Raw genomic sequence first — 116,102 nt, 5'->3', positions numbered from 1 at the left:
TGCTGGTTTCAGTGTCACATTTTTGAACAGCGCCTGGAACAGGTTGGTGGGAATAGTATTGGCCTGTGCCCCAGTGTCTAGTTTAAACTTTACCTTCTGTGGAGGTGTGCCAATTCCAACCTCTACGTAAGCCTGCTCGTTGCTTTTTCCGTTGTTCTCTATTGAGATGCAGTCTATGTACAGCTCTGTCTGTTCTCCCACAGCGGTGCTCTCCACTGTAATGTTGTCGAAGTACAGTTCTTCCTGCTCTCTGTCAGTGGTGTACTCTTCTGGGTTCTCTCCGACGGCATGTACTGTGCCGCGGTAGTACTTTGTCTGTCCCTGGGAGCTAGACTTGCATACTTTAGCAAAATGATTGAGCTTCTTGCATTTAATGCATTGTTTACCCTTAGCTGGGCAAGTGGCTTTAGCGCCGTGTAGCCCTCCACAATAGCTACACGCCCTAGCGGCGGTGCTAACGTTACCCTCCCTTTGTCTGAAGTTAGCGTTAGCTGCTTTGGGTGCGTTCGGTTTGTAAGTCTTTCTGCCTATTGCGTGCACCGTTTCATGTGTGCTGCCCTGGCCCATAGACTTTAGCTGTTGCTTTGCTAGCTCGTGTGAGCGGGCTACATCTATGGCCTTTTCTAGCGTTAGCTCAGCTCCCTGGCTAAGTAGCTTTTCTCTCACTCTGGGTGAGTTGGTGGCAAACACGATGCGGTCCCTGACCATCTCGTCGGCATTTGGGTAGCCACAGTCTTTGACTAGGAGCTTTAGCTCAGTTATAAATTGTTCTAAGGATTCACTCTCTCCCTGCATCTTTTCATGAAATTTATATCTGGCATAAATCGGGTTTGCTTTGGGGGTGATGTACTCAGTGTACTTATCGTAGTACGTTTCTAGCTTCTTGGCTTGTTCTCCGCTGAGTGTCCAAGTGTTGTGCACATCTCGCCCTTTTTCCCCTATCCAGAGCAGGAGGTAGCTGCATTTCTCCTCTTCATTCTTCCCGCGCAGGGGGCCCGTGAACATTAGCTCCGTTGTTTGTCGAAATCGTCTCCATGCTTCAGGTAAGTTCGCCGATTCCCAGTCCATCCGTGGAGCTGGAACGCCGTACGAATCCATATTGGGTATTTAAACTCCGCTACTCTGACACCATGTAATGATCTGTGCCCTCTGGCTATGTTAACTTATAACATTAATAAAGCAAGGACGACTTCTCTCGTGCTGGGTGTTTATTCACCGACCGGATTCCGACTGACGTTGTTACGTACATCACGTGACTTTGTTGTGGCGCTACGGAAAGCCGTAAGGGACATTAGCAAATCAAATATTACTAGCAAATATTACACCACCCACAGGCCAATTGTGTCTGTAGGGACGCCCGACCAAGCAACACGGAGATTCGAACCAGCGATCGGTGCGCATGTATTAAATAATTTCACTAATCCCCTTTGGGAAATTCATCCTTTGTATTTAACCCATACATGTGTAGCAAGGAGCACTGGGCAACCGCAGTGCAACGCTCAGGGACCAACTCCAGCTCTTCTTTCCATTGCCTTGGTCGGGGCACAGACAGGAGTATTAACCCTAATATGCATGTCTTTTTGGTGGTGGGAGGAAACCGGAGCACCCGGAGGAAACCCACGCAGACACGGGGAGAACATGCAAACTCCATACAGAAAGGACCTGGGACGCCCTGGGGTTCGAACCCAGCACCTTCTTGCTGTGAGGCAACAGCGCTAACCACTGGGCCACCATGCTGTGTTTAAAGACAGTACAGGATTGCACTAAAACATTTACAATTTGTACTGGTCCTCTGGGCATTTGATTTTAAATGGACTGCATGTTATATAGAGCTTTTACAATTACTTAATGTCACATTCACCCATGCGCACTCATACACTGATGGCTGTCTCATCAATGCCAGCTCATCGGGGGCAGCTCATCGGGGGCAGTTTGGGGATAGGTGTCTTTCTAAGAGACAATTTTGCAAGAGGGAGCCGAGGCTCGAACCAGCAACTCACCAGCTCACCACGCGGCCAATTGTGTCTGTAGGGGCGCCCGACCAAGCCAGAGGTAACACAGGGATTCGAACCGGCGATCCCCACGTTGGTAAGCAACGGAATAGACCGCCACGCTACCCGGACGCCTGTGAAAACTGATTTTTTTTTAAATCATTAATTGTTACAGTCAGCAGCAATCCTAAGAAATGTTTCTCAAGCATTACATCTGTGTTGACTTGTATTTATATCGGTGTAAAAAGCCTTTTGAACATAGTTCAGGGGGCTATTCAGCTGCATGGTCCAGAACAGCCAGTCTACCAAGCAAAGTTTGCTCCGTTTTGTTTAAATTTCGCCTATAGACACTAAACTGATTTTTGAGCTTCCTTTTATAATGCTGTGATTTGTTGTAAGAGTTTTCAATATCTGCTTTATTATGTGAAAGTGGGCCAGTCAGACCTAAAGACTCATCGGGGAGCTGACTGAGTGAAATCATGTCTGTTTGAATCTATCCAGAAAAAAAATCCTTTTTAGTCAGTGGATTGGTGCTTACTACACTCATATAGATAATGCGCCAAAAAATGCCCCTTGGAAGCTGCCACTGGGGTATCGGTATCCACTGAGCTAGATCCAGTGAGTGCTCTTTCAGTAGGTTGAGAAAATGTTTCCATCGTTGTCTTTATGCATGCTCAATAATCCAGGTAAGAAAGGTGATTCAGTTCAGCTGGACACCACGTTTCCATCGTTCACAACCCTCTCGACGTCTTCATTTTATTGACTGGCAATGGCAAATTGGTCCTGCAGAATCTCCAAGCAACCTGAACAGATCGCAGTTGCAGCGCTGCAATCTTGCACGAATTGAAATATGTTAACACTGCCCTCCTCTGGCCAAGTTTAGAATTACAGTAGGGCCACAAAAAGATCAGACTCAAGCCTACCAGGCTGAATACAATTAACAAGGAAGGACCACTTAATTTCAAATAGCCATGGCAGACCAGTATTTTCCTGGGACAGTAAATGAAGGTGTCACAGGTTTGGCTTAATGATGGATGTTGACACCGAATCAACTTTGAACGTGCCAGTTTTATTGCCTCCAACAAACCACGTACTTCAGTTATTCACAGAGCATCTCATCACAGTTTCTCTTACTAATGACTCGACTGCTGTTCATCCAACCTGGAGGTGTTGATCTCAGCTCCGGTAAATCTAGTGCAGTGGTTCTCACGTAGGTCCTCACTTTTTAAAAAATGTTTATTGCTTGCTTTCTATTCTGCCACGTAGTTAGGAAAGAGGAAGGCCAAAGAGGCGTTTTATGGATGTCAAAGTCAAAGCGTCTTTATTGTCCCTTACAGGGAAATTAGTTTGCAGCCAGTGTAATAAAACTCTCACACAAAAGCACAACATACAAAACATCAATGCAGAACTGGCAACAGGACATAGCGCGCAAGGAGAACCAAAGGAGTTCAGATCTACAGACCAAGGAAACGAGCCATCTGCAGACAACAGATGAATACTATCTACCATTCAACATCTGAATGGCAGTGGGGACAAAGGAAGTCTTGTATTTCTTAGTCCTAATACAGGGCATCCTCAGTCGACGACCTGAGGGTAACAGCTCAAACTCTGGCCGAAGGGGGTGACTACGGCACTCCAGAAGGGAAGTAACCTTTCTGAACACCTTCCTATTATGAAGGTTAGTAAGCTGGGCTTGAATCTTCCCTGAAATCTTACTAGTCCATTTGATGAGTCTATCAAGCCATTTTTTTAATGGCCAGAGTGAAGTTACCAAACCAAGCAACAAGACAGTACATTAAACCTGTTTCAATGAAACTTGTATAAAGAGGGTCATCATCTGGGAGATGTCTGTGAATGTTCTCATTCATCCAGGTCATGGTTATCCAAAGGAGTTGAATCAAGTGCAACTGGACTTGGTATATATCCGTGAAGACGTTTTGCCTCTCATCCAAGAGGCTTCATCAGTTCGTGCCTTTCTGACTAGACCAAGCTAGTCAACTGGGAGGAAACATTAAATGTACACATGTAACAAAAAGTCTTTGTTGGACCTTCTTTGATGTGGAAGAAACATGAGTTTCAAAGCACACTTCTTTATTGTCGAGAAGAACCCCCAGATATCTGTAGCAGTCCACAAGCTCATGCCAGCACCTTTAATGCTGCTGGTACAGGACTAGGAGGAGTCTTTCTGATGTCTTTCTGGATGTGGTGAGGGAGGACATGCAGGTGGCGGGTGTGACAGAGGAAGGTGCAGAATACAGGAAGAAATGGAAACGGATGCTTTGGCGACCCCTAGCGGGAGCAGCCGAAAGTAGTAGAAGTTAATCATATTCAAATTTTTCCAGCCTCCAATCCGGGAGGTTTTTGATCTGGAGCAACAGGTGAATGTAATTGCCAGCTGAGAACCAGCTTTGTCCCCCAAATACTCCCACTGACCTTTTAACCATTCATGTGTAGAAGGGTAACCTTTGGTCATTACTAAATTTAGAAGTATGGTTAAAGGAGACTTGGCCCTACACACGTCAGCACCAAATTGTGTCCTTCTGTCGGCACATTTGTCTTACAAAAATATTGTCTTCTCTCAAGAGTAAAAGTCATCGATTTCCTGTTAGTTTTGAGTCAAGCCCTGTCGTAGACAACTTTTTTTTTTGCTTTTGAATTGACAACATGTTTGATTAAATTCTGGTGGAGCACGCCTGTTCAGATGTCCCCACGCTCACGACATTTCTATGTACAAATTACTGTTGAAAATGTGCTTCATTTTGCACTAAAGCAATTTGTATCAAAATACTCCTCAACAACAACAACAACAACAACAAAAACTCATTATAATACACTTGTTAAATTACAAATTACACACTCAAACTATATGAAATTAACATGACATGTCCCGAAGGGAAATTGACCCAATTTCCCCCCGGGGATGAATAAAGTATTCTGATTCTGATGTAAAAAAAATGTGATGAAGGAGTTCGATTTTCATTGATTGATGGATTGATTGATTGATTAATTCATTCATTCGTCGTCGTCTATGCCTGCTAAGTTAATTTAGGGTTGTGGAGGCTTCATGCATTTCACAGAAAGCACTCAGACAAAGACAGGAAGACGACCTGGCCATGTCACCAGCATCAAGGTGTCCACAGACTCAGTCACTCAACTGAGAGTTTGACATCGAAGAATTGAGATGAGAATATATTTATATTTATGTAAAGACTTGCAACTATTTTTAAGGTCCACATCATCCAGGAGTTGAAAGGAAATGGAAAAAAAATATTGGTTTAGTGGATGTGTAAATGGAATAGGCAACAACAGTTCAGAAGGCATTCTATTCTATTCTATGCTATTCTGCTCTATTCTGCTGTTCTATTCTGTTCTATTCGATTTGTTCTATTTTGTTTTATTCTGTTCTATTCTATTCTATTCTGCTCTGCTCTTTTCTATTTTATTCTATTCTGTTCTGTTCTATTCTGTTCCATATGTTAGATCTGGAAAAAATAAGAATAAATTATAATAAAAAAACATGTGTTCTTCTATGTTATTTCATAGCATTTAGATGTAAAATTACACTTCTTTGCTTACCAAATGACACCACATGCTTCAAATGAAAAAAAAAAACCAAAACAAAACAAAACAAAAACTGTCAAGGTGGCCATAATTGAAAAACACAACTCCTGGGAGTTTGGTCAGACATTACAATAATTTGAAAACACTGAAAATGTTAAGAGAGGAACATGTTACGAATGATCTGTATTTTTTCCCCAACTTAAATCTCTTTCAAAATATAAATACAATACAATCTTATTTAAATTTAGTAATTCATTTATCTAGGTAACATCCTGTTTTGAGTGTGCACTGTTGTATGATCCTTTTGGTTGCAGTAAGAGTACCCTACCATTACCTCATTTACCTAGATAGATAGATATATAGATAGACAGACAGACAGACAGACAGATAGACAGATAGATAGATAGATAGATAGATAGATAGATAGATAGATAGATAGATAGATAGATAGATAGATAGATAGATAGATAGATAGATAGATAGATAGATATGTTATACAAATGCTGACCAGTTCAGCATCAGCTTTTCTATTTTGCATATTGTTTAATGCTGCTTGAAGAAACAGTCTGTCATATTCCTGGTATGTGCCCACATGAAAGTTAACACAAAAGTTGTTTTTTTCCTGATACTTAACATCATCAATCAAATATTAATTTCGTTACTTGCTCACAGTGCAAACTTATATCAGGATGTCTTGCACCATGACACAATCCATTAAACCAGTTTATAACTTCCATCGACATTGTATTTAGACTCTTGTTTCAGTTTTGGACGCTGTGATAAACCCAGAGAAAAGTGGCAGTCTAATGGCTTTTATTTTGACGCCCGAAGCGCTGCACTTCCACACTTTCGCCGTTTGCTTTGACGCAGTTTCGCGCACGATCCAATAACGACGCGCCGCTGTCAAACAGCGTGCGATACCTTCCGGGTCGACAGCGAGTTCGCCCGGTGGTGCACGGCGCACTCAACCAGGACCGTCTTCAAAGGTCAGCCGCGTTATCCAGGGTAACCTCCCTTTTGCTTTCTGCACAATTTCGACAGGCACGTCTTCATGTTGTCTTTCCGTGCACACGCCGGAGGATGTTTTCGAGACGGGGCGGTGTCGAGCATGCACGCCTTTGTTTGAGCGGGGCGGCTTGTGTTAGCGAGCTAGCTTACGTTAGCTCCCCCCCCCCCCTGTTGTAGTTAGTGCATTGTATTGGGACAAAAGCGTGGTTAAGCGACAGCTGCTAACGCCTGTGAAGCCCGGCACAGCGGGACGGGTCCCCTCAGGGAGGAAAACACCAGCGAGAGGCTCGTCAAACATAAATAAGTGACACTCAGTATGTATTCTGCAAAACAAAAAAGAAAAGAAAAACTGGGAACAACACAGCGTCGTACGCTTTACCACGTTCTCGTAAGGAAGTCTTTGCTTTTCTCTCTGTGACCGCTTTAGATTACACGATTTTAAGCAATGGCTGCACTTGTCATCTTGGCTATAGAGTGCACAGTTCCGCTTTAAAACCTGCACGGTTTTTTTTGGGAGGGGGGGCAAGTTTTCGATAGAAACTGGCTCACCATCTGTGTGCAAAGCATACTTTTGACGGTGGCCCCGTTTTTCTTTTTCTGTCAGTGGCGTCAAACTGTGCCAGCCGGTGCGGACGGTCGGTCATCTTTCCTGGTGACGTGGTAGCTTCAACAGTCCCAAGCGTGTCTCCGAAATCGCAGCGGGTCGATTTAACGAGACTGGGAAGCAGGAACGGGACATTTCTGTAGGTTTCTGCATCCCGAATGCGGCAAGGTGGTGTGAAGGGACGCCCGGTTGTGTTTGTGGACGCTTTGCCCTTGTTTACTCACAATGCTTGACGCTCTTCTCCTACCAGTCATATTTAGTCTCCTCGGACTCCAGGCTGTTATAAAAGCCGTTACAGTTAACTCAGCGTGTCATCTATGAGGGCATTGGGTGATGGTCTTCACTTCTAAGTCAGCTGCTGGATTATGACTAAAGGTTTCTCTGTTTTTGCAGCATTCACATTATCTCTGTTATTAGTCAAGCATGTCAGCTGGGCTGCATCTAAGCCCTGCAGTATTTCATGTTGCAACCTGAGTAACCAACTGGTCCAACTTTGTTTTTTGATTATTTATTGATTTTTACAATCCTTTCAAGTAATCAATAGGCTATCCAATATTATGCATCAATGTCACTGTGTGACTGAATATTTCATCCTCAGTTCTGCTTCAGTCTGATATGCAAACAAAAACCCAGAACAGCTCTGCTGAAGAGAAAAATGAATTAGAGTGCAACAAATGGAAAAGAGGCCAGCACACACCACCGCAGAGTCAGCGGCGAGTCAAATGACTCGAGCAGTGCCGCCTGTAGCACACAACGCGATCCCCAGCTGACGCCACTCAAACATGAAGGCTGTATTTAGCACCACTCTGCAAAACCAGCAAAAACCTTTTTTTCCCCCACACAGATGTTTAGGAGCATCGATGCCCGGGAATAGAACAGTGTTCTCAGAGGTCATGGCTTGTGTAGACCCGGATCAAGCTGGGTTTAGACCGAAATGAATGGGAGGGTTCTTGACTTGCGTCAGTCTGCGCTGGTATGTGGTGGTCTTTACTGAGCCCGGAGCCACATGTGCTGCTGCTGCTCCCAGTTGGACTGCTGCTGGGCTTAGCTGCAGCATGCATTTTGCACTGCAGTAGAGTGGCAAGCCATGCACATGTCTTGCATTCGCATGTTACTGTGTAGTAGACATTTTCCTTGATATGTCACCACTCTTTGTTGGATCTCAGTTGTTGTACTGAAATCTTTTTTTTAAGGTTTTCGTCCTCAGAATATTTAATCAATTTTCATTTTTCAAAATACAGATGAAAAGTAAGCTTAGCGAGTTTAAGTTTCTGACTAAAAGTCAACACTGTTATAATTTTATATACACACATAACCTCATTTGTTTCAAGGCTTCTCACACTGCCCCTGTATAGATAGGGCAGTCAGAACAAGTTTGATGCCCACATGGCTGAACACAGTATCCAGATTATACTGGTGCCGTTATCAAACATAGCCCAGTCCCTGTATGCCACCTCTGCTAGTCACTTAAAAAAAGGAATTAAAACTTATGATTGATTTATGGGTGTTGAACAAGATAAATATGGGATGACATTTTTTTTAAATAAAACATTTCTTAAATGTTCCAGAAAATGAACCTTATGGGACAGCATCAGAGTAGAAATGGTCTTATATCGAAATTGCGAAAGCAAAAGTCTAAAAATATGACAAAGTTGTGTAGCATGTGTTTTGAAGGTCAGACAGCAAAGGCATTGCCTATATGTTGCTTCAGTAGCTAAGGCTAGCACCGAGACTTTGTCCCAATGGCTGTGACCTGTTGCATAAATATAGGTCTTTGTTATGGGTCAGTTCTGCAGTGGTATAGGGGCTCATTCCAGGGCAACTGGCAGAGTTAATTTTAGTGCACGTGTACCATAGTTTTGCAGATGTGATTTTGTATGTGTGTTGGTGTGGGATTGCTGCGAATGTTTTAAGAAGTTATAAAGGTTTGCCGACTATTATTTTTTCCCTCTCCTCTCACTAATGTGTCCTCTCTCATGCTCTCCCCCTCCCTCAACCTACTCCCTCCCTCCCCCTTCTTTCTTTCTCCTAGGACAGTTATTTGTGTATTTTGGCTCCTCCTTGGATGTAAGTGTGTTGGGATATATGCACCATGGCGAGCCTTCTGCGCATTGTGGCAACCAGCTGCTCGGCCCCTGTGTTCAGAGGGGTGTCCTATGTGCAACCGAGGACGGCCAGTGCCTTCAAATCAAATTGTGTACGCTTCTTCAGGACACAACAAGCTCTTGGAAGATGTGCGAGTCCAGGTAAGACAAGACTCAAAAACAAACACTTTCCCCCCATTTTCTCCCCAATTGTGCTCGTCCAATTATACGACTCTTCCGAGCCATCCCAGTCATTGCTCCACCCCCTCTACCGATCCGGGGAGGGCTGCAGACTACCACGTGCCTCCTCCAGTACATGCAGAGTCGCAAGCTGCTTTTCACCTGACAGTGAGGAGTTTTGCTAGGGGGCCATAGTGCATGGGACGTCCGGACAGCAGCTCTTGGGGTCATTACACACCAGCTTCTCCACCACGACAAGGTGGCGATCCAGGAGAAGCGGTGTAACTGTACAGAGGTGATAACGGGTGGCCATAATGGCTTCACCACCTGTTGCTGAGGTGTACATTCCCTTGCAGCTCATGCTATGTTAAGACTGCACCTAAACTTTGATAAGAAAAAGCAACCCATTGTTTATGCAATATCATTGAGAGCACCACATTGAAGAGGTATACTTGTTTGTCCCCAAAGTTTTACCTTTAACGTGAAGCTGTTTTCAGGGGTAATTATTGCAGTCTTTGTAAAGCTGTCATACCTGAGGTCAAACGCTATCGACCTAACCCCTTCGCATCGCTGTCTATTTTCCAGTCCTGCACATTATGTCCACAGTGTGTATTTGTGTTGCGTCAGAATACCACTGTCAGCTGGGGACGGGTGGTTTGTGTCTGTATGTACTGCTTTGTGCATGTGTACACCTCTGTGTGTGAAGGGTTCATGTTTGTGCTGATCAGGGTATGTATCTTTGAGGACTGCTGGTGACCTAACTTGCTGTGCCCAATTGTTGACATTCCTCCAGTTTAGCTAGCTTCAGTTGCAGCTGACAGTATCTATTATTGGCAGGCTATCACTTTACAGTACAGCATACAGAGAGATGGGAAGCAGCAGGGCTACTATGTAAACGTACATTTTATTTTCAACAGAGCCTATACACCAGGGGTGCCCAACTCCAGGCCTCGAGGGCCGCAGTGTCTGCGGGTATTTGTTGCAACCATGCACTACACCACCTGATTTAACTAATTAGCTCACCTCTTGGACCAAGGAGGGAAAGGGATTAGTTAAATCAGGTGGTATAGTGCATGGTTGCAACAAATACCTGCAGTCACTGCGGCCCTCAAGGCCTGGAGTTGGGCACCCCTGCTATACACATTTTGTGTTACTCCTTTGCGAGTATGTTTGTTTAATATGTGACTGGTTGTAGATCTGTGACATTGCCAAGATGAAAAAACAGGCCATCTTTATTTTATTTATTTTTTTATTTACATAAGCACTTTTATCTGTACCTATTCCTGGAGTAGACACATTCAATTGGCTCATTCATTATGTGGCCTTAAAAAAGATAAGATATTGGTCATCTCCTAGTTTGACTAGTATTTGAGGGAGACGTCCGGGTAGCGTACCGGTCTATTCCGTTGCCTACCAACACAAGGATCGCCGGTTCAAATCCCCGTCTTACCTCCGGCTTGGTCGGGCATCCCTACAGACGCACACTGCAAAAAAACATGAGCTTAAATACAAGAAATAAACACTGAATTTGAGGGGAAAATTACTTAATACTAGTGAAATTATCTGTCCATTCAGCAAGATAATTTTACTTGACAAGAAATCTTAAAAGAAGTTGGTTCCTGTCTAGAAATAAGTAGGCTCGGATGAGTGTTCAAAGGCTTGAAATAAGAAGAAAATGCTGGTCTTTAGATCAGATTACTTTAGATCAGACTTGCTACAGCACAATAATAAGTGAAATACACTGAATATTAGCAAATAATTCTTAACTCAATTTGTTGCATTCTTACTTTTAGCACACTGAAAAAGGAACAAGAAATCAAATCACTAATTTAACTGGAAACTACTTAATGCTAGTGGAGTATGATTATTCCGTTACTTGAAACAACTTGGCTGATCTTGAAATATGTAGGCCCAAACTTAAAACTAGTCCTTAATCCCAGAACAAACATCTTAAAACAGGAAACTTGATTTTACTGAACTCACAACCAGGACAAGTGAAATTTCTGTCAACATTTATTGACAACTCTTTCCACGTTTGAGCAGTGGAAATCAGTGTTCACTTTCATTTCGGGATAGGTGAAGCATGTTGGGCCATTAATAAAAATGTGTATATATATATATATATATATATATATATATATATATATATATATATATAAAGCCTTGTGTCATTCTTAAATCAAGCAGTTGAACTCGAGTTTGTGCCACTGAATCTTGAAACAAGTTATTTTTTGTGAAAGTGAATGGTACAAATTGCTACTCTGGCTAATGTAGCTTGTTTTAACAATAAATTACTCAATTGTAAGATTTCCTGACTAATTGAGGCATAACAGAGATATACGTGATCAATTTAAGAATATATGAATTCAAACATAGAACTAGGAAATAACTTTTAAAACAAGATAATTCATCTCATATTTCCTGATCTAAGATTTTAAATCTTGGCAAGCACAGAAGAATTTGCAGTGAGTTGGCCGTGTCTGCGGGTGGGTAGCCGGATGTGGGTATGTGTCCTGGTCGCTGCATTAGCGCTTCCTCAGGTCGCTCGGGGGTGCCTTTCCGGGGGGGGGGGGGGGACTAGGGAAGGGGAATAGCGTGATCCTCCTACGCGCTACATCCCCCTGGTGAAACTCATCACTGTCAGGTGAAAAGAAGTGGCTGACAACGCCACATGTATAGAAGGAGGCATGTGGTAGTCTGCAGCCCTCCCTGGATCGGCAGAGCAGCGACCGTGACGCCACGGAAGACTGGGATTGGCCGGATACAATTAGGGAGAAAAAGGGCGAACCCCCCCCCCCCCCCCCAAAAAAGACAAGTATTTGCATATTTTGCCTCTGGATCCTATTATATCTGAAGTTAACCTGCAACACGGCATTGTTTTCTTGCTGCCAAGCTTTTTGAATCATATTAAAAAATATGTAAGATGAAACGTGTGCAGTCCAGTTTCTCAGTCTCTACGTTCACCGTATAGAAAACACACATTCTTTCATGGCTTTTATTTTATTTTTTTACTGTGTTGTCTCCAAACTCGTTGAGATCGTGAAGTTCGTTTGGGCCATGCCAGCATGGTAAAACACAAGATAGCTTATCATAGCCTCATGTTTATCTGTAGAGACAGCGACAGTGGGGCAGTGGAATTTTCCAGCTCGAGTCTGGTCTGTCACCACCATGTGATGGATGAGAATATTGATGCGTAAGCGGTGTTAGATTTTTTTTTCCAAGTCTCTTAGTTCATTGTTTCTTTTTTCGTATTATTTTGTTGCTAATTTGTTCCCTGTCTTTTTGACATTTTCCTCTTTTGTGTTTGATAAACAGTCCCTCTGTTCCTGTTCTTCCCACCGCATCCCCACTTTGTCCTTGTTCTCGCAAGTAGAGACAGGTCTGTATTCAGACCAAGGCTACTCATGCTCTTTTAATACAAAGTGATCTTTTATATCTCTTCGTAGTCCAAAACACAAGAACTGCTTTATTTACGTTTCTGCCCATCTATCTGATTGTATTTGTAAACTGTAGCCTAAAAACAGTATACATTCCGGTAAAGAGGGGATTTTAATTTTCATTCATATATTTATTTTAATGAGAACACATCATGTCCTTGTTGACGCATTAATGAAGGACATTGACCATATCAGTTAGCTCAGGAAGGTCAGTAGATATAGGACTATTTATAGTAAACACAGTTTCCACTCCACTGTTTGGTGTAGTTTCTCCCTGAAAGTGTAACTTGTCAGATCGTAAGTATAAAAGGAAAAAAAAAATTTGGTAGCAAAAGTAAACTGATCAAACCACAAGCCGACATACAACCGAACCCACTCAAGTGGAACTCTGATAACCGGAGTACCTCAATAAGACAAGAGTTCCTTAAAGTCCCGAGAAAATTTGTATATTTTTCTACCAATCTGACAATGGATAGGCCGAGGTTGGATAAGCTGAGAACCCTCTTAAACCCTGTCAGTCCAAAGCTGTGTTTCAGTATTGTTGAACTCGATTTAGTGATGAGCAGGTTGAATAAGAGTTTACAGTCAATCATAAAGAACGACTGCAACTTTTTCACAACAGATGAAGTTGTGAAAAAGTGTTAGTCTGACATGAGATATATAGTTGTAAACCAGTAAAATAAAATTTGGTATCAATCAGACCTACAGTTTAGGAGGAGATGTCAAAAATGTGTTTTTCAAAAAAAATTCAAAATGACAGAACATGTTTGTCAAGCAGAATTTAGTGGTTCTTCAGGCAAATTTGTAGAGTGGATACTAATAATAATAATAATAATAATAATAATAAAAACAGCACAAAGAAAATACACTTTATTTTTATCATTTGTCGTGGCAGTTAATTATTATTATATTTAATTATTATTAAATCATTTGATGACATTAAATGAGGGGCAAGACAAACATCTCTTACAGTATTGTCACACTTGGATATGTTCATGAACAGACACCAAAGTAAAGATACTTAACTGTGTGCCGATCAGTACAGTACAGTCACTCTTATAGGGCAGTTTATTGATTGTGGCAAATATTGGCCAAGCCTGGTACATAGGGCCTTAGAGTTCAATTATAGTCTGAATTCAATAATGAAATAGGCCGAAATGAAGAGCACTTTAATAGGTCTGTTCTTTTTTATTTTTTTATTTTTTTTGGGTGAATCAGTGATTATGGCAAGAGATAATGATTCAGGAAGAGTTTGGGTTTTACATGCTAAGTTAATTACATCCATGATGAGGGGGATGAGTCAACCAAAAATGTAATGTTCTTCCCTACCACCTCCAAAATCATTTCAGATAAATCCTGAAATCTACTCACTTTTTGTTATATTGAGTGTTTTGGCTGTCGTGTGTGTGTGTGTGTGTGTGTATATGTGTGTATGTGTGTGTGTAATGTCGGGGGTGCATTCACCAGACTCCGGACCCCCCCCAGTCATGCTTCATCTTCAGTATCTTCAGTATACACACTGCGTATGTGTCCAGTGAGTCTCCGTCTTCTTCTTGGGTCGGAACAGTCTTTTGCCCAATGGTGAGGGGCCCCACAGTTCCACCACCCCTCATCTCATGGGCCTGCACTGCGGGGTCCTCCACTCGGAGCTCAAACTCTTCTCTGAGAGAGACCACCGTGCCCTCTGTCTCTATTGGTGCGCTACCGAGTCTCTAATCATCCTTCAAATTTAGGTTTTTGCATTATCATAAAGAAATGAACGCATTCCTGCAACTTTAGAAACAGTCCCCAATATGACTATGATTATTGTGTTTGTGGTAAGGTTCACATTGGCCTAAACTTAACCCAGTTCCTGCACCAAGGTTTTTGGTGATTTGATATATTAAAACAAGTAAAGCATAGATTATAAGTGGCTTTTTGAAACTATGCATGCCAAAGATCACCATTTACAGTGAGCAGGTTGTTGTTTGAACAACACAAAAGTGGTGAAACACCAGATTTTCCTGAAGACTTGAAACCCTCAACTATGGAGCTCCCCAGGTGTCGATGGAGAATATTTTCATAAATCATTCCTGGATTAGTAGTCCTTTATCTCATATTAGTAATCTGATCCCTGAAATTACTAAATTTGTCTCCTAAAATTAGTAGTTTGCGTGGTAGGTTATCACCTCCAGTTCATTCCATTTTCCTCCATATGTCATCTCAACATGTTTGTTATGGACTGTTTGAATTTAATAGTTTTATTTTGAGATGTTGTTTAAATACCTGGATATACTGTGAGTGTTGGCTGTTAAATATAAACTTGTTGAATCTTTTGAATCTCTTAAAACTATTTTACAGAAAAAAAATAATTGTTTTGTCATAAAAACATTGATATTGTAGATGTCATACAGTTCATAAAAAATCCACTTTAGGGGTTTGGGTTACTAAAACATGCTTTTGTCACCTCCCACCTGGACTACTGCAACGGCAGCCTATTCGAGGCATTATCCAAACTCCTGGATAGGCTCCAGTCCAGAACTCTGCTGCCTGGGTTATTAGATGAACTCGGCCCTGGCAGCATATCACACCCACCCTCATTCACCTGCACTGGCTCCTGGTTAATCAGCGTATCACCTTCAAATTCCTACTGCTCACCAACAAGTCCCTCCATGGAGAAGCTCCCATCTGCCTCTCCCATTTGCTCTCTAGCTACACACTGTCCCGTTCACTCCACTACTCTGGCACTAGTCTCCTAGACATCTCCACCGCCAGGCTCAAGTCAATGCGGGACTGGGCCTTTACCGCAGCTGCCCCTGAGCATTGGAACAGTTTCTTGGACCCCATCCGAAATGGTGAATCTATCTTCAGTTTTAAGGCTCAGCTCAAATCTCACTTCTTCAAGAAAGGCTTTCAGTGGCAAATAAACCTCCTTTTCCCCCAATGAGTTGAGCGCTCTCCTCCTCTGGGCACCCCCTCCCGCTTATTTACCTTTTAAATTCATTCTGTACAGTGTCCTTTGTTCACTTTGAAAGGTGCTTTTAAGTCCAATTTTTCATTATTATTATTAATAATAATTAATCAATTAATTATATAAATGTAGAGAGGAACATCTTGGTTGGAAGGCCTAATCTGCAAAGGGTCATGACATGTTTCGAATAATTGAACCAATCACGATCAATTAGTTTTTTTTTTCTTTTAATATTTGAAAGTCATCGGAAATCTCAGTTTATTGCCCCGTACTTCTCAGAACAGCTCTCAGAGCAACCTTCCAAGTTCAAACAGTGAACTGATGTCTGCTACAATTTCTTGATGGAATCAGTTGTTGTTGCTAAAACACAAGGAGTATATGATTTACACGAGTGTCATCTCTTTTTGTCCTCCTAGGCATTCCCTACAAACAACTGACAGTTGGCGTTCCTAAGGAAATTTTTCAGAATGAACGCCGTGTCGCGCTGTCTCCAGCTGGTGTCCAGGCGCTCACTAAACAAGGTTTCAATGTTGTTGTGGAGTCTGGAGCTGGAGAGTCTTCCAAGTTTCCAGACGAACTGTATTCCCAGGCCGGTGCAACTATTAAAGATGTCAAAGACGTCTTGGCATCCGATGTGCTTGTAAAGGTAAGTAAGAGGGAGAGATGAGGAGGTCAGACTTGGCATGAGGAGGTGGATTGGGTTATAGTGTGCCCAGGCGGGAGTAACCATTTGAGATGTGAAAGGAATTTTGGTTGGAAGAAAGAGATGGTGAGCGAAAACACAGAGGGGTAGGAAAGAGAGAGTGTGAGGGAAAGGGCAAAAGGGAAAATTAAGTTAATGGATAGATAAATAATATGCCATTGCCAGAGCAACAATTACATATGTGGAAGTGTCTGGTTATCTGATATGGTGGGTAAGGATGGTGAAAAAGGAGGCTGTATCAGTGTGAAGGAAAGAAGAGGGAAAAGGAAAGAATGAGTTAAAAGGGAATTAAACATGGGTGGACCAGGAGTAATATTTGACGTGTCCTTTGGCATCCAAAGAGCTGCATAGGAGAGGGAGCGAAATGGAGCTGGAATGTGAAAAATAACAACTGGTGGTGAGGTCAAGGAGAGGAAATTATTCGGCTTGGTCGGGCGTCCCTACAGACACAATTGGCCGTGTCTGTGGGTGGGAAGCCGGATATGGGTATGTGTCCTGGTTGCTGCACTGGTGCCTCTTCTGGTCGGTGGAGTTGCCTGTTCGGGGGACAGGGGGAACTGGGGGGAGTAGAGTGATCCTCTCACATGCTACGTCCCCCTGGTGAAACTCCTAACTGTCAGGTGAAAAGCAGCGGCTGGTGACTCCACATGTATTGGAGGATGCATGCGGTAGTCTGCAGCCCTCCCCGGATCGGCAGAGGGGGTGGAGCAGTGACTGGGACGGCTCGGAAAATAGGCTTATTGGCCAAGTACAATTAAAGAGAAAAAAGGGGGAGGGATTATTTAAAGGAATAGTACAGGTAAAATAAACGCATGCTGGGTTGGTAACTTGTAATATTAAGGGTCCAAAAGAAAAATTTCAGGTTTGTATGGCCATTTATGTGGAAGTTGAGAGTGATTTTGTATTGCTGTTCTACTCCTTCTCCCAGGTACGTGCTCCCATGTTCAACTCTACATTGGGAGCCCATGAGATCGAGTTAATGAAGGATGGAGCCACCCTGGTCAGTTTTATCTACCCAGCTCAAAACCCTGAGCTTATGGGCCTGCTGTCCACCAAGAACACCACTGTCCTGGCCATGGACCAGGTGCCAAGGGTCACCATCGCCCAGGGTTATGATGCACTTAGCTCCATGGCCAACATTGCAGGGTAAGTGGTTCATCCACATTTATGGCTAATATCACTGACAACTACAAATGTATAGACATGCATACACATATGTTACCGATCAGCCAAAACATTAAAACCACAGACAGGTAAGGGAATAACATTGATCATCTCGTTACAATGGCACCTGCCAAGGGGTGGGATATATTAGGCAGCAAGTGAACAGTCAGTTCTTGAAGTTGATGCATTGGAAGCAGAAAAAATGGGCAAGCATAAGGATCTGAGTGACTTGAACAAGGGCCAAATTATGATGGCTAGACGACTGGGTCAGAATATCTCCAAAACAACAGGTCTCGGGTGTTCCCGGTATGCAGTGGTCAGTACCTACCAAAAGTGATCCGTGGAACAACAACCGGTGAACCAGCGATGGGGTCATGGGTGCCCAAGGCTCATTCATGTGTGTGGGAGCGAAGGCTAGCCCATCTGGTCTGATGCCACAGAAGAGCTACTGTAGGTCAAAGTACTGAAAAAGGTTAATTCTGGCTATGATAGACAGGTGTCAGAACACACAGTGTATCACAGCTTGCTACGTATGGGGCTGTGTAGCTGCAGACAGGGCAGAGTGCCCATGATGACCCCTGTCCACCACTGAACGTGCCTACAATAGATATGTTAGCAGCAGAACTGGACCATTCAGCAGTGGAAGGAGGTGCCTTGGTCTGATGAAGCGCGATTTCCTTTGCATCATGTGGATGGACCAGAATGCACTCTGGGGAAAACGCCAGCTGGGGGAGGCACTGTGATGCTCTGGGCAATGTTTTGCAGGGAAACCTTGGGTCCTGGCATTCACATGGATGCTTTTTTGACACGTGCCATCTTCCTAAACATGATTGCAGACCAAGCACAGCCCTTCATGGTAACGATATTTCCTGATGGCAGTTGCCACTTTCAGCAGGATAATGCACCCTGCCTGCCACACTGCTAAAATTGTTCAGGAATGGTTTGAGGAACATGACAGTGTTCAAGGTGTTGCCTTGGCCTCCAAATTCCCCAGATCTAAATCCGATCAAGCATCTGTGGGACGTAATGCCACCTCGCAACTTGCAGGCCTTAAAGGATCTGCTGCTACTGTTTTGGTGACTGCACCACAGGACAACTTCAGAGGTCTTGTGGAGTCCATGCCTCGATGGGTTAGACCTGTTTTGGTGACACAAGGGGCACCTACACAATATTAGGCAGGTAGTTTTAACATTTTGACTGATCAGTGTATGTGTATGCATATACACATATCATTCACGTATATGAAAGCCACTTTGAAAAGTAGCTTTATATTACAAATCACCTTGATGCACTGCAAGTGTATTAACATATTTTGCCTGTGTGCGACATTATTTACACACAAATGTTTTCTACCTTGGTGCTCAAACTAGTTTGCTTAGCACAGTGTAAACAACATTAGATTTAGGTATTTTCTCTAAACTGCGACCAGAATCAGTTTTAACCACAAATGGCTGGGTTTTATATTAGCATATACTATATGTAATGTAACTGTGTTATAGTTCTATATGCACAAGGCTCAGCATTTTCGGTTTTTATTTTTCAAAGCCATCCAGCATGCTGAATTTCGCCACAAGAGGACCCTGTTAAATAACCTCACATGAACAGGAACAACTTTTGGATCTGTGGAAACATAAAATCCGGGTGAAAATCAGTTTAAACTAATCTGCTCCTTTTAAAAAAATCTGGGTATTTTTCGGTGAAAATCGGTAAAAGCCGAAAACGCTGAGTCTTGTATCTGCACTAACTGACGGAGTTGAGGTTGTTGGGTCTTTTATCCCTTCTATATGACTCCAGGTACAAGGCCGTGGTGTTGGCAGCCAATAGCTTTGGTCGGTTTTTCACTGGACAGATAACGGCTGCAGGGAAAGTCCCGCCTGCAAAGGTACGTTTCTAAGAGTGTGTCTTTGTTTGTTTTCTGCAATGTATATGTCACTTTTTTGTCTTAACATGCAAAGATGCTTGTCATCCCAAGCTGCCTAATGCTTGTGTGTCTAGGTGCTTATCATTGGCGGTGGTGTGGCTGGGTTGGCTGCAGCTGGTACTGCCAGGGCCATGGGGGCCATTGTCAGGGGCTTTGATACTAGGTATGTTTTCTCCCTCGCTTCAGAAGGTTAATGTGGGTTTGCAGTGTGATAATGAAACCGAATTAGTACAGTCAGAAATAATACAGACTTAAACGAGGATTAAGAAAGTCAGTAGTTACTGCAAGTCAGTGTGTGGCTTGGCATGTGATTGTTTGCGTACAGTTGTCCTCACAAGTGTAAGGATGCCTGCCTGTGTTCCAATTAAAGTCTGCATTTTCTCTCTGTAATTTGTGACATTGTTTAGTAATTTCTTTATTAAGCAACAATGTTGTTGCACACCTTTTTTCCCTCAATGCAAGTTATCGAGCCTGTGGTTCATAAGGAATTGACTTCATAGTACACAGTACACAGGGGAAGCTTTTTGGATGATGGAAAAACTCATATTGTAAAATTCTATTGCCTGAACACAAACTTCAAAGTAAAAAAAGTTGGCTTAGGGGCGTCCTGGAAGCGTAGCGGTCTGTTCCATTGCCTACCAACATGGTGATCTCCGGTTTGAATCCCTGTGTTACCTCCGGCTTGGTCGGGCGTCCCTACAGACACAATTGGCCGTGTCTGCGGGTGGGAAGCTGGATGTGGGTATGTGTCCTGGTCACTGCACTAGTGCCTCCTCTGGTCGGTCGGGGTGCCTGTTCGGGGGGGGGGGACTCGGGGGAATAGTGTGATCCTCCCACACACTACGTCCCCCTGGTGAAACTCCTCACTGTCAGGTGAAAAGAAGCAGCTGGTGACTCCACATGTATCAGAGGAGGCATGTGGTAGTCTGCAGCCCTCCCTGGATCAGCAGAGGGGGTGGCTCCGCGACCGGGACGGCTCGGAAGAGTGGGGTAATTGGCCAAGTACAATTGGGGAGAAAAAGAGGGGAGGAAAGCCAAAAAAAAAAGAAAAAGAAAATAGGCAAAATTCCCCTTAAAATGTCAGTTAAGTGACGGGACAGTGGGGAAGTGTAATCAGACTTCTGGTACATCAAATGGGTTGGATTTAATGACACTTTTCCCACTGCAATAGTTTCAGAAATCTTGGGAAAAGTGGCCAGTTTTTCACATTCCCTATTCAGAAAATCATTTGAAGATTTAAAATGGATCATATTGAATGGCATTGATTGCAGATTAAATAACCAAGAAGACTTTACTTCCAAATCACCCCTTCTAATGGCAGATATGATGTCACATATAGCCAATGTCTCCTTTATCAGAGGCCCTCTGGGTGCTTTCTTCAGTAGAAACAATGTCCTCACAACATCCATTGCACGTTGTTCGTCTTGGGAGAGAGATCCCTCCTCTTTTGCTCTCCCTGAGGTGTCTTCCTATGTTTTCTCCGTTAAAGGGTTTTTTAAGGGAGTTGTTCCTTATCCGATGCGAGGGTGTAAGGACAGGATGTGTTGCTATAAAGCCCCTTGAAGCAAATTTACAATTTGCGATATTGGGCTATACAAATAAGATTGACTTGACTTGACTTGACTCAGAACCCTTGTCTTCCTTCTCTCCCCAGAGCTGCAGCCCTGGAGCAGTTCAAGTCCCTGGGTGCGGAGCCCCTGGAGGTGGATATTAAGGAATCAGGAGAGGGCCAGGGAGGCTATGCTAAGGAGATGTCTAAAGAATTCATAGAGGCAGAAATGAAACTGTTTGCCAAACAGTGTTTGGATGTGGACATCCTTATTAGCACTGCTCTCATCCCTGGTAAGCACATGGACACATGCTCATGCATCCTCATACCCAAGACGGCATGTAGCATAAAAAGTCGCAATGAAGAGAGGTGGACGATAGGTCTACACTAGTGCTGCACGATTTGGTGGAAAAGTCCTGTTGCAATTATTGTGGACAATATCGCGATTTGCGATTGCAATATACGTAATAAATAGATTTATACATATATAAATAATACAAATTTGTCGTGTTGCTGCGACATGTAACGACTTCCATTTTGCGTGTTTTATACAGTACCTCTTTCTGCTCGATGTCACTGAGTTTGAATCCAAAATATCGCCATATAACAGAGGTCATATTTTTTATTTTTTATTTTTGCCACCAGTTCAATTGACGTTAACCTGCTCGTTGTCATCCGTACCCATTTTTTCCTTCTTTCTGGTCTGCACATGGTACACCAGATAGTCATGTGACCGTAGACTGCACACACCTCACTGCCTAAACAGAGACTGATTGGCCATCTCTTAATTATGGACGTAGATATGCAGACTGCACACAAACACACGTTCACACATGCACGTTTTATTATTTAATTAAATCGCAGCCTTTTGCGGTTATGTAATTACACAGGCTGACTTTGCAATTGCGATTAGATTAATCATGAAGCACTACTCTACACTACATCATCATGTGGTCAGCTGTAGAAAACATATGGTCAGCGTTTTGCATAATTTGTCCATGTGCAATTTTGAAATTGCATAAAGAATTTTGGTGTAAAGAACCATCTAGACTTCTTGATTCTTTTTCCAAAAAGCCTTGTACATTTCCTTATATGTTCTTGGTAGGTTGTTGGAAGGAATGACTGTGAGCTGCATTTTTATAAAGAAGTTTAATTTGCCCCCCCCCCAGTTAAAGTCAGTTGTGGTTTAAAGTATATGTTCAGGTAACAAGTAAGAATTGCTTAAGTGTCTGGCATCCAACCTCACTGATACCTACCAACTCAACCTTCCCTGATACCTGTGTTGGTGTTTTAACCTGTAGGTAAGCGGGCGCCTGTGCTGATTTCTAAGACCATGGTCGAGAGCATGAAAGATGGGTCTGTAGTGGTGGATTTGGCTGCTGAGGCTGGGGGAAACATTGAGACCACAGTTCCTGGGGAGCTGTCAGTACACAAGGTAAGCATGCTGAGATTTGTGTCACGTATGGCCTAGCAGCCAGCTTACCCACCAGCACAGGCAAACTGTGCCGCTTTTACACCGCAGGCTCGGATGCCTGATTCACATTTTTTGTTCAAAATCTGATCTACATTGTTTATAACCTTGGTGTTGTGCTGCAACTGACAGTTATTTTCATAAACAATAATCCATGGATTATTGTTCTGATTAATGGTTTAGTATATAAAATGTTAAAAATAATGACAGATGCCCATTACAAGTTCCCAGAGCTCAAAACAGTGTCTTTCAACGGTTTACTTAGTCTAACTAGCAGACAAAAAAACTGTATTAATGTTATTATGACATGAATTTTAGAAAGGCAAGCAAATCTTAGCATTTGTGGGTCTATAACCAGCAAGTGTTTGAAAGTTTTGCTTGATAAGTATCTAAAACGGTGGTGCACAGATGGCACGGTGGCGCAGTGGTTAGCACAGTCACCTCACAACAAGAAGTTCCTAGGTTTGAGCCCCGGGGTAATCCAACCTTGGGGGTTGTCCCGGGTCGCCCTCTGTGTGGAGTTTGCATGTTCTCCCCGTGTCCGAGTGGGTCCGGGTGCTCCGGTTTCCTCCCACAGTCCAAAGACATGTTGGTCAGGTGGATCAGCCGTACTTAATTGTCCATAGGTGTGAATGTGTGTGTGAGTGTGTGTGTGTGTGTGGGCCCTGTGATGGACTGGCGGCCTGTCCAGGGTGTTTCCCCGCATTCCGCCACGTGACTGCTGCGATAGGCTCCATCATCCCCAGGACCCTGAGTAAGGATAGTGGATAGTGAATGAATGAATGAATGAATAAATGAATGAATGAAAGTGTCTAAAATGATTAATTGAATATAAAGATTATAATCAATAGCTTTGCTGTTGACTGACTAATTGATTAATCATCTAATCATATCGGCGCTACCTTTGTGTTTACATGTTTATGCTGCTTATATGAGACACATGCGACACAGCGACTTATGAGGTAGACATAGCAGTTAAGTCAACAGACAAATGGCTTAAATGGAGCTCAGTTTGCTGATACTTATGCTTCTCTTGTTCAATGTCTTGTGCTTCAAAAGCAGGCATTGTATCTGACTGATTTCATTCAGTGGAACCAAGAGCGTTTAGATGCACTACTTTAGTATTTACTGCAGCAATTTCCACCAGCTCCATTGAGACAAGTGTTTGGATGCATAGCAGTCGTCTTTAGTATTGGCAGTGGTGCCTGCAGAGCTCTATTATGATATGCACAAGAACTGTGCAGTGAAAACTACCGGCTTTCACCTTGTCAAGTCTCACACGCCGACACCCACATTCGATGGGCACACTCAAACTATCCATAATTCCTTGATCAGATTTTTTTAAGGTTTGAAAAAATAAACAACTCTTGTTCATGAGTGAGGGTAGGATGGAGCGGGAGATTGACAGGCGGATTGGTGCAGCATCAGCAGTAATGCGGACGTTGTACCGGACCGTTGTGGTGAAGAGGGAGCTGAGCCGGAAGGCAAAGCTCTCAATTTACCAGTCAATCTTCCAGCTCTCACCTATGGTCATGACCTTTGGGTAGTGACCGAAAGGATGAGATCTCAGACACAAGCGGCTGAAATGAGTTTCCTCCGTAGGATGTCTGGGCTCAGCCTTAGAGATAGGGTGAGGAGCTCGGGCATCCGGAGGGAGCTTGGAGTAGAGCCGCTGCTCCTTCGTGTCGAAAGGAGCCAGTTGAGGTGGTTTGGGCATCTGATTAGGATGCCTCCTGGGCGCCTTCCTTTGGAGGTTTTCCCAGCGCGTCCAACTGGGAGGAGACCCCGGGGCAGAGCCAGAACACGCTGGAGGGACTACATGTCCAATCTGCCCTGGGAACGCCTTGGGATCCCCCAGCAGGAGCTGGAGGGCGTTGCTGGGGAGAGGGACATCTGGAGTACCCTACTTAGCTTGTTGTCACCGCGACCCGACCCCAGAGAAAAAGCTGATGAATGAATGAATGAACGAATGAATGAATGAAAAAAATAAAATTCCAGTGAGTGTGTCTCCGTTAGATGGTTTTAAGCAAATAGTCTTCCATTTTAAGATGGAAACGAGCAAACATCCAAAATTTGAATATGCTTCATGTGTTAGTGAACAAGTGCATGCTACTATAACATTGCAGAAGCTCATGGTGAGTAGTGAGGTTGATGAGCCCCTGTGTTTGGAAAACTTCAGAATGAGAGGTGGCACCTTCAACTGTTTTTTTGTGCAGTCGTCCTTCCCGTCGCCTTTCCTGGCAAAGCAATTCTGTTCTCCAGCCATTTCCAGTCAGGAAGTTGCACCACACACTGATTATGACATTAACATGTCATTTTAGTGCAAACATCCGTTCTAAGTGTTTAAATTCAGGTCGGATGTTGACGATTAGAGTTGTATCGGAGTCAAGCTGCACTTGCGAATGAGGCCTGCATTTGGTCTAAATAAAATCAGATGCCATGTGTTTTTCTGCTGTTTACACACTGAGCAATTAAATCTGATCTCTGTCAGATGTTTTGAAAAAAACAAAAACAAAACTGGAATTAGTTTTTATAAGAAATAGACTTTTTCATGCATTAAGAGAATGCATGCAAAAGTATGTAAGATACATCTTCTATAGTGTTGTGTGAAGTTAGACAGAACATGGTCATGATTCCTTTTACAACATAGGATCCGATGTGCATAACTCTCCTTATTTTGTCTTTAGGGGGTGACCCATATTGGATTCACAGACCTGCCCAGCCGTTTGCCCACCCAGGCCAGTACTCTGTACTCCAATAACATCACTAAGCTGATCAGGGCCATCAGCCCCAGCAACGAGAACTTTTACTTTGACGTGAAGGAAGCGTTTGATTACGGGACCATGGATCACGTTGTCAGGGGATCTATTGTCATGCAGGTAGGATGCCTCCTGCAGACAAACACACCATGCATTTATCAAAGGTTGAATTGGTTCATCTGGACACAACGTTTATTGACAGATATGTTTCATCACTCAACTAAGTGACCCCTTCAGTCTAACGTGACTGTAGGTGTCCCCACCCTTATAAACAATATAGTTGCATAACGACTGAAACCAACGATCAGTTTCATATGCAAATATGTGTGACTATTAACCAGCGTTATGATGGTCATGTGTACTACATAGGTACTATTCACAGAGGATTTGGGAGTGTTTGCAATCACAGCATTGTAAGATGGTAACAGATGTACTGGACTGATTCAACCTTCTTTGATTTTCTTATCTGGGTTATTGAGCATGCATCACGATTTAATTTCTGTTGTTTGAATGGATAGAAGATAGCTGGCCCTCGCAGTACCTACCTGGGTCACTAGATGTCACTAAAGGACAGCTGAACCGATCCTCAACCATCCCCAAACAGCCTTGTTTATAGTTTAACTCTCTGTGTTTGATTTTTTTTCCCCTGTAATAAACCAAAAGTTAGAATTGTTCATGAACACAGAGGACATCTCCGACAAGTCTTGATTTAAGCGTCCACAAGTCAGCAAACAAGCTCCCTGCATTAATGCAGGTTCTTACTCTTTGCTGTCAAACGACTGGGATGCAGCAACCTGTGATTAAACAGTTGTAAAAAAATTTTGGAGAGCTTTGTGTACGTGGCTATTTGTGCACATGTTGATAATTTCACCCTGGTAAAATGATACTGCTATTAATCACTCCGTTTCACTTAGTTTTAATGAAATTGCAACAGGTTTCAAATAATTTGAAAAAAAAAAGGCTGCCTAAGCATCTGCTGTAGATTTATTATTACTGTGGAAATGTTGGATAACTAGAATAACAGAATAATATTTTTGCCTTGTCCGGTTTTATCTTTTTTTTGTGAAGCACTTTGTAACATTGTTTTATAGAAGTGCTATATAAATAAAATTATTATTATTATTATTATAACCTGAAAGAAGCAATGGGCCACACTAATTTATGAGCTCAGAGACCCTAAAAAGTAGCAATTTTACATGAGTTCTTGTTTGTTTGTTTTTTTTCTTCATACTATAAAAATTTTTAATAAAAAAAAAATATATATATATATATATATATAAAATCGAAATTTCATCACGTGTTAGAAGTATGATGAAAATACATTGTGTAAGTTAAATTACACATAAACATTAGTTGGCCATTTGGTGACTAATTTAGGGTTTTTGAGGGCCACTAAAGATTTTAAGGTAAACATTTCTTGAATTCTTAGTTTGCTTGTTCTCACAACAGAGTGGTCAAACTGAAGGGTTTAGTTACGAAGGGGCACTCAGAGGGCTGTTGGGAATCCAGTGCCTTGCTCAAGAGCAACTTGCTCAAGAAGATGTCAGTAGATCAGTTCATCACAGACATAGATTGACCTCGGTACCTTGACTGAGGGGCAGTCTTCTTACTCACTATTTTTGTGCCAGTACAAGTAGAGAGAAAACACTTTTTTCAGGTTAAAATTACAGTCTAAAAGCACTGCTTTTGTTGAAAATCTGGTACAAATTACCATTTTCACAAGAGTAAAATAACATCTGGTCGTGCACCTCTGCTCTGACCAACCACATCCCTCTGGACCCATTTATTTATTTACATATTTTTCAATTAACAGAACAGTAGTGCACTTTATTTTAATGATCCTCGATGGACAGCATTTTAAAATTAAATATTTCAGGATTTTTTTCTCCTGTTTTTTTGTCCCCTGAAAATGTTTCTTTGCCCTGATCAGGACACTTTAGTCTTGTAATTCTACCCTTGGACCCGTATCCCAACAAAGTGGCTTTGTCATCCTTGTAAACCTATTTGGTTGTCATGGCTGTACACCAGGTTGTTAAGCCTGTCAACCACAACAGACCCACACTATGCCTCAATGAGAAATGATTAAGGCTGAGGCTTTAACATTGTCCATGAGTCAACAAGATTTGTAAACTGTCCATTTCATGGGTGACTGGGGATCAGTATCACATATAAAACTAGTTTTGAGTGTTTCAGAATTGCAGATAGTTATTTACCAAGTTACAGGGATCAGATTAGCTGTGAATTGATTTTTTCTTTGTTCAAAAGGTCAAGACAATTTCTTGTGGCTGCAATTGACAACTAATGATACCTGAGACATACATAGTGTTACTGCTTGACAGTTAGAATGAGTGTGTTGTTGTAATTTTTTGTTTTTGTAGTAATTGATCGTCAATCCTTTCTTCACTCACAACTGCTGCCTTCCTCCTTTTCTCTCTTTCCCTCTTCCTTTCCCCTTTGCCTTCATGTCTAGAATGGCAAGAACCTGTTCCCAGCTCCGCAGCCTAACAATGTACCTGTGGCAGCTCCACCTAAACCAAAGACTGTCCAGGAGCTGAAGGCCGAACAGGCCTCACAGATTTCTCCCTTCAGGGCAACACTGAACACTGCTGGGGTGTACACTGGAGGTAGGTCAATACGTGTACAAATACAGTAGGGCTGTCACTTGCACAAAAAAAAAGTCCTGTTTGAGGGGTGTCCGGCTGGCCTGGCGGTCTATTCCGTTGCCTACCGACACAGGGATCTCCGGTTTGAATCCCTGTGTTACCTCCGGCTTGGTCAGGCATCCACAGACACAATTGACTATGTCTGAGATGTGGGTATGTGTCCTGGTCGTTGCACTAGTGCCTGCTTGGGTTGGTTGGGCGCCGCCTGTTCTGGGGAGAGGGGGAACTAGAGGGGAATAGTGTGATCCTCCCACGCGCTACATCCCCCTGGTGAAACTCCTCACTGTCAGGTGAAAAGAGGCGAATGGCGACTGCACATGTATCGGAGGAGGCATGTGGTAGTCTGCAGCCTTCCCTGGATCGGCAGAGGGGTGGGGAGCAGCGACCGGGACAGCTCGGAACAGCGGTGTAGTTGGTCGGGTACAATTGGTGAGAAAAAGGGGGAAAAAAAGTCCTGTTTGATGTTCCAAACAGAAATGTAGGCGAGGTCGAGTTTACAGTCGAATTTGGATGTCAAAAATGTATAAATTTCAGTTTAAGTGCCTATCCAGTTACCAGTGATTAGTTGTGCCCAACATATTTTTCTAGGTGTTTGGTGGAGAAGTGGGGGTGGTTTATGTATTTGTTATAAATATCAAATTCATCCGTTCATTTTTGAAGCACTTGTTGGTATGCCGATTTGAATTTAATTTCCATATTTAAATTTAAAGTGAAAGCTCTAATGTGCAGTTTGTGTAGAGGGGGGCAAGGGGTGCTCACATTTCTACAGTCACTTTGACTTGTTAAGGGATGTTGTGCCTTGCTGCATGTATATATCAGAAATTACTAATAATAAAAAAAGTTTATATTTTTTCAGTTTTTATGGGTAGTGTTAGGGAGTAGGATTCCAAGGCTGGGATTAACTGGAACATGGCTGATGATAGCATTTTAGGCCAATGGTGGAATGTAGACTTGAGGCAATAAGTGGGACAGGAAGGGTACAAACACACATAGACACGCTGTTAGTGTCAGGAAGTTTGCATTGTAAAAGCCATCTCATGCTGGGATTTTGTCTGAGGTGGTTCTGAAGCGAGTGGTCCCCATGTTTATCATACACCGCTCTGTATGAGTACCACACATGCTGTTCACGTGTTTAATAAGTTGGTCAAGTAATATTACTTGCCTCTTCGTCTCATCTTGTAGTTATTTTAGAGTAAAGTCTGCTGTACAGCACTGAGCAGATGATTTTATGAAGCACGAGAATATTGTTTCTGCCATTAACTTGTATCGGAGGCCTGTCTCCTGGAGCAAGGTTAGTAAATATCTAGTATCTAGTAGCTGTATCGAGTAAAGATGGATCTAGTATCTAGATGTGTGTAGTAAAGATGGATCTAGTATCTGGTATCTAGTTGATGTATCTAGTAAAGATGGATCTAGTATCTGGTATCTAGTAGATGTTTCTAGTAAAGCTGGATCTAGTATCTAGTATCTCATAGATGTAGCTAGTAAACATGGATCTAATATCTAGTAGATGTATTTAGTAAAGCTGGATCTAGTATCTAGTATCTCATAGATGTAGCTAGTAAACATGGATCTAATATCTAGTAGATGTATCTAGTAAAGATGGATCTAGTATCTAGTGTCTAGTAGATGTATCTAGTAAAGGTGGATCTAGTAGATGTATCTAGTAAATATGGCTCTAGTATCTAGTAGATGTATTTAGTAAAGATGGATCTAGTATCTAGTGTCTAGTAGATGTATCTAGTAAAGGTGGATCTAGTATCTAGTAGATGTATCTAGTAAAGATGGATCTAGTATCTAGTGTCTAGTAGATGTATCTAGTAAAGGTGGATCTAGTATCTAGTATCTAGTAGATATATCTAGTAAAGATGGATTGCTCCTTCTAGAAGATGATACTCCTCCCATTTCTCAGTTATTGGGGGTGTCAAAAGAAGACATGACTCAAGATTTAGTCATGCAAAAAATGCACATGGAAATTTGTGGTTGTTTTGACTTTTACAATGTATTTGACTGTTACACATAATGATATTCTTTAGAGAAATGCACCACTCGGGTTTTTTTTTTTTAAATTTACCTTGACTGTTTACTGTTAATCTTTCCTTCTTGCGCCAACAGACAAATTCCTTGTATGTTCTTGTACTTGGCAATAAATATGATTCTGAGTAGTTTTGTGCTGTAATTAGTACTTTTAAATGTCATGAAATGTATTGGAGTGCTGCTTTTATTTAATTTGATGATTTATATTATTTGCTACAGGTTTGTTAATTCAGTCTAATAAAATGGCCTTGCAAAAATCTGATACGGGGCTTAAACTATTCTCTTTCTGTCCCCAATTTACCACTTATGGATACTTGCAATAGCCCACTTAATGGAAATGACAAAAGGTCTCCTCTTGCAGTTATCACTGTTTTTTTTAATCTTTTTTTCTCTTCAGTCTTAGCGTTTTCCATCTTTTGACAGCATGGCATATATTATTTCAATTGTGAGAGCGGTCATGGACCCGCTTGTGCCAAACTTTGGCACCAAGTGTATCTAAAGCTGCTCTTAAACATACATTCCACAACATTGTGGGAGTAATTTTTTCCAGCATTGCTGTTGTTTTCCCCAGTTCAAATGTCCAACTTGTGTCTGTAATTTATGGATGGCGTTTGATCACACATGAAATGACAGTTCCTTCTTTCTTGTGCCCCGTTTGTGTGAGGGAGTAATTCCCACATTTGAGATTTGTACTGTTAAATTGAACAAAAGGGGCATATGATCAGTGATGAGGCCAGTTTAGCGAAATAATAGTTAATGTACATTTTTAGTGAAATATGTTTTTGCAGTGTTAAGCACATAATGACTCAAGTGAACTCAAGTGAAGGAGTTCAAGTATCTCGGGGTCTTGTTCACGAGTGAGGGTAGGATGGAACAAGAGATTGACAGGCGGATTGGTGCAGCATCAGCAGTAATGCGGACGTTGTACTGGACCGTTGTGGTGAAGAGGGACCTGAGCCGGAAGGCAAAGCTCTCAATTTACCAGTCAGTCTTCATTCCAACTCTCATCTATGGTCTTGAGCATTAGGTTGTGACTGAAAGGGTGAGATCGCTGATACAAGCAGATGAAATGAGTTTCCTCCGTAGGGTGTCTGGACTCAGCCTTAGAGATAGGGTGAGGAGCTCAGACCTCCGGAGGGAGCTCAGAGTAGAGCTGATGCTCCTTCGCGTCGAAAGGAGCCAGTTGAGGGGGTTCAGGCATCTGGTTAGGATGCCTCCTGGGCCTCCTTCCTTTGGAATTTTTCTGGGCACAGTCCAGCTGGGAGGAGACCCTGGGGTAGACCCAGAACTCACTGGAGGGACTACATGTCCAATCTGGCCTGGGAACGTCTTGGGATACCCCAGGAAGAGCTGGAGGGTGTTGTTGAGGAGAGGGACATCTGGAGTGCCCTACTTTGCTTTCTGCCACCGCGACCCGACCCCAGAGAAGCGGCTGATGATGAGACGAAATGAGATGAGATGAGCACACAATGAGCTGATTTTATAAGAATTCCTCTGTATGAAGTACTTCTGCTATAATAGTACTCATTTTATCAAAAACGTTGTAACAACTTTGTTTCTTGGGATAGTTTTGGCCTGGTGACACTTACGTCATAAAAATGATAATGGATTACATTTATATAGCGCTTTATCTCAATACCCAAAGTGCTTCATAGTGAAGAGGGGAAACTCACCTCAACCACCGCCAATGTGTAGCACCCACCTGGATGATGCATGGCAGCCATTTTGTGCCACAACGCTCACCACACATCAGCTTGAGGTGGAGAGGGAGGGTATCGTTGAGCTAATTACACTGGGGGAGGATTAGGCGGCCAGATGGAGAGAGCCAGGTTGGGAATTTTGCCAGGACTCCGGGGAACCCCCTACTCTTTGAGATAAGTGCCATGGGATCTTTAATGACCACAGTGAGTCAAGACCTCAGTTTAATGACTCATCCGAAGGACGGCATCTTCTACAGGTCCCCGTAACTGCACTGGGGCATTGGGGTTTATATTAAAACCGGAGTGAAGACTGCCCCCTACTGGCCCACAACACCTCTTCCAGCAACAACTTATTTTCCCAGGAGGTCTCCCATCCAAGTACTAGCCAAGCCCGTACCTGCTTAGCTTCCGTCATTCGGAAGAGCCAGGGTACATGTTAGTATGGCTGCCGGCTGATCGTCATTTAATACCCCTGGATAACCATTGGTGTATTCATTGATTGACTGTATCATCTTTGGCTAGTAAAAAAAAAATCTACATTGTAAACCATACCTTTTATCAATAACACCCAAACCCTCTCTCTGTCTGTCTGTCTGTCTGTCTGTTTGTCTGTCCGTCTGTCTGCCAGGTTTTACCACCCTGCTTGGTCTAGGTCTGGTTGCTCCCAATGCTGCCTTCACCCAGATTGTCACCACCTTTGGCTTGGCTGGCATTGTGGGATATCACACGGTGTGGGGGGTTACTCCAGCCCTGCATTCTCCACTCATGTCTGTCACTAATGCCATCTCAGGTGAGTTATGTAAATTGTAGATGGACTCCATTTATATAGGACTTCTGTAGTCTACGAAGCACTTAAAGCACTTTACAGTAAATGCGGTATTGATGATTTGCGTTATATTTGCTGTCTACTTTTTTTAATCCTTTGATTTTCTACCTCAATTTTTTCTGTTAGGGTAAAGTGGGGTGATGAATGACATTATTACTTATGAACATTGATTTGTGTGCATATTTGTCTTATTGCGCAGTAAGTTTGGCATTTGATCAGGTTGAAACTTTTCTCTCTTACATTCAGAAAAAGGCTGCACATTTTTTAACTAATTTTCTAATTTACATTCTCTCAGATTTAACTCATACCAATTTTCAGTTAAAACATCATCCAAACATATGACTGACAAGCGCCAACGCAAGTGTCTTTGCTAATTTCAGACCGACGCAATTGTCATTTTCCCATTCAGCGCCCACGTTGTTTATATAACAAATGTACTTGCATCCATCTGAGCACCCATGGGCGTGTTGGTCTTAAAATGAGGTGTGGTCAGGCGCATTGTTAGCACATTGCTATCTCGAGGAAGCGGGAAGCGATTGTGCGATTGACCAACAAAAAATTGGTCTTAAGTCAATGGCACAGTGTGTAATATGTGCCTACATAGGTGGGTGCACCCCTTTCCTCATACATGGCAAATTTGCCATTATAATAGCAATCCGCCAAGGTGCAAGCGCACCTGGCTTTTAAGGGGAATGGAAGATGACACTGTGATTGGTTTATTTCATGTTACACCCAAAACAGGGTGGTATGGTGGCGCAGTGGTCAGCGCTGTTGCCTCACAGCAAGAAGGTCCTGGGTTTGAACCCCGGGGTTGTCCAACCTTGGGGGTCATCCCGGGTCGCGCTTGGAAAATGGATGGATGAATGGATGGACACCCAAAACACATTTATGATTAATTAAGAGACTAGTAAAATAAAACCCCTGTGCCTTACTTTGTGCTCAGATTATCCGTCGTTAAACAAGCAAAAGTTGATTTGGACGTGCCCTAATGGCACTTGCGCAACGTGCTTTAGACCATGTGGTTGGATCGTTAAAATATAGCCCTTAGTCTTGGTTGTTGTATGTTAACCATCTGTCCAACGGCTGAACGATGAAGGGACATTTATCTCTTATATGCTGGTGTTGAGTCAGTGTTGCCAGTCTTAAGAGCTTCACATTTGATATGCCATCCTCCAGTAGATCTAAATCCTATGGTATGTAGATGACTTTATGGAGTAGTTTAATAGTCTTGAAGTTCTGCCCTGAGGCGTCTTGGCACTTCTGGCGTCACAATGCTGGAGCAGATGCAAGGGTTCCCTGGCCCACTGCATCATCAGGAATGTGTTGTCTCTCTGTGTGAGAGGAGAGCGGCGTGCCAGAATCTGAATAGCGTCTCTTGATGAAGTACAACAGGAGCAGAATGAGCAGGTTTGGTTACTTGATGCTTCAGCGGGCATATCTACCACTGAAGCTGGCTTCCAGTCCCCTTGTTTGTGTCGGGAGTCAAAGGTGTTTCTGATGTTATTCCATGTGTTGTAATGAAAGAGAAGGGGCCTGATTTGTATTAATGCAGTTGTAAGCATGACTAACATGATAGTTGGAAATTTGGCCGTGTCATGTGTTGTTTGGCTGATTTTGGGCTAAATACAACAGTGTATTTTCAGCTTAGACTCAAAGTGTAAGTTTATACTCATGACAAACCACCCCTTTCTAAAATGTTTGATTAACTGTGTGTTGCGCCAGGGATTTTCTCACTTTGGCCTTTTGGCCACATGTTTTCTGTCATGAAGTTTTTTTAAAAATCTTTTTTGGTTTTGTCTGGGTGGCACAGTGGCACAGTGGTTAGCGCGGCCGCCCCATAGCAAGAAGTTCTGGGATGCAACCCTGGGGGTCGTCCCGGGTCGTCCTCTGTGTGGAGTTTGCATGTTCTCCCCGTGTCTGTGTGGGTTTCCTCCGGGTGCTCCGGTTTCCTCCCACAGTCCAAAGACATGTAGGTCAGGTGAATCGGCCGCACTAAATTGTCCCTGGGGTGTGTGTGTGTGTGTGTGTGTGTGTGTGTGTGTGTGTGTGTGTGTGTGTGTGTGTGTGTGTGTGTGAGTGAGTGAGTGAGTGAGTGAGTGAGTGAGTGAGTGAGTGAGTGAGTGAGTGAGTGAGTGAGTGAGTGAGTGAGTGAGTGAGTGAGTGTGAGTGCGAGCGAGCCCGCCCTGTGATGGACTGGCAGCCTGTCCAGGGTGTCTCCCTGCCTGCCGCCCAATGACTGCTGGATAGGCTCCAGCATCCCTGCGATTGGGATAAGCGGCTTAGACAATGGATAGATGGTTTGGTCTGAAGATGACTGGATAATTTTTGAATATTGACTCATTTCTCTCTTAGTAGACAGCAAGGCTCGTATGTGTGTGTCATCTCTGGGACCAGTTGAACTTGGTGCCAGTTTGGTCCAGTGGCATCAGTCACTGCCCATCTCATCTCACCTGCCTTATAAAATGAATAATAAATTCTACCTACTTTGACGGACTGACTAATGCAATGTCCTGAACATGATAATTTACCTGTAATGGTTAGGCACTTAATAGATCTTCATTTTGGTAAATAAGAATATTTTTAGATAGGATCTTAAATGTCGGTTTATTTTAAATTGCTTATGGTAATTTTGATTATTTGACTCACTGTGTGTGGAATCCCTCTAGTCATAATGGGTCACATTTTTTAATACCTAGAAAAGAAAAATGGTTGTTCAGAAAGGGCCTCATGTTGGTGTCATAGAATGAAACTGGTGATTTTTAGGCTGACTGTATTGTATTAGATTAAGGTGACAAGTTTGCACGTGTCTTTTCACATTTTATAATATAATACTCCTTTGTCAAGCTTTGCTGTTTTGCTTCTTATTTTGAAAATTTGTCTCTTCCAGTTTCCTCAATGTCAGCGAGTTTACAACAATAGAATAGTGTGATTCAGGGTTGGGCGAGCATTTCTGTTTTCATATCGTCCAGTCGTGGCTACTCAAGATTGCCGATAGATGATCTGATCGCCAGGGGGCGCCGGGAGTAAGGGGGGTGGGGAGTTGCATTACAGTACGCCAGTTTCTAAGAGTAAATAATAAAGTTACTTGTTATCGAATTTGATTATGGGTGAACAAACACATTTCTACTGTTAGAATATTTTTATTACCTTAATAATAACATTCTTAGTAGTAGTAGTAGTTTATCTATTTGTTTTTCATTAAATAATTTATTCTCTGCTCAGCATTATTAATGTTAGAATTCAAGAATTTAATTTGAAGTAAAGATTTTGAAATATTGAATTGCTACATGAAGAAACATTTATAAAAGAGTTAACATTTTATTCAAAATATTCAAACATTGAGGAAATCTATTTAATAACATTCACTTCTATTGAAACAACGGCTCCCTTTTAAAAGTCTGTGGTGTGTGTGCTTGGTGTGACAATATCACAGCATCATGTTCCATTTAACATTATAACCTTATCTTTAATATCGCAATCCATTAACTATCATATCATGGCCACAACATTAACTACTCATAATAATAATAATGATAATAATGATAATAACAATAATAATAATAATTTATAATAATAAAACATTTAATAATGATAACAATTGATGATATTACGACTACTACTACTACTACTAATAATAATAATAATAATAGCTCTAATGGAGAGCAGAGCAAAGTTTTGGTGAGCAGGCGTATTGAGAACAGCTATGCGGGGGTGTCAGATCCATGGAAAAGAGACAGCAAACTGCTTTGTAATTAAGGATTAAAATTCACTCATGCTGATTAATGGGCTCAGCGGGCAGACACGCTGCTCCACCGGAAACGTCACTAAATTCACAGTAGGGTGCAGATTCTAGACATTATATTCTTAACATCTTAGTTCTGATAGGTTAAAATCGCCTTAATATCGGCCAGTCGTCGATCATCCCTTCCGTCATCGCTATATGATCCGATCGCCAGTTGGCATAAGCGTAGTGTGATGCACAACAAAGAAGCATAATGAAGTTTGTGCTGCCCAAGTCAGAATACCAGACAGGTGACTTGTCGGTGCAGCAGTTGTTTCTAGCGATCTTGACCTCTGAAGGCAGGGTTTCCACATATCAGTCCAAGGTTTCGTCCATTGTTACCTCCCTTTTAACACTAAGGGGTTAAGGGGTTACCGAGGTAAGTGCATGTGTGTGTTCTCGTGGCTTTGATCGCTCTTAAACGCACACATGGGGATCGGAAGTAACGCGCTGTCTGTGATCTTTGGCACTTGGGGAAGTATTTGGCCTTGTAAACTAATGCAAACAACCCCGAGATCAGAGGCGTCTTTTGTGGTGTCCAGTAGTGTAACGATCCTTTTATTAGCTAACACCTCGGTCCTACGTTCAAGCCATCCTCACACCGTGTTGCTTCACCCTTTGTCTGTGTGCACGCTGTTTGCATGTCACCCCCTTCATCCTCTTTGTTCCATTAAACTCGTTTTTTTTTGTTTTTTTTTCCAGTCCTGCCCTCTAGTTGGTAATTTTCTGCACTGCTGCCAAATTTGCAAAATTCCTTTCAGCATGTGGCGCATTTAACTGCAGTCTTTTAACATGTTTTACAAATTAATTAAATTGAAGGGAGCTACTACACCAAACGTAGGGAATTTGTGTGGTAATGGAAGCCTCGCAGGATCACCGGAGGGATGAAAAATCAACAGAGCTCGTTTGAAAATGTGGCATATGTGAGCGTGCCTCGAAGCTGTGAAACCATTTGAAAGTTCATTTAAGCAGCCGTCTCGCTTCTCTCTCTCTCTCTCTCTCTCTCTCTCTCTCTCTCTCTCTCTCTCTCTCTCTCTCTCTCTCTCTCTCTCTCTCTCTCTCTCTCTCTCTCTCTCTCTCTCTCTCTCTCTCTCTCTCTCTCTCTCTCTCTCTCTCTCTCTCTCTCTCTCTCTTCTCTCTCCTCTCTCTCTCTCTCTCTCTCTCTCTCTCTCTCTCTCTCTCTCTCTCTCTCCGTGCTTTCTGCTCCCCTCTGTCTGTCCCCCATCTCCTTTTCCTCCCTGTCCAGGTATTTTTCCCTGCATATTGGCGTGGCCTTATTACCATTACCTTTTTATTCCTGTCACTGACTGACTGCGGTTATGGAAACAGTGAAACCAGTGGAATTCTATAGTCGCTCTGCAGGCGTCATAAAGAGGCACGCTAACACACACACACACACACACACACACACACACACACACACACACACACACACACACACTCACACACAGACGTGAGGAATCCTGCTGGAATTTGGGGTTGAGTGAGGGACAGTTATATTTTCTATGGGGAGATTATAGCGCTGCAGTGGGCAGTGGCTGTGACAGGTGGGTTATTTCAAATTTTTAGCCACTAGCTTTATATCCGATGTCTCGCTGAAATGTACCCTTATATCTGGCATCCTGACAGATGCTTTAATCTACCTGAGAGCCCCGGTTCAGTCTTACACACTGTCTGTGCACGGTTAGGTGATGTTTTTTCTCAGAAATGTGATAACATATCCAAATTGGGATTAAAATCACCCACCCAGACATAATGAGTGTATGAGTGTATGTGTGTGTGTGTGTGTGTGTGTGTGTGTGTGTGTGTGTGTGTGTGTGTGTGTGTGTGTGTGTGTGTGTGTGTTTTCCCTTTTAAGCCCACTGATGCAGTCTTTTCTTCTTGAATGGCTAATTTGTAGTTTTTAGTGACCTGATAAACCTGTGATTTCTGTTTCATCTGTATGACTGTATCCCGTATTTTTCTGTAATAATAATAATAATAATTTTCCCACATTTCCCCCGCATTTTTAACATTAACAATTAATTATTATTATTAATATAATAATAATAATTATTATTATTATTAATTAAGTCATTTTTAAGATTTTTGCATTTTTATTTATTTTTTATTTTTTTCAAGGATTTCCCCGCATTTTTAACCCGGAGAAAATCTCTTCTGTGAAACAGTTTTAACTCAGTTATATTGTCAATCCAATACAGTTTTTTTTCTTTTGATATCCATCATGTGCGTAGAAGTGATGAAGGCTCCAAGTGTGAATTACATGGAGGGAGTTTTCAGCGTGTTTAGGTTTTATGTATTCTCATTATGTGTTATCTTTGAAACAGTGCCCTGTATTATTTTAAATGTAAAATGTGAAAGGTCAAACTGCAGTTAAATTTTAGCTTTGATAGATCATCACTAGTGGAAAGATAGTACAAAGTTTTACTTTAAAATTCCTGTATTTACGAAAAAATATACATATTTATATGAGCAAGCCACATTCTAGCTAGCAAATGGTGTTTAATTGTGCTTCCTCTTCGAGCTGCGTCCGAAGAGGAAGCACCGAGGGTGGTCTGACAGGACATGGAAGCGGGGCAGGCTAAGCTAACTGCTAGCCCATGCAGACCGGCAGTTCCGACATTCATCCTGACTGGCGTTCGCGCTCTTGGGCAGTGATTTTTATTTTTATTTTTTGGATATGTTGGATATATGTTTTTGTAGTGTTGTAGTTTTTGTAGTTTTGTAGTTTTTGTAGGTTTTTGGTAGTTTGGATATATGTGTTCTTGTAGTTTGGATATGTGTTTTTGTCTTTGTGTTGCACTGCTGTGGGCTTGGGGAAACCACATTTCATTTCATTTCATGCACGAAATGACATAATGTTCCTGATGAATGAAGTGTTCCTGATTCCTGATTAGGTAATAAATTAATACAATAATAATAATAATAGATACTTAAGCATACAGTAATTTTGATGTTGATATTTCAAAGTGCTACCCCCAAGTGGTTCATGGATGTAATAAGAGGAGAGGACTAAACTTATCATTAAGGTCTTTAGGTTTGTGAGCATTACAGTCTTAAAGAGGAAAGACTGACGATAGGTCTGGGGGTAAACGTGTAAGTACATGGGTGTGACTTAAGTGTGTTTCATGCATATTGTGAAAAATGGGTGATAGAGGAGTGCATGGGTGAAAAGTGAGAGTAAGATTTGTGCGTTTGAAGTAAGTCCCTGCAAGAACATCTTACGTTAATATATGCACCAGTTTCACAGAAGAAGCGATCACATGAGCTCAACTGGGTTCTTACACAAGCCTGTGTGCATGTGGGGAACAGCCGCGGAGAAACTCAATGCCTGTAGACTAGGCTACTGCCTGTGAGTCATTATAGACCTGATGTTATCAAGAAGCCATCAGGACCTCTCCTGGTAAATGGACACACTTGTTGTCCCACTCGCTGTTTTTTTCTTCCTCATTTCAATGGTGACTTAAAGTAACCTACAGCATAATGAAACACATGCAGGGTTGTGGTAAGACGTTTCATCCCATACTTGAGATAAAGTATTCATATCATAGAGCTGTTTCATGTGATATTGTGTAAACGTGGTGAAGTCTCAGGATTTATTAGTTTAAATATATATTGCAGGTCTGACAGCGGTGGGTGGTCTGTCGCTGATGGGAGGAAGCTACACACCGACATCTACTGCTGAGACGCTGGCTGTGCTCGCTGCCTTCATTTCATCCGTTAACATCGCTGGTGAGTTCGCATTCATGCCTGACGGTGTTCCCTTGCTAGCGTTGGAAACCGAGTTTAATAAATATCACATTTCGTCAAAAGATTGAAATTGTATTTTCAGTTATACAAAAAAACATGTTTTGTACCAAGTCCTACATCTGCGTCTTTAAACACCCCTGCTTAGACTAAAGTCAGAGACTCTGGCTTGGACCATGCAAATCCATCCGTGCTATTAAACTTAATAATATTATCCATTATAATGACACCGTATTCCTGTTGCTCTTGTTAAAGGCATCACGTCATGATGGCCCTGGTGAACACAGTGTACTGTGAATCCATTTTAATGCCCAATAGTTCACAGCTAGAACAATGAGGAGATTTTGATGTTGGCGTTTGGACAGTAAAGGTACATGTTGGGGGCATCCAGGTGGCGTGGCGGTCTATTCCGTTGCGTACCAACACAGGGATCGCCGGTTCGAATCCCCGTGCCGTGTCTGCAGGTCCGAAGCCAGATGTGGGTATGTGTCCTGGTCGCTGCACTAGCGCCTCCTCTGGTCGGTCGGGGTGCCTGTTCGGGGGGGGGGGGGGGAGTAGCGTGATCCTCACACACACTACGTCTCCCTGGTGAAACTCCTCACTGTCAGGTGAAAAGAAGTGGCTGGTGACTCCCCATGTCTCGAAGGAGGCATGTGGTAGTCCGCAGCTCTCCCCGGATCGGGGAGGCACGGTGGCGCAATGGTTAGTGCTGTCGTCTCACAGCAAGAAGGTCCTGGGTTCGAACCCCGGGGTCGTCCTACCTTAGGGATCATCCCAGGTCGTCCACTGTGTGGAGTTTGCATGTTCTCCCTGTGTCTGTGGTGGGTTTTCTCCGGGTACTCCAGTTTCCCCCACCATCAAAAATACATGCATGTTAGGATTAATACTCCTGTCTGTGCTCCTGAGCAAGGCATGGCAAGATGAACTGGAGTCTGCCCCCTGGTGGTGCACGGCAGCTGCCCACTGCTCCTAGCTACACAGCTAGGGTGGGTTAAATGCAGAGCAGAATTTCCCTACGGGTATCAGTAGAGTTTACCAAAAAAGAAAAAAAAAACTCAGCAGAGGGGTGGAGCAGAGATCGGGCCGGCTCGGAAGAGTGGCCGGATACAACTGGGGAGAAAAAAGGGGGGGCGGAAAAAAGCCGGAAAAAAAAAAAGGACGTGTTGGATCGATTCAAGACATTCATCAAACTGTCCAAAGCTCCTGTTTCCAAAGTGTCAGCCTGCTCAGGCCACACCAAAGGCTCTCTGAGGTATGTGTGTGAGATCCAGAACACCCACTGAGGTTAAGGGTCATTATAAGGTTGTGAGTCCTGCCACAATACCTGTGGCAACAAGCCCTGTGGCCTTGTCAATGCAACAACTGTTTAAACCACTTATTAGTCCCTAAGATCTTCCATGAGTTCCCCCTTAATAAAATCATGCCAAAAACACCACAGCATTTATAGAAATACCTAGTTTCTTTTAAGGGGTGGCCATTTTATTTTTTAATCTCCACCACAGGTTCCACATGCACATTTCTGCGTGGTCTACCGCACGACCCATAAACCCTCGGGAGCAGAATAACGAACATTCCATGGAAAGGGACAAAAACACAATAGTTTAAATGTAGTTTTCAATAAGACTGCGTGTGTTTTAATAAACACGTCGCTGGCCGAAGCCTCCCATTCCCTCGTCTCCACGCTCTGTGAGTCCAGACAGGCATGGAAAACACCTGGATCTACGGTTTTTTCATTACCTGCCGTCAACTTAATTCAGCTTGACTGATTGTAAATGCCAATCTCAATTTTTTTTTTCTTACTTAGCTTTTTTTTTTTTGCCCCCCCCCCCCCCCGCCCCCCTTGTCTCCCCAAATGTATCTGGCCAGTTATCTCGCTCTTCCGAGCCTTCCCGGTCGCTGCTCCATCCCCGCTGCCAATCCGGGGAGGGCTGCAGACTACCACATGCCTCCTCCGATACACGTGCAGTCGCCAACCGCTTCCTTTCACCTGACAGTGAGGAGTTTCACCAGGGGGACGTAGCACATGGGAGGATCACGATATTCCCCCAGTTCCCCCCTCCCCCCTCAAACAGGTGCCCCGACTGACCAGAGGAGGCGCTAGTGCAGTGACCAGGACACATACCCACATCCGGCTTCCCACCTGCAGACACGGCCAATTGTGTCTGTAGGGAGGCAACACGGGGATTCGATCTGGCGAGCCCCGTGTTGGTAGGCCACGGAATAGACTGCCACGCCACCCAGATGCCCTGCTTAACCTTTAATCAAGCATTTCAGTGGGATAAAAAATGGGATCAGACAGTGAGTTGGCAAAACATTTCTCAGGACAATTGACTTTCAGTGCTGATCTTTAACGCTGCCCAAAGAGGAAATAATTCCATGATGGCATAGGCGATCTTTATGATCTTGGACACTTGTTTTTATTTTATTTTTTTTTTGATTGTAAAACTAAGATTACCCTCAAGAAAGATTACAAGAAAGCATAGAGAGAGATTGGAGCTGGTCTAACTGGGAATGCCAAAGTTTGCTGATGACCTCAGATGGGAGTGGGGATCTGTGTCCGGCTCGGCTCCTGAAGCCTGGCGGAGGTTTTACCTTGGCAAGTGAAACTAGATCGTTACCTGTGTTCGTGAAAGTAATTACGGGCTCAGAGCTCCTATTCTGAAAAGCTTTAAAACAAACATATATGAATACGAGTCCTGACTTTGTTCCGATATCCAACCGGTACATTCCTCCATCTTAATATATCAACTCACGTCGGGCTGTAGTAAAAATAGTCACATTGTTATTACTGCTGCCTTTTAACCAGGCAAGTATTAGACTAAAATTAGAAGAACAGCTGGAAAGAGACAGACAGGTGTTGGGTTCTGGATTACCCATGTGTGTGTGTGTGTGTGTGTGTGTGTGTGTTCGAGAGAGGGAGAGAGTAATGCGATCTACCTCAGTAAAGCGGTTGAGACGCTGTTTGGTCTTGGTTTGATACTTTTGGGGTTTCCCACTTGAAATATTTAGTCTGACATAAAGTACACTTGTTAAATTCCTACATTTGCCATCGGGATCGGTCAAATTTTATTTCAGTTTGTGGTTTTTAAAACACCTGTTATTTGAAAGTGGATCTGTTGCCACTCACTTCAGGGCTCCTTTACCCTCTCGTCTGCCCCCCCCTTCTCTCCACTCACGCTAACTGTTTCTCCTCCCAGGTGGGTTCCTCGTGACAAAGAAGATGTTGGACATGTTCAAGCGGCCCACCGATCCTCCAGAGTACAACTACCTTTACATGCTTCCCACCGGTGTCTTTGTCGGAGGCTACGCCGCGGCTCTGCAAGCCGGGTACAACATTGAACAGGTGTGAGAGGACGCGTTTGTGTCTTCATCCATGATATTTTATAACCCCTCATTTTCAGTTCAGCTCAACAGTGTGTAAATGGTTTCACCTCAAATATTTGCTTAAATCCCAGTAGCTGGTAAATGCTAGTCAGTAAACTATGTGACAGCGACAAGGTCCTGGGTTCAAACCCTGGGGTTGTCCAACCTTTGGGGGTCATCCCAAGTCGTCCTCTGTGTGGAGTTTGCATGCTCTCCCCATGTCTATGGTGGGTTTTCTCCGGGTGCTCCGGTTTCCCCCACCATCAAAAAGACATGCATGTAAGGGTTAATACTCCTGTCTGTGCCCCTGACCGAGGCATGGCAAGACGAACTGGAGGTGGTCCCCGGGTGCTGCACGGCAGCTACCCACTGCTGCTAGTTACACAGCTAGCATGGGTTAAAAACAGAACGTAATTCCCCTACGGGGATCAATAGAGTATATATATGTATTTATAAAAAAAAAAAATCAAAATTTTCCATTGTCTACCAACACGGGGATCGCCGGTTCGAATCCCCATGTTACCTCTGGCTTGGTAGGGCGTCCCTACAGACACAATTGGCCGTGTCTGTGGGTGGGAAGTCGGATGTGGGTATGTGTCCTGGTCGCCGCACTAGCGCCTCTTCTGGTTGGTCAGGGCACCTGTTTGCGGGGGGAAGGGGCAACTGGGGGGAATAACGTGATCCTCCCACGCACTACATCCCTCTGGCGAAACTCCTCACTGTCAGGTGAAAAGAAGCAGCTGGCAACTCCACGTGTATCGAAGGAGGCATGTGGTAGTCTGCAGCCCTCCCCGGATGGGCAGAGGGGGTGGAGCAGAGACCGGGACGGCTCGTAAGAGTGGGGTAATTTGCCAAAAGTACAACTGGTGAGAAAAATGGTGGAAAAAAAAAAACAACTTGTAAATCCTCTTAAGTTTCCATTTGATCTTTCCCATAGATGATGTACCTGGGTTCAGGTCTGTGCTGTGTTGGAGCCCTGGCAGGCCTGTCAAACCAAAGCACAGCCCGTCTGGGTAATGCCCTAGGAATGATGGGTGTGGCCGGGGGCATTGCTGCCACTCTGGGTGCCCTCAAACCTAGTCCAGAGCTCCTGGCACAGATGAGTGCAGCCATGGCAGTGGGTGGTACTGCTGGTGAGTGTGTGTGTGTATGTGTGTGTGCAGAATTGTGTGTTTGCAAAGGCGTGCCTTACATCAGTTTTAAATGTCATTGTGTGCATCTGCATGTAAAGTTGCATGTTTTGCATGCTTCGCCATGCTAAGTTGCAGGTGTGCAACTTAACGTGTGTAACGTTCAGATCAAACACATGACTAACTGCCGGCCAGACACAGGAGGTCTATAGGAATGGTCAGCATCATGCCTGAGTCACACAGTTTTCCCTCGTCTCACTCTCTTTCCGTGTCTCTCTCCCTGCCTCCCTCCCTCACTGTCCCTCTCCCTCTAATTTAAATGCTAATTGTTCCAGTAACAAAGCTGGAACCGAGACTAAACCATCTATTCAGACAACAGTGCACTTCCAGATGCCCACATTAACTTTGCCAGGCTCACATCAACATACACACACACGCACACACACACACGCACGCACGCACAAAGCTCAGGCTCACTCACAAACATGGAATTTCCCCAAACAACCCTCATCTGCAGCACCTGGTTCCTTGGACTGACCCACTTCCCAGCAGAACTCTTTACTGTGTGTGTGTTTGTGTTTCTATTTTTTGTGTGTGTATGTGTGTTTGTGTGGTCGAGTGTGTGTACTTGGCTTACATGTAAAGGCCCGAACAGATCATGTTCCAGTGGTTGGAGGGAAATGTGTCGGTCCCCAGTGGGACCAACATCCAGTTTGTCTTCTAATAATGATTTATGTCGTCCATGATTCCTAATAACAGCCCCACTCCACGAGACATCTATGAAATATCGCGGTCAAAATGTCACGTTTTGTGCTGATACAAACACATCTATTGAAAGACCATTTTTGGCCAGTGTGTTTGTGTGTGTGTGTGTGTGTGTGTGTGTGTGTGTGTGTGTGTTTGTGTTTGTGTGTAATGGTGGTGTTTGTCCACAAGTCATAGTGACTGCATCCATCTGTGTTTGTTGACTTATTTGAAGCTGTCGCCATGGCAACTGAAACATTAGCGAGTAGATAATAATTTGTAGTATAAACCGGCCCTACTGGTGTTTACTACCTCGCACCCTTTCTCCAGGTGCAATGATCACACAATACTGACCACCCTTACATACCGGATGAATTTCACACTTCCTGTCCACGTCTTTTATATTGAATTTATAGACGTATACTCTGTGATTATGTGCTAATAACTTTAAGTTGGTTTGTTTAGTTATATTGGTGGCTCAAAGTGTGTGTTTCTGTACAAAAAAAATTTAATTTATCCAAATTATTTCTTATTTAAATTTTTTTTCTCTTTTTAAATACCCTCTCTGCTATAGGCCTGGGCATCGCTAAGCGGATCCAGATCACGGACCTGCCCCAGCTGGTAGCAGCCTTTCACAGCTTGGTGGGGCTGGCTGCCGTGCTCACTTGTGTGGCAGAGTACATGGTGGAGTACCCCCACTTTGCCACGGACCCCGCAGCCAACCTCACCAAGATAGTCGCATACCTTGGAACCTACATCGGCGGTGTCACGTTCAGTGGCTCACTGGTGGCCTATGGAAAACTACAAGGTGAGATGGTGCAGAGGCATCACGCTTTCGCAAATGTATGTTGAAATACCTTTGCGTTTAACGCAATAAAAATGAGAGACTGCGTCAGGAATTTTGACCAAGGCACCAATTGTAAAAAAACAAACAAACAAACAATAGAAATGGTGAAGTATCCCATTGAACAGGTGGGAAACCTTAAGTTTTAAGCTCCTTTGTGTTTGCAGAGGGCAGCACGGTGGCGCACTGGTTAGTGCAGTCGCCTCAAAGCAAGAAAGTACTGGGTTCAAGTCCCGGGGCAATCTAACCTTGGGGGTCGTGTCGGGTCATCCTCTGTGTGGAGTTTGCATGTTCTCCCCGAGTCTGCGTGGGTTTCCTATGGGGGCTCCGGTTTCCTCCCACAGTCCAAAGCCACGTAGGTCAGGTGAATCGGCTTTACTAAATTGCCCCTAGTGTGAAGTGTGTGTGTGTGTGTGTGTGTGTGTGTGTGTGTGTGTGTGTGTGTGTGTGTGTGTGTGTGTGTGTGTGTGTGTGTGTGTGTGTGTGTGTGTGTGTGTGTGTGTGTGTGTGTGATGGACTGGCGGCCTGTCCAAGGTGTCTCCCCGCCTGCCACCCAGTGACTGCTGGGATAGGCTCCAGCCTCCAGCGTCTGCAACCTCGATTGGGATAAGCGGCTTGGATGGATGGATGGATGGATGTTGAAATACAGGCAAACATAAATAAAGACACAACCTGCGACATGGTAATAGAAGGAGAAAATGAAAATACTCTAATGCTAAATCCATGACCAAAATATAATACTCAAACGTTCTTTGGGGTATATAGGCTCAGAAGATATTGATGTAGATGTATGCCTTTTATTTTATTTTTATTTTTGGTTGGTCCAGCCAGTGGGGCAGCCCTATAAACGCAGATGTCACAGACTGACTGACTGACTGACTGACTGACTGACCGACCACATTAGTGTGACTGACACTGACTGAGTGATCTTGGTAAGAGTGACTGACTTAAGTGATCATGTTTGACACGAGTGGTCGGCGGAGCGCCAAGAGCCATGAGGCAGAGCGTATGGATAAAGAACCCCAAACAGAAATTACTTTGACTAAATACTCAGTGGCGAATTCCCTTGAAGTTTGTGCGGCTTTTGTGGCCGCTAAACCTGCACAAATAAGACAAAAAGAAGCTGTGTGGGTGTCCGGGTAGTGTAGTGGTACCTATTCCGTTGCCTACCAACACGGGGATCGCTGGTTCAATTCCCCATGTTACCTCCGGCTTGGTTGGGCGTCCCTACAGATACAATTGGCGGGTGTCTGCGGGTGGGAAGCCAGATGTGGGAATGTGTCCTGGTCGCTGTACTAGTGCCTCCTCTGATCGGTCAGGGTGTCTGTTTGGGGGGGGGACTGGGGGGAATAGCGTGATCCTCCCATGTGCTATGTCCCCCTGGTTAAACTCCTCAGGTGAAAAGAAGAGGCTGGTGATTCCACATGTATCGGAGGAAGCATGTGGTAGTCTGCAGCCCTCCCCAGATCGGCAGAGGGGGTGGAGCAGTGACCGGGACGACTCGGAAGAGTGGGGTAATTGGCCGGATACAACTGAGAAGAAAAACGGGGAAAAATCAAAATGCACCCATAACTGTGCTGCCAAGCAAATAGTGTCTCGGTGCTCCAGTGCTATTTGCACATATTTAAATCAGGTAAAATGCATATATTTGTTGCAAAATTAGCCCTTTTCTATACAACTGAGCCTCATTGCAAAAGAAGTCCAATTCACAAACACCAGCACTAATAGCCACACGCAGTTAGAGTGAACATTATTAGCGTCTTCAGACAGTTGATTGTAGCCAGTGATTGTAGCCAGATGAAGGCATCGTTATGCCAGGCGTGCTCGTTAGTGAATATTTTGAGGGAGAATATAACTTTGATTAAACTGAGACCAAAATCAGTTGCAGGTACAGGTTTCCAGGTCTAAAAATTCTTGCTATATTTGATGACATCAAGGATGACATTGAACCTGCCTACTGTGTTCTTGGTGCAAAGCCACCATTTATACTTTGCCACATGGATATTTGCAATCAGACACAATACAAGGGCAAATTGCACTCAACTGCAAAACTTTGTGTTTGCGCTGTAATATCATTAGCCCAATTTTTTTGTGAATCGGACTTTGAGACAGGGCAGATAGCGGTTGCAAGTGATGTGCAACTTATGGCGCTATCAGCGGCTGCGATCCACTCTTTGTGAATTCGCCTGTTGATACAGAGTGAGCCTTAGAAATATGAGAGATATAGGGCATCTGGGTAGCATAGCGGTCTATTCCGTTACCTACCAACACGGGGATCGCTGGTTCAAATCCCCATGTTACCTCCGGCTTAGTCGGGCGTTCCTACAGACATAATTATCCATGTCTGCGGCTAGGAGGCCGGATGTGGATATGTGTCCTGGTTGCTGCACTAGCACCTCCTCTGGTCGATCGAGGAGCCTGTTCGGGGGGGAGGAGGAACTGGTGGGGAATAGTGTGATCCTCCCACACGTCCCCCTGGCGAAACTCCTCACTGTCAGGTGAAAAGAAGCGGCTGGTGACTCTGCATGTATCGAAGGAGGCATGTGGTAGTCTGCAGCCCTCCCTGGATCGGCAGAGGGGGGTGGAGCAGCAACTGGGACAGCTAGGAAGAGGGGGGGGGGGTAATTGGCCGGAAACAATTTAGAGGAGAAGGGGGGGGGGATTTTTTCGATAAATGGTTTTGTTATACTCAATGATTATTTTTTTTACACCCACATTGTTCAAGAGCAGCATCCCCTCCCCTCCCCAGCCAGCAGGGCTCAGCTGGGGAGGGGAGGGGTGGGGGTTTGCCTGCCCTGCGTGTGCACATGACATGATTGGCATTGAGTTAGGGATGCTCCTTGGCTGTGATTAGTTAAATTCAGACCGAATGGATTTTTTGTGAATCAGGATAGCAGTCAGGAGAACTTGTTTTTTTCGCGAAACATTTAATTGACGGATACCTGTTGCTCTATAATAAGAATTTGCCAAATATGATAAATGATGTTATATGAAAGTCACCTACCGGCGATTTAGGTATTGGCAGCTCTTAATCTTCTAATTTCTTCTGTTACCTGTTCTCCCCTTCCTTATTTCTGTCCAGGTTTGCTGAACAGTGCTCCCTTGATGCTCCCTGCACGTCATGCCCTGAATGCCAGTCTTTTGGCAGCAAGTGCCGGTGGTATTATTCCCTACATGTTGGATCCAAGTTACACCATGGGCATCACTTGCCTCGGCTCTGTCTCTGCTCTTTCTGCCATCATGGTATGTGTGTTTGCACGTGTGTGTCTGTTGGTAGAAGTAGTGAGTATTAGATTTCACATTGAAGGGCATAAGTATTATTTTTACCCATTTCTTTGAGTATGTGTACATGCCTATAGTTGAATGTGAAAAAGAAGCTATATATTTACATGTCCCGTGTGGCTATATCTCACATTGGTTATCAGGTAGCTCAGCTTCAACAGAAATCCCTGAAGGGATTGACTACCAAAGAAACTGTTGCAGAGAATTAACTCTGGACTCATTCCATCTTCCTCGCTTTGTTTTTCCCCCCCTTTTTTTCCCCTAATTGTACCTGGCCGATTACCCCACTCTTCCGAGCCATCCCGGTTGCTGCTCCACCCCCTGTGTTGATCCTGGGAGGGCTGCAGACCACCACATGTCTCTTCCAATACATGTGGAGTCTCCAGCCGCTCCTTTTCACCTGACAGTTAGGAGTTTCACCTGGGGGACGTACGCGTGGGGGGATCACGCTATTCCCCCCAGTTCCCCCTCCTCCTTGAATAGGCACTTCGACCGACCAGAGGAGGCGCTAGTGCAGCGACCAGCACACATACCCACATCCGGCTTCCCACCCGCAGACACGGCCAATTGTATCTGTAGGGATGCCCGACCAAGCCGGAGGTAAAACGGGGATTTGAACTGGTGATCCCTGTGTTGGTAGGCAACGGAATAGACCACCACGCCACCGGGACACCCCTTCCATCTTCCTCTTCTGTTCGATTTTGGTACAGGACAGTGGAGATTTTGGAATTTGTTGACTGTTGTACACAACTTTGCTACCTGGGAAAAGAGAAAAGTCTTTACAAGAGTGTAAAGACCCAATCCGTAATGTCGAACAGTGCCACTTTTAAGGGGAGCATTACAACAACACGAGTGCTCCACTGTAAGCAATCCAGATGTTGATATTGGACATTACCAGAAATGTCCAATATCAACATTTTGGGGAGAGTGGGCTGCGGGTGCAATTCCCCCGCCGCTCCTTTAAATAACTCAGCAGAACCAGAATGGCCAGTAGGCTGCAGATCATGCTGTCGGGACAATGACGCCAACGTCCATCAGGATTTTTAGGTGTTTGAAAATCAACTTGAGGCTTTCAGTTGTCTCCATTCCTCAAATGCGGAGTTAATGTTTTTTCCGACGGCTGTGGTGTATCAGCCTTTTCTTGGTATTCCATGTGGCGCTTCTTTGTCATTGCTTGCGCATCCAAAGTTGATTCAGAGGCTGACATGTTTACTAAATTTCCATAACTGAGAATTTAAAAAGATACTGAGTCACTAAAGGCCCCACACACAGTTGTGTTGTTGCCGTCCTGCACGTTTAGTGTACGATGGGAAACATGTACGGTCGTAATAAATCCCCTTGTCGCACTGTAAGAGGCTACCGTCGAGTTTTAGGAACAGCGACAAAATCTGCGATCCTCTTTCTACCCCCCTGCCCAACTATACTGAGTTTATACCAAGTGCAGATGTGTTGGTGGGGTAAACGGGTGGGGCAGACAGTCACTGTGTGCAAATTGCAGATTGGTCACTCAAACTCTGAGTGTCTGAAAGGAAAAAAGAAAAGCAAAAGAACAAGAAAGCCAATAACAAGGGAAAGAAGACTCACTAGGAAGAAGAATCATGTAGACCGAGAAGTTCTTATGTCTGACTTAAAATGTGACCAGCTCACCTGGGATTGTGTTATGTTCTTTTTTTTGGCATATTTTTATAGCCTTATTAGATAGTGATAGTGGAGGCTGATAGGAAATGGGGAGAGAGAGCAAAGGGCAAGACATGCAACAAAGGTCGCCAGCTGGATTTGAACTGGCGATGGTTGCGACCACGTGGCCATGTGGTATGTGGTATAACCATTCGGCTACGGAGGCGTCGGGGATTGTGTTATGTTTTACATTTTTTTTCATTTAAGTGCCTAACGTCGTCATGCTTCGCCAATGAAATAACAGTTTTCTTGTTGCCCAGTCATGAAGGAATTGCTGTGTTGTCATGACATTAATACAAGCGCTGTTCCCAACAATAATTCCAAACACCAAATACCTAATATGGGCAGTTGCGCATGTAAAGATTATCCAGTGCATGCTCTTGGAGCGCTCCCCTGTAATCGCTCTGAAGTGTCTGCAATTGCGGCTGTTCTCATAACTACTACTGGCTGCTGTTCAAAAAAGTACAATCACCCTATTCACCAGGCAACCTCAGCACCAATCCCACTGTGGAGCCATGCTGGTACAAGCCGAGATGGAGAGGGAAAGAAAGGGAAAGAGAAGATTAATTCAGCGTGGAAGACCTTTTTATTTTGAGAGACAACACAACGGCGAGGTGGAAAAGCGTTGAAGGACAAGCCAAATTGATATGAGATGAGGTGTAGATGACACTGGAACATGCAATAAAAGGGTCCAGCTGCGCTGATCATTTTGGCTGTTGCTCCCCAATTAGTGTAGACAACAGACTGGATGGACTAGTGAGGGCTACTGAGGTGCTACTGTTATTGAGGAACTTGGGATTATCGCTTAATTTTTAAGGTGAGGAAAACCTTACAAATGTGTATTAGAAAACCATCACAAATGTATATCTCTCACTCCTCTCGCACTTCTGGACAAGGTGGTGGCACGTGCTTGCTCATTACAACCAACTGAATATTTGCCCCAGTTTCCATACCTTACACTGTCTCTATTACAAGACCGGCAACACTCAGACTCTTGGTTCTCTATAGATCCCCAATCAGCAGTATTGTGTGAGTTTGACATGTTTCTGTGCCAATAACCAGGTGATGATACTCATCCTTGATTTTAAAACCCTACTTGATAACTAAAAATCCCTACATGCTCTTCCACTCTTTGGCTTTCTTTGACTTCCTCCTCAATACCTCAAGGACGGTAGCTAACTTGTCTACCCTTTCTGTGGCAACCTTGGCTACCTATGTCCCACTAGCTTATTGGCTTTTGTCTCCTACTCACAACCAAAATGCAGCAATTTAATGTTCTTCAAGGCATCCGGGTAGCGTAGTGGTCTATTTCATTGCCTACCAACACTCCGGTTCGAGTCCCCGTGTTACCTCTGGCTTGGTCGGGCATACCTACAGACACAATTGGCCGTGTCTGCAGCTGGGAAGCCGGATGTGGGTATATGTCTTGGTCGCTGCACTAGCGCCTCCTCTGGTCGGTTGGGGCACTTGTTCAGGGGGGAGGGAGAATTTGGGGGAATAGCGTGATCCTCCTGCGTGCTAAGTACCCCTGGTGAAACTCCTCACTGTCAGGTGAAAAGAAGCAGCTGGTGACTCCACATGTATTGGAGGAGGCATGTGGTAGTCTAGAGCCCTCCCTGGATCAGCAGAGGGGGTGGCTCGGAAGAGTGGGGTAATTGGCTGGGTACAACTGGGGAGAAAAAACTATTTAATGTTCTCAAACAGACCACAACATATGCTACCCTGTGCTGTACCCTGCCCTCAGCACTTGACAAAAATTCTGCCCCACTTGCTCCTCAACCAGCTTGAGCTGCACCTCCATTTCCACAGCTCATTGATGCTCTGAGGGAGGATTGAGCCAAGCTTGGGTAGCTGAGAGAACAGTGCACATATCCGGAGACAACAACGTCCCGATACAATACTGATCACAATACTGATGCTTTGTTTTCAACCTGCGAAACTGGCAAGATTTTATATTCTTACACTGACTCCTGCTCGCTACTCACATAAAGAGCCAAACTTTGTAGACTCACTTACTTCATTCAGGAAATGCTTAAAACTTTCTGTTATTTGCTTTACATGTGGGGATCTACCCACAACACACTTGCACTTGACATGACATATGTTCTTGGCTATAATATGTTTAGTATTCTGTGCTCGAAGATGCAAGGTCATTGACACGCAAATACACCTGTTCTTTTCTGACTCCCTCGTAAGTCATTTTAGATAAAAACATCTGCTAAATAAGAACATGTAAATGCATTTGGAGGTAAATATGGATGCATGTAAATGCATCAAAAAGAAAAAGGACACATCTGTTTTATTGTAGTTTTAATTAAAGCTATGCATTTTTATGTGCTTCTGTTTTCATTGAGGACCATGTTCTTCTAAAATGGAAAAAAGTTGCCATTAAACAGTCATGACCCAAGATAAGTTTTTTTTCTTTCAAATGAGACATGATACTGTTCATGTTCTGCCTTCCGTGAGTTGTTTGATCAAGTATTACATAGTTTAATGGGAGCTGTTTGGCCCTGCTCAGCTTAATTCCTGTCTGTGCTCATGCACAGATGCATGCACGTATGCATGCACATTAGCCTGACTGTGAACAGTGCAGTGAGATCATAACCCAAGCTTGAAAGTGATCCCGTTCTGTTCCTCAAAATTCTTTGTGACGTTTAATCAGTAGATCCCAAAGTTAGCTACTTCCATAGGTCTGTGTCGAGGATCAAACATACCAGCTGAACGCCAGCTTCATAGAACAGAGATTTCCATCTGATATTGCATACAGACCTGTGTTTAGCTGTGTATTGAAAGGGCCGACATGTGCAGAGGTCTGCTTTTGTGTGCAAGTAATTTTTTTCTTTGTGGGTGTTACAGTAAAATTATATGTTCCAGTGGTCATTTCTATTTTAAAAAACAAATTATCAGGTTGAAAGTGACTTAATTAATCTCCCGCCGGACTCTTCTCGCCTCCTAGGGTGTAACTTTGACAGCAGCTATTGGAGGGGCAGACATGCCGGTGGTAATCACGGTACTAAACAGTTACTCCGGCTGGGCCTTGTGTGCCGAGGGCTTCCTGCTCAATAACAACCTGCTGACCATTGTAGGAGCCCTCATTGGATCCTCTGGAGCCATCCTCTCCTACATTATGTGTGTGGTGAGTAGTACATAATTTCAATTTAGAAAGACTGTGTAAACACGAAGCAAAGCAGTGAAAAGCATGGTGGATTATTATAATGCAGAGTCTCCTTCATATGAAGGTATATATTGTCCAACCTTTACAGGCCTCATTAGCGCACATTTTGTCATATATTTGGAATGCAACCACAGGAATGAACTGTGGTACTTCCTCTTCCCTCCACAAGGAGGACTATAATAGTAACAAGAGTAATCATTAATAGCATTAGGTAACACTTTAGTATGGGGAACGTAGTCACCATTAATTAGGTGCTTATTAGCATGCAAATTAGCAACATATTGGCTGTTAATTGGTCATTATTACGTACTCATTAATGCCTTATTCTGCATGGCCTTATTATACAACCAGTAAGCCATTAACTATGAGTTTTCCCTCTATAACCTCAGAATTATTGCTTATTAGTAGTACCATCTCAATATGCATTGCTTAGTGTGGACTTTATAAGGTGGTAGTACCACAAGAAGAGTTATTCTCCCTTACTAACACTTAATGAATATGGTCTGTTCTTACATAACAAAACACAAAACTACAAGTGTTAATAGCGTTAAATTACTGTAAATTAAGTTTTTGTTACTTAGAATATGTTCCCCATACTAAAGGGACATCTTGATCATTACTAATTCACTAGTAATTAAGTTTTTTTATATTCCCCATACTAAAGTGTTACCTAGCATTATAATAAAAACTCAAGTTATATATAGATATATGTATATATCTATATATAAATTACTTGCATGTGCCACTTTTTACTGGATTCCAGGGAACCATGGTAACATAGTCGCCTAAATAAAAGCGGGTATTTTTTTGTAATCACATAAATGAAAACTATTCTTTCATCCTCCCCCATTAGGCCATGAACCGTTCACTGGCTAATGTGATCCTGGGTGGCTACGGCACATCCTCTACAGGCACTGGTAAACCCATGGAGATCGTCGGCACACACACGGAGGTCAACGTGGACCAGACCGTCGACATGATCAGAGACGCGCAAAACATCATTATCACTCCAGGTAGAAACTTTGTGATTAAACATAATATTCACACATTCTTACACCAGAATGAGTGCATGAGCACAGAGAAGAGTACTTAAACACACCAAACATGACACTGGTTCAGATAGGACACATACGCTGAGGCAATGCAAAGCCACAACCACAAACTGACATGTGAGCAAAGCAATATCCATGGTAGGGGTCGAATGCAGCTACGTCTGCACCCACACACACACCCACCCACCCACCCACCCACCGACCCACACACACACACACACACACACACACACACACACACAAAAGCATGCCACATTTTTTTCACTGTTGGCAGGCTGTGTGTTCTGTGTATTTAACCTTTTCTTGACCCGTGTTACATCACCATCTTTCAAGGCTGATCGTCTAGCCTTGGTATAGCCAACTTAACGCACAAGCTCAAATAAACAGGGTTCTGTAGACTTGTGTGGTCGTTGGTCCCTAGTAAATTGACATTGTACATTTTGCTATTTCATATATGCAGGGTAAAGGGAAAATTGTAGTGAATGGATACTTGTGTGATTTTTGTTGACAAACCAAAATGTCATTATTGGTATTTCCTTTCATTTTCTTTTTTGAGCAAGCCTGTATTTAGCCATATGAGCAGCTTTTAATATTCTCATACCTGTGTAGTAATCGCACGGCTGTTTGAATTTCCTAATTCACAGGATGGACATTAATGCATGGGGCAGTTTTAAGTATTTCGAAATTGAAATGTTTACATGGTGTGAAGGATGGAGTAAGAGTAAACATCATAATAATCATATAAAATCCATGCATCTAGCTCCAACACAAGTTACATCTTTTATATCCTTTTCTTTTTGTTAGCCCTAGAAAGATAAAAATAAACAGTAAAGAGAGAAGAGAGCTCAAGAAATGGCTTTATAATTGGGAATTTAGGAAGACAGCTAGAATGGTAAAAAATATTTAACAATTTTGATTAGCAAAATATTATTTTACAAATAGTTAGGCAATGATAAATAAAATGCAATTATTTCAACAAGAAACACGCCAAACAATTTAAAAATTGCATCCCAGAAGATGAACGTAGGCTAATGATAGAATAAAATATAGAATAAGTAACAACAAATGAATGTTGAAGTAAGTGAAAAGATGTCAATTGTTTGGTTAACTGAAGTTTTTGTGCCAGAGATTTGGTAAATGTTTTAGCCCCTTGTCTAGTTTTCCCAACAGAATTTGAAATGTACATTCAAGTGTAGTCCATAAAAATGATCGGGGAGGTCATAATCACTACAACACAACTTCCGCTTCCCACTTGTATTTAAAAGGTATTTTCTCTCTATTAGATTTGTTGAACTGATCTGGCAGTTGTAAATCACTTTTTTATTTTGAACCATTTGGCAACTGTTGAATTTATCTTCAATATATTGTGTATGATGTTGCACAGATCTCTGCAAAATGGGATGTTAAAATCAATTAATTTAAAGGACCATAATCCATCATGTCAACAAATGAATCCATTTATAGATGGTATTTTCAAATCAATCAAATCAAATCAAATCAAATGTCTTTGTTGTGAACATGCAAAATAAAAAAATGACCAAGCATAAATAAAACAATAAAAAAAGAAATGATAAAAATAAAACCAAAAGAATTCTCAATAGAGAATCCAATAAATATTATATGTTCGAAAAGGAGCAAGAGGGGGTTACTACTTATAATTTCCTGCCCCCTCACTGATGCTCAATTAATAAACCTAAATAATAAGCTTAGTTTTTCACATATCCGAGTATTTCATTCTCAGTATCTATCTCAGAATGACTCAATAAAAGACAATAAAAGCAATAAAAATAAAAACAATAAAAGAAACACAAAGAAAACAAAAACACTGATTTCCAAAAACAACAATAACAGCATCCACCATGGATGTCACAGGTCATGAGAGAAGCAAAGCCTCCTCCTCATCCTTGTACCTCTTTAAAACAAATTTTGTGCCTCTTTTTGAATTGATTTAAACTTGTGCTTTCCTCGAGTTTTTCCATCTAAACCATTCCACAGACTTTTCCTATCCCTAAACTTTTAAAACACCATCTTAACACTAGGCGACTGGGTATTTCTTTCTGGTCTACTAGTCGGCAGTAAGCTAGCGTCGTTATCTAAGTCAGCCTTTCGCTCTCCACCCCCTTGTTTCCATTTTGACGATTCTCCATAATTGGAGCCGTCACAGTCACTTTGCGTGATTGACATCTGTGGAAACAGTTAAGAGTTTGTCTGATAAACACAGTCGTTTTCCTGGCCTAGTATGGCCTTTCTCTGCACGGTCTGCTCGGTTTGTTTTCCTCAGAGGAGAAACACTTGTTCCAGAGAGAAAATGGTTGGAAGCACAAAAAAGAAACGAGAGCATTGTGGTGAGGAAAAGTGAGAACTGTTGTCGGGATGGACTCCAGACAGTCATCCCTGCCTCTTGGTGAATGTAAATGCTTGTCATTTGATCAGTTTATTGTTAAAAGGAACGATTCCTGTTTTCCTCATGTTGTTGTAAGTCCAGTATACAGCACTGCACCATTTGGTGCGTGTCTGTGTGACTGTTGCTTGTATTATATTACAAGCCACACAGTGATGTTTAGAATTAACCACATGAAATATTAAGAAAGAAAGGATGAATAAAATACCACTGAGAAAAATAATGAAAATGCAATGCATAGGATCGACAATCATCCTGCAGTGTTTTATTGTGTTGAAGTTGTCATCGTCATATAAAATACATAAATTGGTTCTTAAGTGTTATTATTCTGCAACTCTTAAATTGGATTTTGTGTTTTCATACTGTAACCTATGCTAAGAGAATTTCTGAAGTGTCAGTTTAGGGCCCAAAAAGTCTGAAAGCGAAAAAAATGTAAATGAGAAATCTAAACCGTAGACAAAAACAAAACAAAACTGCAAACGAGGAAGGGAAATGTAAATGAGAAACAAAAACGGTAAATGAGTAGCAAGAGAGTCGCAAGGTTGTTTTAGTCTGTACAATTCTGATTCATGTCATGTCTGGCAGGCAGAGTTTTCATCTTCTTTGTATGTGGAACGGTATTTACATCTGCGTGCGTTGCTTACTTTCTCCACGTTCATACAAAGTAATCAAACTCATGCTTATGAAAGCTGATCTGAATCAGAACACTGTGTGAACGTTGATCAGTGAACAGGACCACCTGTCTGTATAATCTCTTTCCAACACAACACTCTGGAGGGGTGGTTTTGGACATGGACGAAGCCCTGGAAGAGCTATAATTCCTATTTTTTGGTCCTTTTTGACGGCCTTATCTACTTTTTCTGTCAGGCCTCCTAAACTTCTGGTTGAGTCGCCTCAGCCCGTTGGAACCAGGAGAACCTGTGTGTTCTTCTCAAAATGCATAACCTTATTCTGTTTGGCTGGTCAACACTGATTAGCTCAACGCTGCTAAAGCAGATCCAGAACTGATTACATTACAGCAACAAACATAAAGGAAATAGACTTTCATTAATTATTCCCTACATGTTTATATTGTTTATTTTGAGATTCTAATTGGGGGTGATTTGTGGATTTTCAAATTTCAGAAGTATGCATGCATGTATAGCCTTTTGCACTGTTCTTTAGTTCTTTAAAACAAACAAAAAAACAATGTGCAATGAAAGAAAAAATGACCAAGCATGAATAAAAAAAAACAACAACAAATGTTAAAAATAAGACCAAAAGAATTCAACAAAAATATTTCTCAATGGAGAATCCAACAAATATTCTATGTTCAAAAAGGAGCAGGAGGAAGTTACTACTTATAATTTCCTTCCCGCTCTCTAATGCTCAATTAATAAATCCAAATAATAAACTTACTTTTTCACAAATCAGCGTATGTCATTCTCAATACCTCTCACATAAATAACATAAACAATATCTATCACAAAAAGTATTAATACTCTCATATGTGCTGTAAAACAATATCAAAATCACGGTAGGACTCTCAATAATTACATTTTTTAGTTAATCATATTTACATTTTTCTTTTGGGTTAAACTGACAGAGGTTTGCCAATCAAACAACAGACAGATGAATGTGAGACTCGTATGTAGAAGACGTTTTTCTTGCCACAGACCTACATAGGTCTAACTTTGCGTTTATGTAGAGTACGAAGTTACAGTGCTGCTATTTTGATTTTTTAACAAGTTTACTTGTTTAGCGGTAACTAGAATTTATTAAGTGTGCTGTTTTTGATTTTTTTTTTTTTTTTTGGTGTTGGCTAGGTTAATATAACCCAAGCTGTATGACCAGATTATTATGAATTACTGAGAGATGTGATATCAGTTACAACCTTCTTTCTTTTTTTTTCTTCCTTTTTTTTCTTTAATTTTTCATAAATTCTGCTCCAGGTTATGGACTGTGTGCTGCCAAGGCCCAATATCCCATTGCTGAGTTGGTGAAGATGCTTAGTGAAGCCGGCAAAAAAGTCAGGTACATTTCAATGACTTCATTAACTGACATGGATTTATTTAAGCATATGCACTGGTACAAATATTAAAAACAATGATTGATTTGAAACGATTTTTACTAAGACGCGATGGAAAAAAAGTAGATTGTCATATTCAGTCATCCGTAATGAGATAGCTTTAGAGACCGTAATGGATGCCAGTAACAATTTATCAGTTCAATAAGAATTTGGTCTCCTTACTTGTAATTTCAAATCTGTTTTAAATGATTTCATGAATTGATCTCACAAAACAGTGTATATTCAGAACATTTTGTTTACAAAAGGACAAAAAGTAAGGTTAATGCACACCAAGTAGGGGACAGTCTTTACAATGAGGGGGAAAAAATCATGAGAGGTGAATATTTGGGTTCAAATAACTTGGGGACAAGTATATAAGGCAGCATCACATATTTCTGAGGGTCCATACTGGAAGCTACCTGAGCGTAAAGGACAAATGAATGAAAGAGAGTGAACGAAGGCAGAGATGGCGAGAGAAGGAAGGGAAAGGCAGAGCGGAAGCTTCTGTAATTGTCCTGCCTCAGCCGTTTGATCCTGGCTGCTGCAGCTGCTGCTACTTAGGCCATTTGTACTTGATTAGAGGGAAGTGGGTGGTCAGAGAGAAGGAGAGAAACCCCGTCACCTTGATCTCTCTTTCTTTCCCCTTCTTCACTTCCCCCTCTTTCTCCAGTCCATATCTGCAGTCTAATGTTCTCTCTTCCATGCACTTTTTTCCAATAACTTTTTGTTACACATCAGTTCTCTGTTTCCCTCATTTTATTGCCCTTTACTCCCTAATATCTCCCCACTGATTCTCTTCTGACTTTATTCTTCTCTGTTTGTCTCTGCTGCTTTGGACTGATGGTAATTCCTACTTGTAGTGTAGTTGGTAAACCCAAATACACTCCACATCGCCCTACTTATAAAGCCTCTGTGTAACAGGTTTGGTAGTGGGAGAGATGTAGACTTAAATGAAGGAACTGTTTTCATTCTGGTGGCAAAGCAGATCCCAGACCGGACCAGCCAGCTTCGGTATTCATCCATGTTATGTCCCCAAGAAAGTTCAGGGGATAAGGGGAGTAACAAAAAAAATTAGCCCAGTGGAAAAAAAGAAAAGCAGGTAAAACAGAAAATTAGGAATGTATTAATAATACCACTCAAATATCAATTAATTATGACAGGCCATAAAAATCCTATACAAAGAAGAAACACAACCTTGCTTTAAATACAAACAAACACAGTCGATAGACTATGTCTTTATGCGTGCTCAATAATCCAGGTAAGGAAATCACAGGAAGTTGAGTCAGTTCATCTGGACACAGCGTTTATTGAGAGAGAAACGTTTCATCACTCATCTAAGTGACCCCTTCAGTCTCAGCTGACTGCAGCTATGAGTAAACAGACTACACCATCCGTCTAAAAGTCAAATTACTGATTCTGGTACACACCAACTCGAGAGGTTTAAGCGTTTAAGCAACACACAGTCTAAAAAACTGCCGAGTGGCCAATTGGGCACCGTCTGCAAATTCCTGCAGGTCTTTACACTCCAGGCCCCGATGAGTGAGTGACTGCAGGTGCGAGTGACCATTCACGGTAGCCAGCTAGGAGGCGGGGCAGCACCTGGAGAGACACACGGGAGGGAAAGAAACACTCACACACACGGCACTACAGCCGTAACCATCCACCTAAACCAGTCCAGTAAATAGAAATGAATCTCAGAGCTGGTTGGGTACCGGGGTAAAGGGGCTGGTAGTGTAGAGCAGCCCACTGCTAGAGTTGGCTAGCATCTAGTTGTTGGCTGGTGTTACATTCCTACCCTGATTACATGACATGGCTAATTGAGTTTGGGAGCGACATACGTGCACAGACAGCCATTAATACATTGCCAAAGAGCAGTGGGGAGTGAGTGTGTGGGTGAAATAGATCAGAGGGAGAATAAGTCACCCCAGGCAGTGTTAGTCAAGTGCCACTGCTCTGATCTTTGCTGCGGCTCTGTGATCATAAACCTGGTCTGCTGTGTATCCGTAGGCTCTCTCTGTACTCCTCTAAAGTCTCTCTTCACCCTCTCCTTTCCCTCTGTCCTTTTCCTTCTCTCTTTTTCTCTATTTATTGCCACCTCTTGACATCTGTGTACCTCATCGCTCTACCTTCTTTTCCCGCCCCTTTCTCTCTTCTCCCTCGAACTCATCACTCCATCCTCTCTTCTCCTTGACCTCTTCCACTTTCCTTCTTTTTAAGTCCTTTTTATGCTCCCTGGTAACAACTTATTAAAGAAGGACTGTCATTTTGAGTTGGGTCGGTTTTCGATTTGTCGGTCCGCTTCAGTGTACGAGCTTAAAATGGTTTGATTTTATTCAAACTGACTGAACCGGTATTTGTCAGTGTGAGACGTTCTGGGAAATTAAAAAGTAGCCTACACCAGCAACCTGTGCCGACGGTGTCACGGTGCTAAATCCAACTTGTATCACATTAGTAATAATAATAAGCGATATGACAAAATGATTACCGTAATATGTTTGTTGGTAAATGGACTAATGGAGTCTCTAGTGTCTGACAGGACTTGCGCATTTTGTCGCGCCGAGTCGAGCCGGCACCACGCAGGGGAAAGGCACCATTAAGGCCGAGCCGAGGCCGGCAACAGGGAGATCACGTTTCAGTAGTGGTGGGTGGGGGGAAGATGCGCGCAGTGTTTGTTTACTGTGCTTGGGGGTGACGAGAGAGACGAGACATGGCTGTGTTAGTGTTAGTGGAAATGAAAACTGCACCAAAATGGCGAAATCTTGGATACGAAGCCAACAAAAGAGGTGAGCCGGAAAACATAGACAAGATTTTGATATTTTGATTATTTGATATTTTCTGAAGTTTTACAGGGCCAAAGTCATACTTTATCCAATATTTTGATGCTAAGAAGAAGACAAGTTAAGTTGAAGGGTTGTTGTGAGAAATAAAAACACGATGTGTCAGGGAGTCGCTACACTCTCATTCGGTTTCATTACGTTTCACTCGGGAGCGGCTGCTGACTCAAGTGCGACAACTAGTGGTAACATTCGGTATATCAGAATCAGAATACCAGTTCGGTCCGGTGTTTGGCTTAATATCAAACCAGTTTGAACCCTACTACCATTTTCTCTTATCCAGTGTGTGTTGTGTTTCAAATTTGTTTCAGTCATCGAAACTTCGAAAATCTAAGCAAATTCCAAGAAATTCACATTAAATGGCTTATACTTAAACTTAATACTAGATACTGAGAGCTTAAAGGTTACAAAAATCACAAACATGTATATATTATAGGATCATTAATAATCTTCAGTTTGTTTCCGCAGATTTGGAATTCACCCAGTGGCTGGGCGTATGCCTGGTCAGCTCAATGTACTATTGGCTGAAGCTGGCGTTCCCTATGACATTGTCCTGGAAATGGAAGAGATTAATGAGGACTTTGCTGGTAAGACCCATCCCTTCCCGTCTGGTACAAGCCCGGTGAAATTATTGATTGAGTGTTACAGTTTTTCTGACTATTTTTATCACTGCTCAATATGGCGTGACCCTTCTGTATGGTCCAATAATTGCTTTTGTTAATATTAATTTCTAAATAAATGGGAAAAGTTGCAGGTTACAGCATCCCAGCATACTTGTGATGATTTGCTTACAGGCAATTATTCCGATTTGACTCTCATTCTAATTGTAATCCCTTCTGATATTTGTGGGAATCTGCTGTTTTTAATTATTTACTTCTTGACTTTCTTGTGCCCAGAATTGGTAGGATATGCACTCGAAGTTGTGTTTCAGCACTAAAAAAGTACACATTACAGAGATTAGATTGTTAACATGAGAAGTTAATTTTCTGGTGTTGAATGACTGATATGTTTTCCCTCTTCTGTCTAACCAGAGACAGACCTGACTCTGGTAATTGGTGCCAATGATACAGTCAACTCAGCAGCCCAGGAAGATCCTAACTCCATCATTGCCGGTATGCCAGTGCTGGAGGTCTGGAAGTCCAAACAGGTGAGACAAATTCAGTGTGTGTACTAACCTTGTGAGAGAGGGAAAAGGTATATGAGAAACTGATTGTTTCAGTGGGAGAGTAAATGAAGTTCTGCAGGTGCAGAGGACCACTGTAATGCAAAAATAAATAAAAAAAAGGGGGTGGGAATACTGAAAACTGGATTTTTGGTAAACTGAACCACTTTCACTCTTCCACAATCAAATCTTGGGCTAACACCTTTAGAAGGGCCTATACAGAAATGCACACACAAACCTTAAGAAGAAATACACAGACTCACTCGCAAGCAAACACGGTGCATACAGAGACCTAAAGAAATGCACACTTGGACACACACAGGCTCCCACAAATGAATGCAGATTTCTTCAAGTCCAGGTGTGTTCCCATCCTGATCCTATTAGTGGTGACTATGTTGTTGTGGAATGACGACAGTTGGAGCATCCCACCGGCTACGCTCAGAGATCTGGGATTTATAGAGTGACTTTACTAGTTTCCCCGTAATACCCCTGGAGAAATCATGAAAGACCGACTACCAAACTACACACACACACACAAACGCATGCTGTCTTAGAAAAACACATACACAATCTCATTCTCATGTGCAGATGCTTAAGTACAACTGCACACAAACACTAGTATGGTTTCGAGAAGATCCTCTTTTCTGTCAATGTGAAATGCTCAGTTGGTGTTTAGATGTGTTAAAACCCATTCTTCACTCAGTAATGAAGGGACCACATGCTGTCTCTAAGTGTCCCTGTGTACAGTTCCCTACGTAGATTACGAAAAGCTGCCTCTCCCCTGTGTTTGTGGTTTTGCAGTGAGGTAAGCTATGCCAGCCTGGTGCACTTCCGCTAACCATGCTAACACAGATGTCACAGCCTGGTGTAAGCAGGAAAAACCAGTAATGGCATTTTTAAACCTTAACTACTTCCATGTTAGTAAGTTTAAAAGTTGGACTTTTTTTGTTATTTTTAGTGTTAGGGTATTACTGTGTCACAGTGACATTGGCTGTAAATCAGAAAGCGTGACCTGGTTTAAGTGCAGCATAGTAGCATCCGGGTGGCGTGGTGGTCTATCCGTTGCCTAGCAACATGGGGATTGGTGGTTCGAATCCCCGTGTTATCTGCGGCTTGGTCGGGCGTCCCTACAGACACGATTGGCCGTGTCTGCGGGTGGGAAGCCGGATGTGGGTATATGTCCTGGTCACTGCACTAGCGCCTCCTCTGGTCGGTGGAGACGCCTGTTCAGGGAGGAGGGGGAACTGGGGGGAATAGCGTGATCCTGCCACACGCTACATCCCCCTGGTGAAATTCCTCACTGTCAGGTGAAAAGAAATGGCTGGTGACTCCACGTGTATCAGAGGAGGCATGTGGTAGTCTGCAGCCCTCCCCAGGTCGGCAGAGGGGATGGAGCAGCGACCGGGATGGCTCGGAAGAGTGGAGTAATTGGCCAAGTAATATTGGGGAGAAAAAGCGGGGCGGGGGGGGAACAAAAAAAAGGCAGCATAGTACACAGTATGCATGTATGTGACACAGTATGTGGTTTTACATGTAATTCCTCTTCAGGATACCAAAAAGTCGTGATGTACTTTTTGTGAATATAACACTGTCTGTATGATTTGCGGTACATGTGAGATGAAAACCTTTATACATATATTTAGTAAGAGAAAATTGACAGGCTAATTATGAATGTATTCTGTATAAAAAAGTCCCTTAGGTTTATGAAACAAATGTATGATTTGTTTCATTCTATACTGATTAGTGGAGTAGTTTATGAAACTACTCTACAAATCACTATAGCATCTTGTTTAGTGGGCTATGTAAAACACATTACAATGTTTGAAAAAGGAGTTTGCTCTTATTCTCTTTCCTGTAATACGTAGGCACCAGGAATATCAATCCATTCTCATGGCTTTGCAAGTCAGTACAATTTCATTCAGAGCCCAGCACTTATTGGATAAGCCCTCAATCCTAACTATTCATGGAAAAATTGTTTAGGAGATGCGCTGCCTATGTTCCCCTGAGCAAATAACTGTTGCATATACCCAGCTGATGAAGCTCTGCAACCTTTGCACATACTTTTGTGTTATGCTCTTATGATAAATGCACAGACAGCATGCATAATAGTGCATCCACAGCAGTGCATGCACTATTATGCATGCACTGCTGTGTGTACTTGTTCCCACAAGCGAGGAAATCAGCCGGTTGGTTACTTGAGGTCATTTCCAGGCCACCTTTGATAGATTCCCACTTTTTAAAAAGCTGTTGATTTGTTTGTATTGATGTTGCCGCTGCAGAGTTTCCAACTGTCCTTCAACATCTGGAACAATACAGCACAAATAGACGGGATGTGGTGGAGGGAGGGAGAACGAGAGGGACAGGGATAAATCTCTGGTTTTGCTTTAGACCAGTTTGACACAGCCCTAAATATACAGATCCCAGAACCCTACTTAAAAAAAAAAAACTTTTTACTACTGTGTATGTAAGGCGTCCGGGTGGTCTGGCGGCCTATTCCATTGCCTACCAACACGGGGATCATCGGTTCGAATCCCCGTGTTACTTCCGACTTGGTCTGGCATCCCAACAGAAACAATTGGCCGTGTCTCCGGGCAGGAAGCCGGATGTGGGTATGTGTCCTGTTCGCTGCACTAGCGCCTCCTCTGGTCAGTCAGGGCGCCTGTTTGGGGGGGAGGGGGAACTGGGGGGATAGCGTGATCCTCCCACACGCTACGTCCTCCTGGTGAAACTCCTCACGGTCAGGTGAAAATAAGCGGCTGGTGACTCCACATTTATCGGATGAGGCATGTGGTAGTTTGCAGCCCTCCCCGGCTCAGCAGAGCAGGTGGAGCAGCAACCGGGACAGCTTGGAAAGGAGGGGGGGGGGGAGTAATTGGCCTATTACAATTGGGAAGAAAAAGGGGGGGAATAAAAAAAAAAATACTGTGTATGGAACTAAGTGCACTAATGTGAAACTAACCTGTGCATATGCATATTTTATTTTTGTGTGGATGGCTCTCCGTCTGTCCAGGTGGTTGTGATGAAGCGGTCTCTGGGTGTGGGTTATGCAGCTGTGGACAACCCTATCTTCTACAAGCCCAACACCGCTATGTTGCTTGGTGATGCCAAGAAGACCTGTGATGCTCTCCAGGCAAAGGTCCGCGAGACTCAGAGCCAGTAGAACGGCTCCGAGGTGCCACGCTGAGCGGAGAGGAACGGTGGGAAAGTAGCTGTTTGAGATGCACAGTTTTCCAAAAACATCTCAACATGAAAATCATCATTGTCTGATTATAACTACGCCAATGGAACAAAGATGATTAAGATAAAAGGCTTTTGGGCAACCTTGCCCAGGGTCTATAGATAAAAATTGTCAGAGATAATGCGCTGATCGAGACCAGATTTGATAAAATTTATGTGGATATGTGCCCCACAGCAGTAGTATGGGAGTTTTTTTGTTTGTTTTGTTTTGTTTGTTTTTTTAATTTCGTTTGGCATTTTCGAGATTTTATTTGTTTATAGAAATTAAATGAAGGGAGCACTGATCAGGTGCACATACCCATGTACTCTCAGTACAAGGGCACTGAGAGTGGTTAGAATTGGTTAGAATTTGAAAAAAAAAAAACCAATCAAAAACCTGGATGTATTAAGATGTTAGACATATTAACTTTAAATGTTGAGAAATTATAGAAATTAAACAGTACTATAAATCCTCTATTTGGTGAAATCAACTGATACAGGAATTTAACAGCAGATACTTAGTTGATATATTAAACAATCAATCCATTATTGAAGAGGATTAATAGTGAGAGGGGGCCCAACAAGCCTTTATATAGACTGCAGCCTTGGGTTTTTCAACCCAGTCCCTCGTTTTCCCCACCTTTTCTTTTTATGACAGTATGATAAATAAATATTCTCCTATAGATTTATTTCCTTAATAAGAAATGTGTATTTCCCAGAAAATGTGTGTTCCTTGGAATACACCTTTTCTGAACAAGCAAAAAGGAAGGACAAAAAAAAAAGCAGATCGGTTCAAGGTTTTTGTAAAGTTGTTGTTTCAGTAACTGTTCATATTTCCAGTTTTATACGGTTGCTAAAAAGTTTTTTGTATTTGGCCCAAGATAAATCGCAACCCTGTATTTGCTTATTTGGTTATGTTTTAGAAGACTTTACCAGAACTAGTTGCTCAACAGTTTCTAGTCATTCAAATTGCTGTTTTTTTCCTCTTGATTGTTTTTGTGACCCCTGTGCCTTGTTGTGCATTAATCCTCACAAGTGGTTCCAAACAGTGTCCAAAAAAATCCATTCAGATGATTCATTTAGCTTATTTATACTATTTTATTCATTTCACGAATAAAACCCCAACTGTCTCGCAATCCTAACAAATCTTGTCATACTCCCACCATAATTGTTGATTAATTGATTGGATTTCACTGTGTTTTTTTAACCCAGATGTGTCCGCCATCCTGTGGAACATACAGTTGATGTTCGCAGGGAGTTGACTCGCTTCATCTGGACACTGAAGTTCAGAATCAGTTCAGTTTGGAGACTGAAGAAGTCACTTAGATGAGTGAGGAAGCTTTTCTCGATAAACGTCGTGTCCAGATGAACCGATTCAGCTTAATTTGATTTTCTCACCTGGATTATTGAAGCGTGCATTAAGACAATACAGTAGATGTGATTCTAGCCTTTGACCTATAGGGTGAGGAAGGATTTCTTTTGTCAGTGTGGCATCATTTTGGCTTCACCCACTCTAGTAAACGTGTCCTCATTATTGTTCTGCAGAGACATGAAGAAACGGTGAAAATATATTGTAATGTACGGCCAAACGGTAACATGACTGAAAGGAATGATAATGATGATTTTATTGGTAATGATCAATTCAGTGTTAAACAGCAATGTTTAAGAGTTCAGTTTTATCCTTTATAAATTGCAGTCTGCCTCATTTGCATGCATTAATTTAAGTTTGTCTGAAACCCCACTCTCACCCCCTTCACTTTCATTATACTTGAATCGCTAAAACTGTGTTATGTAAAAAATGGCTTGTGGTATGACATGTCAGCAGTCATCCTTACGCGAATTCAGTCCCCTCAAGCCAAGGCAAGTACTGTAATGAAGTTAAGACGGAGAACGGGCCAGCACGAGGCCTAATGAACTGATTTTTACCAACCAGGGACCTGATACATTGACCATTACAACTGCCCTACCTCTGTATGGATCATTAAATGACCAATAACTTTTCATTGGACCATCTGACCAATCATTACTGTGTGGCATCTACCATGCAATCTGTAACAGACCATTCTTCCATGATCCAACCTTTAACCATCTATAATCTTATCCTGACCAGTTGCCTTTCTTTATTTTGCATTGTGATGCGTTTCATTGTACCTCAGTTTACTGCTGGATACTTCATGTTCTGTAACTTAGGTAAAGAGTGGCAAATTGCTTTAATAGAAACGAAGGCTCACTTATTTCCATCTTTAGCAGACTTGTTTCTCATTTTATGAAAATAAGTCCAAAACCAAGACATCACAATCCTGTATGCGTTGCCATTTCCTGAGAATTTTTTTTCCCAAATTAACATGGTTGAAAGATCTTTTTTTTTTAAAGTTTGCCAAGGCTAAATTGCCCAACATCTTTTTCAGCAGAGTATTTTTGTATAGGAATGTCCCTATTTGTTTAGAGCCATTGATGCTTTGACTGTAGGGCTTAGAAGTTTGTGATGGTTTGATGTACCATGTTGAAAAGACGAAATGTACTGTGAATGTTTTTTTCTCTAGTTTTTCATGGAACATTATCATCCCTAATAAACCTGGATTCACCTAATGATTCGTTAAATTGTTTACTGTCCCTGTACTAACAAACACTGTTGAGCCGAAGACCCAAGCAAGTTTTTCATTAAGTAAAAAAGTGTGTGCACGTCCCCATGTGTCTTTGAAGAACTGGTGCTGAACTCAGAGAAGTTGAGCATATTTATCAGCAACAATTTCCTTGAGGCTCCAAAAGCTTTAATAACAATGTCCCCTCTATGGTTTGGTGTTTTAATGATGGGCTGTCTGATGTTTTGCCTCTCTAGCAGCCATTTAGGAGAAAAATTCACGGTAATTTGAGTTATTAATAGTAGTGCTGCGCAGTAACTAACTACTTGTACTTTTTTTGTATTTAGCCTCATTGAAGTGTTATGAGGGGAAGGAGGGCTACACACATTTACAACCCCCCACCTGGGAACTACCCAAGACTGCTGCAGTATTGCAGTTTTGGTCACTGAACTGCTTTTCGGTGCAGTTTTGAGTTTAATACGTTGTCTGACTCCACTGGAGTTTTCATTACAGGAAGTCCCGGGTTACGAACGAGCTCCGTTTTTGAGTCTGTTCTTATGTCAAATTTGTATGTAAGTCGGAACAGTTACGTACAGTTCACATCTAGCGTCAATCAGTCAAATGTTTGTGTTAGTATATATTATATATTTGACCTAAAACATAATAAATATAATAATACAGTAATAATAATACATGTTACAGTACAGTATTTACAATTGAGAGAGATAATGTGTGTATAGGTATAAAAAACTTTAAAGAAACATGTCTTACATTTTAAACTCCCCGCCTCACCGGGCAAGTGAGAAAACGATAAGAGCGTTTCACCTCTCTCTGAACGCCTTATTATTTCCGCTTTGGTTTCAGTCGTGATCATTTTCCTTTTCGTTGACGCATCATCATCATCATCATCCCTTGTGTCGGGTTTACACTTTGAAGCCATGATTACGAGGGTAAGCAAACGAAAGTTTTGAGTCAAAACACAACGCACACAATGTTGACACGATCCGACTTAAAATGGCGACGGCGGCGTGGCGTTGTTCTCCCTCGGGCCGACGAACCGCCTAAAACCGCCCGGTGTGTTGAGCGTTGTACAGAGTAGTCCGTCCGTTCGTTAGTACAAACGATTGTGTGTAAGTCATCTCATCATCAGCCGCTTCTCAGGGGTCGAGTCGCGGTGGCAGCAAGCTAAGCAGGGCACTCCAGATGTCCCTCTCCCCAGCAACGTCCTCCAGCTCCTCCTGTGGGATCCCCAAGGCGTTCCCAGGCCAGATTGGACATGTAGTCCCTCCAGTGAGTTCTGGGTCTACCCCGGGGACTTTACCCAGTTGGACGTGCCCAGAAAGCCTCCAAAGGAAGGTGCCCAGGACCAGGGGGCATCCTAATCAGATGCCAGAACCATCTCAACTGGCTCCTTTCGATGCGAAGGAGCAGCGGCTCTACTCCGAGCTCCCTCCAGCTGTCCGAGCTCCTCACCCTATCTCTAAGGCTGAGCCCAGACACCCTACGGAGGAAACTCATTTCAGCCGCTTGTATCCGCGATCTCACCCTGTCGGTCACTACCCACAGCTCATGACCATAGGTGAGGTTTTGAATGTAGATTGACTGGTAAATTGAGAGCTTTGCCTTCCGACTCAGCTCCCTCTTCACCACAACGGTCCGGTACAACGTCCGCATTACCGCTGATGCTGCACCAATCCGCCTGACAATCTCTCGCTCCATCCTACCCTCACTCGTCAACAAGATCCCGAGATACTTGAACTCCTTCACTTGAGGCAACAACTCATCCCCAACCCGGAGGGAGCAATCCACCATTTTCCAGTAGAGAACCATGGCCAACCAAACCATAGAGAAACATTGTGTGTAACTCGGGTTTTTTCGTGTTTTTTTTTTTAAATAACAGGCTTTACCGAGGTCGGTTCGTAAATACGAGCGTTCGTAACTCCGACGTTCGTAACCCGGGACTACCTGTATTTCACCTTTTACTGTGCCTTATGACAACTGACATGCTTGATATTTTGTGATACTCTCAGCGAGCCTTTCTTTTATAAGACCATTAGAAAACTAAAACTTAAGGGGACATACTGTTCTGTTCGGAGTGATCTGAAAGGGATATTTGACCGCCTTTACAAAGCTATCACACAGAAATGAAGTGCTAGAGATACAACATGGAAATCTGTCTCTTTTTTTGCACATAGCCTCCGTTAATCATCAAAAAGTGTTTTCAGATGGATGTCACGGGTATCCTCAAAGTGTTCCCGCGTGCAAGTCGAAAAGGATTGCATGAGTCTGTCATGAGGGCCGTGATAATAACCAAAATATAAATATCAGTTCTGATGTCATTTTTTTTAACCTACAATCACCACTTGATTGCTATTCATCTGAAGGGAGTGAACTGGAGGTACTTAAAAGGGAAGTGGTAGCTGTCCAGATAGAGTTGATAGATAGTGGATAGAATTATGAACAAGGGGATCGCATGTGTGTGTGTGATGAGGGCGGCTTCATCCTGCAACAAGTAGCACTCAGACAGGCTCTTATCTGCTCAGCCTGGAGGATATCTGAGGAAAGCTGTTGCTCTCATGGGAGAGGAGATGTACAAAAACACAGAAATTGTTTTTGAAGTCACCAACTGAAGAAGAGGGTGTGTATGTATGCTTGTTCCTGTGTGCCTGGATGTTTTCAGATCGCCTGAGACACTTTTTTTTGCAATTATACACACACACACACACACACACACACACACACACACACACACACACACCGTTTTTTTCCCCAAAACCGTCAATGGTGTTGAGTGCTCGACTAATGAGGAGCAGAATATACCAACACGGCCGATATATATATATATATATATATGATCTACACACACACACACACACACACACACACACACACACACACACACACACACATATATATATATATATATATATATATATATATATATATATATATATATATATATATATATATATATGGGCTGAACACATATTGAATATCTTAAGGATCTAGAATGAGCTTTGAAATATGTCCCGTGTTCAAGGACCTGCAACATCCAGTGACGGGATCTGTTCCTCTGTGGTGTTTCGCTGCAAAAAAAGATCTACAGTCTGATAAGTAGTTAAGTGACAGCCTGCTCGGCTCAAGCTGGTCTATTGTCACACCACCAGTATTTATCCAGAGCTCTGAAGGACAGCCAGTATGCCACAGCTACAATCAGCCTCTATCCTTCCTCCGTCCTGGGCTGGGCTCCTCAAACCACTCCCTGAAAAGATCTGTGATTTGTTTTGCCCAGCATTGCATGCAATTTGGTGGAGAGGGTATTTAATTATTTGCAGAGGGAGTTTTTTTTTCTTTTTCTTTCGGAGAGTGTTTTTGAATGTGTTTGAGGATGAGGCATGCCATGTAGATCCCACGTTTGATAAGCTAAGAGTGCCTGTGAGTTTATGGGTGTGGGCAGGAAAGATGTAAGAGGGGAGAATCCTTGTTTAGCTATTGTTTGATGGATCGCATGCACCAAATAGTACTACAAAGTTCAATTTTTATTACCTTCCCTGCACTGCCAACTTCGTTTTTTCCAATGCTAATAGTTAATGCTGGTTTGCCAAAAGAAAATGATACCCTTTTACAACAAAACAAAGCCCATCTTGAAACCCCTTAATGTTTCAAAAAAATATCCAGTGACTTTTTTGCATCCAATATTTTTCACCCCTTTTCTACTGTTTGTACACCGTAAATCTAACAAGTTTAATTAAAGATAATAATAATTAGGAAACCGACTACCTTGGGGAAAGTAAGTAAATGAACTTAATTGTGTCAAGTTATGTGAAATGACCCAACTCTTCTTTTTCTAAGTAAACTTAGCTTGTTAGATTTACGGTGTATGGATCCGGTTTCTCCCCACTGTGTTATGGCTGGCTAGCCAAGTCAGGGATGCCAGAGCGTTTGCATTGCTTAAGATATTTCAGAACATCAAAGTTAGCAGGAGAGGATCAAAGAAGGCGGAATCGGTTCGTCTGGATACAATGTGTCGATAGTAGGGCAGGACTTCATGAATGATGGATACAATACATGATTGATAGGTACATGAGGAAACATTGTATTTCACTGCATAGCTTTTGAGTGAAGAGAGACTACGACATGAGAAACGGGGGACATTTTACACTAACATTACTGAGACAGGCTAAAGCCTTTGTGTTCGAATCTGATGAGCTTCAACCTCAGATCCCTAAGCCCCCTCGAGCTATCTTCAGTTCCAAACCCACAGACAGCCAATGGTGTGTGTGTGTGCGTGCGTGCGTGGGTGCACACACTCATATGTGTGTGTAGTAATCCCTGTTGAAAGGCTTGCAGAAGAAACTATGTGCGATTGGAGAGATATGTACATGGGCCTCCCACCACAGACGAGACCAGATTGATCTGTGGTGTGTGTGTGTGTGTGTGTGTGTGTGTGTGTGTGTGTGTGTGTGTGTGTGTGTGTGTGTGTGTGTGTGTGTGTGTGTGAGAGAGAGAGAGAGAGAGAGAGAGAGAGAGAGAGAGAGAGAGAGAGAGAGAGAGAGAGAGAGAGAGAGAGAGAGAGAGAGAGAGAGAGAGAGAGAGAGAGAGAGAGAGACGAGAGGATGTGGCTGGGCAACACGGTGCAGCTTTTTTCCATCAAACCCTTGTATTGAGATCGACATCGGTTCATCATGCTTTGGAACTGACAACATATTGATACTCTGGCAAAAAAACAAAAACAAAAAACAACTCTAAAACTGATATTGTTTAGTTCACTAAATCATCAGTTAATAAACGAACTTTTTTTGACTCGAACCCAATTTTTGACATTTTTCCTGTTTTCTTTTTCTTTGTTATTTTTTTTGATTTTCTTCTTTATGAACTTTATTTATAATCTCAGTAACATACAAAGAGGTTCACTCATTCAACCAGGGATGAATAATGTGAAAAAAACCCAATATATACATACACATAGATAATTACAAGAGTAAAATCATGATAAATGTCAAGAAAATAATGAATTCTGTGTCTTAATTGCGTCATTGTTTTCCATAACACTTATTTTTTTCCTTTCAAGAGCCTAAATTCAGCATAGCTGACCGGAGGAATTCAGACCGTTTTTTCACAACTGGTGCTACAAACTAAATTCTTCACCTTTTTTATATTTATTTTATATCTATATTTTTTTATATTTTTACATTTGATATGTTTATATATATGTATATGTATATATATGTATGTGTATATATATGTTTGTGTATATATATATATATATATGTGTGTGTATATTTATTTTTATATCTCCTGTTATCCAGAGCCAAGGCTCATTAGTTTAGATTTTTGACTAACCGCAACCAATCAAACTAATTGTTGGAATTAACGTGTTATTCCATCCCCCCATGGGTTATGGTTCAATATATTTGGACATCAGTGAAAGGATTCGGGGCACATCCCATAATACTACACACAGCCGTGGCCTAAGTTCACCTCCTCACCTGGTCACTTGAAATCAGAGTGTGGTGAATAAAAGATCCAACATCCCTATACATCACGGCTACACGGTTCTTGTGTAGCGTGTTGTGTAGCGCAGGTAGAGTGATGAAGTGTTGCTGAGCTCCGGCTAAGAGGAACCTCTTTCCTGCTGGACCTTAGCCATGTTATCCTCCTTAATGTCTCAGAGACACTATCTGATCTTCCCAACAGCTTGTTTACAGAATCTGTGTTATTGAGGGGTGTCTTAAAAGCCCCCAGACCCAGGACACACACACACACACACTTGCACACATCCACATCGTCTGACCCAGTCTGTCCCAAAGTCGTCTTGCCTGCGACAGCTCGAGATAAATGTAAGCACACTAACCTGGCTAGAAGGCACCACAACCGGCCTCTTTACTGTTCAATTTCCTTCCAGCTCTGAGCCGGCTAACATAAACATTGTGGGAGTGTGTCCTTTTAAGCTGCTTTTATTGTCCAGCTGCTCCTCGACCATTGGATGTAAATTGTGGAGAAGGGGCGATGGGAGGATGAGAGACGAAAGGGGGTGAGGATAGAGAAGAGGTGAGGGGCTGGTCAATGTAACAAAGAGACAGAGAGGAGAGAAAATAGGGGTTTCTCTGAAGACAGGAAGTGTTTAGAGTGGTATCTGTACCTCTGTGCATGTATCATTAAGGCAGAGCCATCACAAAGTGCTGGGGGAAATGTTACTGAAACGTCTTCAAAGACCAGGTCCAGCCCCCTCGAATTCTGATGGGGTTACTGTCCTGTGACCAGACAAGCCAAGTCAGCTTCATTTGTATTGCCCAATATCACAAATTACAAATTTGCCTCAAGGGGATGAGGATTATGAGGATGACCTCATCAAGTAACGTCGGTAAATCTTGCAGGCATCGCGAAAAATATGCCATTGTCAGTAGCACACGCCAACAAACAGGAAACCGGTATGACCGCTGCAGTAGAAACCGGAAGTCAATGGACTACAGTTATGCACAGAGTCGATTGTGTCGGTAGGGACGCCCGACCAAGCCAGAGGTAACACGGGGATTCGAACTGGAGATCCCCGTGTTGGTAGGCAACGGAATAGACCGCCACGCGACCCAGGACGCCCAGAAACCCTACTAGGTTGTGGTTTTTCTGGCGGCCGGAAAGTAGTTCGGCTTCCCTGCGGCCCCAGAGAAGCAGAGATGATCGGGGGGGAAACTGCAGGTTATTTTCATGTGACATCACTGTCTCAGATAGACCAAGTTAAGGTGGGAAATTGGTGAATTTTCCCTTTAAGATACTAATGCTAATGCTAATAAACAAATGGAAATTCACAACACTGAATTTGCCACACCAAAAGAAAAAATAATAACAAAATAAAATAAAAATGAAAAGCTCAATGTGGAAATCCTTTAGAATATGTCTGGGATGAAACGTGGTGTTGTTAATTGCTTCAGAATTCCTGCTTCCTGCATCTTTATCTGAGCTCTCCTAATGATTTTCCCAGCGGCCTTGTCAAAGCCCCAACATTTCAGGCTTTGGTATTTTGATGAAGTCAAGTCGATTTTATTTGTGCTTTTATAATCAATCATGCAGAACCATACAGAGATCACATCAGATCTTTAAGACCAGATAAGTGCTCGAGCTCCCAGTGTGACTGATACTCAGCTCACCCTGGATACCCTGCATGTACAATACAAGTCATGTCATGTAATTGAAAAGCAAAAAAAAGGCAAATGTTAAGCAAACTCAAATAAATGCAGCAAGAGAGGATATATAACAGCCATTTTCAGGCCAACTTAGACATACAGCCATGTCTAAGTGCATATAAATATAGCAGCTAAAAACATACCCCAAACATTTAGCTGGAATGGCCTAGATTTCATGCTTAATTGCCATACAAAATTGTGTTGGGTCCATCTATCATCAAAAAGTATGATTGACTAGTGGGTTGGAACATGTGGTGGGATGAAGAGGCTCGTTTTGATTCCTTTTGGCCACATAGAGCAGCACGAATGTCAAACTAAATGAAAACAGCTATCTATATCGCTAGACAAAAGAGCGGCGCCGTCCCCAGTAGGGTGAACGCCATCCGCTGTCAGCAGGTAAGGGCAGGATAGAGCAGCGCGTCTTGCACTCAGGTATTCAACGAGAGAAGGTATAGACCAAATGCACCGTGCTCTTGCCTGGTCGAAAGTAGACTACAGATTAACACGCAGTCTTCTAACGTTATTCAGGAATATAGTTGTGTCAAAACAGCCCTACTGCCTGTACTCAAGAATAACTCTTCCCCAGGACAGACATGAACATGGAAGAAGACGAGTCAGCAGGGGTCATATTACAATTCCTCAACCCAGAACAAATGCAATGAAATGAACTGCTATGCACAGGGCAATTCCACAGTGCAATAGGTTGCCATACATTATTACTCAAGCAACAAGTAAAGAAAGTTTTAAAAAGCAACCTGTGAGGTTATTTTTGGGTACAGACATACACAATGTCTACTACTACTACTACTTTCAGCTGCTCCCATGAGGGGTCGCCACAGCGGATCATCCATTTCCATTTCTTCCTGTCTTCTGCAGCTTCCTCTGTCACACCAGCCACCTGCATGTCTTCCTTCACCACACCCATAAACCTCCTCTTTGGCCTTCCTCTTTTCCTCTCTCCTGGCAGCTCCATATTCAGTATCCTTCTCCCAATATACCCAGCATCCCTCCTCCACACATGTCCAAACCATCTCAATCTTGCCTGTCTTGCTTTGTACAGACATACACAATGTCTAAAATGTCTAACACATAACTTTTTATATTTTTATTCTGAAATATGTAGCCCAAACCAGGTGGTAGGAGTAGTCTGTGATAGATGCTACTGTAAGTGTGTGTGTGTAGGGGGGTTATGTGTTTGGCTTCTTTTATCAACGCTGGTTTAATTGAGGTGGGGATGAATTGAATTTAGTGAGCCAATTGTGTTTATTTATGTAAGCATGCATGTGAAAGCATGTGTATACACGGATGTTGTTGTAGGATGTTTTTAATGTGGACCCCGAGAAGAGTAGCTGCTGCCTTGGGTAACAGCTAATGGGGATCTAAATAAACACAAACATGATTCATGAATCTTTTTTTTTTTCTGTGTGATATGGTGCCCGCTGTCTCAGCCTCGGACAAAGTCTGGCGTACCCTTTCAATAAACAGGGAAGGGATGACCAAGTTATAACCTTTCCTATGACTCATTGAGCTCTTACTACTAGGGTATGCTTTACAACCAGGATGACACATCTGGCATACTTGGTATTCTAGCCGTCTGCTCCTGTCATACAGTAGCTGTGTGCGTGCGTGTGTGTGTGTGTGTGTGTGTGTGTGTGTGTGTATGTGTGTGTGTGTGTGTGTCCTGAACAGCCGTTTGTGATGTGGCAAAGGAGGCAGGAATTATCGTCTCTTGAGGAAGTCATGCCACCCCAATAAAACACACATGCAAACATACACTCTAATGTCTTTGTTACTGTAATATCCAGTGGCTGATTGTAGGGTAGTTCCTTTGATCCTGAGCATAAAGTGGCTGGAAGGTGGTGCATATTAGGAAAACAGGCTGTAAGGCCTCCTGTAGGGGGGGAAAGAATGATGAATGACGGTGAGTGCTGTATAGGGACATGGAATTAAAATGCTTAGTTATTACTTGTTGTTTTCTTACTTAACCAGCCATCTATTAGCTGCTCAGCATTCACAGCCCATGAGTTTCGAGACTTTTTCTGCAATAAGGCTGATGAAATCGTGAAACCACATTAGTTCTTCAACTCCAGCTGCTCCTGCAGATCCTGTCTTACCAAATTCATATCCATACGATGAGTCACTGATAGTCCCTGTTATTACAGCTTTGAAACTATCTCGCCTGATACTTTGACTGAGCTCATGTCAGCTTCTAAACCAACTACTTGCCTACTTGACCCTTTACCAGCAAAACTTTTTAAAGAACTCTGGCCGTTCCTGGGACCTACAATGCCAAACATTGTTAATTTATCACATACTACTCGCACTGTTCCCAGCAGTTTTAAGACAGCTGCGTTTAAACCTCTACTTAAAAAATAAACAAAACACACACCTCAATCCAGGGTCTCTTATTACCTATCGACCAATCCCTAATCTTCCATTCTTTCCTAAAGTACTAGAGAGAGTTGTGTGTTAACAACTTTCAACCCATATAGAAGAAAACTATCTATATGAAACTTTTCAATTAGCTATCAGGGCCTGTCACTCCATTGAAACTTCTCTGACTATAGTGGTGAGTGATTTTCTACTAGCTATTCACTGTGATTCCACTTCTGTACTTCTACTACTGGACCCCAGTGCAGCCTTTGACACCACTGATCACTGTATACTATTAAACAGTATAAATTGTAATTTTGGTGTGTCTGGTTTAGCTCTCTCTTGGCTTAAGTCCTACTTATCTGGAAGGATGCATTGTGTCTGCTATGAAAATATTATATCAAGATTCTCTGACATTGAATACGGCATACCCCAGGGCTCAGTTCTTGACCCTTAACTTTTCTCTTTTTATATTTCACCTCTTGGCCAAAGTATACACATTCATTGAAACAATATACATTGATATGCTGATAATACTCAGCTGTATCTGCCTCTAAGGGCTGATGATCATACTCAACTGTCTAATTTAGAGGCCTTCTTAGCTGCTTTGAAAAAATTGGATCTCGCTAAATCTTCTGCTTTTAAATTTAGGTAAAACTGAGATGATGGTCATTGGCCCTGTGTGGGGAATTCAGGCCCGGGTGGCTAAAATGTAGGTGGCAGACTCAAAACAGTTCCTATAAAAATGATTTACTTACAGGGTGTAGCTCCATGTGAAACAAGAATGTATACAAAGCAAAGAAACAAATTAACAGTTAACGCAACTGAACAAAACTCAGCTCCCAATAATTGAGCTTTAAATTAACAAAACTGAACTCACAACAATTGAACTGAAATTAAGATCATGTGCACACATCTACATCCTGATATCCCACAGCCCCTAACAACTCCAAGACTAAACTGCTTAAATCCTCCCTTGGAGTTGATCAGCGGCACCTGAGTTCAGGCTGCACCACTGTGGCAGGGAAAGCCAACACCTGGTAACAATTGAGATGGATGATGGGACAAATGGTGTGTTCTCACACACTTTGTTGCACCCTGCTAGACACAGACACTAATTTTATCAAGTAACAACAACAATCGACAACTTCGTGATTTCACAAAGTGTGGCAGCCAAAAATCTTGATATTACATTTGATCCCAGCTTTTCCTTTGATAAGCACATTGAATGAATGAATGAATTATTTCAAACATGTAAATAACCAGAACATAACCTTAAGTCATTGCCAATAATCTGAAGTGATCAACAAATCCTTACATCAAACTCAGTGAAAAACCCCTTAAGCATCAGATTATTTGTTTCATGTTTGAAAAGGAGTAGGAGGAAGTATACACTTATTTTTCCTACCCCTTCTCACATACTCTTAAGTTAATTCAGCTACATATCAAACTTTATTCCCACTGTACTGTATAGTTCAAATTCAATGCAAGTTGTGCTGCACAATACAAACTCAACTACTGTGAACAATAGGAGAAATTAAAAAAAACACATGAAAACAAGTAGAGAGAGAGAAAAAAAATAAATCTTTAAAGATCATTAAAGAAAACATTAAATAAATCACCAAGACTGCCTTTTTTCACTTATGCAACATGGCTAAAATTCGGTCTTTCCTGTCCATGGCTGATGCTGAGACTCTAATGCATGTATTTGTTTCATCCAGACTTCATTATTGTAATGTTATTTTTTTCAGGTCTGCCACATGCTAGTGCTAAAAGTCTTCAGATGGTTCAGAATGCTGTGGCTAGAATCCAGACTAAAACAAGAAAATTTGACCATTTGATTGGTTGTGTTCAAATTCTTCATTCTTGCCTCCCTACATTCTTGCCTCCCTTCATTGGCTTCCTATTCATGTTAGATCAGACTTCAAGGTGCTTCTGCTGACTTATGAAATCCTAAATGGGCTTACCCCATCTTATCTTTCTGATCTCCTTAAACCGTGTATTACATCTCGAGTGCTTCGCTCTCAGAACACAGGGCTCCTGTGTGTACTCAAAGATAAAAAGGAGTCAGCTGGTGGCAGCAGGGCCTTTTCCCACTGGGCCCCGTTCTTGTGGAATAACCTGCCTGCTGCCATCAGACAACCAGAGTCTGTTGAGTCTTTAAATCCAAACTTAAAACTCATCTTTTTGCCTTAACCTACAATTAGTTGTCTTTAAGTTGAGCGCTTCACAACCTGTACTTCATGGTGGGTCGGTTCCTGTCTCAATGAATTTACCAACCACTGTTCTGCCGACCAGATTATCGAGTATAGATTATTGACTACTGCAACCTGTTCTCTTCTCTCACATGTCTTTTCTCTCTCTCTCTCTGAATGATGTCTTCTCCTTTCTCTTCTTCTGTTTGTGTGAATGGTGTGATGTGCATCTCCCTTGTGTGCGCCTGCATTCTGTCCTCCTCCCAGGTCTCCATGATGATGGTGGTCACCGCCTGGATACTGCTTGGCATCCCCCTCATCACATTTTCTTTGTATATATCTTATAAAGCCAAACAAATGTTTTATCCTGTTTAAATGTTATATCCTTCTCTCACTCAGGCGTGTGACTAATGTTATTATCTTTATTTTTTAGTCTGCTAGGTGATGGTGGTAGCGTGGCTCAGGTTCTGGGCCGTGTTGCGGTGGTATCTGAACACTGCTTGGCATTCTCCTCATCATATTCGTCATACATTTTATAATTCTATTGTGTTTCTGTTGTCCTACGTAGGGAGTCCGGGTAGCATTTAGTCTATTGCGTTGCCTACCAACATGAGGGTTGCCGGTTCGATTCCCTGTGTTACCTTTGGCTTGGTTGGGCGTCCCTATGTATACAACTGGCCATGTCTGCGGGTGGGAGGTCGGATGTGGGTATGTGTCCTGATCGCTGCACTGTTTGGGGGGGGGGGCTGGGGGGGAATAGCGTGATCCTCTCACGCACTACGTCTCCCTGGCGAAACTCCTCACTGTCAGGTGAAAAGAAGCGGCTGGCGACTCCACATGTATCAGAGGAGGCATGTGGTAGTCTGCAGCCCTTCCCGGATTGGCAGATGGGATGGAGCAGCAACCGGGACTGCTTGGAAAAATAGGGTAATTAGCCAAGTACAACTGGGAGAAAAAGTGGAAAAAAAAGTAAATAAATAACAATGATTCTGTTATCCTCTTTCAATGTTGTATTCCATAAATTGTGTAAACACAACATCCATTGCACGTCTGTCCGTGTTGGGAGAAAGATTCCTCCTATGTTGCTCTCCCTGATGTTTCTTCATATTTTTTTCTCCCTGCCAAAGTTTTTTTTTTGTTGATAGGAATTGTTCCTTCTCCATGTCCAAGGACATGATGTTGGATTGCTGTACAGCCCACTGAGGCAAATTTGTAATTTGTGGGCTGTACAAATAAAATGGACTTGACATCTGCATTTAACACATCCTGGCCAAATAGCTAGGGCAGCCACCGTGCAGCACCCGGGGACCAACTCCAGCTGTTTATTTATTTATTTATTTTGCCATGCCTCAGTCAAGATCATAGACAGGAGTCATATTACATGTCTTTTTCCTGTGAGGCAACAGTGCTAACCACTGGGCAGCATGATGGCCCAGTGGTTAGCACTGTTATGGTACCAACATACTGAGAGGCAGTATCAGTAGAGGGATTAGGAATTAATAGCTGGTTTGATGTGAATCAGATTATCTATATCACTAGATATTGACTGTTTAACTTTTGTAAGATGTCTGTAAGTAATCATAACAGGTATAAAAAAGGTGCCTTACATAAAGGCAATTACACTTACATTGACACACAAGAGAAAATGCACACCAGTTCAACATGTGGTCAATTTCAAACCCTCACTCACTTTGCCAAGCTCCAAGTTGTCTGAGCTTGGTCCAGCCTGGTTATAAAATGGATCATCTATAGAAGTTTGTGACCCAGAACAGCTTCTTTAGCATGTATAGCACACACAGAAGTTGACTGTGAATCTTGTGGTTGAGCCAATCCCTGTTCTTTCCCAGAAAGTTGAATCAGTTCATCTGGACACAGAGTGTAGTGGGAGAAACGTTTCATCACTCATCTCGGTGACTTTGCCAGTCTCACTCGACACTGACACTGAACTTTCTGGGATTTCTATACCTGGATTATTGAGCATGCATTAAGAAAATCCCTGCTGTTTGTTTGTTAAACAGCTCAACCATAGGTCTATTTGGATGTGTAATGATCCTGGATGAACCAATGTCATGGTGCGGTAGGTATGTACACATATACTACTACCAGCAGTACTATGTACACATATCATAGCCATGAGAAAATAAATACAGCCCCCCCCCCACACACACACACACTCAAATTCACACTCCCAAAGTTGTTGCAGTGGTCAGTAGAGGTATGCTTCCACTCTCGCCACAGGATGCTACATACTGTTGAATAAGCAGATTTTGTGAATTGAGATAGGCCTTCTTGTGTTTTCCAGGTTTCCAGAAACGACATCAATCAATAGACACTTCAGTGATCTGGGGATATATATATATATACACACACACACACACACACACACACACACACACACACACACACACACACATATACACACACACACACACACATATATACACACATATATACATACACACATACACACACATACACACATACACACATACACACATACATACATACATACATACATACATACACATACACACATACACACATACACACATACACACATACATACATACATACATACATATGTAGCCCGGGTGAGAAAAGGCTGGGTTTAGTACAGTTGTTAAATGCATGTAGTTTTACTGTGTCATTAGGGATTTGCTAATGTCTGAGGTTCGCGTCCCGTCTGCCCTAAAAATGAAGAAAAAAAAACAACTAAGCAAGTTTGATTGGAATGTACATGGGCGCACAAGCGGCATAGCGAGTGTACATTCAACGCTGTATGACATATAAGTGTGTTTTATTGGTTAATGTCAAATGTCAATAAGGGCAAATCTTTATTGTGATTGGATGGGGGGCGGGAGTAGAGAAAACTTTAGGGAAGAAGAAGAAGAAGAAGTTATAGTCTAGAGAGTTCGGGAGTGAAGGTCTCAAGTCAAGGGGCGTTGCACTGTTTGCAGTCTCCTCAGCATTATCCTGTATTCGGCTTTACTTGTATACTTGTTAGAGTCGACTCTTATACGTTGATCAAACGTGTAAATTGCAAGGTATGTTGAGTCAGACTATATTCAGAAGTCTGAGGTTGTGTACGTGAGTAAATTCTCACTGTTAACTTCGTTTGCTAGCTCTATCAGCTTACGTTGCTCCCGATTAGCTTGGGTAGTTAGGCCAATCTAACCTTTACTTTAATGACGGCAGCGGTCATTCGAAATACGGTCTTTTACTCACAACATATAGGAGTCGACTCGGTTTTATTAGCACGTTTGAAAGACGTGTTTTATTTTCTGTATGACCCCAGTTTTCCTTACAAGTGTCTTGCTAGTCAAATATGCTAGCAAGTTAGCTTATCTGTATCGTAAATACTCTGCCTTGTGTCGGTGAGCCTGTAGCTCGTGGGACTGAGCCGTAGTATTCGGCAGTACATCAACCGGGTCACGCGCACCGCGCATTAAGTTTCCTATACGGCGATTCGTCGCTTGGTTTTGGTCATCATTCCCGCTCTGTGCTACGTGGGCGCGTACAGAGCTCTCCTGGCCACAAGGCGGCGCTGCTTGTTAGACACGACCCCCCGCGGACATTCGTAAGTACAGTCTCATTCGGCTCTGTTGAGTGAGGGGGCCCATTGCAAGTAGCGCGCGGGTCACCACGCACCCAAGCAACGACCAGGCCTGCAACGTTTATTTGTTTATGCCAGCTTTTGGAGTTATTTTATTTGTGTTATTAAGTGTGTGGGCCCAGCACCATTGTTACATTTGTGATATTGAGCAACAGGTATTTTGTGTTTTACTTTATTTGGGGTATACTCACAGCTAGTGTCATTATTGTCCACTAAATAGATATAATACTACTATCATAATCCTGGTCTCGCTTTATACAAATTCTTTCCCACTCTATTCTATAACACCTAGAATTATATATATATATATATATATATATATATATATATATATATATATATATATATATATATATATATATATATATATTAGAGAATTTTCCCATCCCAAAAGCTCTGGCATACTTGGGATGCACAAAGGTATTGGTTGTGCACCTATTGACTGGAGTCACATTATTCTTTATTTGCATTCCCCTTTTTGTGGCATTTGACATGATTGATAATTGTACGCCTTTTTGCATTGCTGCTGTCACAACTTTACTTTATTCACAGTCCTAAATTCAATACATCACCTGTTTATGTAAGGAGGTTGTCCGGTCCAGTTATTTCATCTGAATAATAAGTTGAGTTCATTAAGCTTAATTTTGCTGGGTATAGTTAGCTCTTATTCAGAATAGTATTTGTATACGAACCCGTAGCCCCACCGTCCTAGTTTATTCCCTTTCACGGCGTGCGCTATATATACATATATATAAGTATCCTTTCAAGTATACTTTCAATTCTTTTATGGCTATCTGACAATTTTCTTTTTTTAATCTGGTGCATTGAATTTTTTTTCTTTTTTTTAATTTGTGACAGGAAAAAAAGCAGGGTAGTGGATGTAACAGTTAACCCAAACTAAGCAGGACAAAGCTCAGGGAAGATCAACAGTGAAGAATGGACATTTTAGAACAATGTTCATCAATAAAAAATAGTTTGAATGGGATAGCTGTTGAGGATCTTTATTTATTGAATGTTTGTAAAAATTAAATTTGCATTTGAAATCATTGATTTCATTTTGATGTCCATACTTGGGTGGGAGATGGGAAATCTGCAAGTTACACCTGGACACTCCTGCATTTTTAATCTCTTGTAAATTTTACTTTTAACAGATGATGTTTTCCGGAGCAAACCCAGGTCTACTCAAACAAGCTACGAGTTGTATTTGCATATCGTTTTTGGTTACCGTTATTTCTGAGAATCAATGTTTAGGTAACGTTTGGTATCAGAATGCTGAGTTCAGTGATGGTCATGACCTTGTTTGACAAATTCTTAAAATAATGAGGAAAATTATTCAAATAAAATCATGGCTCAGGTCTGGTATAATTATTAATTAATTATGTTTTCTTCATTAATTCCCATGGGGAAATTCAGTTACAGCAAATTAACGCATCCTAGCTGTTGGACAACCCCGGGGTTTGAACCCAGCACCTTCTTGCTGTGAGGCAACAGGGTAGGGGACTGTTAGTGTGAAAACTCGAGTTAAGGCACTGGGCTACATGTACTAATATATAGATGAATGGCACTGACAGCTGTTAGGGGCCGACTAACCATTGTTAGAGTGATTAAACTACAGACCCTTTGCTGACATCTACAGCTAAAACCCCTCTTATGTTGTGTTCCTACCAAACGCGAAGCAAATCTTCGCCTCACTTTACGTGCGCGAGTTTGATCGCAGGATCATTTGTTTTTATTCGCATTACTCACGCGAGTTTGGCCACAGGATCGAGTACGTGAACCCGCGACGATCAGCTTGTCCTCCATTTTCTGACTCAACAGGATGCCAGGACGTCAGTGACGTCAGGAAAATCTCAACGCTGATAGGCTTTCTCGACAAAGCGTCACGTGAATTTCTTGCTCAAATTGAGAATATTTTCAAGTCGCGCGAGTACGCGAATATTCAAATCTTTGCATTGCCTTTTTATGTAATCTCATCACGCGAAAAAATTGCTTCGTGTTTGGTGTGAACATAACATTGAGGTTAAAAACATTCCGTGATATTGGCATAGCAGGGCAAATGCAGCTGCAGCTGATAAAAATAATAATGGGTCTTTTTGATGTAGGTTTACCAGAACACCTATTGGCATTGGCAGACAGAAAGAGCCAGCATTAACAATTGTCAATAGTACTGTCATTGCTGGTTCTTTGGCAAATCTAAATGTCAGCAAATTCACTAAAACGGTCTAGGGTTTAGTTACTGAACTTAGCACAAAAAGTAAGGAAATTTGTGTTTGGTAGATTATTTCTTTGTTGTAACAATGCTTCTTGGCAATAAATCTTATATCAGGCACCTGATTGTCAGCACCTGGGGTACCAGAAGCTCAAAACAAGAGTCAATAGCAACAGCAAAATAAGCTGTTTGGCATTGGCAGAGAAGATTTGGCAAATTTTTAATGGGCGCAACCCACATACTCAGCTCTGCTGCTCATCCCACAAATGCATGTTCCTTACACATGTGGCCCCATTTAAAAGGGGAATAAAACAGGTTTTCCAACTGTACAAGATTTATTGCCAAGAAGCATTGTTACAACAAAGAAATAATCTACCAAATAAACATTTCCTTACTTTTTGTGTATTTTACACCCAGTTGAACACCGGTAAGTTGTTGCTTTCTTTCAGAAGTTACTAGCCTATGAGGTTATACTAAAGACGGTGTACCTGAATAAGTTTCCCACTTGTTATATCTTCCATTGTACCTTCATTTTCATAGTAAGTGTAAACAACATCTAAAATGAATAGCCGAGATAGTGCTGAGACACAACTATATGACTGAAAATATACTCAGTGTGACTCTACAACTTTGAACCTTCTTTTATGTCTTAGGTTTTGGAAAGTCTAAATACTTTTGTCTAAATACTCTCAGATGCCATTAGTCATGAGGCCCACTCGAATCTCGACCTTACACACTTTTTTTTTGAGGCCAGCTACCATAGCCACGGGGCTAATTGTGTCGGTTGAACGGGGCGTAATCAAAATCGATGTTTCAACATGTATGGCATACGTGTTGAAACATCAACACCTCTAATTGTATGAGTGATGTCATCACATCATTCACATGCGTCGTACTATGTGAATGATGCGATGACATCACTTATATAATAAGAGAATAAAGCTCAATTTTCGAAAACCTAAAGTCATATGCCAGTTGCATTTAATACACTTGTATTTAGTATGGACATGCTTTAAAGAAATGAGCAATGGAGAGATAATTCCCTAAAATTGTTATAGCTTGTGAAATTCCCCATTGACTATCGTTCATTTTACACTTTCTGCAGTTTGAGGGTCCATAGTGGCTATCTTTCGGGTGGCATCTTGTTCAGGCTAAAATACGTTCGGGGCAATAAAACTAAGGTGTGTTGACACACGACCTGACCCCTGTAAATTGAAAAGCATGCGTAAACATAACAGACATTATATTATTCAAAAAGGATTTTACTAAACATTTCCAAATACTAACATAACTTTGATAAAAAAGAAGCAAAGGCACACTGTTTTGAAGCCTTTAATAGAGCATGACAAAAAAAAAACAGACCTATGCGTTGTGGCCATATTGGCCTTCTTCAGGGCAAAAAAAAGAAAGAAAAAAAGTGTAATAAACAGGAAGTGAAACAGGGTATAAGTAACACCTACAGGTAAAGGATAGGTGGAGCCTACCAACAGGTTATGTGACAAAAAACAAACAAAAAGACAAAAAGTAAGTAGACACGCATAATAACAATTAATAAATCAATCAAAGGGGCGTGGCGGCCATCACTGGTTCGAATCCCCGTGTTACCTCCGGCTTGGTCGGGCGTCCCTACAGACACAATTGGCCGTGGCTGCGGGTGGGAAGCCGGATGTGGATATGTGTCCTGGTCGCTGCATTAGCGCCTCCTTTGGTCGGTCGGGACGATTGTTCGAGGGGGAGGGGGAACATGCACTGGACATGCATCTACTGCACAAGAACATATGAACCAGCTTGAGCGATAGGCATGGCCATTCAGATTGATTTCTGTCTTCAAAATGTCACCGAGATGATCCATGGAGAATGAATAGCTGTCTCCCATTATATACACTTTTTCAATTCAAAATATAGTATTACAAAACAACAACAGATGCCACAGGGTTAAAACAGCTCATGCATATATCGTATCTGCAGCTCATAAGTTCGGTCGGTGCGCTCTGGTACTGGAGCCGCTGTCACGCTCTCTTCTTTCAGAGCTGCATGGCTCCCTTTTCTCCATCTCTGCAGGCATGTGTTCCCTTTGTGTTGCGTCAATGTCATACCAAGACCCAGCTTTACTGCGGTGTATATAAGCACAGGCTGTTAATTAGGCACACCTGAGGCGGATCACTAATCAGCCTCCCCACTAACAGAAAAGTCTGATCTCCCACAAGCCACTGCTCCCTCTCTCCACTTCCAGTTGACGCTAAACCACAATACTGTCGTCAGCATAAAAATGGCAAAACACATGATGATTTTTAATGACCTGACCAAGGGGCAGCATGTATATAGAAAACAGAAGGGGGCCAAGAACTGAGCCTTGAGGGACACCACAACTCAACTGAGCCACTGAGGAAGTAGAGTTACCCAGAACAAGAGAAAAAGTTATGTTGGCGAGGTAATTTATTTAAGAAAAACAAAACAAAAAAAACACAAAACCTCAAAGGAGATACAATTAACAAAAGTAACGGGATGGCACTTAAGACCTAAGTTGTAAAACACAGATAGGCCACCCCCCTCTACCAGAGGGCCTGGGAATATAAAAATGTGCAAAATCGGGAGGGGGGCTAGCCTCAATCAGGGGAACAGTGTCCCCTGGAGACAGTAATCATAAAAAGTCCAGATTATTAGAAACAATAAAATCATTAATGATAAAGGATTTATTACCAAGAGATCTCACATTCAAGAGGCCAAAATTGTTTGGTGTCAAAGCAGAGTTAAAACCAATGGGAGTACAGCTAATTGGACACAAATTGCAGATATTTGCTCAAGATATTCAGTTGTTGCTGTTTCTACTATTACATGCGTCGTGAGGATGAGAGGCACAGCACCTAATAATAGTGTGTATGAGGAAAACTCCCGTAGAGAGGGTCAAGCACATGTATGCAAGCACAGTCTGTTAATTAGGCACACCTGAGGCTGATCAGCCTCCCTATTAACAGAAAGGTCTGCTCTCGCGCGAAGCACTGCTCCCTCTCTCCGCTTCCTGTGGATGCTAGACCACACTCCACTACCACAGCCACCATGTGCTCATTACAACATATGTTCTTACGTAATGTGTTCAGTTCTTACATAAGAAATCCAAAAGTATTAAGTCTGTTGTCTTACTGGTTTGGTTGTCGAGATGTAAAGAAACAGCAATATAGTATGCCAATCTAATGTTGCTCTCTGCCTTAATGAGTAAAACTTTGCCTTTTAGGGACAGGCCTATTTGAAAACAGATTTTGAACGGAGCCAGTGAGGGAACGAGGATCTTTGCTAGGTTAAAAAACGCTATTCGGATGAACAAAAATCAAAGGTAAAGGTAAGTAAATGACACAAAGCTGAGCCTTCTCTTTCACACATCAATATATTTTGAGTTTGTGGTTTTGCGTTGCATTCATTGGTCACTTGTTAGACTTTGTTTTGAATGTAATTGTTTTTTTTTTGTTTTTGTTTTTTTGTTTTTTTGTAAGTCCCGTAGTAGTTTTATTGTGTATCTATGAAGTCCGCTAGCATAGCATTCATGAATGCGCAGCGCCGGATCCTGAGCGTGGTTCGCTCATTCTCATAGCCTTGAGGCATGATGGGAGTAACACTACTGCGCATATTCAGTGGGCCCTTTGCACCCGGAAGGAACCTTATAGTCATGCGAATAAGAGCACCGACTGTATTGATAGAGTTCCATTGCATGTCAATTTTAACAATTTTTAGTCTTTTAAGCCATTAAAATTAAGTGATTTTACAGTACATGACTGGGGGTTCCCCTTAAACACTCGGGAGCAAGATAACATTTCTGTAATGACTTCTAAGCAGTATTTTTCAGAAATATTTCTTTTTTTAGTTGAAGTGAAAGGTAATGCTATGTTGTAATCTCACACGCAGACACACCAAAATGTCTCAGGGAGTAGTTAACATGACAGCCCATTATCAGCTCATATACTCAGCTGACAAACCAACAGCGAATGTAATGATCGGCTCATGAAAATCCAGTGTAATTCAACGTTATTGATATCTGAAAATACTGTTCATACGTCAACTGTTTTACAAAATGATAGTGTTTTTTTTCCCTGGCTGCTCACATCACTGTGGAAAATTGCAGCCACTATAATTCTGATTCAACAGTCTGTATTGCATCACCTTTCACTGAATAGAGTACAGCCAATCTGGAGAGTATTGGTGTAAACTCAGACATTAGTACATTAGTCTATTAGTGCCTCAACAGCTGTATCGTGGGCAACACATGGGAATGGGCTTGGTCCAGCAGTGACCCCAGCTCCCATTCTAAATATTTTTGCAAATCTGAATCAGTCTCAGAGAGGTTGTCTGTAGAATCAGTTTGACAGAACTTTAATCAGTGCATCAAGTGGACCCCCTACTGGTTGTCCATAGGGAAGCTGAAAGGGAGAGAAGCCTGTTGTTACTTAAGGCATCTTTTTGTTTGTTTGAGAGCAGGACAACATGACTCTGAGCTGTCCACAAACTTCTCAAACCCATGGAAATGAGAGCCTTGTTGAAGTCAGTCTGTGGAAGGTGGGGACTTGTTTTTGTCCCGCAAAGCTCCCGCAGGATAAACTCCTCTACGAGCAGTTTGGAGGTGAAGTTAGTGCCATCGTCAGTAGCCTTAATATTTATGTATTTTTTTGGGGGGGGGGGTTCGCCATTCTAGAGCTCAATAAGTCAACCTGGTGGATCTTGACCGACCAGAGGAGGCGCTAGTGCAGCGACCAGGACACATACCCACATCCGGCTTCCCACCCGCAGACACGGTCAGTTGTGTCTGTAGGGACACCTGACCAAGCCGGAGGTAACACACGGGGATTCGAACCAACGATCCCCGTGACGGAATAGACCGCTACACTACGCGGACGCCCCGTTGTAGCTTTTTTATGCTAACTTAGTAACTGAACACGGTACCCAACTCGACACTTGCAGCTGAACACACCGAAGTCACAGGAAAACAGCAGCTGTCGTGTTACTACGAGATGGCGACAGCCAGGGGCGTGGCTAGACTCATCAGTGGCTGAGCCAGTGACTCACTGTGGAAATAAAACAATCATAGGTAGACTCTGCTTTAAAGCATGCATTGAGCACGTTTCGAGTCCTCTAATTCAATGTTTAATTTTTAACCCATTGGCAAATGTAGGGGGTTCCCATGCAGCCCTCAATGGATGGAACATATGTGGAGCATTTATGTAATTCATTAAAACATTAATTTTGATTCTAAAAATAGCGGGAGGAAACCCACGCAGAGAACACGCACACTCCACACAGAGGACGACCCAGGACGACCCTCAAGGCACGAACCCAGGACCTTCTTGCTGTTACACAACTGCTGCTAACCACTGCGCCATCGTGCCGCCGTGAGGTGTGCACCACAGTCCAAAGACATGTAAGTCAGGTGAGTTGGCCGTACTAAATTGACCCTAGATGTGTATGTCGGTCCTGTGATGGACTGTTGGCCGGTCCAGGGTGTCTCCCCGCCTGCCGCCCAATGGCTGCTGGGATAGGCTCCAGCCTCCCCGTGACCCGGGGTAGGGATACGCGGTTTGGATAATGGATGGATGAATGAATGGGGCGGCACAGTGGCGCAGGGGTTAGCGCAGTCGCCTCACAGCAAGAAGGTCCTGGGTTTGAGCCCTGGGCTAGTCCAACCTCGGGGGTCATCTCCGGTCATCCTCTGTGTGGAGTTTGCATGTTCCCTTTGTGTCTGCGTAGATTTCCTCCGGGGTTCTGGTTTCCTCCCACAGTCCAAAAACATGCAAGTCAGGTGAGCTGGCCGTACTAAATTGTCTCTAGGTGTGTGTGTGTGGGCCCTGTGATGGCCCTGTGGCCTGTCCAGGGTAGCCCGCCTCCCGCCCAATGACTGCTCGGATAGGATCCAGCATCCTGGGACCCTGAGAGCAGGATAAGCGGTTCAGATAATGGATGGATGAATGAATGGATCTAAAAATAGCCTTGTTGTGGGTATACATCTCCAAGTGCCTGTTAAGGCAGAAATAGAAATGTTGATGTTCAGTTGGCTGCTCTTGAGACGCTCTGCTAATCATCCCAAAGGCTGAACTGTTAGTTACTTCAAGTCCGAAATAATGATTCATATTCATGTAGGTGATTTTGAGTATGATTTTATTGCTGTGTGCTTCTGACTACACTGTCTGAGCACAAACTGGCTCAGCCACCAGGGCACCTGGGGGGTGGGGTGTTTTTGCTAACATTCCCATGCATCTTTCCCCCGTGGTTATCAATGACAACTCTGAAGTTTCAACGATGTCAGTGAAGCTGGAGGCAGGAGAGGAAAGACGCACACACACACACACACACACACACACACACACACACACACACACACACACACACACACACACACACACACACACACACACACACACACGTAGAGAGAGCGTTGCACTCTTGGTCAATGTGATTGCGTCAACATTGTCTACTGGATATTGTGCTCATTCGTTTGCAGTGTGTTACGCTTGTATTTGTCTGTATTGTTTGTGTTTATTGTTGTAACAATATTTACGCTGCTCTCTAGGCCAGGTCACTCTTGAGCAAGAGTCAGCGAGACTTTTACCTGGATAAATAAAGGATGCGGCCTGCTAAGCGTCTCTATCTTCCCCTGCCTCACGTTAGATTATGAGAGCAACAATTACAATCTCATAAAAGCAAAAGATGATGGTCTCTAAGTAATTACAATTAATCTGGATTATGATGGTAGAGTTAATCTGGATTATGATGGTAGAGTTAATAAGTATCAGAACTTAACTTTCTTCTCAGGAAAACAAGCTACAGATACCTGACCGTTTTGTCTTCTTGCCATCCCTGCCCATGGTAGTTGCAGAGATGGAGCTGGAACACAGGAAGCCAGGGCAGGAAGTGCTGACAAGCAAACAATACAACCTCTCAGGGCTTCTCGCGCTAAATGGACCGAGACTGCTGACACTTGCTAGCGACGTTTTCGGAACGCCTAAGCTTTTCCTTACCCTGGCTTGTAAACAATACTAGCGGTGCTATGAGCCTGAGCCTGTTCTGTTCGTAGTCCACTTGCTCCAGACAGGTGATGCTTCCTCATTCTTCTTTTTCAATCTCTTCTCCGAGAGTTTGATGCATGAATGCAGGCGGAACGTGAGGGTGGGGTAGGATGCAGAAGACTGATTTTATGACAGATGTTACTTTGCGTAAACATATTTCAGTTATCCATCCATCCATCCATCCATCCATCCATCCATCCATCCATCCATCCAACCATCCATCCATCCATCCATCCATCCATCCATCCATCCATCCATCCATCCATCCATCCATCCATCTATCCATCCATCCATCTCTCCATCCATTATCCAAACCACTTATCCTGCTCTCAGGGTGGCAGGGTTGCTGGAGCCTATCTCAGCAGTCAATGGGCAGCAGGTGGGGAGACACCCTGGACAGGCTGCCAGTCCATCACAGGGCCCACACACACACACACATTCACACCTAAGGACAATTTAGTACGGCCGATTCACCTGACCTACATGTCTTTGGACTGTGGGAGGAAACCGGAGCACCTGGAGGAAACCCACACAGACACGGGGAGAACATGCAAACTCCACACAGAGGACGACCCAGGACGACCCCCTAGGTTGGACTACCCCGGGGCTCAAACCTAGGACCTTCTTGAGTGTGAGGCGACTGCGCTAACTGCTGCGCCACCGTGCCGCCCATCAGTTATCTATATTGCCAAAAAAAAAAAAAATTCTGGGGGAATATAATCCCGGGTTATAGAAAAAATGCTTGGTGTTTTAGCCCAATAATCCAGACCTAGTCACATCCATGCCTATAGCAAAACAAATAGGTCACATGTCTCTTTCTTTGTCCATGTGGTTATGAACGATGAGTCTTGCAACTCACATTGTGCAGGCACTTTTGTTCATACTACAAGTCAATTAACTATTTTCATTTTGTTTACTCTAATGCACCAGCATATTGCTCCCTTTTCTGATTGCCATTTTTATTTTCCTATTTCCTGCTTTTATGGTTTTGTTCTCACTCTCAGTTTTCATTGGCTTTTGATAGGATCCTCTCAGATTTGTGGTGTTGATCACAAGCATGCACCAGTCAAGTCAAGTCATATCAAATCAAGTTTATATGTATAGCCCAAAATCACAAGGTAGTCCCAGAGGGCTTTATAATAAGTGCAATAGACCCCCTACCCTTGGACCCTTTAATGAGAAAAAAACTCCACAAGAAAAACGTTATCGGGGGGGGGGGAGAGAGAGAAACCTCAGGAGGAGCAACAGCGGAGGGATTCCTCTCCCAGGACAGGAGAGACATGCAATAGTTTCTGAATGCCCAGGGTGCACAGAAGTAACAGAACTATAATGTAGATTACACACAGAGAAAGGTAGTGTAGAATATATACAGTTCATACAGCAGTATGTAGTTAATTTTAGCAAAGTCAATAACAATGTATTGAGTTATAGAAACTGTAAGGAATCAGGAATCAGGGACAGTTTATTTAAAAAAAATTTCATTTGTCGTTTCACTTCATGTACTTGCATACATGAAATTGAACAACATATGGTTTCCCCCAGCCCACAGCAGTGTAACACAAAGACAAAACCACATATCCAAAAACTACAAGAACACATCCAAACTAAGAACACAACCCAAACTAAATACATATATCCAAACCAAGCAACAAATAAATAAATAAATAAATGAATAAATAAATAAATGAAAATCACTGTCCAAGAGAATGAATGCCAGCCAGGATGACTGTCGGAACTGCCGGTCTGCATGGGCTAGCAATTAGCTTAGCCTGCCCCGCTTCCACGTCCTGTCAGACCGACCGCCCTCGGTGTTTCCTTTTTGGACACAGCTCTGGTCAGGGCCGTGGTCCCAGGGCCCACAGCAGACCAGGCCCTCCCCCAGCCGATCCAGCGCCGGCTCTCCCAGCCATCAAACGAAGACACAAACTTAGACACAGACGTGGACAAAAGCACTGCATGTGGAGAGAGTGCATGGAATATTTGGTGAATCTGTGACCATCCAAGACCACATCAGGCAACCCCACAGATGCAGCCAAGACTCAGTGGGACCCCACACCACAAAACCATCTCAGTGGAGTCCTGGAGACAGAACAAACTTCAAATGCACACAAGAGGCAGACTCAGACACATCATTCACACAGAGGGAGAAAGAAGAAGAGAGAAGTGATGAGAGTGATGCAGATTAATCATAGCCAAAACAAACTATTCAAAAGCAATTGTGAACAAGAACAATGCAAACGATAGCTTAAAACCCCAAGAGCATCAGAGTGTGACCAAGGGAAGGCAGGCCGCAGCACAAACAGGATCCTAGATCCTGAAGTTGTCAGGCAGTTGAGAGAAAGAAAGAGCAAAGGAAAGAGAGAGAGAGAGAGAGAGAGAGAGAGAGAGAGAGAGAGAGAGAGAGAGAGAGAGAGAGAGAGAGAGAGAGAGAGAGAGAGAGAGGGAGAGATAGGCTGATCTCATTGTCATCAGACAGTCCATAGAAGAAGAAACTTGTGCCTGAAAACAAGAAAAGAGAAAGGCAGAAAGAGAAGGACAGAGAGAGAAAGAAAGGGAGTGAGGGACACAAGAACATCACTTGGGCAACCATGTGTTCATGGCTGTCAGAGATACAAACAAGATTAGAATGGTGCGATGCTTTCAAAACAGGGTTTAGGAACATCTCGTCTGCAGGACAAGACCAGGAGATTACTTCTAAAACCTAGATTCATAAATACATTGAGAGCGAGCCCCTTCCAAAAGAGGATAATTGTGACAAGGCTCAGAAGGATGTCAGATTAACAAAGAGAGGAGTTGGGTTTTCAGTTTAGATTTGAAAGAGTCTACAGAATCAGATCCTCTGATGTCGGCTGGGAGACTATTTCAGCAAAAGGGGCCACAGTAAAAGAAGGTTCTTCAGACTTCTTTTTAACTCTGGGGACAGACAGGAGGCCTGCACCTAGAGAACAAGGGGTATGTAAGGTACATACGGCTGTATAAGCTCTGAGGAATATAAAGCAGCAAGCCCATCAAGTATTTCAAAGGCTAATAGGAGCATTTTAAAGTCCCTTCTCATACAAATAGACAGCCAGTGAAGGGAGGCTTGAATCGGTGTGATATTTCAATTTTTTAGTTTAAGTTAATATTCTAGCACTAGCATTATGAACTAAGTGAGGGCTTTCAGTGCTAGCGTGTGGCGGGCCGGGAAAAAAATACATTGCAGTCATCTAATCTGGATGAAAGAAAAGCATGGATCATGGTCTCAGGGTCAGCCATGGACAGAACAGACGAAATTTGTGGGACTTAAGGGGATCACACAGTTGTCAAGAGATACCATCACTTGATCATATTGTCACCTTCTTAAAATAATGGCCTAAGTCATATTTTGTAAGTTTTTCAAAAAACAGAATAAACTGGAACTGAAACAAAATTTGTCAGTTTATTCTGTTTTTTTGAAAAACTTGAAAATATGACTTAGGCCATTATTTTAAGAAGGTGATGATGTGGGTGATTTTGTCTAGCAAGGCTGATAACCAGCATCTCATTTTTATTTTTATTTTTACATAATTCAGCAGTAAGAAGTAAGATGATGCTGTCCAATTTTTCACTGCAGACAAGCATGCCTCAAAAGTTCTGGTATGAGTGTGATTGTCTGAATTTACAGGTACATACAACTGAATATCACCAGCGTAGCTGTGGAATCTATTCCATAACTTTAGTTCTGCCAAGAGTTGAGATATAAAGAGAGAGGAGCAAAGGAACAACAATTGAGACTTGGGGTACATGGTATTTCACTGAAGATAATTTAGATTTATCATGATCATGGAAGACACATGGTGTTCTAGCAGATAAGTAAGACTTCAGCCAAGATAGAGCCAGACCTGAAATACATAATTGTCGAGGTGGTCTAGAAGTATATATACCATGATCAGTGGTGTCAAAAGCTGCCCTATGATCCAGTAACATCAGCATCGAGGTGGAATTGGAATCCATAGCAAGCAAAAGGCCATTCACAAGTTTTGTGAGTGCAGTTTCAGTGGAGTGACAGACTCTGAATGCAGATTAAAATGTTTCAGTGAGAGTATTGTTGGAAATATATGCTGAAACTTGTTTAACCACAACTCTTTCTATTTTTTTTAAAGAAAGGTCTATAGTTATAGTAGTTATTACTGGGCAGCACGGTGGCCCAGTGGTTAGTGCTGTCACCTCACAGCAAGAAGGTTGTGGGTTCGAACACCAGGGTTGTCCAACCTTGGGGGGGGGGGTCGTCCTCTGTGTGGAGTTTGCATGTTCACCCCATGTCTGCGGTGGGTTTTCTCCAGGTGCTCTGGTTTCCCACACCACCAAGAGAAACCTGCATGTTAGGGTTTATACTCCTGTCTGTGCCCCTGACCAAGGTAATGGGAAAAGAACTGGAGTTGCTCCCTGGGCGCAGCATGAGGCGGCAGCCCAATGCTCCCACAGCTAGGACGGGTTAATTTGCAGTAACTGAATTTCCCTCAAGGGGATTAATAAGGGAAACTTCATTTAATTAATTGAGAACCCCTGGCTCAAGGTTTGGTTTCTTCAAGAGACGTTTAACCACTGCAGTTTTAAAAGTAGTAGGAACAATGCCAGAGGTAAGGGATACATTTATATTTGGCAAGTAGTATGTTTGGCTGCCAAAACCGGCCTGGGCAATGTTTCCAGTGTGGCAGCCTCGGAGTGTGACAGTACAGGGACAGTGTCATTATAAGAAATTAGCATCACAGGGTCTGTTGGTAAATTACTTACTTTGTTTCTACTATCCTCAATTTTACTGCCAAACTTTCAGTTGGCCCTGTGTTAGTCATGTGATGGCCTGGCGGCCTGTCCAGGGTGTCTCCTCACCTGCTGCCCAATGACTGCTGGAGATAGGCTCCAACATCCCTGCTACCCTGAGAGCAGGATAAGCGGTTTGGATAACGAATGAATGAATGAATGAATGGATAATGGACAGTAATTTGGGATCAGTTAGTAGAAGGATGCTTTTGAGTAAGTTTGGCAATAGTGTCAAAAAGAAAGCTAGGGTTGTGTTTATTGACATAGATTAAGCAAGAAATATATGCTGCATTTGCTGCTAACAATGCATGCTTATATCTTAACAGGCAGCCATGCCATGCATGGTGAAAGACTTGAAGTTTAGATTTACACCATTTCTGCTCATATCTCCTACAGGCCAGTTTAAGAGCACATGTCTCAGTAAACCAAGGTGTTGATTTTCTTTGGTGTCTATTTTTTGGTAGAGGTGCCACTGACTCAATAATATTAGAATGAGTTGCATTTAGGTCACTAGTAAAGCTGTCTACAGAGCCAGTCAATTCAGTGAAAGGAGACAGGGTCTCTGGCATTTGATCACGAAGCACTAGGGGTTAATGGGCCAATGTGATGAGTGCCGAACACGTCAGTGCCACAGCTGCGAGGACAAGTGCTGCCTGAAATTTGATAAGAAGGTGATCAGACAGCAGATGTAAGAGGAGAGACTGTAGGATCAAAAGCAGCGAGAATCAGATCAAAAGTGTTGCCACTGTGATGGGTGGCTCCATGCACATACTGAACAAAGGTATCAAGAAGTGCCAAAAATATCTTACAAAGAGGAGCAGATGCCTGACTTAGATGGATGCTGAAATGGTCAAGGATTTAAATATTGTCCTCATAAGGTTTGAAAAAAAATCTGTGAAATCATCTATAAATTCTATAATTGCCTACTTGATTACGTTCAGATTCCAGCCATGAAACTCAAATATGTTTTATACAATAGAAGTGGCTCTAACTTGTCTGTAACCAGATCAGCAGTCAGATTATTAGAGTTCAAGTTCAAGTTGAAGTACTTTATTTGTCACATGCACAGAAATACAAAATAAAACATGCAGTGAAATGAAGGGGCGTACTCCATCTGTTATTATGTGAAAAAAGACATAGGCCCAGATAAAAGACAAAAAATCGGTGCATTCTTAAGTAAAAAAAAACAAACAAAAACCTAGCTGTCTCAAGTATGTGAAAGGTCTTATATGTTGAGAGTTCTTATGGCCTGTGGATAGAAGCTTCTCTTTAGTCTCTCTGTTTTGACCATTTGACTTCAGAGGCGTCTACCAGACCCCAATAGCCTGAACAGTCCGTTGATAGGGTGAGAAGTGTCGCTTATGATCTTCTTGGCTCTTGTCCTCACCCTTCTGGTGTAAGTGTCCAGCAGGATGGGGAGGGATGTTCTAGTGGTGCATGTATGTACCCTTTGCATACTGCTCGATTTTTTTCCCCCGTGTCAGCTGTCCATTTTGACTGCCCCAAAATCTGTAGACTAGTGCAGGCCAGTACAGACTCGGTCCGATGAATCCTGGCTATAATAGGATTAGAAATTGAATGGTGTGGTGTCCGGGTTCAGCGTAGCAGTCTATTCCGTTGCCTACCAACACGAGGATCGCCCGTTCGAATCCCCGTGTTATCTCCCTACAGACACAATTGGCCGTGTCTGGGTGGGTGAGTATGTGTCCTGGTCATTTAAAGACTTAAAAGTGAGCAGTAAAATTTTGAAATCAGTTCGAAATATAACAGGGAGCCAGTGTAGGGAGGTAAACACGGGAGTGATATGATCATGCCTCCTTGTCCCGGTAATGAGCCGAGCAGCGGTATTTTGTACCATCTAAAAGCATGTGCAAATTTCTGCAAATCGGCAATTGATAAAAATGACATAATTTTGGAGATTAGCTTTAGCTGGAAAAAGCACGACTGAACAACATGTTCAATTTGATTATCAAAACTGAGGTTAGCATCAAATATTACCCCCAGACTCCTAGCAGCCTGCTTAAGACTACCTGACAGACCATCAAGAGTAGTAGCCAACAGGCCGATGGAATTTTCGGGACCGAACAGAATGACCTCAGAGGTATCATCATTAAATTTAAGAAACATTTTGGACTTCCAGAATTTAATGTCAGTGAGGCAATTTGTGATATTTAATTGGGCGCTAGGATTTGTGGATTTTAGTGGCATGTACAACTGAGTGTCGTCAGCATAAAAATGGTAGAGCGTACTGTGATTTTGAATGACCTGGCCAAGGGGCAGCATATATATAGAAAAGAGAAGGGGGCAAAGAACTGAGCCTTGAGGGACACCACAACTGAACTGAGCCACTGAGGAGGTAGAGTTACCCAGAAAAACAGAAAGAGTTCTGTTGGTGAGGTAAGAGTGTAATAAGTTAAGAGCTGAGCCCTCGATGCCAACCCAAGTCTCTAAGTGATGTAAGAGGATGTTGTGATCAACCATGTCAAAGGCAGCACTTAAGTCTAAAAGAACTAAAATCGAGCAGTCACCTCTGTCTGCATTCAGCAGTAGATCATTAGTGACCTTAACTAGAGCCATCTCAGTGCTATGGAGTGCTCTAAAACCAGACTGGAAACTATTAAACACAGTATTAGTGTTCATAAAAGAAATAACTGAGAAGAAATTACTCTCTCCAGAACCCTAGATAAAAAAGACAATTTGGAGATTGGCCTGTAGTTACTTTGGGACAGAGGCTCTAAATTAGGTTTCTTCAGCAATGGGTGAATGATGGCATGCTTAAAACTGTCTGGAAAAGAACCAGAGGACATATAATTATGAAGAATTTGCAGAATAATGGGGCTACCTCCTTGAGCAGCTTAGTGGGAATTAATGTCTTAAGATGCAGGAGGAGTTCATATTGGAGACTGTAGTCTCCAACACTGAAATTGTAATTCGGTGAAATTGGGTGAAAGAGGCAGAATTAACATGGGAAATGGAACGAAAAGAGCCTGGCTGGATTTGGGACCTAATATTCTCCACCTTGTTTACAAAATGAGTGAGAAAAGTTTCGGAGAACTCAACATCAGGTTAAAAAAAAAGAAGTGGACAGACCATTAATAACAGAATCAGTTACCCTGAAGAGAACTTTAGGATTGTGGTTATTTCTCAATATTGCTTCAGAGAAGTATGCTGAGCTCGCATCCTTAACCGCCTTCTGTTAAATTAACATTTGGTTTTTAAGGGTTTTATGTGCAAATTCGGACTTGTTGAACTTCCATTGTCGTTCTGTTTTTTCTACAAAGTCGTCTAAGGGCACGGATGTGATCATTCAGCCAGGGGAGGTTATTTGATTTTTGTTTCCTAGTTTTAAATGGTGAAATTTGGTCGAGGATTGATAGGCACAGATCATTGAATGGATTTGATAGTGTATCTGGATTGGGGGGGGATAAAGAGGGATTAAAGGATAATGAATTAAGAGCATCACATAATCCAGCATTGAGAATGCGAGAGCGTGTTTTAGGATAGTGACTAGGAATAGCGAGCTGTAGTGGGACTTTGAAAATTACAGCTTTATGGTCAGATACAGGCATATTCACCAAATTAAGACTTTCAAGAGAGAAACCAGAGGAGAGTACAAGGTCTAAAATGTGGCCTTTGGAGTGTGTGGCCCCTTTAACAGATTGAATGAGGTTTAACGAATCTACAAGATCCAAACAATGTGAGGTGAGGGAATGGGAAGGACTGCAGACAAGAATATTAAAATCACCAAGAATAAGCACCCTGTCATATTTTGGCATGCCAATAGATAAAAGGTCAGAAAACTCAGAGATTAAACTAACTGAATTAGGGGGCCTATAAATTAAGATGCAGTGTAAAGGGAGAGGGCCAGTGATTAAAACACATAAAACCTCAAATGAGATAAAATTACCAAAAATAACAGAATGGCACTTAAGACCTAACTTATAAGAAACAGCTAGGCCACCCCCTCTACCAGAGGGCCTGGGAATTTGAAAATAGGCAAAGTCGGGGGGGGGGGGTAGCCTCAGTCAGGGGAACAGTGTCCTCTGGGGACAGCCATGTCTCAGTAATCATAAACAAAAATCCAGATTATTAGAAACAATAACATCATTAATGATAAAGGACTTATTACCCAGAGATCTCACATTCAAGAGGCCAAATTTGTTTGGTGTCAGAGCAGAATTAAAACCAACAGGAGTACAACAAATAGGACACAAATTGCAGATATTTGCTCCAGATATTCAGTTGTTGTTGTTTCTGCTGTTAGATACGTCGTGTGGATGAGAGGCAAGGTGTCTAATAATAGATTAATCCCCCCCCCCAAGAAAAAGAAAAAAATGTCTGTGGCTCTCTAGAAATGTAATTTTTTTGTTGTTTTGCCCACATCATTATTTTTAGGAAATAAAAATAGCTCGTGCACTTGCGTCCAGCCAAGGAGCGTGCAACGTTGCAAAAGTAAGCCCCCCGAGGGTGTTGAGATTATAACACCAGCAGAAATAATTCCGCTGTTTTTCCGCGAGAGTTGTGTTTAAATATCCTTAGTAAAACACTGCCCACTGAAACACCCCATGACGTTTGGGCGAGAGGGAAAGAAGGGCTGTGTCCTCAGCAAATCCCCTGTGTGTTTTTGCGAGGCTCATTTTTTAAATATTTTTGGTTCCCCGGCTAAAGCGAAATTCTAATAAAACAAACTGCCGGTAAAGGATTCGTAGATTTCACTTTACCACGATCTTTTAAACGTTTCCCCTGATGCTGACTCTTCTCCTTCCGGTTCTCTCCCCCCAGACTATCATAGACGCGTTTTCTGATGCTTCTTCTGTGGTGTCTCGTGACCTCGCTCGTCTATGTGTGACGATGACTCAGAAGCGAGTCATGCAAGAGGACAAAGAGGAAAGAAACCCGTAGAGTAAGAGGCTTTTTTTTTTTTGCCAGACAGGGATTGTGTGCACGTAAGTGCGTGCGTGTGCATGGCAGAGAAAGGAGGAAACTTCAGTGGGAGTCAGGTATCGAGTGAGTAACCTCCTCAGAGTCAAAAGGGGCTCATCAGCGAAGGACACAAAAGAAAAACCGACAGCGTGGAGAGGAGAATGAAACAGGGATGGGATTTCACAGCCCGGGCAGCAAAAGGAAAACATCACATCTCTCTCCTCCTCCCCCCCCCCCCCTCTCTCTTTCTCCCACCCGCTCACCCTCTCCGCTGCGCTCTTTGTCTCTAAAACAGGCACAGGGGGAGAAACACCTGAGCCGCTTATGCGGGCAGCACCATGTCGGCGAAGGAATGCGCCACTTGTGGGACATTATGCACTTGTGCTTATGTACACGCACGCGCACGTGCGTGTGTGTTCGCGCGTGTGTGTGTGTGCGCACACGTGCGTGTCTGGTTTTTTGCATTTACTGTTTTTGTGTTGTTGTGAGGGGGTCCCAGCGGTAACCAGCATGCCTCACCCACCCACCCACCTGCGAGTCTTTGATCGTCCCCCCTGCTGCATGGTGGCTCATTCAACGATCGGTGTTGCGTGTCATCATCATACGGTAGGAGTGGGCATCCAACAACACAGGGTGGTGTCTGCCAGACTGAACCAAAACACGGCGTTGTTGGGTGTGATCATGACAACGAGAAGGCTCGGGAGTTGAAGAGGGGAAGCCATTGTGAGTGGGTATCTAATGAAATGAGTGGGTTCTAATTGCTATGGAGCAAACAACGATGCTGACGATAACAGTGTTACGGCCAGTGATGGGGCTGTTGATAGGGAGAGGATGATTAAGGAGGACGAGAAATGTGAGGAATGAAGAAACATGACAGCTGGTATACACGCCTTGTGTCACAGTGCTATCTAGTATTTTACAGTGGCCACTGTGGGTGGCTTTGGATGATGTTGATGGTGGCATCGTTGGATCCATGCCACTCTTGCGCTACCCACATCATCCCACAAGCCTTATCATTATTGGCCTTTAGAAGTAGTGGCTGTGGTGGCAGTAGCGTGCAGAGCATGCGTGTGTATATTTGTCAGCATGTTTTCATTTCTCTGTTTGAGGAATGGACAATAGGTGTTTCGTGCCACCAAGAACAGAGATACAGAGTGCAGGAAGAGCATGAATGGAAATAGAAGAGTGGGTGTAGGGTTTCCCGGTCCACACTTGCGAGTTCGAGGAGGAAATGAGATCTTTCTGAGTACAAACAAAAGAGGTTTCCAACACCTAACACTGGCAGCATGGTGGCCCGGTGTTTAGCACTGTTGCCCCACAGCAAGAAGGTCCTGGGTTCGAACCCCAGGCCGTCCCAGGTCCTTTCTGTGTGGAGTTCGCATGGTCTCCCCGTGTCTGCGTGGGTTTCCTCTGGGTGCTCCGGTTTCCTCCCAGCATCAAAAATACATGCATGTTAGGATTCATGATTCCTGCCTGTGCCTCTGAGCAAGGCAATGGAAAGAAGAACTGGAGTTGTTCCCTGGGCACTGCGGCAGCCCACTGCTTCTATACGATAGGATGGGTTAAATGCAGAGAACAAATTCATTTGGGGGGGGGGGTCTCCCCTCTTTTTCTCTCCAGTTGCACATGGCCAATTACCCTACTCTCCGAGCTATCCCGGTCGCTCCTCCACCCCCTCTGTCGATCCGGGGAGGGCTGCAGACGACCACATGCTTCCTCCGATACATGTGGAGTCACCAGCCGCTTCTTTTCACCTGACAGTGAGGAGTTTCGCAAGGGGGACGTAGCACGTGGGAGGATCACAGTATTCCCCCCAGTTCCCCCTCCCCCCTGAACAGGCACCCTGACCAACCAGAGGAGGCGCTAGTGCAGCGACCAGGACACATACCCACATCCGGCTTCCCACCCACAGACACAGCCAATTGTGTCTGTAGGGTCACCCGACCAAGCCGGAGGTAACACGGGGATACGAACCGGCGATCCCCGTGTTGGTAGGCAACGGACTAGACCACTACGCTACCCGGACACGCCGTAGTGGCTTTTCTTTCATTAACTCCCTTAATGTGTAGACACACAAATGTGTTTATTGATATGTCGTGTATTTATTATGAAAGATTATAGAATAATAGACTTGGCCAAACACTCTAGTGTGTGCAGTGCAGAGTGCTGACATCTTAACGTATACATATCTTTTGTTTACATTTTACCCTTGCTTCATTTCTGATAAAACGCGCCTTAATCAGCTTTTTGGATGTCACCGAGAGGCTCTGTGACGTCATAAACGGTGTTCAGACTAGGTCAAGGAGTACTGCTACCAACATGCTACGGTCCTTTTACAAAAGTTAAACTACTTTTTATTTCCAAAGCAATAGGACTTACTGTAAGTGGAAACCTGGATAAGGTGTTAAGGGAGATAAGCGAGAGCAGGAATGATATACCAGAGATCCCACTAAAACAGGCTCGCAACATCTCCAAATGGATCGCCCCAAACAGGACTTTACCACTGTTCAGACTTACTCTCCCACGTTTTAGCCATGTAACTTGTCTGCAACATCTGGCTGTACAATTATCTACATCACTCTTAGTATCCATAACAGGAGTTGATCGGTGAACCCAGTGGTGGACTTGGCAGTTCTGGTGTTTTAAGGGACATCATAATGGCATTGTAAGTGACAACATGTAACGGCACATCCCACTCCAACACAACCAGTCTGGGTCAAAACTTGCATCTGCACGTGTATATCCCTTATGCTGGTAGGCAAAAAAAAAAAAAGAGGGGGGGGGGGTTGTCACCAAGTTCGGACACCAGAGAAGCCAAGGCAAGTTAAGTCAAATTTATTTATACAGCACATTTGAAAACAACCCACGTTGACAAAAGTGCTGTGCAAAACAGAGCAGGTAGCTAAAACACATATGCAAGAAGCACTGACGGCACGTAGCACATTGGCACAAATACACCTTTGCAGATCCATCACATGGTCACAAGCTGTTCCAACTCTCCCCTCTGGTAGGCGCTACAGAGCACTGTTCCCCAAAAGAACCAGATATAAAAAACAGTTTCTTTCTGTGGGTTGTCATTCAAATGAACACTTAATACTGTAAAATAGATAATTCCAGCCATGTTGTTTATACTGTTCTGCACTGTACATTGTGTGTATACGTTGTACGTCTACTGGTACATATACATTGTACCTATACTGGCACGCTCTGCCGTGTCCATCTACCTCAGGCATGTATGTAAGTAACCTGCTGGCAGCTATTTCAGCATCTCTGATACAGTCTCTGCACCACTGCACCGTATCCCCTCTTATTCCGCCTGTGTAGAGTCAGTCCTTGTGTACATATCTGAAGATTGTTGTGTTGCAGTGTTGTTATTCCGTGTTAAGTACGCTGAGAGATCCACGAAACCGGCGTCAGATTCCATGCAGAGCGAACCTACATGGCCGATAAACAGGATTCTGATTCTGATAAACAGCACGTGGACAGAGGCACGAGCCAGAAACCAGCCACGCCACGAGGAGTCACATGCTAGAGATCGGACCCAAGTCTCGCGCCGTGTCTTAAAATGTCTTCGCGAGTTCGTGTTTATAAAACTTTGTTTGCACAGCTCCGTGCTGTGTGTGTGTGTGTGTGTGTGTGTGTGTGTGTGTGTGTGTGTGTGTGTGTGTGTGTGTGTGTGTGTGTAATGAAATTCATTATACATTTAAACTACTGTTATCAATGTATTAATTGTTTTCTTTTTAAATCCCCCCCCCTCTTTCTCCCCCAAATTGAATCCGGCCAATCACCCCACTCTTCCGAGCCGTCGCAGTCGCTGCTCCACCCCCTCTGCAGACTACCACATGCCTCCTCCCATACAGCCAGCCGCTTCTTTTCACCTGACAGTGAGGAGTTTCGCCAGGGGGACGTAGCGCGTGAGAGGATAACGCCATTCCCCCCAAACCAGAGGAGGCGCTAGTGCAGCGTCCAGGACACATATCCACATCCGGCTTCCCACCCGCAGACACGGCCCATTGTGTCTGTAGGGACGTCCGACCAAGCCGGAGGTAACACGAGGATACGAACCAGCGATCCCCGTATTGGTAGGCAAAGGAATAGACCGCCACGCCACCCGGACGCCCCCTGCTGTTATCAATAACAATAGAACTCGGTAATTGCTACTCTGGCTTCTAACTTTTGGTGAGCATTGGCAGTGAAGTATGTTATGCGGGAGAAATAACACAGGACTCGTCAGACTGAGCGCTAATAAATGGAGTCATGATGGACATGATAGTGATTAGGATAAACTGTGCTACTCAAAGACAGACAAACAAATCCAGATAAACACACAGACCAACAGAGTGAAGTAAAAAGACACAAGTAGGGGAAGCCCCCATTCATGTGATTGTCCAGTGACTCACCCTTTGGAAAAGCAATGAAAATGTGATTCGGGGAACTTTTTGAGAAACTCTTGCTGTGTTAGTCTAGCCAGGCCACACACTGTAGCACAGCGCCGCCTGCCAAAAAAACTCTCCAGCATAATAATTATTAATTAGAGGACATGACCCTCCCGCATGTGTGTATCCTGTGTGTGCGAGAGAGAGAGGGTGAGAGAGACAGAGAGACAGAGAGAGCGAGAGACATACACACAGACAGAGAGACAGAAAGAGAGAGAGAGAGATTGAGAGAGACAAAGACAGAGAGAGAGGGTGAGAGAGACAGAGAGAGAGAGGGTGAGAGAGACAGAGAGAGCAAGAGACATACACACAGACAGAGACAGAAAGAGAGAGAGAGAGATTGAGAGAGACAAAGACAGAGAGAGACAGAGAGAGAGGGTGAGAGAGACAGAGAGAGCGAGAGACATACACACAGACAGAGAGACAGAAAGAGAGAGAGAGAGACAGAGAGACAGAGAGAGAGGGTGAGAGAGACAGAGAGACAGAGAGAGCAAGAGACATACACACAGACAGAGAGACAGAAAGAGAGACAGAGAGAGCGAGAGAGAGAGACAAAGAGACAGTGAGAGCGAGAGACAGAGAGAAAGAGAGAGCGAGTGAGAGAGAGAGAGAGAGAGACTGAATGCATTCTTTTACTTTGAGAGACTGAATATGACAGCTTTAAAGCTTGTCCATGCATTTATGGGTGAAAGCTTGGAATGGTAAAAGTGAATGCAAGCATTTGAAACACACCATCATCTCCGTTGTGCCCGCCAGGCCTTCTCAGGGGCGAGTAAAATATATTTAGAAAACTGCAATCTTCAGGCCAGAACAAAAATTCTGGTGTACAAAGCAGTAAGTGTTGCCCACCGTACTGTATGGGTCAGAAACCTGGACCACATATAGCAGGCACATGAAGGCACTCGAGGCTTACCAACTGCGGTGCCTCAGGAAGATCCTGAAGATCCGCTGGGAGGATAAGCGCACCAACTTCAGCGTCCTCAAGGAGGCCAACATGCCAACTATAACTGCCACCATCACACAACAACATGAGATGGATTGGCCATGTCCGACGCATGTCTGACTCTCCCCTCCCGAAACAAGTCCTTTACTCTCAGCTCATTGACAGGACGCCGTCCCCCAGGAGGACAAAGGAAGAGATATAAAGACAACATCAAGACCCACATCGAAAGGTTTGGCATCGACCTTAACACCTGGGGACAAGCAGCAAAGTACAGGGAGGCCTGGAGACTGGCTGTCTGTGAGGGTGCTGGGTGCTACAACCATGACCTCCACCGTGCTGCTGAAAACAAGTGCAGACTCAGAAAGGCGGTAGTCCAACCTTGGAGGTCATCCAAGGTTGTTCCCTGTGTGGAGTTTGCATGTTCTCCTCATGTCTGCGTGGGTTTCCTCCGGTGGCTCCGGTTTCCTCCCACAGTCCAAAGACATGTAGGTCAGGTGAATCGGCCGTACTAAATTGTCCCTAGGTGTGAATGTGTCGGCCCTGTGATGGACTGGCGACCTGTCCAGGGTGTCTCCCCGCCTGACCAGTGACTTCTGGGATAGGCTCCAGCAGCAGCCCATGACCCTAATGAGGATAAGCGGCTTGGTTAATGGATGGATGGACTTAGAAAGGAGCGAGTTACCAGAAAGGCCCAAACCACATCATCAACCACTTCTTCACACCCTTGCCCACATTGCCCCAAAATATGTGGCTCCAGGATCAGCCTCTACACCCACCTGAAAACCCACAAGGACCTAGAAGGAGGACAGTAATTCTCGACCCCGAATGACCACCGATGATGGTGATGGTGATGGTGTGTGTGTGTGTGTATTTAGGAATATGTGTTACCATCAATTTGAAGAATTTATTGTCATAAGATGTTAGCACTTCATCCTAAGGTGCTGTCATCACCTGGTGACTCAGTACAATGGCACCAGAACTTCTTGGAAGTGACCAGTTCGTGGTTCCAACATCCAAGAACTTTTTCAAAGGTATATATGTAATGTTGTGGAGGATGTAAGGAAGGAGACGAGACCGCTCCTCCTTTCGATCACACAGCCATGGGGTGGTTTATTCCACAAAACAAATCTATGGTCAACAGATTCTATATCCAAACCCACGCCCTCGTGTCTACCCACAATCCCCCCTGCTGACCCCTGAACCCACTGTCTTAAAGGGACAGTTTCTTCCGCCTGGTAGATATCTAACCTCAATGTAGTATGTTAAGATCTGTGTTGGTTTCATTCTTTTACTTCGCAATTCCCTTGAAACGCTGCTCAGTAAGACTTTATCAGTGTTGTATTTCCCAGTTTTCTCCAGGAGTATTTATTTCCAGCTTCAAGACCTCTCTTAAAGGTACATGTAAATTGTTCCCAATTGTATTCAGGGTTTTACAGTAACAGGGATGCTCGAGCCCCTCATAGCTGTGCTCCATATTATTGGAAATGAAGACTATTGGTATCTCTCCACATTAGGATTGGGTAACTGATCCGTCATTAACCAGGCTTTACATTGTAATTACTGCAGGTGAGAACCGTACCCTAAAAAATACATCTCCTTCACAACTAATCAGATATTAAGTACTGCAGTTTATTTAGAAGTTGCCAGAGATTGAATGGTGACTATCTGCACAGTAAAATCCTAAACGTTAATTTGGGGGGAATAGCCTGATCCTCCCACGTGCTACGTGCTCCCGGTGAAACTCCTCACTGTCAGGTGAAAAGAAGCAGTTGGCGACTCCACCAGGCATGTGGTAGTCTGCAGCCCTACCCGGATGGGCAGAGGGGGTGGAGCAGTGACGGGAGAGTGGGGTAATTGGCCAAGTACAACTGGGGAGAAAAGGGGGGGGGGAATTCTAAAAAAATAAAAAATATCAGTTCCTAGTAGTATATAATCCATGGATTGGATTATTAGCAGGTTGACTCAATAGATCAAGATGAAGCTTTTGGAGGGGCTCAAAATGGCAAACAATATACTGATATCAAGTACCTAATAAAGACTAGGGCCACCCTTTGTCTTTAGAACATTTTCCATCCTTCTTTAAATGCTGTCATATGAGTCCTGAACAGGCCTCTGGTTCTTGGAGGATGTCTTGAATCTGCATTGCCAGCAGTGTTAGGGAACTGGCCTGTGCTTATGAACGTGTGTTACCATCAATTTGAAAGTGTTGTTGTCATAAGATGTTATCGTAGCACTTTATAATATGGTAATAGTAACTCTCCATCCATTAGCTCTGATCATTACTGTTGATGGCCTTCACCTGGAGGTTCAGCTATGTTTCCTTCTGCTCTTTGTTTCAGATGCTGAGTCTTGAGCACGGCTTTGCCAAGAAGTCAAGGTGATCCTATTTTCAAGCTGCGGATCAGCATGTTACTTTTACTTTATTTGTTTATGCTGAGACCAAATTCGGTCTTAAGCCCAGTTGGCCTTTTATTTATTATGTTGTCCTACCAGTATAATAAAACGCTCTATCTAGAAGTGGACAGTGATCCTGGTCATTTTCCATGGACATTTCAGTCCTGATTTCAATATTTGTGTGATGAAGGAGGTGGAAATACTGATCTGTGCTCCAGAACATTCCTTACATGTTTAATGATGTTTAGATATGTTGATTGGGAAGGCCACGAAAGGCAGCTGACTGTCCCTGGGGCTCATGAAACCACCCATTAATTAGTTTAGCAGTATCAAGGAAGGTTGACTCGGTTCATCTGGATACAACATTTATCGAAACGTTGTATCCAGATGAACCGAGTCAACCTCCCTAGATTGTCTTACCTGGATTATTGAGCACGCATAAAGATAGTTTAGCAGCTTGGAATAGGGGAGCATCTTGGGGAACAGTGTTTGCAGCATAGGATGCACCTGGTCCTGTAAAATTGGCACATCTTTTTTGGCTGTTATATTGACCATGCAGAACTTTCATTGGCCCTAATTACTCCCTCGAGATGGCTTCCGTTAACATTATGGATCCACTGCCATGTTTAGCAGCTGGCAACAGACATTGTTGGTAGAAGACATCCTGGCCCAATATAAACTAGTCTGGATGCAGAAAAAAAAGGGTTTAAGACAACTCATCAGATCACGTTACCTTTTTTTTCCCCATTTTTCAGTTTTCATCCTGTTATTGTGGTCCTCATACCAGGTTATGTATTTTGGTTTCTAAATAGCAGCACTGCTATAAATCACAGCTTTATGGGGCTCACAATGTGCAATGGGCCACAGATGTACTGATTCAGTAAAGATTGTAATAATAGTAATATGTGAGCCTGTAGTTTCAATATAAGTTTTAAGTGTCTGTCCATCCCTATTGTAATATTTGACCACTGTTCGCTTTTACTACATGAACTGCTTCATTCGTGTTTGGCATATTGGAGCGAATTCTGAGGTAAGCACAAGAACTGCCGCAGGCGGGACGCGAACCCGTATCTCCCGCACCGCGGGAGACATCGCTGACCGCTCGGCTAACGTGTCTACAAACCTATGTATGTTACAATATGTCGTCAAGCGTGTCAAGGCTGTCCTCTAGACACATTAAACAATTCTGCAGTTTTTGTGACGGATGCACCTGCAGCCCTGGCGTCACCTGCTTGGCCTCACTACACGCGATTTATAACGAGACCGTTTCACCTTCGTATGGGACGTGGGTTTTACTGTGAAAGGGTGATCGGGTACCTTGCTACGTGATCCGGGCTGGTTTGCGGTATGGAGTAAGGGATGGTGATGGGACAAGAGTTGAGTTCAGTCAACCTTTTGCATTTAAGGTTTCCGTTAGCAGCAAATGCAGTCATTTGATTGGACAAACGAGATTTGATTTATTCTCGCAACCATTCCTCCGGGACCTTACTGAAATTGTTCTCTCCCCTGTTTCCCACCAAGCCATCACCGGTCACAAGTGGTCATGGAGTGGAGCAGCGTCCGGGACGGCTCGGAAGAGCGGGGTAATTGGCTGGGTAAAATTGGGGAGAAAAAAAGGGGGGGAAGGGGGGACCCTTTACAACAAAGTTGGAGGGAAACGGGTTAAAACAAGAGCTCTTTGACTCTCCATCTTTTAGAGAAATAAACAGTAGTAGCTGATACAACTCTACGTTGTTTAACAATAGTAAGTAATAGTAAGTTGGATGGGCAGGTTTGAGTAGGTAATATTGTTAACACTGACACACGAGTGATTGACAGGTAACTCTGTGGATGTCTTGCAACAGTAAATGCCTCACTGACAAATGCGTCCAGTGTGACTGCACCTGAAGCACTTCACCATCTCATGTTGCCTTGAAAACTCAAATAGCGAAGTGCTGATTCTCAGACCCCTTTTATTGCTGACATTCAACTGCATATGACTCACCTGTGCTGCAGCCTTGGTAATTGTGATTAAATTACTTCAAATTTAAAGTCCTCTCACGTGTGGTGTTCCTGTTGTTTGTTCCACCCCCTGCCTGGTGGAGAAGTTCTTGCAGTTAGAAATAATTACCTCTGGGGGAACCAGGTGAAGACTCTCAGGGGAACTGCTCAGTAATGTAACGACACTAACTGGTAACAAATGGGCAGGTGTTGTTACTCAACCCTACCAGATTATCATAACCTCATTATAGAGGCAATACTGTTGCTGTTCCTCTTACCATTTCTGTTGATGTTGTTGCCTGTTGTTTTATATAGCTAGGTTTTTGTTTTTGTTTTTCAACCATTTCTGGTTATGATGTGTACTGATCTTATTGGCATTACTGTACACAATTACTTTTTGCAATGCTTTGGTGATTTTTGGTCTGCTAACGCCTAAAAAGAATCACTGGTCAACAAAAATATATTACAGCTAGTAACAATGCTAACTTTACCAGTCATATGTACAGTGGTCCTAGTAACACAATATTGCCAGAACTGCATGGCATAAAATGATAGCACATGGGGCGTTCGGGTAGCATGGCAGTCTGTTCCGTTTCCTACCAACACGGTGATCTCTGGTTCGAACCCCCGTATTACCTCCGGCTTGGTGGGGCGTCCCTTCAGACGTGTCTGTGGGTGGGAAGCCGGATGTGGGCATGTGTCCTGGTCGCTGCACTAGCGCCTCCTCCGGTCGGTCGGTCGGGGCGCCTGGCCGAGGGGGAGGGGGGAATAGCGTGATCCTCCCATGCGCTATGTCCCCCTGGTGAAACTCCTCACTGTCAGGTGAAAAGAAGCGGCTGGCGACTCCACCTGTATCAGAGGAGGCACGTGGTAGTTTTCAGCCCTCCCCGGATCGGCAGAGGGGGTGGAGCAGCGACCGGGACTGCTGGGAAGAGTGGGGTAATTGGACGGGCACTACTGACAATGGGGGAGGGGAAAAAAGGGGAGGGGGGGTGACAGCACATGATGGCATGATTGATATTTTATTCTTCATAATAAGTAAACACAATTTTGATTGATTGTTTAAAGCTAAATGTATTTGCACCCATCACCAGACATTTATGACGTAGTTCCTATATTTCTGGTCAGTTGTTGTCAGGGAAGGGTGTAGACCAGTGTTTCTCAACCCAGTCCTCAAGGAACCCCCCTATCCTGCAGATTTTCTTTGCAACCCTGAATATATACCTGTTTGTAGTTATTCAACCAATCAGCAATGAATTGTGTCAGATGTTGCACACCTTGCATAATTAAGTGCTGCGAGATGATTGGTCGAGTAAGTACAAGCAGGGCTACCTATGCAGGGTTACAATGAAAATCTGCAGGATAGGGGGGTTCCTTGAGGACTGGGTTGAGAAACACTGGTGTAGACCAATAAAACATGCTGGTCATATTGACAGTTAAAAATAGTATACACAGAAGAAAACTGAAGCAAGAGGCATGTCAACAAGAAAGTCTGAGTACCAAGACTGCCAAAAAATAAACCAATAACTTTTCATGTGTATTATTATTATTGTTATTAGTGCAACGATGGCAGGCTACTGTCAAAAGTTTAAAAAAATGTGTGTTTTAAAGTTTTATATGTTGGAAAACCTTCCTTGAGTTGAGTTTTGGCGGTTGCAGTGCAACTGTGCAGTGCAGCTTTGCAGCTTTGCAGCGCAGCACATGACGCAGAAGACCTCCTCGTGGGACCCTAGATCACAACGAACACTACCTAAATCCCTGTATACGGGCTGGAGTCAAGACCACCACCATAAAGACCAAAACAAGATTTGCCCAGTTTGTCAGAATCAGGACCACCGCTGGTCAGGTTTACACACAAGTTAAAGTGAAGCCACGTCTTCTGGGTGATTTCAATCAGAATGCAAATCTTTGTTAATTGTAGGATCAATGAAATCCTTTAATGACAAATTATAACCATCAACTCTACATAAAATCCATTCATTTTCCCTCAAATGTTTTAGCTGTTTGAGAAACTGTCAGAGATTTTTTTTGTTTTTGCTTTTTGTATATAGCATTGTTGTCTTATGGCAGTAAATACAAAAAGACATATTAATCACACTGATAATAATATATCACATCTTGACACTGCTCCGAGCCCGCAGGAAGCACTATACATTATGTTATCAAAGAAATACAAAATCAAAATCAACAACTTGTGATGAGCGTGGCTGAATTTATGACACCAATCAATCAATCAATAAATCAATCAATCAATCAATCAATCAATCAATCGGACTTTATTTGTATGGCACGTTTCATACATACAAATGTAACACAAAGTGCTTCACACAATAAAACAATAAAATCGTCTCCCTCACAAACAAAACAAAACAAAACAACGGTCAG

At 43.0% G+C, this 116,102-nt stretch overlaps 1 protein-coding gene across 1 annotated transcript; it reads left to right on the top strand.

The window, feature by feature from the left end:
• The first annotated feature begins 6,844 nt into the window (after positions 1 to 6,844).
• nnt (nicotinamide nucleotide transhydrogenase) lies at positions 6,845 to 67,471 on the top strand. The gene is made up of 22 exons (XM_056290941.1): positions 6,845 to 6,948; positions 9,202 to 9,410; positions 16,232 to 16,461; positions 17,447 to 17,664; positions 19,477 to 19,564; positions 19,678 to 19,766; positions 21,258 to 21,445; positions 22,454 to 22,587; positions 25,311 to 25,502; positions 27,853 to 28,006; positions 32,411 to 32,572; positions 40,011 to 40,121; positions 43,334 to 43,479; positions 44,437 to 44,632; positions 45,948 to 46,181; positions 49,300 to 49,460; positions 54,133 to 54,312; positions 55,205 to 55,364; positions 59,736 to 59,817; positions 63,154 to 63,272; positions 63,717 to 63,832; positions 66,858 to 67,471. Exons 2-22 carry the CDS (start codon positions 9,257 to 9,259, stop codon positions 67,005 to 67,007), a joined length of 3,264 nt encoding a protein of 1,087 aa, XP_056146916.1. The 5' UTR covers positions 6,845 to 6,948; positions 9,202 to 9,256; the 3' UTR covers positions 67,008 to 67,471.
• Positions 67,472 to 116,102: the final 48,631 nt, after the last annotated feature.

The sequence above is a fragment of the Lampris incognitus genome, chromosome 12 (assembly GCF_029633865.1).
Source record: "Lampris incognitus isolate fLamInc1 chromosome 12, fLamInc1.hap2, whole genome shotgun sequence".
In the NCBI taxonomy this organism is placed as follows: domain Eukaryota; kingdom Metazoa; phylum Chordata; class Actinopteri; order Lampriformes; family Lampridae; genus Lampris; species Lampris incognitus.
The sequence above is the reverse complement of the archived record's forward strand: the minus strand, read 5'-3'. Positions and strand labels throughout refer to the sequence as shown.

What these genes read in the sequence shown, in the direction of transcription:
- nnt (XM_056290941.1), top strand. Translation starts at nt 9,257, where the DNA reads ATGGCGAGCCTTCTGCGCATTGTGGCAACCAGCTGCTCGGCCCCTGTG. An exon ending in TGGAAGATGTGCGAGTCCAG is followed by an intron (nt 9,411 to 16,231) that starts GTAAGACAAGAC and finishes TTGTCCTCCTAG; the next exon opens with GCATTCCCTACAAACAACTG. An exon ending in TCCATGGCCAACATTGCAGG is followed by an intron (nt 17,665 to 19,476) that starts GTAAGTGGTTCA and finishes ATATGACTCCAG; the next exon opens with GTACAAGGCCGTGGTGTTGG.